This window comes from Oryctolagus cuniculus, chromosome 2, assembly GCF_051225735.1.
Source record: "Oryctolagus cuniculus isolate XC-2025 breed Fujian yellow rabbit chromosome 2, ASM5122573v1, whole genome shotgun sequence".
In the NCBI taxonomy this organism is placed as follows: domain Eukaryota; kingdom Metazoa; phylum Chordata; class Mammalia; order Lagomorpha; family Leporidae; genus Oryctolagus; species Oryctolagus cuniculus.
Window position 1 is genome coordinate 188,892,602 of NC_142868.1, and position 144,179 is coordinate 189,036,780.

General features: G+C 41.3%; 1 protein-coding gene and 1 pseudogene across 5 annotated transcripts; one reads left to right on the top strand and one right to left on the bottom strand.

Moving 5' to 3' along the window:
* Positions 1–41,947: 41,947 nt before the first annotated feature.
* Positions 41,948–57,770, bottom strand: LOC149128188 (ubiquitin-associated protein 2 pseudogene; annotated as a pseudogene).
* Positions 57,771–63,370: 5,600 nt separating this feature from the next.
* On the top strand, positions 63,371–94,373 carry LOC100356535 (retinol dehydrogenase 14). Of its 5 annotated transcripts, none has more exons than XM_002710043.5 (10): positions 63,371–63,403; positions 65,391–65,480; positions 65,828–66,010; positions 66,597–66,734; positions 67,991–68,473; positions 68,571–68,738; positions 70,091–70,220; positions 73,557–73,679; positions 74,070–74,254; positions 85,450–86,289. In XM_002710043.5, exons 1-10 carry the CDS (start codon positions 63,371–63,373, stop codon positions 85,780–85,782), a joined length of 1,866 nt encoding a protein of 621 aa, XP_002710089.3. In that variant the 3' UTR covers positions 85,783–86,289. The 5 variants fall into 5 exon arrangements, with proteins under 5 accessions (XP_002710089.3, XP_089183953.1, XP_089183952.1 ...); XM_089327827.1 differs by having other exon boundaries at positions 65,879–66,010; XM_089327826.1 differs by lacking the exons at positions 65,828–66,010; positions 85,450–86,289 and adding an exon at positions 93,308–94,373.
* Positions 94,374–144,179: the final 49,806 nt, after the last annotated feature.

Below are 144,179 nucleotides of genomic sequence, written 5' to 3' on the forward strand. Positions count from 1 at the left end.
CACTACTTCAGCTTGTGACCTTATTTAAAAATAATTGCTTTTGAAATATATTCAAGTTAATATGAGATGATAGTAGGTGGGCCCTATATTCAATCACTGGAACCCCTTTAAGATCATGTGAAGACACAGGGACTCAGACATACACACAGATGGAAGATGGCTTTGTGAAGACAGAAGTAGAATTAGCGACATAACTTTAAGCCAAGCAATGCCCAGGATTCTCAGCAATCCCTAGACACAGTGAGAGGGCCATGGAACAGACCGTATCTCAGAGCTTTCAGACAGAACCAACCCTGCCAAAATCTAGAATTCAGACTTGCAGTCTCTGGAAATGTAAGTTTCTTTGGTGCTACATTATATTTGCAGCCCTTGGAAATCAATACCTAGACCAGGGGGCATACTATCAGTGATATATCTGATGTAACTTTTTAGTCAATTCTTGGGACAAATAGACTTCCAGATGGCATATCATGTCCTCATTTCCTGGGCAGTGGCTGTATGCTGTACCCTGAGCTTTTGCATATTTCCAAATCAATCCTTTCCACAACCAAACAAGAAGGGCATTATTGGCTCCATTTCATTGAACTTGAAACTGAGGTTCAGAAAAGGACATTAATATGCACAAAGCCACACCCCCTTGAAGCTGCCGAGCCATAATTTGGATATACTGCTATCTAAAAGAGAGCCACCAGCTCCTAGACATTATTGTAAAACATTCCATTGTATCAATCCAAAAGTGAGAAAGAAATATAGTGTATTTTCTTAGCCCATTCTCTTCATTTTATAGATAAAGTAACTGGAACCCCTGTACAGAAAATCAATGTTACTTCAGAACATACAAGCTACTCTATGATGCTGAAACAGGACTGATGTTACTCCTTCTTTTAGACCAAGACAAGGATGCTTGTTCTTACTGCATGGTTAACACCCTTCTGTGCCTCATGGATGCTATATTCTATGTGCCATATTTGGGGGGAGATTTGGGAAAATGTAAAGCACTTATAGAGATCTTTGGCCCATCTTTCTCAGACAGAGCCAGATACAGGCCAGATGGAGATAAACCATGATAAATGCTGGAAGGTCTTCACTGAATAATTACCTTGCCCTAGCCAATAGTTCTTTCTTTGCTTTCTGGCTTCAGACACTTTGATATTTCTATTCCAAAGTTGTGTCCATGACTGGCACAAGTAACCCCACAGCTTATTAGAGGAGTCACAGATATGCAAAGGGTTATCAGTGCAAAGACCAAGTCTCCATCACAACTACACTGTTTCAAAAGTGAGATGCCCTTGGCCCCTCTGGTGCCCTCAATGCTACCTAACAGTGATCCCCTTTTTGTCCAATGTACTTCCTTTCAAGGAAAAGTGTTAGAACAAGTTGAGGCAAGGATGGCCTAGAATGCTAAGAGGCCATGGTATTTTCTTCCAACTCAGCACGGTGCTTTCCTTAGGAAGACACAGGAAGGCACATGTGTCAAGTGTTAAGGAAGTTCCTGATGCAACGCTTTGACAGTGCAGCAACATTTCATGTTCCTTCCCCTATAGAGCAATCACTATTTCATGATCTTACAGATACTCTTAACATTGATGCATTAATCCCACTACAAGAAAATAAGTAAAAACATGCCATAATTAATAAGGACTTAAGCTTTGGTTTCAAATAGTTTTGGGTTTATTTGCTGTGTGGCCCTAGATGAGCTATTAACTTCTCTGAACATTAGTTTCCTCATTTGTAAAATGGGGATAGTATCAGCTCTAAGAGTTATTTTGAACATTAATTAAAATAACACATGTAAAAATACTTATCAATGTAACTAAAACACAGTATATATGTTTATTATTACTATAGATTGAAAATTGTTTAAAGCAAACAAAGCTTTTTAAGATTTATATTTAGTTATTTATTTTTATTTGAAAGAAGAAAGACAGAGACAGAGAGGGACACAGAAAGGAAGATCTCCCATGTCAGATTCACTTCCCAAATGCCTGCAACAACTGGAGCTGACCAGGCTGGACCCAGTAGGAGGGAACTCAATCCAGGTCTGCTACATGTGTGTCAGGAACCCAAGCACTTAAGCCATCATCTGCTGACATATTAACAAGAACCTGGAATCAGGAGTAGAGTTGGAACTTGGAACTCAGCCACTTGAATAAGGGAGGTATGCATCCAAAGCATTGTCTCAATCAATTAATTGAACGTCCTCCCCAAAAATTATTTTATGAAAAAATATTCATCTGGTATTATATGTCTGAAAATAGGAGAATGTGGAAACAACCCATTGGCCCAAAGTATGGGATTACTTGTAAGCATTTTGTGTCAACACCACACATCTTATTTTTTTTTAACTTCAAAAAAATTTTTAATTGACACATTGTAATTGTACATATTTGCAAGAGAAAATATGATTATCTGGAGATACAAGATCAAACAAAACTTGACTTTAACGATCTCAGAGATTGCTTGAGGAGATGACCACAGAAACAAACAAGAGGTATAAGAGGAATGATATAGGGTCCAGAAAGATGCACCAAAAGGTTATTACTTGTGGATGAAAAGATGCTTTAAGGAGGGAACAGATTATGTCTCCGTTGAAGGCAGTTAATGCCTAGTAGCCCAGTCATTCCCCATTCCTTGTAGTAATCCACACATAACTCTTTTAGCAGTACTCATTAGGTGGCACATAATAATTTCTTTTTGTTGTTGTTGCTCTAAATCAGGGACATTTTCAGTTTAAAAGTTTGTAAAGTAATTTCTCCACTGTTATATAATGATTTCAAATTTTCCTGAGCTCAAAAAGTTAAATAATCTAAAATATATTGAATTTAATGCATTTCTATATAATCTTCACTGAAATTAATTATATAATTATATATAGATTGTCCTAAAGAATGTAAGAATTAAAGAAATTTCCTTAACTGTGACCTCTGTCACAGCTAGGGAAAAAGCAGCAGCACATTCAATTGAATGGACTCCATTTTGTTCCATTTTGGGTTGTACTCTGTATAGCACAAAATATAAAAAGACACATTAATAACAATTTCTATTATTAAGAGCATTTAAATAATGCAATAATCAAGTAGATTTATTGTAAATTTTACTTAGATCCTGTTTGGGTTTAATGCCAGGAAAGCTCCCCTCTCTTACTCAGTGTAGATGGTTTTAACTTCAGTAAATATACTAAAACTGATAGTAAGATACAAGCTAGCATTATGTCTGCAGAATTGATAAGGAAATTATTCTCACTAAAACAAAGCCAAAAGAAAAAGATAAAAAGGAGATGGTACACTTTATTCTTTATATTTTTAGATGACAATTAAAGTACTTGGGATTAATTGTCAACCATTTGAGCAACTTCATTTGTTTTCTACAAAGCCAAGTTATCTTAGGAATTCTCCACTCCAAAATGAGATTGTAGTCTCCATCCAAAGTGTGAAATCTGTGTTTAAAACACACACCCAAGTCAAGATACAAGTTATAAACCAGCAACATACATAAAAGCAGAGAGAGAAAACTGATTGCTAAATATTTTCACCAGTCTCTGTGACTTTACTTTGATGTTACAAACCATTGTCTAGAGGAGAAGAATACAACTCTTTTTCCTTAATTTTCTTTAACTTTGTGTATTTCTAGTATTAACGTGAATGAGTAAAGACACACACACACACACATGAAAATATACTCTGATTTGTGAGCTGACATTCTACTCTTCAGCATATCAAATTCAATGATTTCCAATACTGTCTGACTATACCACATCAAACTGCACATCCGCAAGAAGATTATCAGAAAGCTTATATGAAAATGTCAACTTGATAGCAGTCAGTAGAAGGATAGTAAAAAGTTGTATGTGTGTAATGGGTTGAAATGCAGTATCTAAAGAGACAGTGCCCTCTCCTACATTGCAAACCAAAGAATGAAACTTGTGAAAATTTGTGCTTAATTTCTGGGATCTATTTCTATCCTTCCTGAAATGTAAAAATACCAGATTGACAAAACTTCATCCCAGTACAAAAACAAGCACATAATAAATGTGAATGCATTTTAAGCAGAATGCAACAAGGAAGCTTACAAGCAGTAAGGAGTCTTTCAATTCACAAATCTAAACCTTCTTATTATTTAGTCTTGAAATCTTTGGTTAGTCTATTTTTCATTTATTAATGTTATTATTAAGACGCTTTTTCTTCTCTTTTAAAGTCTATAAATAACTATTCGTGACCCACTGTGTTCCAGGTGTGTACTGGGGACCACAGACAGAAATATATATGAGGGTACCACAAAAAATACCTGGAAAAATGAAATTGAAAGATAAGTTCATGTAAAAAAAAAAGATTCAGAATCTTGGCATATGACAAGTTTTCTAAAAATTCATTGAAAGCAAGCATTATGAAAAAACTATGCATGAAACTAAAATTTTTGGCACAAAAATAAACATCTTTTAATTCTATTTTCCATGAACTTTTTGAAGTATGTATCATCTATCTATATCCATAGCTATATCTATATCATAACAACATCTCTATCTTCAAGAAACTCAGTTGATCAGGAGGACAATTAAGCAAACTGGCATTTTAAGCCACACTTTATATATTAGCCTCTAGTAATATCACCCAAAGGAGTGGACCAAAATTAGAACTTCTTCCTCGCTTGGCCTCTGCCTTACTGATTCAATTAGCTTAGAAAGTTGCTGAAACACTTACCCCCTTCTCCATATTTTCCTAAGCATAATGGAACAATTTAATCCTCACTCTATAAAAGGTTGTGCAAGATCTGATGTACTCCTGAGAAAAGTAAAGCCTAAAAGGCAACATGTAGCCACCCAGAAGGAATGCTTTCAGGATTGGGTCATGTTTTTATTCTTACAATGCACCATTTAAGAGCTACTGTGGTTTTCTGAAGTTCCATTTGTGGGGCATTAAACATGTGGGCGTTCTTTTTTATATTGCATTATGCTGCATTATACTACTGTTTTGCGAAGTTTTTACATTCTCCTTCTTAAAATCAAAGGTATCTATATTTGAAGGTAAAATGTTCATGGTACTGTTTCTCTCTTTTAATGTTCAGCTACTTCCAAGATGGAGCAAAGTAATCTCACAATTATATAAAACCAGCCAACTATCCACAGTGAAATTTACTGAAAATACATGATTTTGATAAGAAATTCATAATAAAGCTGATTGATCAGGATACTACTTACAAAGCTTAACTAAACCTGACATTCCTATTAGCTACTTGTTTATAAAAAATTTGGACTTTTTTATAGGATTAAAGACTTAATATGAGAATTATGCTTGAAAGAATGGTTTGACAAGTTTGCCATTTCAGATCTCATTTAAATAATATCAGCTAAAAGTATGTTTGTTTAAAAAGTCAAGATGAAATTTGATACTTCAGCTGCTCTCCTACTCTTCGTGTTGCACAAATTATATAACCCAAGTGTCCTTGTAAAACAACAAAAACTAGAGCTAGAAGAAAACTTGGAAATCAAGCAGAACTAAATCATTTTACAAGTGATAAAACTGGAGTTCAAACAGATTAAGTAACTGGCCCAAGGTCACAAATCTAGGTCTTAGTCAAGCCAGGGCAAAAGCCCAGGTTAATGACTCCAAGCACAATTACCTTAATGGGTACCAGAGCACAATGATTGATTTATATGAATAGCATAGCACCCTTCCAGGCTTCTTTATAGAGGAACAGGCAGCAGAATAGAGTCAGGTCTCCATCCACAATCTACTACCACTCCCCAGTGTAAAGAACAATCCCTGGAGTACATGATTCAAGAGACACCATGTCTTGAAACCAAATGGGAAGCTTCTGGACCTTCATGCAGGAGGAATTAATGCATTGTCCAAGGCTGTCTTCTCTCAAACAGGGATGAAATTAAGTCAGGTGTCTTTTGAAGTTTGACTTGTTGTCTGATCTTTTCACCCAGAGTGAATCCTTATCATGTACTCAGGCTATCTCCAGTTTCCCTAAAACATATGCACACTATACAGAAGCCCATACCAGAATCGACTATGGAATGGGGGTTTGCAGAGATGGAACAAAGCAGGATAGGATGCAAACCCTGCATTGTTGTCATCAGGCTGTATTCTATGACATATTCTAAGATTGCATTAGAGCATTCTATACCATAAGCACAAGGTCTTACCTTAGAATGTGAGTTGTAGTCAACTTAGCTGTCTGGGAATAAATTCTACTGATGATGACCCAGCCGTCCCTTTCTACACCCCCTACAATGCATCCTTCATTCCAGTCAGACTGTGCTTCGTCCTCCACACAGTGCCTATGTATGAAGGAATTTTTAAAGTACGCAGAGATCACATTTCAGTTAAATTTCAACACTTAAGAATAACTGTGAATTAATTACAGAATTAAACCAGTCATATTAAGTAGAACAGACAAAGAAACTACTAAGAGGGATAATGTATTAAGTTGTTCATTAACAGTCAGGGCTATGCTGATCAAGTCACCGTTTCCCATAGTGTCCATTCCACTTCAACAGGTTTCCTTTTTGGTGTTCAGTCAGTTGTCACCAATCAGGGAGAACATATGGTATTTGTCCCTTTGGGACTGGCTTATTTCACTCAGCATGATGTGTTCCAGATTCCTCCATTTTGTTGCAAATGACTGGATTTCGTTGTTTCTTACTGCGGTATAGTATTCTAAAGAGTACATATCCCATAATTTCTTTATCCAGTCTACCGTTGATGGGCATTTAGGTTGGTTCCAGGTCTTAGCTATTGTGAATTGTGCTGCAATAAACATTAGGCTGCAGACTGCTTTTTTGTTTGCCAATTTAAATTCCTTTGGGTAAATTCCAAGGAGTGGGATGGCTGGGTCGAACGGTAGGGTTATCTTCAGGTTCCTGAGGGATCTCCAGACTGACTTCCATAGTGGCTTGACCAGCTTGCATTCCCACCAACAGTGGGTTAGTGTCCCTTTTTCCCCACATCCTCGCCAGCATCTGTTGTTGGTGGATTTCTGAATGTGAGCCATTCTAACCGGGGTGAGGTGAAACCTCAATGTGGTTTTGATTTGCATTTCCCTGATTGCTAATGACCTTGAACATTTTTTCATGTGCCTGTTGGCCATTTGGATTTCCTCTTTTGAAAAATGTCTATTGAGGTCCTTGGCCCATCTGCTAATTGGGTTGTTGGTTTTGTTTTTGTGGAGTTTCTTGATCTCCTTGTAGATTCTGGTTATTAACCCTTTATCTGTTGCATAGTTTGCAAATATTTTTTCCCATTCTGTCGGTTGTCTCTTCACTCTCCTGACTGTTTCTTTTGCAGTACAGAAACTTCTCAATTTGATGCAATCCCAATAGTTAATTTTGGCTTTGACTGCCTGTGCCTCCCGGGTCTTTTCCAGAAACTCTTTGCCTGTGCCAATATCTTGAAGGGTTTCTCCAATGTTCTCTAGTAACTTGATGGTGTCAGGTCGTAGATTTAGGTCTTTAATCCATGTTGAGTGGATTTTTGTGTAAGGTGTAAGGTAGGGGTCTTGCTTCATGATTCTGCAGGTGGAAATCCAATTTTCCCAGCACCATTTATTGAATAGACTGTCCTTGCTCCAGGAATTAGTTTTAGATCCTTGATCGAATATAAGTTGGCTGTAGATGTTTGGGTTGATTTCTGGTGTTTCAATTCTGTTCCATTGGTCTATCCATCTGTTTCTGTACCAGTACCATGCTGTTTTGATTACAACTGCCCTGTAGTATGTCCTGAAATCTGGTATTGTGATGCCTCCGGCTTTGTTTTTGTTGTACAAGATTGCTTTAGTTATTCGAGGTCTCTTGTGCCTCCATATAAATTTCAGCACCAATTTTTCCAGATCTGAGAAGAAGGTCTTCGGTATCTTGATTGGTATTGCATTGAATTTATAAATTACTTTTGGGAGAATGGACATTTTGATGATATTGATTCTTCCAATCCATGAGCATGGAAGATTTTTCCATTTCTTGGTATCCTCTTCTATTTCTTTCTTTAAGGTTTTGTAATTTTCATCGTAGAGATCTTTAACGTCCTTGGTTAAGTTTATTCCAAGGTATTTGATTGTTTTTGTAGCTATTGTGAATGGGATTGATCTTAGAAGTTCTTCCTCAGCCATGGCATTGTCTGTGTATACAAAGGCTGTTGATTTTTGTGCATTGATTTTATACCCTGCTACTTTGCCAAACTCTTCTATGAGTTCCAATAGTCTCTTAGTAGAGTTCTTTGGGTCCCCTAAATAAAGAATCATGTCATCTGCAAAGAGGGATAGTTTGAGTTCTTCCTTCCCAATTTGTATCCCTTTAATTTCTTTTTCTTGCCTAATAGCTCTGGCTAGAACCTCCAGAACTATATTGAATAGCAGTGGTGAGAGTGGACATCCCTGTCTGGTCCAAGATCTCAGTGGAAATGCTTCCAACTTTTCCCCATTCAATAGGATGTTGGCTGTGGGTTTGTGATCCCTGTTAAACATAAGAGTGGGAATGAGAGAGGGAAGAGATGTATAATTTGGGACATGCTCAAGCTGACTTGCCCCAAATGGTAGAGTTAGAAACATACCAGGGTACTCCAATTTAATCCCATCAAGGTGGCATGTACCAATGCCATCTCACTAGTCCAAGTGATCAATTTCAGTTCACAATTGATCATAATGAAAGGACTAAGAGTCAAAGGGAGCACATAAGCAAGTCTAGTACCTGCTAACACTAACCAAAGAATAAATAAAGGGGAGAGTGATCCAACATGGGAAGTGAGATACTCAGCAGACTCATAGAATGGCAGATGTCCTAAATAGCACTCTGGCCTCAGAATAAGCCCTAAAGGCATTCGGATCTGGCAGAAAAGCCCATGAGAGTATTTCAGGCATGGAAAGCCAAGACACTCTGCCAAAAGATCTCTGTGAGTGAGATCTCAGTGGAAAGAACAGGTCTTCAAAGAAGGAGGTACCTTTCTCTGAAGGGAGGAGAGAACCTCCACTTTGACTATGACCTTGTCTAAACAAGATAAGAATCGGAGAACTCAGAGGGCTTCCATAGCCTTGGAAACTTATGACTGGAGCATAGGGAGATTACTGATGCCATAGACAGGAGTGTCAATTGGTAAAGTCAACAACAGGAGTCACTGTGCACTTACTCCTCATGTAGGATCTCTGTCCTTAATGTGCTGTGCATTGAAATTTAATGCTATAACGAGTACTCAAACAGTATATTTCACTTTGTGTTTCTATGGGGGTGCAAACTGTTGAAATCTTTACTTAATGCATACTAAACTGATCCTCTGTAAAAAAAAAAAAAAAAAAAAAAAAAAAGAAACTATCAACTCCCAACTTGACTCTCACTGGGATTAAACATGACAATAGGTCTGATCTGATTTCATCATCATTAAAAAAAAATCATCTATTATTTTTCACTTTATGTTTCTGTGTGGGAGCAAACTGTTGAAATCCTTACTTAATGTATACTAAGCTGATCTTCTGTATATTAAGATAATCGAAAATGAATCTTGATGTGAATGGAAGGGGAGAGGGAGTGGGAAAGGGGAGGGTTGTGGGTGGGAGGGACGGTATGAGGGGAAGCCATTGTAATCCATTATTCGTACTTTGGAAACTTATATTCATTAAATAAATTAAAAAAAAAGTAATGATAAAAAAAAATAATAAAGTACGCAGAGATGAAATTAAAAGGTAAGTTTGCCGGCGCTGCGGCTCACTAGGCTAATCCTCCACCTTGTGGCGCTGGTACACCGGGTTCTAGTCCCAGTCGGGGCACCGGATTCTGTCCCGGTTGCCCCTCTTCCAGGCCGGCTCTCTGCTGTGGCCAGGGAGTGCAGTGGAGGATGGCCCAATTACTTGGGCCCTGCACCCCATGGGAGACCAGGAGAAGTACCTGGCTCCTGCCATCGGATCAGCGCGGTGCGCCAGCCACAGCGCGCCGGCCGCGGCGGCCATTGGAGGGTGAACCAACGGCAAAAAGGAAGACCTTTCTCTCTGTCTCTCTCTCTCACTGTCCATTCTGCCTGTCAAAAAATAAAAAAAAAAGGTAAGTTTATTTTGATACCAAGAGATTTTGAAATCCACGCAAAACTTTTTCAAAATATGTATTTTGAAGATCCCTTGTATATTCCCATTTTCACACCTTTGTTCAAAGTATGTTTTGCTAGAATTCCTTCCCTTTGTCATATTCATTAACAAAAACACATACTTCCTATGAAATCATTTTTATATCTGTCTTCCTCCATGTGGTTGTCCCAATCAATAAATCTAACATAGGGGCCGGCATTGTGGTGCAGCAGGTAGCAGGTGTAGTGGGCTCCAGTTCAAATCCTGGCTGCTCCTCTTCCCATCAGCTCTCTGCTATGGCCTGGGAAAGCTGTAGAAGATGGCCCAGGTCCTTGGGCACCTGCACCCACATGGGGAACCCAGAAGAAGCTCCTGGCTCCTGGCTCCTGGCTCCGGATTGGCGCAGCTCCAGCTGCTGTGGCCAACTGGGGAGTGAAACATTGGATGGAAGACCTCTCTCTCTCTCTCTCTCTGCCTTTACTCCCTCTGTGTAATTCTGACTTTCAAATAAATAATAAAATAAATCTTTAAACTAACTAAATAAATGAATCTAACATAATCTCTAGGCTTTTGTCCTGCAGTATTTTCTTTGTTCTCCTTGGTCATATTTAATGTCTTTTCGTTTATTTTGCACAATAATTCCCAAAGGAGAGTTTTCTGATTAGCCCATGCAAGGCTGAATCTGATTCATCTTGCACAACAATTGCACATGGTCTCAATAAACATTTGCTGAGTTGATGTTGTCAACATACACACTACAACCATAGAAGCCCTAGTGTTATTAATTGCTGATGCTAATCTTAGCATTCCTGGTACAGTAGCGATTCCACTTCATTCTCCAGCTCATCTTGTCCCATCCTTCTTCTTCTTCTTCGTATTTGTATTCTTACTCTGATCTTAATCAAGAGCTTTAAAAAATATTGCTTATAAAACTTGTCAACATACATGGGCAGGCTTGGCTGCTGTATGAAATCTACAGGTCTTGGCTCCATTTGGTACTACATGAGATAGCATCTATCCTCTTAAATCACCCAAGATTCTCAGCAGTGGAGAAAATCTCTGGCCATGCTTCTTTCTGCCATGGCATAAATTACCCCTGATCGTTAAGACATAAAATAAAGTAACCTTAAAAAATGCAGGAAGCTATAAATTATCCTAGAAATGTTTTAATGTCTCACTATCAGTTTTTCCTTGATCACAATCAAAGTGTATCCCATTTAAAGAACCTCTTACGGATTTCTTCTCTAGCAGAATGCCTTGTTGCAAATGAGAGTCTCGGATGGAGCAAAAACCATCTATGCTTTTTACTGCAACACCTTAAAAGTATATATTTCCCTTTCTCAATTAATTGTGAGCCTCCATGAGTTCATGTTATTCTTCTGAGTAGAAGAATGTTGAGAAAAAATAGAATTTCACATACCAATACTTTATCACAAAATATTATTGTGTAAAACTCTCTAAACAACCCTTCTAATACAGCTGTTCAAACATCTGGATGATGCCATCACAGAAATTCTCCCTAAGAGCATCTCCCTTGGAGCAAATCCTACACAGATTTTGTTATAACTGATGGCAGTAGACACACTAGTTCTCCAAGTCAAAATCTCTAGGTTGCTGACCACTGCATGATCCAAGAAGTGCTTGAAGAGTATCCTGTTAGGAAGCACCCATTTACAGGGTCAACAAAATTTATTTACCCACAAACAAAGCAACATATTCAAAGAAATATATTACTTCTCATGTTAATAATGCAATATATTTACATGCATGTGAACATTTATTGACAAATACATTTTTACTTATATGCACTCAGAAATATCCACCTCCCAACAGTCAAACCACCTACAGTGTCGTGCAGCCTGTATGAGAACTTTACTGTAAAACTAAGGATCACATTTCTATATGGTTTTAAAAACTATGTATGAAATATTTGGGTACCCTCTAAAGTACTTGGTTTATATTGTTATAAAAGGAAGAAAAATAAGCAAGACGTCTGTTACAAAAGCCCAGGTTTTAAGGCATTGCAAACACACATATTTCTACAAACTCAACATAAGTGGGTCCCGAGCATTTTGAACAAAGCACAGAATGTGAGAACTCTGAAGGGAGAGATTAAGTCCACTTAGGACTGCACTTGTAGTACCAAGCCCAGACCTTGCACACAGTTGGTGCTCAATAAATATTTACAAGTTATATAAACAAATGAACACCAGAAGCGACAGTGTAATACAATGGGAAGAGTAAATTGATGATTACATCATGACTTCAACACTTCCTGGCTGCAAAATTTGGTCAGGCCATAATTATGATGTGGTTCACAACTTGGTCAATGACTTGGACTCTCTGATCCCAACTTCCTGATGTGATACAACAGTGATCCTCAAGTATGGTTGTTAGAGCCAAGTATGGAAGCACATAAAACCTTCTCATAACAAAATGATATGCGGCTGGCGCCGTGGCTCAATAGGCTAATCCTCTGCCTTGTGGCGCCGGCACACCAGGTTCTAGTCCCGGTCGGGGCGCCGGATTCTGTCCTGGTTGCCCCTCTTCCAGGCCAGCCCTCTGCTGTGGCCCAGGAGTGCAGTGGAGGATGGTCTAAGTCCTTGGGCCCTGCACCCCATGGGAGACCAGGAGAAATACCTGGCTCCTGCCATCGGATCAGCACGGTGCGCCGGCAGCAGCGCGCCAGCCGCGGCGGCCATTGGAGGGTGAACCAATGGCAAAAGGAAGACCTTTCTCTCTGTCTCTCTCTCTCACTGTCCACTCTGACAAAAACAAAAATAAAAAAAAATGATATGCATGTACAGAGTACAACCACTGTGCTAAACCATTTCTATGTGTTAGTCTCTTAATTCTCATAGCACCTTTCCAATAGGTGCCGGTATCTTTATATTATAAAAAGAATTGTATATATAAGTCCCTCCTTCATCTGTTGGTTTTAATGATTTATGTCAGTAGTTAGAAGTGGGTCTTTACCCTTTAGTCAAATTCTTACATGTGGGCAGAAAGTAGATAAACCAGTTCTTGAAGTAAATCAGAATGTGTGTAAAAATGCTTTGGAAATATATGAAGGCACACCCAATGGAAGACACTATTGTTGAATGGTTCCATATCCAGTTCAGAAGAATTGAAATAGTTGTTAAGCATATTTTTCTGGTTCTGAAATTTTATGTGATATTCAGGTTTCACTTACAGTGTGTTACAAAGCATGGAAGGACAATAAAGTGGCAGTAGTGAGAAGCTCAAATAATATGAAATCACTCTTTCCTACAGTCCTGGGAATAAGAAAGAAAAGGAAACTCAAGAACTTAAATATTGTGCCAGAAATTCCATTTTAGAAGGAGGATACTGTCTTCAAAGTAGCCAATGCCTCCCACTTCTCTCTGTTTTGATATACAGCCCATTACCAACTTCGTTACAACAACTTCTCATACTGTGCAATCAACCTAAGGATCTGACCCCAATGAATTCTGGGGGTAGGCCACATCTCCCAGGGCAAGCAAGAAAAGGACATTTCATTTTTATGGTAGCATGAGAAAAAATGTCATCTAAAGGAGCCTAAAGGGAAAGGCTAAAGAAGTCAAACATTATAAATGAACATTCCTTCTTCTTCAATGTCTTTGAGGGAAAAGGAAAGAATTTGGGGCCAGATAAGGAGCCCAGGCCAGAGGTACTATAGCATTTTACAGCTTGAGGTCACCAGGAGGGTGACAGAGGGAGGCCAGAATGAAGGAGTGGAGCAAGTGCTAGGCCAAGAAGTGTGAGGGAAATGTGTGGGGTTAGTCCTTGGAGGCTGTAGGGTGAGAATAGGGAGACGAAAAAGGGGAGGTAGTAAGAGAAGGTAGCTGCTTTGAGAATATCAGATTTCTTTCCAGGAACAATGGATCCACAAGTGCAATGACAGACTCTAAATCAAGAAAGAACTAGAAATAGTAGGATATTCCAGAGGGAGACTGCTACCAAGAGTCCTCTTTCTTTAGGCAAGATATGTTAGTTAGGTCAGATTGCTCCACCCTTGGAATGCAATACATCCACAATCTCAGGAGATATACAGCAAAAAAAAAAAAAAAAAAAAAATTAGAGGAATTGCAAATTTGAGTTTGACTGAAGAGCAGAAAAATGCAACTTTCGAGATTTGAGAATGGGGCTGTGGGGATGACAAAGAAGTTGTGAAATTATAACTGACGAGTTGTGCCATTTATCCAGGAGTTCATGAAAACTCCCAGAAGGGACCATGTAACGGAGTGGGCTGTGGTGATCCAGCACTGCATCCACCAATCTCTGAGTGCAAGAGGAATTCAGAAAATTCCAGAGGAGAGCATAATGAGGCTACAAACTGGGACCAGGGGACTCCATCAGAGTCACATCCTTCATGAAACGTTCAAGGCCCTGGAAAGTTTCTGAGTCTGTTTTTCTCATCTAGCCGAGAGAGTGGAGTTGCAGCATGACAGTTCTGGTATTCGGCTGAGAAGAATAAACGCTTCTTTCCTCTCTCCAGCTCCCAGGATTCAGTAAGTCTCACTAGTACTTTCAGCACAAATCCTAGGGTGCTTGTTATTTATGTTCAAACTTTCAAGCTCTTTAAAATGCGTGCTTTCCCATAGGATCCAAACAGGGGTCCCTATTTCTTCCTTAGTTCATGATGCCCAGTCACAAATATCTAAAGCAGAAGCAGGAGCAACAGGAATACAGGGCTGGAGCATCTTGTCTACATAATATTGTCTGTGTAAACACCCATCCCAGAGTTCTGGATATGGTTGGTTTTCTGAGAACCACAGTGAGAACTGTTCATTTTTAAATTCTTAAATTAATTTATTTTTATTTTATTTGAAAGGCAGAGGGAGACACACACACACGGGAGTGGAGGGGGCTGAGAGAGAGAGAGAGATTTTCCACCCACTGGTTTACTTCCCAAAAACCTGCAATGGCATGTGCTGGACCAAGCCAAAACCAGGAGCCCAAAGATCCACCTGGGTTTCCCACGTGAGTGGCAAGGACCCTAACACTTAAGCCATTACTTGCTGCCTCTCAATATGTGCATTAACTGGAAGCTGGAATTGGAAGTGGAGTTGAGACTCAAACACAGGCACTCTGATGTGGGAGCATCCCGAATGGTGTCTTAACTGCTACACTACAAGATTATCCCTACAATGATAACCTTAAGGAAAATACTGAGAAGGCTAGCATGTTTAGATTCCCAACGCTAGCCTAGGTTATGTCCCCCCAGTAATCCTCTGAGGGATTCTAGATATATTTAAGATCCACGTTTTACAAAGGAAAAGGCTCTGGTAATTAATTTGCTGAAGATCATAGAACAAAATCGTATTCTAAAAGATTCATACAAGAGCTAAAGACATCAACTGTTTGGTGAAACTTGCTGATCACCTTCCGAGTGTGAAAGTGGATATGCAAGACTGTGGAATAGAATGTGCTCTTGGACTTTCCTGATTGTCATTTCTTCAGAGGAAAGCTTCCTTGATTTCCTAGGCACTTTCTTCCGAGCTACAGAGTAGTGCACATTCATCCACATTGATCCATAGGACACTGCTATAATTATTTGTTTAAATATCTGTTTTTCTGCTTGTGTCTGAGTCCCTGAAGAGAAGTGACTGTATTTTTTACTCTAGAATTCTCAAAATCTAGCATAGGACTTAACACATCCTAATTACTCCACTAATTGTTTAAATTAAAAAAAAAATAAAATCAGTTTCTTGTTAAGCATTTATTGTGCTTCTATTATGACAGACTCCTCTGCTAAGCATGGCCAGTAATAAACTGAACCAGTCTTGGGTCCTGCCTTCAAGGTCTTTGCAATGTATTGAAAAATAAAATGAGTAAATGTCAAATTTCAATAGAGAATAAAAAGATTTTTAATTTTTATTTATTTTCATCTACTTGAAAGGCAGGGCAACAGAGAGAGTGAGATCTTCCATTGGCTAATTCACTTCACAAATGCCTACAGCAGCCAGGCCTGGACCCTGGTGGGAAGCCGGGAACCAGGAACCAGGAGCGCCATCTGCTCTCTCATGTAAGTTTCAGGGACCCAAGCACTTGCACTATCATCTTCTGCCTCCCACAGTCCAGCAGGAGACTGGATGGGAAGTGGAGTAACCAAGATTCAAACTGGCACTCCAATATGGCATATGGTTTTCCCAAGTTGCAGTAACCCATTGCACCACAAAGTTTGCAGATTTCAGGAGAGTAATGAATTAGCATAACCTTGCTTGAAGTTGTCAGTGAAGGCTTTCTGATGCCTGCGTTGAAGGATACTCTATAATCATCTAGGCACCATGGACAGCGTGGGTATATGACAGAGAAAATGGCACATTTGGGCACTTCCAGGTAACATCAATGTAGCACAGGTTATGAGTGGGTCCAATGGGAAATAATTCTGAAAATGAAACCAGAAGTCAGACGTAAAGGGCAGAGAATGTTCAACATTGAATTGTGTTGCAAGCAAGCAATACAGTCATGCTATCAAAGAACTTATTTCTTATTCAAGTGAGTTGGTAAAAAGAAAAATGGCACTCAAATGTTGGGAGGAGATAAATCTGAAGCCCTCTCAGAAATGCAGAGCAGGTTACAGCAGCAGCAAGGTAGCCAGGAGCCCACTGGAGGGCAGGAAGGAGAAGAGCAGATTTCCCAAAGTGGCTGAGAGAGTAATTTCAGAGTCACACAGAACTATATACAGATTTCAACTCTTGCACATGGTGCTTGGACAACCTATTTAAATGTTCTATGCCTTTGTTTTCCTTTTGGTGCCCTAAGAAAAATATCAGAGACTATGTAAGATGGATGTGAGGATTATAAATGAGACAATATGTACATGCAAATGTTCAACTAGAAATAAAGGTAAGAGGTTCCCTTATGTTGACTAGACTTAGCTAAATAGCAGATACTGAATACAGGTATCTTTATCTTTCCTTCCATGGGAAAATTTTGTTACCTCACTTACTCCTCATGTGAGTCTCACAAAGCACTGTCAGAGAACTCAGGATACAAAAAAGAAACACACTCCTTTATATTACCAACACCTGCCATCCTCCTGTTCAAATTGCTTTTGGCTTTGTGTGAACCACTTCCTGGGATTGTATACCTGATGACTGGATTGAGGACCGCAGTTGGCTGTTAAGCCCATCATGCCTCACTAAGAACCACTCCAAGTTACCTGCTCACACTCTGTGAAGGTCTGCTCACTGCTTACCCTGAATTTAGGCTTCACACCTCGAACAACTGTTGTCAATCATCTGAATGAACTGGAGAGCCATCAGTCATACTAGTAAGACAGTTTCAGGAGTTTCAGTCCTATTCAACTGTTGTTCCTCAGAAGAAATAATCAAGTTCACCCGTTTACTCCCTTCACATTGCCCAGCCCATCATTTTCTCTCTTTTTCAGTTTATTTTCTTTCAATCACTTTAAAACTAACAGGAAATTAAGTGGTGTTCTTGTTTCTTCAGCTCAGCTGCCCTAACTTGTGTGATGCAGTAAGCTCTCTGCACAGTGCCTGTGCTTTCTTCTAGATGTGCTGACAGGGCAGGCTGGTACTTGGTGGGCACCCCTGGCCTAGAGACCTGCAAGGAGGGGAGTCTCCATTTCTCACAAGTCTCCAGGAGGCTAATCTTGATGCCCTGTGGGTAATCATGTCTGGGAAGAGAGATGAAGTAGAATAAAGAGATGGTCACATCCTTTAATAGCCAGTCTATGGCTCTCCTCCACCACACCGAATCTTGAGCATTTCTTTTCTTTGTGCCTACGGTAGCAAACTTGAACAAGCCAGTGTGCTGTTTCAGCGCACAGTAACTTGTAAAGACGGGCATACAGTAAGAGAAATCCCAGCCCTCCTATAATACTTGACAATTATTACAAAATGTAGTTTAAGGTGTTAAAAGGTATTGAAATGTAAAGATGTCAAAATACAGATGCATCAAGAAGACAGTAAGTATAACACACATGCATGACTTCCTTGAATCACCAGTTATTCTGGAGGATGCTTTCCTTCATAATACACAATATTATCACATGACACTATTATCCAGATTTCACATATGAATAAATTAAGGCTGCTAGTTTAAGACTTCTTCACCCACGTATTTAAGGAAAAACTACAGCTTAGGTTGTTGAGTCTTTGCATTCTACAGATGGACCTAAGATCCAGCAATACCTTACAACACGATTATCTGAATCTCCTACACTCATAAAGTGTCCAGAAAGAAACTAGCAGATTCTGAGATGAGTTTTCAGCTCTTGCCCTTCCATCACAGAGCCCTGATTGATGCAGAGTGACTGTGGTGTGAGAAGCTTCAGACTCCTCAGATTCGCTTGAGAATAAATTCCTGCTGCCCTCTTCTACCTCTCAACATTCTCACTGCCTGCCTAGCTCCAGGAAATCATTACTTTTTGCCTGAATTATTGCAACAGCTTCCTTAGGGCCAAATGGACTCCATTCTCATTTTTTTTAAATTAATTTTTCAAATTTTCTTGAGATATAATGTGCCCATAATAAACTACATTAAAATGTATGAAATTTAAGTGCTTATTTTGGTGAGTATTAACAATGGTTACATCCATTAATTAAAGCCCAAAGCAAGTTACAAACTATAAAATATTTCCATAATATCCTTATTCCGTTTCCAATAAATCCTCACTATTTACCAGAGGCTTTATTTGTATCACTGTAGATGTGTGGGAATTTGACATAAATGAATTATACAATTATGTATCCTTTTGTGTCAAATTTACTTGATACAATATAATGTTTTAAATGTATACATGCCTGAGGTGTAACAAATAATGTACTCATTTTTACAGACCAGGTAGTATTTTACTGGTTGAGTAGAAAACAATTTGTTTATCCAATCACCTACTGATGAGGATGCTTCCAGTTGGCACTCCTGTTATTAAAACTTCTATAAAACTTCTGTACAAATCTTTTGTGGAGATATTCATGGGTACTTCAAACGGCTCTTAGGGTAAAAAATGGAATTAAAAGATGAGTTTGTATTAGTGCAAAAAATTTTCAGATTCATTAATAGTTTTTTTTAATTAACGCCCAGTTTTACATGAACTATTTGAAGTACCCTTATATTTTAATTTCTCTTGGTCAGATAACAAAAGAAGGCACACTGATTCATACATAACATGTACATTCAGGTTTACAAGAAATTGACTATTTAATTAACTGGTGCAACCACTTTACATTCCAACCACAATCTATGAGTTCCAGGCACTACACATTCTTTCTAACATTTAATACTTTCAGTCATCTTGAGTTTACCTATTCCAACAGATGGAAATAACTTCTTGTGATTTTAAGTTTCACTTCATATTGATGATTTGTGGAACTCTTTTATGAAATGTCTATTCTCTCTTTTTATTGAATTGTCTTTTAATTAACTGTAGGAGTTCTTGGTATATTTTAGTCATAAATTCTAAGTCAAATATGTTTATTCTCATATTTCCAACTAGCTTACTAGCTTGTTCATCTACTGATAAGAAAATTTTAATGTTATAGAGTATAAAACATTATCATTTTGACTTAGTGTTTCATGCTACATATATTCTAAAAAATTACATTATCCTATGAACACATTTCCTAAGCTCTAACTAGAAGACTGAAGAAAATTTTAAGAATTTTAATTCATTTCAAACTAGTTTTTATTATATTATGGTGTGAGAAAAGCATTGAACTTCAGTATTTTCCAAATGGTAGTCAATTTTCCTAGGACCACTTATAAAATGACTTCACTTGACTTCACTTTCCCCAGGGATCAACTTGACACTTGACATTATTTTTTAGCTGAGTAATATTCCATGAGGTATATAAATCATATTTTCATTAGCTATTAATCTGTCAGTAGACATTTCAGTTGATTCCATATCTTGACTTCTATGAAGAGTTTTGAAATAAACATAGGAGTGTGGCTATCTCCTTGACACTGATTTCACTTCCTTGCATATATATCCAGTAGTAGAAATGTGGGATCAGATACTAGTTCTATTTTTAGGGTTTTTTGAGGAACTCTATACTGGTTTCCATAATGGCTGTAGATACTACTTGTTCACCTTGCTGTTTGTTCATCTTTTTTATTGGATTAACTCTTTTTTTTAATTTTTTTTTTTTTGACAGGCAGAGTGGACAGTGAGAGAGAGAGACAGAGAGAAAAGTCTTCCTTTGCCGTTGGTTCACCCTCCAATGGCTGCCGCGGCCAGCACGCTGCGGCCAGCGCATCGCGCTGATCTGATGGCAGGAGCCAGGTACTTCTCCTGGTCTCCCATGGGGTGCAGGGCCCAAGCACCTGGGCCATCCTCCACTGCACTCCCGGGTCACAGCAGAGGGCTGGCCTGGAAGAGGGGCAACCAGGACAGAATCCAGTGCCCCGACCGGGACTAGAACCCAGTGTGCCGGCGCTGCAAGGCAGAGGATTAGCCTAGTGAGCCACGGCGCCGGCCTTCTTTGCTGGATTAACTCTTAATCATCACTTAATTCTCAGGTCAAGAATTATCCTCACCAGGAAGAGTCACTGACCTACCAAATCCCTCCAGCCCCAGAGAAGAGCTGGGGTGCATCTCTTATGTGCTTCCACATCACTGTATACTTATTGAAACCATAGTCTCTCCCGTGGATTAATCTGATTACATTGCTTTTCTTTACTCTGGGACTTCATTGTACAAGGGACCAACCACTATTACATGCTCCATACAAAATAGTTTCATCATAGATTTCTTGAATTAATGAGTGAAGAGAAGATATTTTTGTATCTCAAATATTAAACCATTGACTTTTATCCCCAAAATATTTTAGTGCCTTTTAAGTAGCATTATCCTAGGGTGTGGGTATGAAAATGTGACAAAGCAGAGGCATGCATTTGTCCTAGCAAATAAAGCACCAATCAGCACATTTGTGTTCCACATAAAAAATCAGATTCCAATAGCTGCCTCTGACTCTTAATTCCAGAATTTCTACTAATGCAGAGCCTGAGAGGCAGAGGTAAAAGTAACTGAGTTCCTATAACCCACATGGGAGACCTGGACTGACTTCTTAGCTTCCAATTCCTAGCTTTTGAAGGTATTTGGGGGAGCAAAGAGTGAATCTCTCTCTCTAAAATATTAAAAGTCTGCATGTAAAAAAAAAAGGTGTTTGTAGATCACTGACCTAGAGAAATTATTACACATTTGCACAAGAGTTATAAGTAAGGTCAATATATACTTTTTAGTATTTAGTAAACACTTAAAAACAAATTCAATGTTCATAAACACAGAAAGGAGTAAATAAAATAGTGCTATTATCATACTGTGAAATACGCTAGAGTATTGAATCTTAAAACCTGAAGCCCATTGATAATTCTCAAAATCATGTCTGAGTGGAAAAAAAAAAAAAAACTACTTGATTCTAACACTGTGCTATGACTCACATAGTTAACATATAGATACACGGTTTACCAATAGACACAAAAACATAAACATATTCATAAGAATGACATTCACTAAATCAAGGAGGGCTTACCTTTGAAGACCCAGAGGAAAGAGATAATTGCTGTGGCATTCAGGAAGTTTGGAAAGTTTTTCATTGTTTACTTCTAAAAATTAGGTAATAGATACACAGCCATAAAGATCATTCTGCCTGACCTGGAGAGAAAATGTGTGGCTAAAAAATGAATGCAGGTAGGCTAGGAAGCGGTCAGAGGAGATATGATGGAGGTTTAGAGTTAATGAGGAAGTGTGTAACATGGAGAGTAGAGGAGACATTGGATGTCATTCAGAGGTAGAGCCAAAAAAAAAAAAAAAGCATGCTTATAAACCAGATTGGGGGGCAGTGGTGGTAGAGAAAGTCAAGAATGACCCTGGGCTTTTACCTTCAGAACTCATGGGATACTGTAAATGAGATAGGCAAGTTTGAAAGGGACATGGGTCTTGGAGGAGAAAACATCATAGCATTCAATTTTGGATTTGTTCAGTTAGAATTTTCTATTAAACAGCCAATGGAGATGTCACATAATTCTGAACATATTAGTTTAGAAGTCAGGACTGAAAACCAAGATATTGGGAAGTTACAAATATTCAAGCAAGATACTGCTTGTCTACTACAAATCAGCATCTTAAATGCAGTAGGCTCTCTAGTTAATACAAGACAGTATTTCATGCTCTTCACCTTAAGACTTAAGATTAAAACCTGCTTTTAATCCTCAGTCTTTCATCTCAAAACTTCTAGACATACTTTAATAATTAATTATCAAATAAACTTTCTACTTCTAAAGGAATTGAGCAGTAGTACCAAACAGCAACCACTGTACTACTGTACACTCAGTTCTTTGTCACTAACATTTTTAGAGCAAGAGTATTCCTGCATTCAAAGCACAGTACAAGGCACCCTTGGAGATGCAGTTCTCTCTCACAAACCACTGCCTTGAGGACATGACAAATAATGGGGGAAAATGATATACATGATAATCATACTACAACACTCAATGTCCATCAAATGTTTTGGAGTGTCTGATGTGTACTTGGCACTACCATAAACATAGAGATACAATAGTAAGCTCAAAGTTGATGTTGTTTATAGCCATACAGCAAAGGAAAACAAATTAGAACTCTGACATCAAATGGAAACTGGCTTAAAATAATAAGTTAATCATTGAAAGAGAATATCCTCTAGATCCAGGGTTAGCAAACTTTCTCTGTGAGTTTCAGATAATAAATATTTTAGGTTTTCCAGGCTACATTGTCTCTGTTGCAATTATGCCATAGAACATGAAAACAGCCACAGAAAACACAGGAACAAAAAAGCAGTGACTCTGTACCAATAGAGTGTATTTATGGACACAAATATAAATTTCATAGAATATTCACATTATGAAATAATACTCTTTTTTCAACTATATAGAATGTAAAAATATTAATAGCTTATGGATCATGCAAAACTAAGAGTTGGGTTGTTGACCTTTGGTCCATTGTTTACTTTTACTCCAGATGAACTTCACAAATTCACTGCTGATGTAAGGATAAATTCATAATTTGCAGAGGACAGTGCAAAATAAAAATGAGGGACTCCTTTTTCAAGCATCATTAAGAATTTCAAGACAGCAACAACAGAGCATTAAACCATATGTGGAGCCCTTTTCAGCACAGGGCTCTGGCCTCATGTCCATGAGGTCAGTCTAAAGTATATCAATATATTGCCTGCATTTCTAGATCCCCCTGGAACAAATTGATTACCATGTAAAGTATCTTAATTCTGCCATTATTTTAAGTTTGTATCTCTGGAACCTAACATAATACCTGATATATAGTTAGGATTCAAATTAAAGTTAGTACAATTAAAGTTGAATGAAACAACACTGCAACTGAATGCAGTTTTTCCTGAATCACATATAAGTAAAAGTTGACTAAGTCATCTAAAGTTCCCTTGCAAATCCCTTTGGAAACCTACTCAGATGTCTAGTGATACACATTTCTGGAACTGGCTTGAGATTAGCTTACCTTTTCCTTGCAACATTAAGAGCTATTTCTCCAGCTTCATCTCCCTCTTCTCGTACATTGTACTTCATTCTTCAAGCAGAATGATCCACTTTAGTTCCAAATGTGTCAACTCCTCTCAGCTCTTCCTCTCCTAGAAAGTCTTCCACCACCTCCACCTAGTTCATCCTTCGTTTTGCTCCAAGTTTTGTTGTCCCACTTGGGAAGCCTGTTCTTTCACACTGTGCCCTTCAGGGCAGGTCAGTGCCCCTCCTGCATGTTCTACATCTTGTTCCCAGGTCAGAGTGTTAATCAGCAGGGATTGTGAATTTCTCTTCACTTGCCTTCTCCAGTTTACCTGAGCAAGTTCCTTGGAAATAGGGATGCTACAGCATTCATCTCTGTCCCTTCAGCACTGGAAGCACAATAGGTGCTCAGTAAATGTTCAGTAAATCAATGAGAAGATTTGGATGGATTCCCAAGTAGACTGAAAATTGGATTTGACGAGGTCTTTTACAGGATCAATTCCCTTGGATAATTAGAACCAAGAGAAACAACATGTAGCCCTCCACCCAGAAGAAAGATAGCGTGCAGAACTCTTAGGCACAACGTGGGCAGCAGGGAGCATGACTCCTTGTGGATGGTGAAGGCAGCTGTGGCCACCCAGTGGTCACTATTACATTTCTCAACACAAGCTCAGCAAGTCTGCAAGGAAATGCATTTATAATTCCTCTCTTTTCATCATTGCGTCATTCATTCAATAAATATTTATTAGGGCTCAAAGCGCTTCTATAGTGCAGAAGATATGTCAGTGGACAAAAAACTTTCCCATACTCATGAAGCTCCATTTCTAATAGTAGGAATCAACAGTAAGCAAATAAGCACAAATACTTGCCATATAATAAGGCTATGACACCCTCAAAAAAAGGAAAGTGCAGTGAGGGACTTGGGGTTGGGGAACAGTCCAGCTGAGGGTGTAAGGCAAGGCTGTTCTGATTATGTGGCCATCGAGCAGGCGCCTGGAAGAAGTGTGGGAGTGAATTCTTTGGACCTTCCGAAGCAGGGATCCCAGGCGGCAGAGGGAAAGGAGACCAAAGCCCCAGGCAGGAGAATAACAGTAAGGGGCCAGTATGGCTAGGGAATGAGAGGGAACTTTGACGGAAAAGAGGTCAAAATCTTGTCAGAGCAAGATCAGGAGACCCTCAAAGACCCTTGTGTTATTCTTAATTTGTTTAATTCTATTATTTTACATTTCTCAGAAATATCATAACAATTATGCACATTTGGATAATACCCTCTGTCTGTTACTGTTCACTGGCATTTACATCATCAGGCTTTCACAACTTTTAATTTCTGAATGTATTGACATGGGCCAACAAGAAGAGAGCATGCAATTTTCTCTGACAGTCTTCTGGAGAGGCTCCCAGATAAGAATTCACAGGTGCATTCTTCAAATACCTCCAGATAGCATCCATGACATGGCTCATTATCTCATGAATTTAGATGCATGTGATCAAATCAAAGTCTGCAAAGCTTATTTCTGTGAACTATAATTCAGATATCCATGCAGCTTGTCTTCACTGTGGCCAGCATTGATGGAGTCTCATACAAAAATCTCGCAGTGCATTGTCACTGCCTGAAATATACTGACTTATTCATAGTGTGCACTGACATATCAAGCAATTCTGATCTCAAAAGAGAAAAATTCTGAGGACTCAGTCCCTGTGTCACTTATGATCTGAGAGCTGAAAGAGAGAAGCAGCTTTAACACTCACAGAGAGCATCTCACTCTGGAGAGACAGTATCTGGGTTCAATCTCAGGCCCTTCACTTATCTGTATTCTATTCTCAGACAGCCTTTGTTCTTTGCGTGTGCCATCTGTAAAATAAGAATACTCATAGCATCCACCTCATAGAGTTCACTGTGCCAGGCCTTAGTAGGCAATAGATTCATGTTTCTATAAGATATAGCATGGGTTGGCCGGCGCCGCGGCTCACTAGGCTAATCCTCCGACTTGCGGTGCCAGCACACCAGGTTCTAGTCCCGGTCGGGGCGCCGGATTCTGTCCCAGTTGCCCCTCTTCCAGGCCGGCTCTCTGCTGTGGCCAGGGAGTGCAGTGGAGGATGGCCCAAGTACTTGGGCCCTGCACCCCATGGGAGACCTGGAGAAGCACCTGGCTCCTGCCATCGGATCAGCGCGGTGCGCCAGCTGCAGCGGCCATTGGAGGGTGAACCAACGGCAAAGGAAGACCTTTCTCTCTGTCTCTCTCTCTCACTGTCCACTCTGCCTGTCAAAAAAAAAAAAAAAAAAGATATAGCATGGGTTGAATTAAAAATACTATCTATAAAAATTGAAAACAATCTAGTCATTTACTTTCAAGTTGATATTAATTCCACCATTTTAAAATATGTCCTAATTCCCAAACCTCAAAATCAGTGTAATCATCAACCTCTCCAAAAGAGCATTTCTAGGAGACTGTCTATCTGCAGAGGAAAGTTTTGAACTTTTAACTCAGCATTTTTTTTATCTTTTTGGTTTTTTATTTTTAAATTGCTATCAACACAAATAGAATTGATTTCATGTTACTTCATAGATACAATTCTAAAAAGATAACCATGCTTCTCTCCCTCACCCCTCCCTCCCACAGTCCCCTTTCATTCCTTTCTTTTTTTCTTTGATTTTTGCAATTACATAATTTAAATTTACTTTATGATCACAGGCTTAATGTACCTCTAAGCATAATGTTCAACAAGTAGGTAGCAAAATAAGCCAGTCCCCGAAAGACAAATGTTGTATATTTTCTCTGATATGTGGTAGTTATTAAAAATTACAAAAAAAAAGTGTACGAGAATGGAACTGACATTACTTAATTATTGTTTCTTGCCTTTTTCTATACTCTTGTAGAACTCAGCATTTTTTATAACTTTATTGATCCTTCAAGGCATTCTTCATCTGCTTCGGTCCATATGATGTTCTAGGGTGACAGTGGCAGACTAAGGCTGTTCCTGTGCCCCATGTACTCTGAAGAGAGAGCAAGGACACAGAAAGGGCCAGATGGTACAGTCACGTGAGACCCAACACAATCAGAAAATACAACAGTCACAAAATAAAAAATTCCATAGTTTTCTTATTCCTACAACTTTCAAACCAATAGAGTGCTCGAAAGCAGACCTGCTACAACTGTACATTGAAAAATTAATTTTAGGGGCCAGCTTTGTGATGTTGCCGGTAAAGCCTCCTCCTGGGATGCCGGCATGTCCTATGGGTGCTGGTTTGCATCCTGGAAGCTCCACTTCCAACCTAGCTCCCTAACACACCTTGGAAAGCAGCAAAAGATGGCCCAAGTTACTCGGCCCCTGCACCCACCTAGACCTGGAAGAAGCTCCTAGCTCCTGGCATCAGTCTGGCCCTAGCCCTGGCCATTGTAGCCATTTGGGGAGTAAACCAGTAGATGGCAGATCTGTCTCTCCCTCTCTCTTTAACTCTGCCTTTCAAATAAGTAAAATAAATCTTTATAAAATTAAAATTAAAATTAATTTTAGGGGCCAATGGGTGAAATAGTGGGTAAAGACTCTGCCTGCAACACCGGCATCCCATATGAGCACCAATTTGTTTCCCAGCTGCTCTACTTCCAATCCAGCTCCCTGTTAATGGCCTGAGAAAAGCAGCGGAAAAAGGCCTTAGTGCTTGGGGCCCTGGCATCAATGTGAGAGATCAGGATAAAGCTCCTAGCTCCTATTCTCCCAGTTTTAGTGTGGCTCAGCTCTGGCTGCTGTGGCTACTTAGGAGTGAATCAGCAGATGGAAGATTCTCTCTCTCTCTCTAGATCTCTCTAACTCTGACTTTAAATAAATAAATAAATCTTTAAGGAAAAATGAATAGACTTTATTTAAACAAACAGAAAAGGAAAAAATAACATTAGCTCCTTTTATACTTTTTCCTTTTATACTGACTTCTGTGCATACTGGAACAAAGGCATGGACATGCTTCTTTGCCTCTCTGATAAGACATTTTGAGCCTTCACAATAGCTACTGAGGACACCTCTCTGGTGTTGCTACCCTTACTTTGTCCCCAAAATCCTAGAACTAATGCACAGACTCACTTTTAAACCAGTGGATAACAGCTTCCTCCTTCAGAAGTTTAGACAACATTAAATGGCCCCCATGAAATGCACATGTAACAGTATCTCTGCTCATGGAATCTTGTTGATAAACAATTGAAAAATGAGAATTTACAAATTCATCCAGTGTCTTTTGTTGATTGTCAACCACGTATTCAATGCTGAAGAAAACACAGGTGCAACGATTAGAGAACAAGCAGAAACTATTTCTGCTTAAATGGATTCAATAGCCATTCACCAAACTGCCACTCCATACTATGTACTTCCATACTTATGGAAGGCATAAGTTCTTTGCATAGTAAATTAAGAGAAAGAATATCTGCAGTTATCTGACTCCTTTTTGTTTACTTGTGTTTTGACTATCTTGCCTACTAAAATAAGATTGCTTTAAAATTAAGACACATGACTAATATTTATAATAAGCAAGGGTAAGCAAACAGTAGCCCACAGCTCAAATCCATTCCACCATCTGCTTCTGTACAAAAAGAGGTTTTAGAACACATCCAACCTACTGGTTTCTAAATTCTATATAACTTCATTCACATTGCAAAGCAAGGTTGAGTAGATGCAACAGAGACAGATAGCCTACAAACCCTAATATATTTACCATCTGGTCTTTTGTAGAAAGAGTTCCAAGATCAGCACTAGAGCAGTGTCTAGCACATAATCCATACTTAACAACTTTGCTGAATAGATGGATGAGTAAATGAATGGATGAGTGAATGAATTGCTTATTTCATCTTCATAGTAATTCAGTGTCATATAACTTTTAAGTGTTAGGGAAGAAATTTGAACTGTAGTGACCCTCAAACCCATACCCATTATACTATTCCATATTTCCTTCATAAAACAATTCCCATATGTTTGTGCTTTGCTATTTATAAGACATTGTTATTCTATTTTACTTGATTTCAGTGAAAACCTTCTCAAAGAACTAGTGTCATTCTCAGCCCATTTTTACATAAGGTAAGCAACATGCTTCGTCCACTGTCACTCAGCTACTGGAAGAATCTAGACTGGACCCCACAGCTGTCCTTTGCCTTGTCTGTGAGTTAGAAGTCTGTTTATCTTCATTTATTCTCTATACTCCCAAAGCGTGTAACTTTATCTTATTTATCTTTCAATCTTCAATGCCAAACATACTTTGTGCCTCATAATGAACATCCCATAAATAGCTCCTCAATGAATATAATTCATGTTCCCACTTCACAAATGATAACTAAACGATGTCAAATTAACTTGTCAAGATTGACATGACTTCAATCAGAGATTGAGTCTCATTGACACAGCTCAGAGCCTTTCTATGTCTAGCTCACAGATTTCAACATGCAGGACAGTCTTTTCCTCCTAATTCCTAGTGTACTGTATAAGATAAAATGCATAATGAATGAGATTACTAATTCAAAAAATACTCAAATCTGGGTTGGGCATTTTGTACTTGGGATGTCTGTATTGCATATTGAAGAGCATAGGTTTGAGTCTTGGCTCCATTTTTGATAACAACTTCCTGCTAATGGGTACCCTAAGAAGCAGCAGGTGATAAGCCAATTAGGTGGAACCCTACCACTCACATGAGACACCAGGATTGAGTTCTTGATTCCCGGCTTCAGCTTCATCAATTTGGTGAGTGAATCAGTAAATTGAAGATAATTTCTCCTGCTTTCTCTCTCTCTCTCTCTCTCTCTCTCTCTCTCTCTCTCTCTTTCTCTCTCAGATGAAAAATACAGATATCTTTAAAAATATTCAAATCTTACCTGGGTCTCCCTACTAATGTCAACTCATTTCACTTCAGATTGCACAGGCAACATCTACTTCCAAGTTCCAGAAAACCATGGACTGATTAATTTTCTACCTCGTTCTTAAAGCACGCAATGCCTTCCTCTAAGAAGCATGAAGCACTCTTTAAACATTGAGATGACAGCAAGGGATGTAATTTTCCTTTTTCGAAAACTACTACACAGTTTTCGGGAAACGTGATTAATAGCATAAAAATTGCTTCTATCTTTGGCTAACTAGCATCCGGTCATGAATCAGCTCATCACAACTCCAGATAACATGTACCCTTAGCATGCTCAAATTTCTTAAAGATGACATGATTGCAGTGGAAATAGTCCAAATTTGGAAATATTTACATAGCAATAAAAACAGCTAAGATACAACAGGCAAGTAGGGGCAACATTGTTCTGGACAGAAAGACAGACACGAGAAATATGTGCTGACAGATGAACAGATATACAGGCCCTTCTTACATGGTCTGGGACTTCTCCCAGGATCAGCATGTCTTCCTTAAGAGTGACTGATTCAAAGTCCTTCACTATTTCTGAGATGCAGCAGTCAAGCACTATTTACTCTCAGCGTGGGATTTCATGATAAAAGCTAGAGTGAGAAATGGCTGCTCTGGACATCGGCCAAGTGTCATTTAATGCCTCTTTCTCTCAAATTCACCTTCCTTCCCCAATCTTCCATCCTCCTCCTCTTCCACCTTACTCTCTCTCTCTTTCTCTTTCTCTCTCTCTCCCTCCCTCCCTACTTCATTCTCCACCCCCCCCCATACTTTTCTAGAACTTACTGGTATTTTGACTCAAGAATTTTATTGTTAACACACACTACAACATTTGGGAATCCTTTAAAACTCTTTTCTAATTTAGAAGGAACAAATAGTCAAATATCTCATATATACGAATTAGTGTATATCCATTATTATATTTCAACAATTTATTGTTACAGTGTCAACTCAGACTTTGATAACTTATTCCAAGATTCCATACTGAATTAGTTTAAAAAATTTTCCTTTGTCCCTATTTTCCCTTTCCTTTCATTATCACTGGGCTAAAAGAATCATATAATTGTTTCCTGATAATAATTCTAACTTCTCAACATCACAGTTAATTTAAGTAAACAGAAAGAGAGCATGTGCAAATAGGTGTCATCTGGCTGTTACTTGCAAAAGCCTATCCCAAAAGATACTAGATTTCTTAATACAAAATGAAACTAAGATAATTGTGATTTTAAAGAAACTTTATATTTTGAAACAAACAGAAAAGCCTACATTTCTAGGATGCCAGGAATAACAGAATTCAGTTCTTCTGATTCAAGAAAGTCTTAATGAGAGACAAAGTATATTACTAAATTTAATTATTCAAGTAAAAGATAGGAAATATAAGACATTGTTTCTCCTAATGGAATTCAGCATTAAATAAATCCAGCTCATTCACCCTTGGTATCTGTTAAAAATAATGGCAGACACTCTTGAGTGTTTGTATCCTTGATACCATTAAAGCCTTTTAAATAGAAGAACTGACAGACAGGAAGTGTCTCTAATTTTAGGCTTATTCAATCATTTAGAATATTCCTTTAATTGGCATTAATCTCTTCCTTGAAGCTTTCATAGCCCATATACTAACCACAAAGGTATTTATTTACACAGATTTACTTACCTCAAAGCAACAGACATATCAATGTCTTACTTACGAAAGTAGGCGACGCCTTCCTAGTCATACTCAGTAAAAGCACATGCACCATAACTTGAGGCATTGGTTCACCAGGAAGCACCTCCTGGGTGCTTCAAGAGAGTCCTCTAAATCTGTCAGTGGTGTGAGCATCCCGTCGTTCAGGGACATATGACCTAACTCCAAGCAGAATATATTGATTTGGCCCTGAAATTTATTGACTTTCATTAGAAAGCAAGCATTTCTCAATTCTACTGGGATGTATTCACCCAAGGACACAGTAGTTGTAGTAATGACTGAAGTTGTTCACATGACATTATGTTACCATTATCACCGCTGAGACTTACCATTTGTGGGGCTGGCACTGTTGTGCAGCAGATTAAGCCACTGCCTATGATGATGACAGCATCCCATTTGAGTCTGGGCCATTCCACTTCTGATCTTTTTCCCTGTTAGAGCACCTAGAAAAGCAGCAGAAGATGGACCAAGTTCCTGGGTCCCTGACACCCACATGAGAAACCTGGATGAAGCTCCAGGCTCCTAGCTTTGTATTGGCCCATCGCTGGCCGTTGCAAGCATTTGGGGAGTGAACCAGCAGATGGAAAAACTCTCTAGCCTTGACTGGCCAACAATTTGCTGTGTAATTTAGGGAAACCCATTTAACCTGTTTGGGCATTTGTGCTGAGCAGAAAATTAATGTATTGGATTGTATAATCTCCAAGGACACTCACCATTTTGAAATTCTATGAGCTGTGCCTTTTCAAGAAAGCCATGTCTTTAAGAAAAGATATGCTTTATCTCAATTGCAAACATCATTATTTTCAGATGAATGAGATCTTAAGAAGCTTCATTCAAAACAAAATTAAGCCGCAGATGAGAAAAACAACCACTGAGTATCTAACTACAAACATAGGAAGCTCAAGGCCCAGAATATGTTACAGAAAATGTGCCCAGAGCATTCATTAATGTTACATCAATTCTGAGATAAGCTCTTTCATTCCTGTTCTACAGAAAAGGAAGTTAGGTTCCAAAAGATAGGGTTTCTTGTCTGAGGTTATACAGCTAGGTAAGTGCTACAGTAGGGACTTGGACCCAGATCTTTTGATGTTGTCCATAAGGTGGGAGCTAATACAATAGTTCTGGCTTTGTTAATTTTTCTGAGGCCATTCTGGAAACCTAAGGCAATGTGCCTTACAGGCTAACACATTTCCCAATCTTTCAGCAATCTTATCTAAAGAGTAGGATCCATCATGGCATTCACAGACTGTCATAAGTAGAAGGGATTTTAGAGACCAAAGAGCTTAATGCTCTGTTTAAAATTAACAGTGGTTACTCATTCCTGGGAAGTAATTTGGGATCTCTTTAAGAGCATGCATGTTTGAAAACCACATTAAATATGTATCTAATGATTTGCACAAAAAGAGAGAACATAATACTCATTTTTTTAAATACGTGAGCTCCATTAAAATAAAAGAAGATCCAATGTCTACTGAATGTGGCAAAATGTTGCAAATCATTCAACTGAGGCTGGCACTATGGCACAACAGGTAAAGTCTCTGCATCACTGGCATCCCATGTGGAAATGGGTTCATGTCCCAGCTGCTCCTCTTTCAATCCAACTCTCTGCTTATGGTCTGGGAAAATAGTGGAAGATGGTCTAAGTGTTTGGGCCCTTGCATCCACGTGGGAGACCCAGAGGAAGCTTCTGTTTTCTGATTTCGGATCAGTCCAGCTCCAGCTGCTGTGGCCATTTAGGAAGTGAACCAGTAGATGGAAGAGCTCTCTCTCTCGGCCTCTCTCTCTGTTTGTAACTCTTCCTCTCAAATAAATAAAAATTTTTTAAAATATCATTAAATTTTAAAGCTAAAAATAATAAATTTATTAAAAATTCATCACCTATAGATGATATATTTTTAAAATCCACCTTCACAGTTTCTGCCATTGTATTTGCTTGCAATGCACTATATTTAATGAAATCATCAATGTGCTTATTTTTAATCTACTATATCATTAACTGTTTTTCACTAGTCTTACTGTTTTATGTGTCTCTATTCCTACTTCTGGATACTTTTTTAAAGTTTGCATTAGAATCTTTAATTTTTCTATAATTTTTGTGAGTATACCTCATTGCATTGTTTTCATAGTTATGCTAGAGATTCAGTACTTAACTTTTCTAAGTTCATTTACATTAATTATTGTACATTTTATGTAATATGTAGAAAATATAAAATCATGTAGAAAAAAACCACTGAAGCTTGCAGTAATTATTAGAAGCTCAAGCATTAGAGACAGATTGACTTCTGTTTAATCCTTAACTGGTTCTTAATAGTCGTGACACTTAAGCCTTACTTTAAACTCAGTAAGCTTCACTTTCCACATCTGTGAAATGGAATAGAGTATTTATTTCACAGTAATACTAAAACATTAAATGTGATAATCCATGTAAATTTCTTAGCAGACTGTCTAGCACACACATAAAAATGGGCTATTGTTTTAATTTCCCAGTGAACTAAGAGAGAGCATATGAAATTATAGACAGATAAACTCTGAACTCCAAGGCCCCCAACTTTTCTCCCATAGACTCCACCATTACTGCAAAGAAATAGCATTTCACCAAACACAAATTGTGTTTATGGTTTAATAATTGAGCTAAATGCTTTAACTAGTTTTTCTAGGTCTGATATCAACCCTGTCAACAAACACCTTTAATAGCAAATGTACTGGTACCAACCTCTCACTGTAGAGCTCCAGTGCTCAACACGAATCATAACTTGATTGAAGGCATCACTGCGGACCATGTAGTAACCTATGCAACCTCTAATCAAAAACTATTTGGCAAGAAATGACTGATAATGCAGGAAATGAGGAGGGAAGGAAAGAGGATGAGGTAAGGAAAGTGCTTGAGCCTCAAATCTGAATAAGATGGATAGTTAGCGATAGAGACGTGCCAGAAATTGGTAGCACGGATGATTTGTCTTGGATGAGCTTGTCTAAAACAATAATTCTTGTTTATGTGCGATTTTTACAGTACTTTCCTTGGATAACATGAAGGTTCTCAGCACAGTACCTAGAGTTCTTCCAAGGAACAATTCTAATAAATAGTTTTAGAACTATGAAAAGTTGGTACAAATGGAAACAATAAGGCAACAGCAGGAACAGTGGACAGCAAAGAGAGGAATGGCACAGGAACAATAAATTCTTATGGATGGAAATAAAGAGGAAGGAGATCATTCCTACAGGGCTCACTCTTCTTCCTGTTGCAGAAAAGAGCCAGTGTTTCTAGATTGTCCACTCCAGTCCTGTCTCTATCTCCACTTGATTTTTGTTTATGTCTGCAATTATGAGCATATAGAGAGCATGTATCACATATCCAACCCTCTCTGCCTGGCTGGCCACTGGACCTCAGTCAATGCCTGTTGACTGAATGACTTAAATGTGAGTAACCTCCACAGGGTTGAAATACCTAAACCTATAGCACTACGAGCTCCTGTTCCTTAAACTCCGTCGTTACCTTCTGATAATGGTAATGTGGTTCAGATTCAACTGTTTGGGGCAGGAGAGGGATTGTACATAACTAAAAAATGTGGCTGTGAATCTGTGTTCTCCACTTGTTCAAGATGAGGGCTAGAGAACCAAGTTCTGTGCTGCTAATGGTCTTGGTGTTCTTGACTCAATTATTTAGCCTTTCTTGACATCTACCGATTCTCGGAAAGCAATATTATGACAAATTAACCTCTTTAAAGCTTGAGAGGGAATACACAATCTTAGGTTTCTTCCAAACTAATGAACACTTTGGGGTATGTAATAATTTTTAATTATATTTTCATAAAACTGTACATAAAATACTTCCGGGGTCTAGTAAAAAATATGTCTAGCCTAGAATTTAAAAGAGGGAAAAAAAACCTACAGGCAAGTTAGCATGATATATCAGAAAACCACTGGAAAGGGAGTTACAGCATCAGAGCTCTGGAAATTTTTCAGCTTGAAGTTGCCATGTGACTCTGAGCACACTATCTATGATTCCTAGACTTCTATTCCCTCATCGTTAAATTAAAGGGGTTAGAATAAGATGACCTGAAGTTCTTCACAGTCTAAGACTGATGAGTTGGTAATAATGTAATATGGGACCTTATTTTCACCACACATTTATACAATTCTGCTGCATATGAAAGCACAAAACTTATGTTACTTAAAATTAACCACCACAAAAATTAGTTACTTGCATACCTGGGGAAAGAGGAGCCTAATGAAATAATTTTACTGAGGAAGAAAATGAAGATGAATTTGGATCTGAATAACTATATAAGGAAAGAAATATTTTGATGACTTTCCAAAGCTAAAGTTTAGCCAAGTTGTTCAATGAAAGTTTAGCAATATTTATCCAAGATTTAAAAAAAAAAAAAAACCTACAGGATTTGAACAAGTTGTTCTAATTTCAATACCAAATGGAGACTTAAAATGTAAATTAATGCATTTCCTCCCATGAGATGAAGAAATGAAAAAATATATATTTCCAAGCCAAACAGTGTTAAGTAAGTGTTAAGAAGTATTAAAGTTATTTATGACTGAGAAACTAGTAAGCATAATATCAACATTAAAACAATTTCTTACCATTCTGAAAAGACAGAATGGGTTTGATTTCCCAAAAAAAAAAAAAAACCACAAACCATAGAAACCGTTTAAAAATATTAGTAAAATGCATATTAAATTCCAGTTTTGAATAATCTTGAAAATCCAATCAACATTCACATAACACTAGATCCATGGGAAAGCATTTAGTTTCTAACTGCAACAGAATTATAAATCAATTATCTATGACCCATTTTTAAGTTAAGCACTCTAAATATCAGATGATATTATCTTATAAATCCACAGAAGAGATACTCCTGAGAAAGAAACATCTCCTGTCCTGTGTCAACCTTAGGTCACAGGCCCACCATTTCCTCTCTGTGAACAGGCACATCAGGTACAATGTGAAATGAGAAAGCTAACACAATCCCATGGCTCACTGCCTTAGTTCTAGAGTACTTCCCTGGGCCCCGTCCTTGTAGCTGATTTCATACGACCTCCTAGCCTCTGTTGACTACACATGCTGCTCATTTCTCATGCTCATCCTTAGCTCCTGAATTTGTTGCTTGCTATAAGGTCAGGGAAGAGTTAAGGAAAGGATGAAGTAACTCATTCCATCTAAACCCTTACTTATAAATAAAGTCACTTTCAGTAGGAAAAAGGAAGTGATCAATTTGCTTCATGAATTGAAGTCTAAATGGGTACTGGCTAATGTGTTACCCTTATGCCTCTGCCTGGCGATTTACTTTCTAAATGGAATCCTCCAAATCAAGTTGCAAGTTCAAAAGACTGCAGCATAGAAACTGGTATACCGTAGGCAGGCAACAAAATAGGATAAGGTAAATAAATATTTCACAACATTTAACTCAACTCAGTGACAATAAAAATAGATACCTGTGCCACTCTTGGCCCATGTGGTAATCAGTGGGTGTTGCTTAAGCTACTAAGCTTATGGTATGGCAATGCAGCAATGGAAATCCAACAAAGTATCTGTAGTGACTGTGCACAGTTGTACAGGGTGGTCTGGAAAGTGGGAAGCTGCTTCCTTCAAATAAAGTTTTGGTCATTTTGGTGTTGACATTACAAAACGCTAGTGTCTGTGTGACTTAAACTACAGAAATTTATGTTTTGCATTTTTGGAAGCAAAAAAACCAAGATCCAGGTGCCAACAACACTGGTTTCTGTTGAGGCCTCCCTTGACTTGCAGACAAGGGCCTTCTTGCTTGTCTTCACCTAGTATTAGATAAATAGCAAGAGATCTGGGGTCTTTCCCCTTTCTAATAAGCACTTAAGCCCTATGGAATTAGAGCTTGCTAGAGTATGAATTGTGCCCCCAAAGTTACATGTCAGAATTTTCATTCCCACTGCAACAATGTGGAAAGGCAGGATTTTAAAGGTGATGGAACCTTCATGAATGCAGTGATGTTGCTATCGCAGGAGTGAGTTTGTGACAGAGTGAGTTTGGCCCTCTCATGCTCTCTCTCCCCATGTGATGCTGTCTGCCATATCCTGATGGGGCAAGAAGGCCCTCATCACATGTGGTCCCTGATGTTGGATGTCTCTGCCTCCAGAACTTTAACCAAATCAACATCTGTGGTTTATAATTCACCCAGCCTGTGATGCTTTAGTATGGCAAAGAAAATGGATTGCGATAGGGTCCCACAATTATAACCTCATCTAACCTATAAGTTCCTCCTTAAGAGCTTTATCTCCAGATACAATTACACGGAAGGTTTGCGCTTTAACACGAGTTGGGGATGAGGGACAATTCAGTCCCTACAAACAGATGGAACCATCATGAATGGGTGGCAATGAAAAGGAAGGGAAAAGGGACACAGCCTGGAAAATGAATGAAGGAATAATTGTCAGGATTCAATGCTTATTTGAATATTAAAGATGAAGGGGGAATCTAAACTGACACAGAGACTTCTGTCTCGGTGAGACTCATCTAAAGGGGTGCAACAGACAGGGCAGCGTCATCATAGCCTAGTGGAGAATTACACTTTCTTTCGGAGGGCATTATTCAGGAAAAGAAACAAAACAAGGGAGTGCACAGAAATTAAAAAAGCAACAAGTTATTCAGATAATTATGCCTAACATACAACAAGAAGTACTGGCTCAAAAAGTAGGAAGCTTGCAGTTCAGCCAAAAGAATTAATGAAGCATAAAAGTTAAAATACTGATTCAAATTTGTGAAAAACATAGTTTTTTCTATTTTTTTACTTATTAATTTGAAAAAATTGCATATATTTATCATGTGGCAGAGCATACTTTTTTGAAACATGTACAATGTAGAACAGCTATTTTCAGCTAATTAGCATACACATTACCTTACATACTTCTCTTTTCTTGTAGGGAGAAGCCTTACAATCTACTTTATTTGCAATGTTCAAGTATATGGTACATTTGGCATAGTGGTCAAGACAGCAGTTGGGACTACCCCATGCATATCAGAGTGTCCAGCTCAAGTCTGGTTACTCTGTTTCAAATCCAGTTTACTGCCACTAAGCACCTTGAGAGGCAGCAGGTGATGGCTCAGGTAGTTGGGCTGCTGCCACCCACATGGGTAACCTGGACTGGCCTGACCCAGCCCAGGGGATTGCAAGCATTTGTGAAGTGAACCATATTCTGTGATCAGAAAGAGAGAGAGCGAGAGAGAGGATGAGCTTTAGATTTTACTAGAGCTATAATGCCCCCTATCTTATAAAAGTTTCTGATGTCAATAAAAAGAGTCTAGAACAGTGGTTACCAAGTTTGTTTACATAGCAGCAGTACCTGCTGATACTTATAGAAGTGTGGGTTAAAAGGGCCTCCCCCAGGCTTACTGAACCAATCTAGGAGCACAGTCTGAACTGCCAAGTTCACATTTTTCTGGGGTAAATCCCAGGCATGGCAAAAGCACTGCTCTGGAACAGGCTGGTGGCTCAGTTCTCACACTCACCATGTGCTTCGTTCTGCTGCCACCATGACTAATTAAGCCATCCCTACTAGCAGCTGTCAACAGCCTCATTCCACTAAGGAGGAAGCTAAGATTTAAAGAGTCCGAAAGTGACCCTTCCCCATCCACTGATATGAAATGATAGAGCACAATCCAGGATCATCCAGCCCCCAAGCATGTTCTTTCCGCTACACTAAGCTTCCTTCCTGTGTCTGCGAAATCTCATATTTCATCCAGAAATCTCTGAAAGCAGTCAAGAATATTTGTTTAACATCCACCTATTCAGCTGTACTACATAGAAAGATGAGAAAGCACAGTCCCTGCTCCAAGAAGCTTAGATGTTAGTTCAAGGAAGGAGATATGAGTGTACAGAGGAACAGAGAAGGAGGAGGGTATATTAGTCGGGGTTCTCCAGAGAAACAGAGCCAACAGGATATGGCGGTATAGACATAGAGACAGATTTATTATAAGGGCTTGGCTCATGTGATTATGGAGCCTGACAAGTCCCATAATCTGCTGTCTGCAAGCTGTAGACCCATCACAGCCAGGAGGGTAGATCCAGTCCAAACTCCAGTGCCTGAGAACCAAGGAAGCCTGTGGTCTAAGTCCCAGGGAGAGTCAGAAAACCTCAGATCAGAAGCCCTAGTGACAAGAGACAAGGGAAGATGGATGTCCCAGCTTAAGCAGAGAGAGCTAATTTGTCCTTTCCCCACATTTTGGTCCCATTCAGGCTCTCAAGAAATCGGATGATGTCCATGCACCTTGGGACAGTGGGTCTTCTTTACTCGGCCTACAGATTCATAGGTTAATCTCTTCCAGAAAGACCCTCATTGACACACTCAGAAATAATATTTTGCCAGCTCCCTGGGCTTCCAATAACCAGGTCAAGTTGACACATAAACTAAATCATCACAAAGGGGAAATATGACAAACATGGACGTGGCTATGATAAAAATGCAGTGGATGGTCTTTGAGGGGTTCCAAAGAAGTGCTGGGTAGGAGGAGGACAGAGGCTGACAAGTGGAGCAGAGGATAGAGTCTTGGCACATTTGAATGAAGGACAGAATCATATATGGGTCAAGGGGAAAACAGGCACGGGGTTTGGGCTGCTTCTTACAAGACCCCACACCTCCAGCACTTACAGAGTAGAAGACAACACACTACTTTCAAGAACATCTTCCAGGGATGCACCCTCTAAATGCATGGTCTGCCCTTTCTGAAGGACTGAGCTGGGAAATCTTTCCAAGCAGGCCCTGGAGACACACTTAGAACACCAAGGGCAGAGAATTCTGGAAACAGAGTGTAGAATGAGGAAAAGGTAGGGTGTGGGCTCAGGAAGGACATATGCCTACACATTGCAGGGCGCAGCATGGCTAATGATGGGAGAGGGCTCGATAAAGCACATATTACCCACAAAGCAGACCTGTTAATGTCACATTCAGGAATAATAAACTGTACTGTGATGGGAAGGAGGAAGCAGGGAGAAAGGAAGGCACTCTTGGCAAGGGGAGCTATCTAAAAACGCCATTAAGAGAGGGATAGAAAACAAAATGGTCAGGGAGTCACTCGAGAGTTTTTAAGATGCAGAATACATACACATTTCTTGCTTCCTGGACACTTTGCCCTATTAATCTCTGCCTTCTGAGCATTGGCCTATTATGGGTTTAATTATACTTCCCACTAGAAAGTTAGGCTTAAGAAATTACCCTTAGTTGGAAATAGGGCACTTATAGATATAATTGGTGAAGATGGTGGTCATAATGGAGAAAGGTGAGCCTCTCCTCTGATATGACTAACATCCTTACAAATGGGAGAATTCAGACACAAAGACACTCACACAGGGAACACCATGCAGACATGAAAGCAGTGACTGAGGCAAACTTTCTCCAAGCCAAGGAATGCTAAAGATCACCAGCAAACCACAGAAGCTAGGGAAAGGCATCAACAATCTCTTCCTCATAGTCCCCTCTAAAGGAGCCAACCTGCAGATACCTTGATCTTGAGGTTCCAGTCTCTAGAACTGTGAGGCAATAAAGTTCTGTATTTTACTGCACTCAACTGGTGGTGCTTTGTTATGACAGCCCTAGCAAGCCATTAGGCTAACACACTGGTCAGTCATCCAGCAGGGAACATTTCACCTGCTGCCCCTGGTGAACTTCATGCCCACCTTCTTACCTTTGGAATTTGACAGCAAGGTGCTTTGTCCCTCTCCTCCAAGAATGGACATGACAGTCACTGCATACAGCCATGAGTGCACTCTTCTCTCTCTGATGCACTTGAAACTTCTGGGGCAGTGATTGAGTTGGATTTATTATTCCATTCCTGAGCTCATGCATGGTAGACACTCACATGTTTGTTGAGTAGCAGTGACCTAAAGAAAAAAAAGAAAAAACAACTTACATAGGGAAAATTCTATGAGACTATGTTCTTGGCCAGTGCTGTGTAAGTATCATTTTTCTTCAAATGAAGAGTGATTTTGAGGATCAACTTTTGGCACCTATACTGTGACAGGCACTGTGACAGCTTGTAGTGATGCAGAGATGAATCAAACACAGCTCACGAGTTCAAGGACCGTACAACCTGGTTAAGAAGGTTTTCCAATAAACATGCCTAATATAAAAAGATGTGTAGTAGGTTAGAAATAAGCACAGGATCAATTCTATGGCAATCCCAAAGTGGAGGTGTTTAACCCACCCAGGGATTAGGATAGAGGATGGGGATAAGCAGTGGATTGTGGGGAATGACAAAAGAGCAGAGAGCACCAGACCAGCACTCCTGTTTGGAGATGACTGCTAACACCTAGGCCTGAATTGTTGATCTTAGCTCTCCCAGCAATGTTTATTTGAACAATTCAACATTTCACTGAGTAGCAGGTGATTAAGCATGAATTTACGGAGAAGGGATCAGCAGGTGGCACAGTTAGAAAACAGCCACCCCCGCAGTCAGTGGTTACCCCTGCCAGGAATGAGACCTGAACAAGCAGCAGGAGGGATGGTTATAAGGAGTTTGCAACAGATTGGAATGCAAGTCAGCAGTGTGCCAGACTAAGGACAAGGAGCTGCCACTGTGAGTTGCTCACATGGAATCAACCCAGTTCTTCAGAAAGGGCTCCTCATGACAGAGTTCTGAAGGTTCCTGACACTCAGAGTAAAGCCACTCTTCCCTAGTGCTTGCTGTGTCTACAGAGGGGCCACAAAACCCCCACCCAGGGCAGGGGCTAGCACCCTGCTATTGCCAGTGCCCACCCAAGACTGCCCACTTTTCAGTTTAATTTAAACTACTCAATTTACCATGAATGTATATCATGAGGCAGTTGACTGCCTCTCTCCAAATGTGTTAGTTTGCCTGAGCTGCCATTACAACTGCATGACCGTTAGCAATGGAGGTTTATTTCTTTCATTTCTAAAGGGTGGCAGTCCAAGATCAAGATGTCCATAGAGTGGTTTCTCTCTTTGGCTTGCAGGGAGCTGGGCTGAATATGTGGACCTGAGCCATTCTAGGCATCCTGTGGAAGGTGGTGGTACAGCTGCTGTGAGCAGGCCTGCTGGTTAGCTGTCAAGAGGTGCTGGAATGGTAGGGGCACATAGACAGGGGCTGCCCTAAAGGCTAAGTGTGCAATGAAACCTAAGGCTTAGGGCAGGCTAAAAGATGTAGGGGTGCCTGCATGAAATCCTTGCTTAGCAAAAGTCCAAGTCTTGTTGTAGACAGAAGTCCTATCAGGGAGGCCAGTGGTGCTTGAAGACACTAATACTCCTTTGCCAGACCCAGAACCTGCAGACTTGCTGGGAGCCTTCAATGACACACCATAGCCTGCTATAGTATAGTCTCCTGCTGCTGCCCACTGGGTCAGGTCATTGTAATCCGTGCTGAAGCTGTGCTGGCCATAATCACTGGCCTGCTGGAAGGTGGTACTGGGGGTGCTGAGGTTCATACCAAGCTGCTTGGTAGATACCGGATGGACGAACACAGTGGCCCCTACCAGAAGGCACTGGGCAAACCTGTGTAGTAGGGGAGGCCAGGAAAGCTGGAGCCAGATGGCAGCACACTGCTTCCCTCCTACACAATCTATGGCTATGAAGAGCCAGATGCTGCAGTCCCAGCTACCAGTGGATTAGTATGGAATTCCCTTTGCCACACCCACAGCCCTTGCCAGTCAAGATGGGAGCCAAGCTAATAGTCACACTCTGGTGATGTCACAAAGTTTGGCTGAGGTAACTCTGCATCCCTGGACTCTCCACCACTAGCTCAGTCCCAGAAGGGACAATCCCAGACCCACCACACAGCCCAGCAGCCTTGATTCCTTTTCACCAATGGAGTAATGAATTATAGTTCAGGGAGATAGAAGAAGGGATAATAAAACAAACATTGATTTGATTGCATTCCAAGGAAGGAATGGGCCTGTGAAAAGAGCACAGTACCCCTTCTTCCAGGTTTGGGGCTTTTATCCCAAAAGTATAAGGGCATTGTCTAGTAATGTGGCCATCATACTCATGACTGGCATTCATGACTGACATCTGGGAACTGCATAGCTTTGGGCTTTCTGCACATGTGGCTACAAACTGGATTTCTCCAGTGTGGCTAAATTCCTGTTTTATCAGGATACATTAACCACAAACTAAACCGCATAGTGGACAATCTTGGGACAAACCTGTCAAAAAGTAAGGTGCTAGTTCCTCCCCTGGATGAGGGTTTTCTGGCCCCTGACAAGTTGCTCACACCCAACTACCTGACAATGAAGAATCTCAGGATTCTGAGAGGGGAGAGGTATCCCTCCAAGGTGGGCTGCATTGCTTCAGAAGTGGATGTTCTTGCACACACCTGTGGAGCCCTGGAACGGTGGCCTTGAAGAAGACAGAGGTGATGGGGCCCAATAAAGTTGAAGCATCAAGCCGGCCCTTAGGAGTCCTGGGAGTGCCACAGCAGTCTGTGAGGAAGGGAGAAGTGAAGCTGTGATCAGGAAGCATTTCCAGAGAAGCACTTACGGAAAATTGTCAGGGATATTTCAGAACAAGGGATCTGGGTCTCTAAACCTCTGGTGATTTGGCGTGATAGTTACTATCATATTGAACTTTCAATTCATAATTTATCTTTTTTCTTATGCTTCAGAGTCCTCCATAAAGGACCTACCCTGTGGAAGAAGGTGGAACAGCTGGGATACTAAAATGTCTACAGAGTTAGGGTGGAGCTTCAGAGCTGAGAATGCTAACAGTGGTGCCTATTAAGGAGAGGAAGAAAAGCGAAAGTGGAAAATTCAGGCAAAATGTGTGCTATTTCTAGGATTTTGCAAGATTGAGCTGATGAAACTCATATATTGCTGTCATCTTCTCTTAGTGGAATTTAGCTATCTTTGAAATACTCAATCTGATCTGTTGTCCACATAAGCACATCTCACTGTACAAAGTGGGAATAAAATAGTTTTCATAGAAAATTGTTACAAAGCCTATATGCTAATTCTTTTTTATAAATTTTTGAAGATTTATTTATTTTAGAGGCAGAGTTACAGAGAGAGAAAGATCTTCCATCTGCCTGTTCACTCCCCAAATGGCCACAACAGCCAGAACTGAGCCAATCCAAAGTCAGGAGCCAGGAGCTTCTTCTGGGTCTCTCACATAGGTGCAGGATTCAAAGCACTGAGCCAACCTCCACTGCTTCCTCAGGTCATTAGCAGAGAGCTGGATCAGAAGGGCAGCAGCCAGGACTTGAACCATGTGGGACACAAGCACCGACCTACTACACCACAACGCCAACCCTATATACTAATTCTAAAATGAGTCTTAACAGGAATAAAGAGATGCTTCTCCTAGAAATCTAATTCCCACTGCATCCAAACCACCTATTTGTAAACTACATCAAAATGAGACATGGGACAACACAACTCCAGTGTACCAAATCTGGTTTGGCTCATATGAAGTCCTAAGACACCACATCGCACAACTACAATAAATGCCATACAAACTATCAACCTTAAAGGTCAAAGACTGCAAGACATATACAGCAAAAATTATCATGTGTAGGGGGGCCAGTGCTGTGGGGTAGTGGGTAAAGCTACCACCTGCAGTGCCAGCATCCCATATGGGTGCCAGTTCAAGTCCCTGCTGCTCCACTTCCAATGCAGCTCTCTGCTATGGCCTGGGAAAGCAATGGAAGATGACCCAAGTCCTTGGGACCTTACACGCATGTGGGAGACCTGGAAGAAGCTCCTGGCTCCTGGCTTCAGATTGGTACAGCTCCAGCCATTGCAGCCATCTGGGCAGTAAACCAGCGGATGGAAGATCTCTCTTTCTCTCTCTCTACTTTTGCCTCCCTGTAACTCTGCCTTTCAAATAAATAAATAAATACTTTTTTAAAAAAATATTATCATGTGCAGTAGGAATTTGGCACAGCAGTTAAGATGCTCACATCCCTCAACAGAGTGCCTAAGCTGGAGTCCCAGCTTGGCTTTCAACTCTACTTTCTTGCTAACGCATACCCTCTGAGACCACAGATGATGGCTCACATGGTTGGGTACTAGCCATCCAGGTGGAATATTGGGATTGAGTACTGGGCTTCTGGCTTTAGCCTGGCCCAGCCCTGGCTACCATAGGTATTTGGGGAATAAACCAGTGGATGCAAGACCTCTCTCTGCCCGTCTCTGTTTCTCTCTTTCTCTCTCTCTCTCTCCTGATGTCCCTCTCAAATAAAAATGAATACATAATTTAAAAACAAACAAACACAATCTAGTATACCTTAAAATAATGCTGGTAGTACATGAAATCTCATGTTACTCACATTACTCTGGCCTCTAAATGCCAATCCCCCCCAATGCTGGCTCAATTGTTCCTGGTCAATAAGCTTATATTTGGGATTTTAATGTATAATAATTAAACTTCTCTCCCTGATTTGATCTCAGGAACAGTTGACAATTAGGCATGGATATCAGAAAGATTAAGACCAAACATCAGATGCAGTACTTAAAAATGACTGTGATTTACAGTAAGAATTATCACAGACTTACTAATAATTTCCTTCAGTCTTCAATTTGCCCATTAGCAGAATGAAGAACTGCAGGCATGGAGAGCTGGCTATCATCTGTCCTGGTAATCTAACCATGGCAAACAGACCACTCCCCCAAGGAGAGTCTGCTATGGGGGTAGTTAGACCTGAAAGAAGTAGAATCAGAAAAGAATCAAATCAAAGTTCTAGCTTCTAGTCTTAGCCATAAGATATGTCACATCTATCCCCAAGAGAAGGGGAGATTAGAATTAGGGCAACCAAAGCCAAGAGGATCCCCCTTGCTGCAGGCTGAAAAAACAGGAAGAATAACAGTACCTGCAACAAATATCTCAACTGCAAAAAGACTTTGATCTTTAGATCAAATTAATTGCACTTTCAGAAATATATCCAAAGAAAATACTCAGGGATGCAAATTTCCTCATTTGAACATTAGAACCAGAAAAAAATCAAAACAATAACGAAAAAGAAAAGCATTTCTTCAGTAAAGTGTTTTATAAAGCCCTCTATTAAATAAAAAACATTTATATTATAATAGTGAATTTTTAAGACAATAAAACTATATTACAACATAATCCCAACCTATTTTTTAATTTTTTCCATTAAAAATATAAAACGGGTAAAAACTACAGATGCATTTTCCTTATATAATTATGTATTTTCCAAGTGTTCTGCAAGAAATGTATATCATTAGTATGATCAGGAGAAGGTTACTCTTTCAAATTCCCCAGTTTTCCTAATCCACTATGTTAATTGTATTTACCAATAAAATAAAATAATTTTATATTTAAATATAATTCTTCAAGCACAAGGGAAACAAAAGCTTCTAAATCTGTACAGTACATTACCACATGGATAACAAATATTCATTTATGTAGATAACTTCATTAGTCCCAATAAATGAGAAAACACCTATTTATTCTTATGAACATATAGTTCATCTTAAAAACTAGAGACAAATATCTGGTAAATATATATTGATTCCAGTGAAATTAATCAATAGACAAATATTTTGAACATTATAGCAACATCAACCTTTAACTATTTATGTTTAGGTTTCTCAGATTAAATACAATATGGATAATCCATTTGAATTTCACATAAAAATTATTTTTAACTGTATGTCCTTCCCAATTTTTGAGAAGGTCCAATCAATATTTGGATCATGTTTGTACTGTGAAATCATTCATTGTTTATCTGAAATACCAACTTAACCAGCTATCCTGTCAACTTTACTCATAATGCCCTTTCAAAAAGCCACATTCCCTGCCCTGAATATCCATTACTCTAGCTCCATCAGGGGCTAGAACAAGGCAATTAACGAGGAACCAGTTCATCAGGCTAAAACTAGAGCTTTCTAATTCAGAGGAAAGCACTCCCAAGGAGGACACTTAAAGAGACTGCAGGCTTGTAAAACTCTCTGCGCACATTGCACTGTAATTGCATTTGCAGACCTCTCTCTGTCTCCACCTTTGTTGCTCAGACCCAGATAAAACAAAAGCAGCAGGGAATCCAAGTGCCCTCATTTCCAAACTAATGAAATATATGGGAGCCTGGCAATTTTCCCCTATTCTGAAAGCTTCCCTAGCCGCACCACTGCACTGGTGAAAGCAATGGTAAAGTCAAGAGACATTAGCTTCTAGAACAAGGAAACAGACAGCAGCAAGATCTTCTGATAGAGATACTGTTGGTGGTGACCAGTAAGGAGAGTGGGCAGTAGACAGCATCCAGGAGGTCACCACGGAGCAGATTAGATACAACACAGCAAGCCCATTTTAATTCCCAGAATGAGGATCATTTTTTTGAAGCATTGAGAGGAGAACAAGACATATTTTATGTTTTAAGATCACTCAGGGTGCTACACGAAGATGAAAATCGGTGATGGGGGTATGAGTGGAATTAACAATTAGTGAGAGTATACAGGGAAGTTATTAAGCTAATTAAGAGGCCGGCGCCGCGGCTCACTAGGCTAATCCTCCGCCTTGCGGCGCCGGCACACCTGGTTCTAGTCCCGGTCGGGGCGCCGGATTCTGTCCCGGTTGCCCCTCTTCCAGGCCAGCCCTCTGCTGTGGCCAGGGAGTGCAGTGGAGGATGGCCCAGGTGCTTGGGCCCTGCACCCCATGGGAGACCAGGAAAAGCACCTGGCTCCTGGCTCCTGCCATCGGATCAGCGCGGTGCGCCGGCCGCAGCGCGCCGGCCGCGGCGGCCATTGGAGGGTGAACCAACGGCAAAGGAAGACCTTTCTCTCTGTCTCTCTCTCTCACTGTCCACTCTGCCTGTCAAAAAAAAAAAAAAAAAAAAAAGCTAATTAAGAGACAAGGGATTTAAGTAAAACAATAACAATAGACACAGGCAAGTATTGGTGGGATTCTGGTTGTATTCTGAAGGTAGAGCTAACATAACTGGTGGAAGAATTTGATAAAACGTGTGAAAGAAATGGGCTGGAGGGGTTGACTTCAAAGTCTTCAACTTGGAAGACTGGGAGAATAGGTGTGCCATACGTGAGATGAGGAATGTCAGGGAATATGTAGATTATGGGATGAAGATGAGGGCTAGATACCAAAAATTCAGATTTCAAGGAGTTAAATTTTGGTGCCAATTTGCCAACCATATGTCAACATCGTATAGGAAGTTGTATTTATGAGCTTAGAGTTAGAAAGAGAGGGACAATTTGGGCCTGAAGACACATAGCTGGCATTAAAAGCTGGTTCCATGTATTCATACAGAGAGTGACTATAAGAAAGAGAGAAGTTAATGAACAAATCTTTGGAATTATTCCACTTTTTCAAAGCAAAGATCAAGAAGAGGGTCATGGAAGAGAGATGCAAAAAAATTATATATATAGAGAGAGAGAGAGATTGGGTGGAGGAGACAGGGAGGGAGGAAAGGTAGGAGGGAGAGAGAGTCAGCTAATGTTCTAGGAGCAAATCAAAAGTAAGTGCCCAGTAAGCCAAGTGAAGAAAGTAGGCCAAGAAAGGAGTGAACATCTCTGCGAAATGCTACTCTTGGTAGAAGACGATGGGGACTTAGTGCCCAGAATTTTCCCAGTGGAAATGCTCCCTCTCAAACTGTAATGTTAACTTCATTCAAACAAAACTCCTCTGAGGCGTACTATGTGTCAAGCACTGTATTAGGAAACAGGGATAATGACCCACAAGATTTTGTCCCATTCCAGCAAGGAGGTCTTACAGCCTAGTGTGGGGTGACAGCAGACAGAAACCTGGTTAGCTCCCGCTGCTCAATCAGGACAGCTCAAGGACCAAGCTGACAGTTTATACATTGAGTTCAAGAGGCAACTGCTCTGCACACATCAGAGTCTGAAATCAACATTATTCGCCCAATACTGATCAGATGCAAATCAAAAACAACATCCTCTCTGCATTCTAAGTTTTGCAATTAAAATATCATTAGATTTCAAAACCATTTGTGTGTGTGTGTTTGTGTGTATATACAATGCATTTTTAGCCAATGTTTCCCTGGTGTGTTTTCATCATATATTCTTTTAGCTCTACCCTTTAGTTATGTATTGCTAGCCTTAAGAACCTGTGGAAATTTGTTTCCAGTTCTCTTTAGCCAATCTGGCTTCTCAGTTGAAATTTTCTTACCATCCAGACTGCTTACTTCCAAATGCCTTGTAGCTATAAGTCCCCATTCAACCAACCCTACAGCACACCCAAAGAAGCAAAGACCTAAAAAAACCGGCCATTGAGAAGAAGCTCCATGCTCATCTTCCCTGATTTGTTTTTCCTTGTTACTAAAAATGAAGGACACTTTTTTTCCATAGAGGACAACAAGAATCTGGCCTTGAAAATCTCTGAGAAATTGAAGATAGAGGTTTCCATAAAGAGAATACTTCTGATAACAATATGCAACCCAAACCTGTTCTGAGAGGCACCCACCAGCGTTTTCTTTCCTCCTTGTGAGTGTGAAGGAAGGGCTTTTAATTTATCTTGGCTGTCACCCTGTCACGTGTGAGGATAACATCTAAATGAAGAGGAGCCTATTAAGCTACTTATCCTTCACATAAATCAGAACTGGCTTAGCCTACTGGATATTTCCATCAGAAGAATGACCCCTTTATTGTACACACACTGGGTGTGTACAATAAAAGATCACTTGCCTCCCTTAGCACACTCTTAAGGCAGGTTGTGCTCAGGAGTCAGACTGTTTAAGTGGCAGTACTGCTACTTATTAGAAGTAGGAAAGAGACCTTGGCAAGGGCTAGTGTGAGTGCCACCTTTCTCATCTACAGAGGAGGAATTAAACCCTGCTTCCCTCCTAGCCTATTGCAGGAAATAAATGAGATCATGTGAGCAAAAAGACTGTAGAACTTGTAGCCACCCCCAGTGAAAGGAGGCTCATAACATTTTGAACTCCAGATTCACAGGAAAGCTGGTTTCAGGGGATCTTACCCAAAGCACAGGCAAAAGTTATGATTTGAAAGCAAGGCTTTTGTGTTAACATTGTATATGTGCACCAAACAGACATGTGACTGAAAGAAAAAGCATGCTGTTATTTTCGGTTTGTTTATTTTATACCACTCCTAAGGAATAGCAGAGTTCTTCTCCCCTCCATAAAAACCCTTTTTAATCAACAATGTGTTTAACCTCAACTTTAAGGAGGTATTTAAATTAGCACATGATTCTCAAGTTCCTTCTTCCCAGAGAAGTTCCACAGGGTAACTTTCTAAATATTACTTTTGTCTGGGCCAAATCAAATCGCAATGCCAAAAAGACATTACTGCAAAGTTGCATTATAAGACAGTGCCATCATAACAGAATGGTGAAAACCAGAGCACTTTTTATTAATAACAGCAGAACCTAATTTCATTGGTTTTAATTTACCATTTTCACATTTTACTATGACATTGTCCAGATATAAATTGTTATGATGAGAAGCCATTCACTAGGGACCAAAAAAAGTTACAACTCTGCTTTTAAAAAAAGATTTTGCATATATCAGTGAAGGACACACTAATAAAGATTGGTCTGGAACATTTCTCTTTATGACGATTGACTTATCAGCAATAGTCACTACAACAGAGTTGGAAATTACATAATTGCCAGAAACTGTAGATATTTGACTTGGCAAGCACCCTAGATTTATCTGATTTATTTTTGTAAGAATTGGACCCCATGGATATTTAGAAATGTTTCATGAAAGAACAGTAGAATATAAATGAAACAAGCAAAAATCCTCTTTTCAAAGGCTGCCTTTAACTCCATCGTCACTGTTGTGATAACACAAATAAACCAAAGACAAAGCTTTGGTGACGGCATTGGGAAAAAACACCACTCTAAATTAAAACATTATGAGCTACTAACATCTGGACATTCTCTCCTTCTTCATAATCATTCTTGTCTATTCTCTACCTACTATTTATCAGTGGGCACTGCAGAATTGACAATGAGCATTGGAACATAGGCACATATAACAAGGTTCACATAACACAAGGGGCCATATTCCACATGGGCAGGCATATCCTGACCTCTGTCTGCACTCTAGGGGGAGGCCATCCATTGTTGAGGGAGAAAGAGAAAGTGCTTTTCTAACCAGGGTTCCGTTCTTCTGCCTTTGTGTCTCTGGTGCCTGGCACAAATGCCCATTACAAAGCTAGTTCTCAGTAAGTACTCTGTTGCTAAGCTGAAGCAAATGAGAAAGATGGACTCACAATCAGAAAACGAGATCAAATAAAGGGAAGCAGTTATGTGTGGAAAGAAGGGAGAGCTGAAAGACCGAGTTTCTTGTCCTAGTTCCATCATTGACTTGCGGTATGACTTTATGTAAACCCTTTCTTCTTTCTAGACCCTAATTCCTCAACTTATTTTACAGAGTTATTTTTCCTGATAATACCTGAAATATCAAGTACTCTGATTTTTTAAAGTCTGTTGTCCCTCAGAAATGTCAAATTCTGCCCAAATATTCAACACTGTATATACTCTCTATGTCCATTTGCTTTGATTATGAAGTTTTGCTATTAGCTAATTTTCTGTTCTGTTTCCTCTCAATTTTCTAAAGGTAACTTTTTTATTCTGTTTTCTCATGATTTTCCCACATGCCACAGTTTTTGCTATCATCCAATTCTTTTGTTTATTAATATTTAAAAATGTTTAAGATGTTTATTTGAAAAAGAAAGAAAAAGGGAGATACATAAACAGAGCAAGGCAGAGAGAAAGAGACAGAGACTTCCTAACTTCCTATCTGCTTGCTGACTCCCCAGATGTCCAAAGCTGGAAACTCAACCCAGGTTTCCCACATGGGTGGCAAGAATTCAGCTATCTGAGGCATCACTGCTCCCTCCCAGAGTCTGCATTAGTAGCAACCTGAAATCTAGAATCAGAGACAGGTAGGATCCAAGTACCCTGGTGTAATGACAAGTGTATTAGCTAGCATCTTAACCTCTAAGCCAAATGTCACTCATTATCACTCCATCTCTGACTGGCAAAAAAAAAAAAAAAAAAAAAAAAAAAAAAAAACAAAAAAAAAAACACTTCAAGTTTTGAGGTCAAAGTAAAGGATTTTTTTCATTCTGGTTCCATAGTTTCCTTGCAAACTTATAAACTTCTCTGAAACTGGTATCTGCAGAGTCTGATTCCCATTTCCTTCATCTCTTGGGTTGCTGTAAGGCTGAAATCAGACTGCTACATAAAGCAGCCATCCAGCACCTAATAGTAGAGTACAGGTTACAGCTTACAGTCGTTCGGTTGCCAAGCAGATCCTACTTCAGAAATGCATTTATCCCCCTTCCTCTATCCCGCAGCATTACAGCCTGCCCAATATGGGGTCTTGAAGTAAATAGTTTAAACAGAAACATGTGGTGAAACATGTTTGATAATAGACAGACACACATGACCATACAGAGGCATCAAAGGTCAACCAAAGCTGGCAAGAGCTGCCACTAAGCTCGTGGCTTCAAAAATCAGTTTTCATAAGTAGGTGAGCTGGAGAAATACCCAGATTATCTATCTTTCTGTCTGTCTGTCTGTCCATCTATCTATCTATCTATCTATTTCTTTCTCTCTCTCTCTCTCCCTCCCTCCCTCCCTCTCTCTCCAGGCTATTTTTTTAAAGCAGGGTAAAATTTTAATAAACAATTAACTTCCTTCATAGACATGTAAGTATTGGGATTTCAGTTAAATAATTATTTTAACAGATATCAGTATATACTCATACAAAGCTATTATAGATCAGCCTACATTTTTTTAAGATTTATTTTTTATTTATTTGAAAAGTAGAGTGAGAGAGAGAGAAAGAGAGTCTTCCATAGGCTGGCTCACTCCCCAAATAGTCCCAACAGCCAGGGTTGGGCCAGGCTAAAACCAGGAGCCCAGAGCTTTTCTGGGTCTCTTACATGGGTGCAGGGACCCGAGGACTTAGGCCATCCTCCACTGCTTTTCCAGGTACTTTACAGGGAGTTGGATCAGAAGCGGAGCAGCTGGGTCTCAAAATGGAGTCCATATGGGATGTTGGCATTGCAGGCAGAAGTTTAACCTGTTACACAACAGTGCCAGTCCCAGCAGTCTACTTATTCATGAAAACATACAGAATGAATTTTTTTCATTGCTATAAAAGTATCCATGCACACAAATGTGTCAGATGGCTGTTAAGACCATTAGAATATATTCAAAGTCCTGTGACTGGCACTGTGGCACAGCAGGTTAAGCTGCTGGCGGCAGCACCGCCATACGATATGGATTACTGGTTGAGTCCCAACTGCTCCACTTCTGATCCAATTCCCTACTAAAGTGCCTGTGAAAGCAGAGGGAGATGGCTCAAGTACCTGGGCCCTGTCACCCATGTGGGAGACCCAGAAGAAGCTCCTGGCTCCTGGCTTTAGCCTGGCCCAGCCTCAGCTGTTGTGGTCATTTGGGAAATGAACCAGCAGATGGAAGCTCTCTCTCTCTTTTTTATTTTTAAGATTTATTTATTTATTTGAAAGTCAGAGTTACACAGAGAGAGAAGAGGTAGAAAGAGAAAGACAGAGAGAGACAGAGAGAGAGGTTTTCCATCCGATGGTTCACTCCCCAAATGACCGCAACGGCCAGAGCTGTGCCCATCCTTGGGCCCCTGCACCCTCCCACGTGGGTGCAGGGGCCCAAAGAGTTGGGCCATCTTCTACTGCTTTCCCGGTCCATAGCAGAGAGCTGGACAGGAAGTGGAGCAGCCGGGTCTCAAACCAGCGCCCATATGGGATGCCGGCACTTCAGGCCATGGCATTAACCCACTGTGCCACAGAGCTAGCCCCGGAAGCTCTCTCTGTCTATCCTCCTCCCGCTGTGTAACTTTGTCTTTCAAATAAACTGAGAGAGAGAGAGAGAGAGAGAGAGAGAGAGAGAGAGAGAGAGAGAGACTTCTATTCGCTGGTTCATTCCAGTGCTGGACCAGACAGAAGCCAGGAGATAGGAACTCCATCTGTGTCTCCCACCCCTGCCTTCCCAGGCACATTAACAAGGGGCTAACTCAGAAATAGAGCAGCCAGAAGGAAAAGACTGAAAGCTGCTGGAGAATTCAGAGTAGAGGCGAAGAGAGTGATTCAGATGCAAGCAAGAACGTGCACAAAGCAAGAAACACAGAAAAATGTCAAGTGTTCAGAAATGCTGAGAAGCTTGGAATGGCTAAGGTATAGACAAAAGAGAAGAACGGCAGCAGAAAGTCTGCATTAACTCAGGCACACACATGTGATGAGACCACAACATATTCTTAAACAGGGACAGTTCAGTCCACATTTGAAAATATTCTTCTGGTGTGATGTGAAGGTAAGAGATTAGAGCAAGAGACATTGGATGAAGGGAGTCTGTTGTGCACAGGGTGAGATGTTAGCAATTCTAAAACTATTTCATGAATAATCTCTAAAGATGAGAAATGAATTTTGATATTTTGAAGGAAGCCAGAAGGAGTTACAAATATATACAGAGAGGAGATTAGAATGAATTCCATAAATTTGTATTACAACTGGATATACCATTATAAATCTGTGGCTTTTTTAAAAATCTTTATATATTTACCTAGTTATTATTTGAGCATCAGGGAAAGAATAAGGAGGGATGGGAGGGAGGGAGAGAGAGAGAGAGAGAGAGAAGGAGAGAGAGAGAGAGATTCCATCTGCTTACCCCGCAATGGCCAGGATTGGATAAGGTGGAACCTGGGAACTCAATCCAAGTCCTATTCATGCATAGAAGGTACTCAATTATTTGAGTCATCACCACTACATCTCAGCATCCACATTAGCAGGAAGCTGGAGGCAGGAGCCAGAGCTGGGACATGAACCCACATACTCTGATCTGGGACATGGGCATCATAACCATTAGGTTAAATGTCTACCTTGATACTCAGTTTTTAATATTATAGACAGGTAGGTAGACAGAGATATGAAAAATAGATTTATGCATGAATAAGTGTGTGTGTATGTCTATGCTCATGTGTGCATGGCAGAGCTGGGGGTCTGGAAAGGGTCTGGAAGCAATGATATATTACACATAACAAGTACACTTAATGCCTATATATTGGTTCCTAAATACCATTTCCACTAAGAAGAAATAGAGCTCTGGAGATGGTATGCAGGAATGCAGACAGATGCGGGAATGAAGGAGAAAATTTCCAAGGTAAGTTTGAAGAATATTGTTAGTCCAGAAAGTAAGAAAGTGCTAAAAGAAACAGGAGAAGTTCAAAAGTACATAGTAATCCATTCAAAAGGATTCCCACTAGCCAATCTGGGGTAATTTGAAAATCAAAATGAATAAGGAGTTATAAGAATCTATAAATCCGGAGCCTGCTCTGTGGCATAGTGGGTAAAGTGGCCACCTATACTACAAGCACCCCATATGGGCACCGATTCAATTCCTGGCTGCTCCACTTCCAATCCAGCTCTCTGCTATGACCTGGGAGAGCAGTGGAAGATGGCCCAAGTCCTTGGGCCCCTGCACCCAAGCGGAAGACCTGGAGGAGACTCCTGGCTCCTGGCTTCGGATTGGCCCAGCTCCAGCCATTTTGGCCACTTGGAGAGTGAACCAGCAATTGAAGATTCTCTCTCTCTCTCTCCCCCCACCCCCTCTCTGTACCTCTGCCTTTCAAATAAATAAATAAATATTTTTTTAAAAATCTATGAATCAGGCCGGCGCCGTGGCTCAATAGGCTAATCCTCTGCCTTGTGGCGCCGGCACACCGGGTTCTAGTCCCGGTCAGGGCGCCAGATTCTGTCCTGGTTGCCCCTCTTCCAGGCTAGCTCTCTGCTGTGGCCCGGGAGTGCAGTGGAGGATGGCCCAAGTGTTTGGGCCCTGCACCCGCATGGGAGACCAGGAGAGGCACCTGGCTCCTGGGTTCAGATCAGCGCAATGCGCCGGCCCCAGTGCACCAGCCGCGGCGGCCATTGGAGGGTGAACCAGCGGCAAAAGGAGGACCTTTCTCACTCTCTCTCTCTCTCTCTCACTGTCCACTCTGCCTGTAAAAAAAAAAAAAATCTATGAATCATACTTACAGAACTGAGTAAATTCAGGAGAAGAGAAAGCAGAATGCCACATAGTTAATAAAGAATAAATAATGTACCTAGAAAATTGTCAATAGAAGCAAAAACTAGAGGGGAATGTTTGATGAAATATTACTTTCCATTACTATAATGGAAAAACCTGAAGGACACAAACTCCTCCAAATCATCGAATTTGCACTATCTGGATAAAATGACAACATGATCCTCCTAGTAAGATGATTGAGAAGGACACGATCCCACTTCAGTGGCATTACTGTCCAAAATACACAGCCTAAATCTCACACTAAGAGACTGTCAGACAAACCCAAAATGAAGAACATCCTGCAAAGTAATAAGCTTGTAATTTTCAAAATTTCAAGGTTAAAAGCCATGAAAAAGCCTGAGGGATGATTTTAGAAATTAAAGAAAAAGGAATCACAAAAACTAAATGTGATCTGAGATTCTGGATTTGATTCTGAAAATTCTAATGAACATTATAGTGAGGCAGTTGCCAATAGTGAATGTGTACAATGAGTTAGACCATAATATTATATCAAGTTTAAGTTTCCTGTTTGTGATATCAACACTCTCGTTATGTCAGAAGGTTCAGTAAATAGACACAGGAATATGCAGGAGTAAAGAGGCACAATGTTCTCAAATCATCAGAGAAAGTATTTCTCCATCTCTATATCTGTCTAGCAAAACAGAAATTAAATAGGATGTAATGTAAATAGTTGGCTAATCTGGATAAAATAAATGCAAGATTTTCTTATAGCACTGTTGATAAATTTCAGATTATATTAAAATCCAACTACATAACAAATTTACTGAATGAACATCATTTCTGCTCTCAATCAGTTCATAGTCCCAAACCAATACATGAATCACCTTTGTGTCCGTTGAGATTTTTACTCTTGGCACAATGGTAGCCCAAAAGAAGTAGTCATCTCTGCCTGGATAAGTCACTGTATCCAATGCAGAAGTTTGTTTCAAAAATAATGAGGGAAGGAAGTAGACAATGGAGCAGAGGGCACAGATTCAAAAACTGTTATGGAATCAGTGGAATTCAGTGACCCAAAGAATAGCAGTATGGCGGAATGAGGAGAGGCTATGTGTGAATCTGATACCTCCTACAGAGGTATCAGAACTACCTGATTTAAGAGACAGAGGGCAAGGAAAATATTTTGGAGGGAGATAGTCCAGTTTTGGACATGTAAAATTCTATGTGTCTATGAAACAGCACAGCAGCACTCAGGCCTACATGATCTAGAATATTCTCTGTCAAGCTATAGAACAAGCAAATCTAATCAATCGCTGAGAACATTTCCGAATGTTGGAAAAATACACATGTGAACAATTTCATCTGGGCCCAGGGCTAATGGAGATGGAACTGCAGGCCTGATTTTATGGTCCTATCATGCACTTGTCTTCAACCCCTAATTCACCCTCTGACAGAAATCTCTTCAAATTTGCCACACTAGGTAATGGGTACATGGAGATGAGTGTCCCCCAAGGTTTGCATGGACTAGTGAAAAAGTATGAGAACAAATTATTATAAATCAACATGCTGAATGCTTTAAGGTGGAGAAGCCACTGCTAGGAGATGAACTGCAATAGGCTGTAATGGAATATTGGGGAGGTTAAGCTAAACAATTCTACTAAGAGACAGGGAGAAAGATGCAGGAGTCCAGGATAAATACTGGAATTTTACCTGAGCTGTTAAGAGGATGATGGTACCACCCATAGAAGCAAGATTTTGCATATTGCTGGGGAGCAAGCCATGAACAGTCAAGGGTTCTACCAGAAAAGAAAGATTTCAATCTCAAAGCCAAACTCCAAAAAAAAAAAACAAAAAACAAAAAAAATGTCACAAAAGCCAGTTTCCTCCTTTTGTATTACCCAAAATACAGATCCAAGCTGGACTACACCCAGCATTCTACTCTGAGCAGTGCTGCTCTCAGGGACATTTGTTGCTGAGCTTCATTTTGCAATGGGGGTGAGGATGACCTCTAGGAATAAGCTGCTTTCGCCTCACATAGCAAACACAAAATTTCTCACCTCCCACAGAGCTGCGGCCAGGAGAGCACATAGACCCAAAATACAAAACAAGCCAAAGGAAAATAAAGAGACAAGACTCTGAGTCTGTTGTCTATGGGGAACTGGAGTTCATGACAGGGCCCTCCCTGGGTGGTTATAGGGTCCAGAGCCCCACAAATATGTTTGTGCAGGTGAGTTGGGACACAGGGGACCTGAGTGCCTGTTCTGTGCCAGGCACTTTGGTTCCTTGTGTCCTTTCTCCCTATGGAGTTGGGATTATTTTCATTCCTATTTTGCAAATCAGGAAACAGACTGTGAGGTTAAGCAATTCCCAGAGTCATGAAAAGCCCGGTCTGCAGAGTATGGGATTGTTTCTTTTCTTCACATTGTGCCTGTCACAAGGAGGTGAGCACACCACCTGGAAAAGTAAAATTCCTACAAGAGCCACATCCACTCAGGACATAACTGCTGCTGTGTGAACAGGACTTAGCTTCCCAACTGAGGGAAGATGGGGGAGATGCTCTAAGTTCTCAAGTCCAAGTCATGGATTGATGGTATTTGCTGGATGGAGGCTTGGTCCAATTATGGTGTCTAGGAGGTAGACTTAGTGAGAGAGGCTTAGGTCACTGGGGCTGTACCCTTCCAAGGTGGTTCTTAGGAGAGGGCTGATTATCTAAGCCTGAGTCAGTCCAGCCATTCTCTCTGCTGACTGGATCACCATGTACTCCTTCCTGCAGGAGTTTGGCCACTTGCTGCTCTCATCAACGCAGCTGCTGAATGGAGCTACCCAATCTGTGAACCTCCAAAACCATGAGACAAAATAAGCCTTCTTCCTTCATTAGAAGTATATCTCAGGTATTTGTGACAGAAGCAAAAGCTGACTAATTCAGTAACAATGTAGGCTCAGGTAATGAGAGGGGTGTGTGTGTGTGTGTGTGTGTGTGTATGTATGCATGTGTATATAGATGCCACTTTTTGTTTGTTTATTTGTTATTTTGTTTGTTGATGCTAACAGAGAAAGCCCTTGACTCCTCTTGGTCCCCTTAGTCCTTACAGTCCTCTTCAGTTCCTGGAGGGTTGAGGATCAGGAGATGTTTTCCTGCTTTGTCCTACGGAGAACTTAGTTCTGCACAGCAGAAGCACTGGGACCTCATGCAGATCCAGTTAGCCTAAAGACAGCCCCTGTTGAATCCAGGATACATCCCAGGTGCAGCCACTTAGATGCCATGTGGGTACATGTGTAAGTCGCGCTTAGCACTTGTTCATCTGGCTGGCATGGCAGGAAATTGGATTTCCCCTCTTTGGATGAGGCACAGAACCCAGATTAATGATGTGAGAGAAAGAGAGCTAAGGAGTGGGAGCTCTCCACAGGTTTTATTTTTAAGGGAGCCACAGCAATTTAGGGAAAGAAAGGCATGCATTGTCAGGAGGAGGTGGCAGACAGTACTTGGCTACTTGGGGTTTCGTTAATGTTGATGAGTGTTGAACATTCCTGCTAATGGCCGATCCTAATAGGAAGATTGGGGTCACTGGTCAATTTTACCTACTAAAGTAAGAGTTGAAGGCAAGATTGAGGGGAAAAGGCAAACAGGACCACTTTGACTACGCCAAATAAAAAGTGAAAAAAAAAAAAAAAAACCTCCTGTGCTTTTCTTTAAAAAAAAAAAAGAGCAGCACACATATTTCACACTGGTTCCAAGCTTCCTGCCTTTGTGAGAAACTTCTAACCAATTTCTACTCAGCCTGGTTGATTTTATAGCCCTTTGACCATCTTCCAAATGACATTTTATCTTGGCTCAGTATGCAGATATTTTTAAATGCCAGTCTTCTTGAAGGTACCTGCCATTAAGAACTTCCTGTGAATTTCCTATGTGCTTTTACATGAATGACTGCATTCCACTTTTACAGCAAAACTGTGAAATGTGTGAGTGCATTTATTTCCTCTTTTACAGATGAAAACATTGAAGCTTAGAACCCTAATCACATGCAAATAAGTGGCACTTTTATACTTATCAAGGGCTTATATTTATAGAACATCTTTCCATTTAAGATTCTCCTCCCTGGGAATTCTACATTATTTCATGAGGTACAAGTTTTTGTATTTTTTATTCTTCCCCATTCCATCCAGTATGTTCTATCCCAGTGTCTGTAGAGTTCTTTGGCCATCTGACTCCATGATAACTCCTGGATCTTATGGGAAATAAAGATGGACTGAGTCAGGCACTAGGAACGTCAAAGACACCTTATTCTTCACTAGTAAACTCTAAATATCATGCTCTCCTCTCTGGAAAACCTTCTCAGCCATGTCAACCTCAAGCCATGCCCTAGCAGTAGCATTCCAGAGGGGCAATGACAGTCATTGCACACCTCTGACCCTAGGCTCTAAAATTCACACAGTGCTACTTCCCCTGCATCACACTGGTTAAAGCAAAGCACAAGGCAGATGCAGATTCCAAGGGTGAATCTTTCTCTACAATCCATCCTGTAAGCCTCAAGGAATGCTGAATCATGTAGATTAATCTTAAGGCTGGCATTGCCTAAAATATCCACTTTCTGACATGGACCAAGTCCATTGACAACCATATTACATTTTCTAAAACAATCTTAACTTAAATTTTCAAAGATCAGCTCTCATATTCCCATTTCAATCTGAAATTGTAGATACTACTACTATTGGGTATTCAGCTGATAAGTTAATCATTGTACCATCATAGTAATGCTTTTCTCAAAATTTTACATTCATAATTCACTCAAAATGATAATTAACACTTGTGTGTTATTGCTAGCTATCTTATTATGCTAACAAAAATTCTCACAGCTGCTCTGAGAAGTAGATATAATTATTCCAATTTTGAAGGCAATGAAACTGAGGTTTGAATGGAGTAAGAGGCCCAAATAGACTAGCAGAGATGGGCAGTATTTGAACCTAGGCCAATCTTAATCCAAAGTGTAGAAGTCTAAAGGACAGTAGTACATAGTTCTGTAAAATGAGCTGTGAAGAAAAGACATTAGTGGTTATTTAATGCTGTGTGGTAGGTAGATGGACAGATAGGAGAAATCTAAAAGGTACTGGGTTTCTTTTAGGAATGATTAAAGTTTTCTACAGGTAACTGGTATTATGGCTTATGGAATGCTGCAGTATACTAAAAGCCACTTTAGGGGGGAATTATATTGTATGATAATAACATCTTAATAAAGCAGCTTTTCCTGAAAAGGGTAGGGAGAATGGTTTCATAGGAGAAGCTCAGAGTTTGAGGCTAGGGAAGCAGGTGAATCAGGAAATAAGGCTTCCACATCAGACTAATCTATTTGCAATTTGTTCCTTGAAAAAGAATGATTCCCTACAAAGTGTTTTAAGTAAGGGAGTGAAAGACTTTAAAAAGGACTCCTCTATAGCACAGATAAGGAGGTCAGACAGGAAATTCCTGATTGGTTCACTGGAAAAGGTGGCGACTTAAGACTAATGAAATTAAAAGAGTATCTAGTATGTGAGATAAAAGTGATGCACCTTGTGAGAACTTGAGATAAGGGATGGGAGGAGGGAACAAAGATGGAGGCTTGACCTTGGGAGCCCAGCCTGCTGAGGAGGTACTGCTTCACCCTTTATGGAACCTAGGGAGCTGGACCCAAAGTAGTGAAGGATAAGGTAGGGGGAAAACAGAGAAAAAGTTAGGTATCTTAGAAATCCCACACAGAGCTTGGCGGTTAGCTCTCAAGCCAATCACAAATGATACTGATTTCTAGGTCCTACACACAGAAAATCTGACTAAACCTGTCTGTGACTATGACTTGAGCACTAGGGTTTTTAACAGACTTTAAGTAATTTTAATGTGCAGCCAAGGATGTGAACCTACAGCGTGGACAGCTCCTTTCCTATTGAGGTGGTCAAAAGAAAGCATAGCAGTTACTGGCCAAGTGCTTACAGCCCAGCCAGTGAGACGTGGCCTACTGAACAAAGGTAAGGCTCCATCATGAGCACTGAGGTCTGACGGGCCCATTTGACAGGAGGTCCCACTAGTGAGGGGCTTTCCTTCAATAGCTGATACTACAGATGAGGATTATGAATTGTTCCCATGGAACCAATGGAGTTGCCAAAGCTTAAGTGTGAGCATGGAGAATTAATTCCTAATTACGCTAGCTCAGTGATGATCAAAGTATGCTTCTCAAATTAGCAGTATCAGCTTCATCTAGGAACTTGCTAGATATACAGAATTTAGGCCCTGTTCCAAAAAATTGAAACAGTGGGTGAGTTCCAGCAATCTGTATGTACGCGTGTGTGTGTGTATGTGTCTGTATGTATGTATGTGTTTTAAGTTAATTTTTTTATATTTGTAAATTAATCATAGATTCAAAGAAAGTTTAAAAATAAAATAGTGTGATCTCATTATATTTTTTCCAAATTCCCTTAAGGGTACATCTTGCAAAACTTTCGTTCAGTATGACAGCCAGGATATTGACATTGGTACAATCAAGCTACACATAAATAATCTGTCCATCACCACAATGATCTTTCACATTGTCCTTTCATAGTTTCAACATAATAATGATAAGTGATTGTATCCACAAAATGAGTTTATTAGGTGAGTGCTGTGGCATAGTAGGTAAAGCTGCTGCTGCCTGTGAGGCCAGCATCACATATGTGCACTGGTTCAATTCCCAGCTGCTGCACTTCTGATCCAGCTCCCTGCTAATCTGGAAAAGCAGCGGAAGATAACCCAAGTGCTTGAGCCCCTGCACCCACTGGGAAACCTGGAGGAAGCTCCTGGCTTCAGCCTGGCCCAGCCCCAGCCTTTGTGGCCATTTGGGGCCTGAACCAGCAGATGAAAGAATTCTCTGTTTCTTCTTCTTTCTCTTACTCTCTGTCTCTGTCTCTCTTATTCTGCCTTGCAAATAAATAAAATAAATCTTTAAAAAGAATGAGTTTGCCATTTATTTTGGTAGTACCAGAAATTGTACAACACAACAGGAAGAATATTATGAATGTCAGAAAAATGCTTAAAAAGACTCAAAAAGAAAGAAATGGTAATAATATCATTATATATTAAACATTTAAATAATGTTTGCACAAAAATTCCTAAAAACATGGACAATGATTTTGAGTAGACATACTCAAATGTGAAGAAATGCTTTCATGCAATTTTAAAAAATATAGTCATGTATTCACACAGTTTGTTACTATGGAAGCGCATGTGATGTCATAAATGTAACATTCTAATGTAAAGCCAGACTGAGAAGGGAAGCAACGGGAAATGGAGCTGGGGAGATGAAAACCTGCATAACAACAAAAGAAGTTCAACAGATAAAGAAATGAGTCAAACATCTCTGAAACAGAAAAAGAAGGTGAGTGAAGGGAGCTTAAGAAATATAATTATCAATCAATCCTTTGCCTCTGTGAGTGCCCTACAATGATGAAATAATTTCAGAAAATGGCTACATGTAGAAAAGGGAATGAGGGGAAGGAAAGGATGAAAGTAGAGGAAAAGGAGATAAAACATGGGGTGTCAATCCACTTAGCAGTTACTGAGCATATGTTCATATGTTAGTGGTAAGAGACAGAAATACGGTCTTTGTCTTTGACGCATGCATTGCCTAGTAGGAATTAGAATACATAAATAAAGGACAATTAAGTGCTCAGTAAAAGGACGTGCAAAGGACACAGGCAACCCAGAGGAATGTGTAACTCTGGGAACCAGCCCATGACACACTGAGCTGGGTTTTGAAGAACATTAAAAGGAAGAGATTATGAAGTAATAGGAGGGCTATGTAAGTAAATAGAGGTCATTTGGCTTAAGTAAAACATATAGATATGTGGAGGATGAAGCACATGCAAGTTGAGGGTGGTGGGTCAGAGTACACCATGAGGCTCCAGGTCTGTCTAACCAAGTGAATGAGCCATTTATCCAGGAAGAAAGCACAATTAGATTTATGGTCTCCTAATACTGCTTTAAGTAAATGGAGTTTACAGACCTGTAAGTGGGGAGGATTTGACACCACAGAAACCTGTTCCACAGGCTATACTCCAAGACTACAGGAACAGGATGACCTGAAGCTTGGAACAAGGCCATGGTATAGGAATGGAGAAGAGGCATTGGATTTAAGATGTCTTCTGGAACACAAGTAGAAGGATATTATGGTGGCTCTTAATGGTGGGGAGGAGAGTGGGAGGACTGACGCAAAAAAAAAAAAAATAGATCTAATTTAACAAGCATACAGCTCAGCTTCGCCATTCTGTGCAGTCATTTCTCGTTCAACTGACATTTGTGTAATTTTTCCTGAAGAGGACATGGAACAGAGATAGTGACAGGAACTACCCTGGGAGACCATGGTCTAACCTAAAAGCTGAGCTTCTTGAACAAATACATAAGATTAGTCTTGATGTCATCGCAGCTATTGAAATAGTATGAAATAGTATAAAGAAGTGTTTCCCCCAATAGTAGAAGACAGCCCATGTCCTTGGGCTCCTGCACCCACGTGGGAGACCCAGAAGAAGCTCCTGGCTCCTGGCTTCGGATCAGCTCAGCTCTGGCCATTGCAGTCATTTGGGGAGTGAACCAACGGAATGGAAGACCTCTCTCTGGCTCTGCCTCTCTCTGTAACTCTGTCTTTCAAATAAATAAAATAATTCTTAAAAAAAAAAAAGAAGTGTTTCCCCCAACTGAAGATGAAACCAGTTATTTGAATAGATTTCCATAAATTGGACTACCTTCATGTGCTCTCCTACTCAGTTTTCCCTACTAGTCAATAAGAAATCTCTGTTCACTACAGATGCTCTAGGGAATTGATGAGAACAGAGGACATGTCTGCCAGTAGATCTCTATGGAATTATGGCCCTTTTTTTTTTTTCAAATAACATTCATAACACAGAGGCTTAGATCTGGAACTATAATTATTAGGAAATAAAAAAACAGGAAAATATTCAATTCTACATGGCAAAAGAAAAAGTTCCATGAGAAACTATCTACAAACTGCAAAGAAGCAAAGAATAAAAGTTGCTCTGTGTAAGCACCATCAGATTTAAATCCAAATCCTGCTGATCCCTGGAAAAGTCACCCATGGGGTACTCCCATTTAATCATTTTTTATTGATAAATGCCTTATGCCTCAAATATATCAACCCATAAATTTATATTAAAATTTATATAATCCTTACTTATAAAATATGTATTTTTACTCATGCTTGTGAGAACAGGGAACGATAATATCTGTTTATATTTTTTATATTGGCGAAGATAAAGTCAATGTTTTATTTATCCTTTTATCCCTGAACCCAAGGTTTTTAATGCCTCTGAGATTAAAAATTAATAAACATTCCTTGTTTCCATATTAAGAATGAGGCCGGGATGAGGTACTCAAAAGAAAGCCTAGAAGCAGAGAAAAGAAGGGACTCTGAGAAGTCGGGAGTTCGTCTGAATTCTCAGGTGAGTGGGCCTTTATACCACTGATGAAAAAAAACAAAGAGCAGAAAGCACAACGGAAGAGGTTAGCAATCAGGGAAGGTCTGGGAGAGATGACTGAGCAGTCACGATCTGTGTTAAGGGCCGTTAGTCCAATGTCCTCATGAGGAGATTAAGGAAAAACTAGAAGTAGCTGGCCCCTGCCTTCCCCCACAGCCCTCACGTCCCATGTCCATACAGAATACGTGGTGTAGAGACCACAGCAGTCTCCTCTGCTCAGCCCAGTAGAGGAGACTGGCTGTTGTTCAGATCAGGGTGGGAAGGGGAGTCTGGCCATTGCATTGACCACCATTTTCTGCACAATCTTTCAGATGAGGCGTGCATTCAATCCGAATCACTCGCTGAGATGGTGCCCCATGCGTGGTCACTCGTCGTGTAGACGCTGCCTTTATGCAGCTGAGGGAACAGTCCTTCCTAGCCCCTGCCGCACAATCCGTATTTATATTCACATGTGCCTGTTGTGGCAGCAGGGCCAGCAGATCACCATGATCAGGGTGAGCAGAGATCGCACTACTGATTTTGGAGGGGAGCCCCAGGCAGCCGGGTGAGGGGAAGGACGTGAGGACTAGAAACTCTCCACTTGCCCCTCCACAGCCTCCTCTATGTGTTCCTCCTGAGAAGAATGCTTCAGAGCTCTGTGGCCTTCTGTACAGTGCCTTAGAGCCTTACCACACCCTTCCTCAGGGACCAGCTGCCTCACCCCTGCAGTCTGGAAAAAGTGACAGATATTGCTTCTTCATATCTGTTCATAGGTTTATCCTTAAGGGAAGAATTGGAGAAAATGGAGGAAATGTGACCAGCTCTTCTAAGTCCCATGCAAGAAGAGCCATGGGTGACAAAATATGAGCTACTAGATTTGTTTCTTGGTTTCAGATATTTTGCTGGGTGGAACCCCCACTTTGTTGCTTCTCACAGAGTTTAGGATTTGGGCCAGAGACAGAATAACACAGGAGGGCTTAGATTGAAATAAGGGCCACAGAGGCCAGGGGGCTTTGTGGCTTGGCATAGCTGTTCTGTAGGCACAAGCGTAGGAGTGGGCGCTGGGGTTTTACACCATGGGCTGTCTTCTGTCCTCCGCAGGGATCCCAAGAATTGCCAGTGACAAACACAGACTCTCGAGGGAATCTCGTGCGAGGTCAATGGTCTCGAACATCACGGAGCCCCTCCACCAGGGCTCCATCAGCAGATGAGCCCAGAAGCAGGAACACCAGTATTAAGGTATGGCTGGAGATGAAAAAGGGGAGGAGGTGACAGATAATGCCAACCATGTTAGTTAGCATTTATTAATGCTTTCTACACGTCCTGCATATCCTATGCACTTTCTATGCTGGAGCTAGTTTTGCTCTCACAAGAACTCCCTATAAGTCTCATTTTACCACTGAGAAAACTGAAGCCCAGAGAAACATGCCTCAGCCACATTAATACAAGATAGAGTCTAAGATTAATCTCAGGATCCCTTGCTCTAGAGACTGCACAAGGCCTCCTCCCTCCTTTCCTTCCTTCCTTCCAACTTCCTTCCTTCTTTCTTTCTTCCCTTCCCTCCTTCCTTCCTTCCACAAATATTTATTGAGTACCCCTGACACTCAGAAGAGGTAACAAAAAAGTCATGAAAAGAGAGAAGTTGAAGAGTATTACATTCTGTGTGTTTGGAGTCCTTAACTAGGCTTGGTCCTATTAAATATATATTGAAAATAAGGTTTTGGATGCAGAGAGAATGATACAGACCCAGCCAACAAGAGAGCCACGTATTTCTGTCAGGTTTAGCTCAATAATCTCATCAAGAACACCCTTTGGAGTCACATATGAAAGAGTCACACACATACAAAAAAATGAAACAATAAGGGATGCTTCACTCACTCATGCAAGTAAAGGGGTACCTTCTGGGAAGGGCTCCTATCTACCAGAAAGGTGACCTCTGCAGTGGGGCGCCCGCTGGCCCTGGAGGCACTAAAGCTTTCCACACTCAGGTCTCCAGGCTGGGCCCTTCTCAGCCATCACTGCAAACAGGGGGAGAGAGAGGACCCCAGCAAGCTGTGTAGCGCCCTGAGAACCTCAGGCTGTTTGCTCATGCAGTTATTGGAGAGGTGGCCGGGGGGCCAGCAGGTCCATGACTCAGCCCTCTGACCTACCTGGAGGCCTCTGACTGGGCAGGCAGGTGGCAGGCAAGCGGCAGAATTTTGCAAACGATGTCCCAGCTGCCTTGGGGTGAGGAACAGAGTCTGAGTCCTGTCCACTCAAAACCAAACAAACAAAAACGTGTGATCTGCTGCTGGGAGAACTGGCGGCGAAATGAAAGCAGGCAGCCTGTAGCTGACAGAAATCCCAAGCGCCCAGAACCTAACATGCCTGACCCCCCTCAGGATCCACCAGAGGGCTAGGGCAGGGACAGCGCCTGCAGGGCAGCTGGGCAGAGATGGGGGCGGGAGCACCCCCAGCGAGCGGGCTCCAGTTCAGCTCTGGCTCTCTTGCTGTAGCTCCCCAACAGCTCCACCACCTCCCGGACCTCGTCCACCTCCCCCAGCCAACATGAGGCGTCGCCGCCGCGGCCGCAGCCATCCGCACACCCGTCGCAGTCACGGCCTAACACACCGCCGCGTTCCTCCAATGCGCGCGACTTGCGGCAGCCCACGCCCCCGGAGACCCAGCCCAGCAGCAGGCGCAACACCAAGACCTACGACACTCCGGAGCCCTGGAATCAAGGCCTGGGCCGCGAAGTCCGCGAGTCCCGGGAATACGGGCGCACCTGCGACGACACGCGCTCGCGCTCGCAGTCGCGGGAGTGGAAGTCGTACGGCCAGCGCCGCGTGCTCTACCCCGCCTCCAAGCAGCTGGACAGCGACTGTCTGTCCGAAATGCAGCAGGCGCGGCAGCAGGAGGAAGACGACGACGAGGAAGCCTACTGGTCATCCGTGAGGACGCTGTATGAGAAGATCCCCAGCTGCTCGCGCCCCCGGCCGGTGAGCGCCGCAGCCCCTCCCCAAGCCAGGGGAGTCCTGACCCCGGCTGTCCCCTTCCTGTTTGTGTTACTGTCCTTCCATTCTTCCCTTTCTGCAGCCCAAACCCAAGAACGCCATCACCATCGCCGTCTCATCCCGGGCGCTCTTCAACATGGTGGACGACCTCAAAATCTACGAGGAAGAGGGCCTGGAAAAGTACATGGAGTACCAGCTCACCAACGAGAACGTCATCCTGACGCCGGGGCCCGCCTTCCGCTTCGTCAAGGTACTCGGCAAGCTGTCCACTGGCCTCCAGCTGCCCTGGTGTTCCTGCACCACCCTTGTCCCCGTCGCCCCTTCTGGTTCGCCAGGCCACTCTGCGCTTCTGCAGAGGCATCTGCACTGTGGAAGGCGCCAGGACTCGCAGTCCAGCATGTGGGTGCTGGGCCTCCCTCCCCGAAGTCCTAATCATAACCCCTCTAGCAGCAGCCTTTGCGCCCTCGCTAAGAGTGCTAAGAAGCAGTGTTGAGTTTACAAGCCTGAGGAGAACTAGAACACCTTATTAAAATGTGATAGAATTCACTTGATCTGCTTGGCCCCAAACACAGCATAAAAGGAAAATCTAGATGCTCCCTGCACTTAGGGACGTGAATGCACCAAGAAATATATCGCATTTAACCCTGATCCCCCACATAACTCATGCAAACATTACACAATAGCATCTTCACCGTGCACACAAGTGACACCGCTACAAGCTGTGGGCTGAAAGTGCTTATGGAATATGGTAGAAGCAAGGGAGGAAACCAGCTCTAAAGAACCATTTTTAAAAACAGTGTGCCCTTCTGCATCACCTGCACTTAGCACTGAAACGGTTCAGAGGTGATTAGCCCAGCATCTGAGCAAGTATGACAGGTAAACTCCTGAAGCAATCCTTATTTTTCTTTTTTTGAATGGAGATTTCTTCACTTCTTTGACAGAGTGACACAGAGAGAAAGGGAGAGACAGAGAGAGAAAGATCTTCCATCCACAAGTTTTCTCCCCAAATGGCTAGGCGGGTCCAGGCTGAAGGCAGGCACCAGAAACTACACTGGGGTCTTCCATGTGGATGGCAGGGACCCAAGTACTTGGACCATCCTCCTCTGCTTTCCCAGGCACATTAGCCAGAGTCAGATCAGAAGTAGAACAGCTGGACTCCAACCAGTGCTCAAATATGGGATGCCGGCATTTTAAGTGGTGACTTACCCTGCTGTGTCACATACTGGCCACAACATTCCTTATTTTTCAGAACAAAAAAGTATTAGATTATCAAGAAAGGCAGATTTTACAAATCAAGACATAGACAAAATAGATTAAAGGGTTAGGCTGATCTTTCTACTTCTCCCCTAGAGAGAATTCTAGTAAATCAAGTGTTGTCATAATTTTCAACATTCTCCATGCATTCAATGCACATTAGCTGAGGTTCCAGGCATGTAAGGCTACAAATACAGAAATGAATGGCATAACTCTGCCTTAAAGGAGCCATCACCCTCAGTGAGGCGTCTCCAGAGCTTGAATTTGACCATGATGAGATGCTCTTTCTCAGCCTCCCACTGCCCACTTTGCCTGCCCCTCTTCACACACCATGTTTGTAACCTGCAGGCGCTGCAGCATGTCAATTCTCGGCTCCGGGATCTGTATCCTGATGAACAGGACTTATTTGATATTGTACTGATGACTAATAACCATGCCCAAGTGGGAGTGCGGCTTATAAACAGCGTCAATCACTACGGTAAGTAAAATAAATACCATGTGGAAGGCCAGCTCACAGCTCTGCAAGAGCGAAGCCATACTATTTGGCTAACTGTGGCCGACCCATTGCAGCGTCTTTGATACTGACACCCCCTTCTGCGCGAGGAATGTTTATTTGCCTATGTCAGAACAAGAGAGGCCATGTTCATTTTTAACTTCAGCGCAGAGTTGGGCTCAAAGCTCTGGACTTAACTTGTCAAGTGTGAATTTCAAAGTCTTAATCCCAGGTCCTGCAATGTATTTCTCTGTTTTATGTTTTTCACTTCTTAACTTGACTTCAAGGAGCCGTCAAGGCAAAGGCTTTCTCTGTGTGATCAAACTTCTCGTTCACCACAGATCCAAGTTAACGTTTAAAGGTTTCACCTCTCCTTCCCTCTCTTAAAATCTGATTCTTCCAGTCTGCTCCCCAACCCACACACACACACACACACACACACATCAAATCCACACTCATGCTAGCAAGATTGTCTTTATTCCTTTACAGGGAAAGTGTGACTGATTCTTGTCTCTTTAGAGCTTTTCATCAGTGTATTGGGACTTGAAGAGAAAGTCCCCATTTTCCCTATTACAGAATTATCTGACATCTTAATCAAGGCACCTTTGATTTGTTCTCTAAGTTATACACCCAGTTTCATAAATATGTCAAGTCAAAATAAGGTTTAAATTGGGCCTATTCAGGTGATTGCTAACGTCATAAATAAGAGTGCCAACTGTTAAATCAACAACGGGAGTCACTGGGTACATGCTCCCCATGTAGGATCTCTGTCCTTAATGTGTTTTACTATGAAACTTAAAGACAACACTACTAGTTGAACAATACCCTATACCTTGTGCGGTTGTGTGAGTGCAGCCTGTTGAAATCCTTGCTTAGTGTATGCTAAGTTGATCTTCTGTATATGAAGGTAATTGAAAATGAAACTCGATGAAGGGCAGGATGGGAGAGGGTGTGGGAGAGGGGAGGGCTGCGGGAGGGAGGGAGGTTGGAGCGGGGGGAGGAAGCCACAATAATACAAAAGTTGCACTTTGTAAATTCACATTTATTAAATAAAAAATGGGCCTATTTAAATTCTAGGCTTACACTGGGCCTGTTTATTAGTAATCAAGATATATTACAAACAAGGAGTTTTAATTACATGATCCTAATTATAAAGCTAGTAATTTACTTAAAAATGCAGCCCTCATAGTTTTATGAACTGAAGAGAGAAAACATACGTAAGAAGGTTTAGCATAAATAAGTGGCATATGGTAATCATTCAATAAAAGAAAGCTACTATTTTTATACTTCTGATCTTATTTTATTTAGTAGATGATTTAAGTCTCTCTGTCCCTCACCACACTGAGTCCATCAAGGATGGACAGCTAGGAATCACAGTTATTTACCAGTGAATTCTGCTGGTGAACTGAATGAGCTCAGCCTCTCATTGGAGCCTTGTTTATGGAATAACAACCGTGCACCCATAAGTTAGTTATTTCCCTTCTCTTGTACTGAAAGCCTCTCTTTTTGTTAAGGTCTTCATTATACAAAAATCGTTTTACATATGTGGCTACTCAGTGACCTATGATCTCCTTGAGAGGAAGGATGGTGTTCTAATCATCTCTGAAGCCCTACTGTCACCATACAATTTCTGGGTCATTAAATCCCTATTTAAGCATTCATAGAATTCACTTTTGTGCCACTTAGGCCCAATATTGGCTTAAGTGAAAAAAGTAAATGCATTTTGTTAACACTACCCCAACTGTTGATGGAACCCACACACTCTCTTGGTTCATATTGATGATAAGCAACTGACAAAGGTTGTTAATTCTGCTTCATATCTAGTACAGTTATTAAGTTATCATATATTATACCTGCAAAAAACTTTTAATAGCTATATGTTTTACTATATGCATAATGTTAGACTTTGTATAACTATTCCCACAATGTTGAATGAGTTTTGCTTTACTCAAACTCTGGATTGAGCTGTTTCTATAGAAATCAAAAGTCAAATTATTCCTTTAGGATAAATGTCTTAAAAAGGGAAAAATGGGTTGAAAAGTATAAACCCACTAAAAGTTCTTGATACATTCTGTCAGCTACTTTCTAGAAGCTTGTGCCAATTTATGCTTTCATCCATAGCATATGATGTGTGTGTGTGTGTGTGTGTGTGTGTGGGTTGGGGAGCAGACTGGAAGAATCAGATTTTAAGAGAGGGAAGGAGAGGTGAAACCTTTAAACGTTAACTTGGATCTGTGGTGAACGAGAAGTTTGATCACACAGAGAAAGCCTTTGCCTTGACGGCTCCTTGAAGTCAAGTTAAGAAGTGAAAAACATAAAACAGAGAAATACATAGCATATCCATAGCATAGTGTACATATTTTACACTTTTCTCCAAAAGCCAATGTATGTGTGTTTTTTAAACTGGTACTTATTTGAAGCACATTTAATGATATATTATTTTTCATTCTGCGAATGCTTCCATTAAAATTTCAATCAGGAACGAATGACAATTTTGGGTATTTTGTTGCTTTTTTAAAAAAATAGTTTAACTCCAATACAACTGGTTATTACTAATGTGTTATTATTGAAACAAAAGCAGAAGTAGTACTTAAACTAGAGCCACACCTTAATTAGCTCTTACAACAAGAGGTTATAGTTTAAGGAAAAGACAGTTGTTCTGATGTAGACAAGAGTCAGATACTTGGAAGTCTATCTTATGCTTGTGCACGTTTTTATGCCTTCCTTTTATGTGGTGAGGATACTAATGCCTGCCTTAGGGGACAACACAGTTGTGAAGCAGGTTAAGCCACCACTTGGGAAATGGACATCCCATATCAGAGAGCCATATTGAGCCCTGGCTGCTCTTTTTCTGATCTCACTCCCTGATAATGCACCTGCAAAGTCAGCAGACAATGGCCCAAGTATTTAGGTACCTGCCACTCATGTGGGAGATACAGATGAAGTTCCTGGCTCTCTGGCCCATTGCTGGCTATTGCAGTCATTTGAGGAGTTAACAGCAGATGGAAGATTTGCTCGCTCTCTCTATCTCCCTCAAATTATTTAAAATAGTAGCTTTAATTCTTGTGAGAGCAAATTGGCAAGGTCTATGTTGGTCTATGCTAATGCACCAAGCACAGCCACTCTTACACAAAACAGCTGAAAATGTTTTCAATATCAGTACTATGAAAGTAGTTCTAAAACTTCAGTGATTTCTATGATAGCTGTCTCTTGCATTTACAAATTGACTCATTTATTACTAATGCAACTTTCACTTGTATTTTCAGTGCTTAGTCTTTAGTCGTGACTATAACAAACTCTTTCTTGCCTGTTATTAAATAGGCTTACTAATTGATCGCTTCTGTCTGACTGGTGGAAAAAGTCCCATTGGTTATCTGAAGGCATATCTTACCAACCTGTATCTTTCTTCAGATTCTGAAAAAGTACAAGAAGTAATACAAGAAGGTACTGGTCTGATTTTTGTCCCTCTGGTTAATACAGAAATATGCGCTAATGATTCCTTAAGGGTGGGTTCATGTGTTATTATGTGCCTTATGTTCTTGTAGAGTTATCTGCTAAGGTGTTCCCCCCTATTGCAGCCCATAAATTGGCCCTTTAAAACGCTGACCTTTCTGAAGGTAGACATCCTCAGGGATTGTCCTTTGACTTATTTTACACTTCCCATTCATATAGTAACAGAGGCAGTGCAGACAACTGTGTGGTTACAAAGGGGAGTTGAGTCACCAGGTAATAGCTAGAGAGGAAACTCAAGGTCTAGGAGAATATTTTTCTAATGGAAGAAAGCAAATTTCATGACTCTAAGAAGAATATTAATCAGTCTCCATGATCTGTCAGGTATTGCCTCTGCGACAATGTATGACGGAGCCAAAGACATGGCTTACTGTGACACACAGCTCCGGGTGGCCTTTGATGGGGATGCTGTCCTCTTCTCTGATGAGTCTGAACATACTGCGAAGGAGCACGGGCTAGACAAATTCTTTCAACACGAAACTACGTTTGAGAATAAGCCTCTTGCTCAGGTAGGTTCAGTGAACAACAGTTTTGAGTTACATATTTTCTAAAGTATGAGTGTAGATATTTGTTCATTGTGATGACTTTTACATTATTTTAGGCAGGCCACTTCTTCTCATTCTCTTATCCTTTACAATTTTCTCTCTTTCTTTGGTGAGATTTTTCTCTTTGCAGCATCTGCTTCTGACTTTTTTTTTACATTCTTTTTTCTATCCTTTTGGAAATGTGTCTATGACCTTTCAATCATACAAGTTCACCCACTCTAAATTATAAATAACAGGGGTAATACAGCTTACAAATAAGCCATTACAATATAATAGGTTCTCAAAATAGTAAGATTATTTTCAGTACAGCAGCAAACATTTGTTGAGTCTCTCAGTCCTTTACTTGAAACTCAAGAAAGGCATCACTTAATTAAGAAAATCTGCAAAGCCAAGAGCTTGAACTGAATCAAATAATGAGCCTCAAATAAGCACAGACCATGAACACATAATCAACCTGAAACTAAATATTTAGCTTTTTTGGAAATCATCTATGAGCTGAAGTGCTAAAATTAAGGTGTGAAATACAAAAAATGCACAACTTCTGAAGTAAAAGGAATCTGAAACATCAAAATATTTTCCAAACTGAATATGAACTGATGAATCCTTCAGTTTTAATTTATGGATGTTCCCAAGGAGTTTGTCTTTTTCTGAATTCTTGAACTTAAATTAAGTTTAAATATTATTTTTGCTTACAGTTATAAAACCATGAATAGACTAATTAGAAGCTGAGATGTTTTATCAGTATGTAACCTCATGTCACAGCAAGAAATTTTAAACTATGTGTGTATGTGTGTGTGTTTAGTAAGAACACTTAGTATGGAGTCTACCTAGCTCCCAAGTTTTTAATTGTAGAATACAATAATGTTAACTGTACATACTGTCATATATTACAGATATCTAGAACTTCCTCATATTAGCAAAATGTCTTTCAGGTTAATATATGTTGTTCCCCAAAACAGAATTCCCTTCTTTTTGGAGGCTATATCATATTGCATCATGTATATATATAACATTTCCTTATTCATTCCTCTGTTGATAAACCTTTGTGTTTTTCCAAAGCTTAGCTAATGTGAACAGAGTTGAAATAAATATGGGAGTGCAGTTATCTCTTTGAGATCCTGATTTCATTTTCTTTGGATATACTCAGTAGTGAGATTGTCACATTATATAATAGTTTTATTTTTAATTTGTTTATAAAACTCCATTCTGTTTACCATACTGGCTGCACTATTTTACATTCCCACCCACAGTGTATAAGGGTTCCAGTTTCTCCATATCCTTCCTCACATACACTTACTATCTTTTGGTTTTGGTAATAGCCACCTTAACTGTTGATATATATCTCATTATGGTTCAATTTGCATTTCTGATGATTAATGAGATTAGTGATATTCAGCACCTTTTCATATACCTGTTGCATGTTTGCTTATCTTCTTTAGAGAAATAACTCCTCAAGTTCTTTGTCCATTTTTAACTGCATAATTTGTTTTTGGTTTTGCTTTGGTTTGTTTGCTTTGAAGTTGTAGAGTTCCTTAGATATTTTAGTAATTAATCCCCTATCAGATGTAGCCCTGCAAACATTTTCTTCCATTCTGTATACTGCCTGTTTCCTAAGCCATGCAGAATTTTCTTTTTAAGTTTGATGTAGTCCCACTTGTCTATTTTTGCTCTTTAACAAGTCACCTTTATATCCACTAAACAATTGAAATTGTGAAATTCAAACCTACTTACTACAGGAATGTCCAACAAATTTCTAGTAAGCCTACTTGCTATTAGTATGTAGTCCCTCTGTCAGTGTAAAAAAAATGCTATTTCTTTACATAGGAAGTATAGCTTTTCCATAAAGGTCAGAAGGCTTTGTAAGGTATGTTCCACTGATGAGAAAGAAGTCACAAGGTACGGATACCTCCTGAAGATAATCAAGTACATTGGTAGCAGCGGTTGTGGTTTGATTATGACAATGTCCCACTTTTCTCAAATGGAGGAAGTCTGAAAGTCACCAGAAAACGGGACAGCTGAAGAGAATCTGACATTTTCAGTTCAGCTTATGAGCCTTCAGTATGGCGCAGTGAAAACCAAGCAGTGTCTCCTAATTTGATCTCTACATTTGCCTCAGCAGTCTAGGATAATGGCCTGTGTGTATGTGGGTGTAGGTGTGTTTGTGTTTGAATATGTTGTTGAGGTATAATTTACATAGAGTAAAATCACCAATTTTAGTGGATAGTTGTAAGAATTTCAACAGCATATGCAGTTGTGAAACCACTATCAAAATAAAAGTACTCAACAGTTTAATGAAACCATACAATTCTCCTCTGTGATTCACTGTATTCTCCTATCTCCAGTCCGTGTCAGCCAATAATCAGACCTGCATTCGTATACTTTGTTTTGTCTCATGAATGGAATCATAAGAAACCAATTTTTTTCATTCATTAAGCATTTAAGATTCACCCATGTCATTGCATGTATCAGAGTTTGTTCCTTCTTATTGTTGAATAGTGCTCTATTCTATGCATGTAACATATTTTTGTTACTAATTTGCTTGTTGGAGAACATTTTGGACATTTCTAGTCTTCCGGTTTACAAATGAAGCCACTTTAAATATCTGCATACCAGGTTCTGTATAAACAGATTTCATTTCTCTTGAATACCTTGGAGTGGAATTGCTAGGAAACATGGGCAGTATATGTTTATAAGATACTGTTAAACTATTTCTCAAAGTGATGATGACAGTTTGCATTGCTAACAGCATTGTATGAGAGATTTTGTTGCTCTGCATCTTTGATGTCATTTGTTATTAGCAGTTTCATTTTCTTTTTAATTTGCATTAATTAATGATACATTATAATGAGTATGTTATCCAGTGCTTTTAATCATTATTTATCTTCTCTGGTGGAATATCTTGCTTTTTTAATAAGTTTTTTTTAATTATTGAGTTTTGAGAGTTAATTGTTCCAGATAATACCTTTTGTCAGATGTGTTTTGCAAATATTCCTCTCATTCTGTGCTTGTCTTTTCATCCTTTTACTATTTTTCAATGTCTTTTAGTAAGAAGAAACAGAAATTTGTTGAAGTCAAATTTATCAACTTGTTCTCTTATGAATTCCACTTTTAATACTATATCTAAGAATTTTTTTCCTAATTCAGAGTCATAAAGAATTGCTTTTATGTTTTATTTCTTGTCTGTGGCTTATACTTTGGATTGCAATATAGTTGAGTTAATTTTGTATTTGAACAAAGTGCCTTGGTGTACTTCTTTTCTTTCTGTTTATGGACATCCTAATTGTCCCACCTAAGTTTACTGAAAAGACTGATTTTCTGATATGTACCTGTAATGTAGGTATCCATCCTTTTATTAGTATCATGCACTTCTGATTACTGTAGATTCATAGTGTGTCTTAAGATCAGGTCTCTTTAGACCACCAACCTAATATCTTCTAAAACTGTCTCTCTTTTCATATAGATTTAATAAGCAGTTCTGGGGAAAAGTCCTGCTGGAACTTACATTGTAATTGTATTTAATCCATAGCTAAATTTGGGAAGAACAGATATCTTAACAATATTGAAACTTTCAGTCCATGGATGTGTGGTATATTGCTCCATTTATTCAGGTCATTTTTGATTTCTTTCATTTGTGTTTTGTAAGTTTCCAAAGAGAGACACTACATATTTTATAGATTTATAGCTAGACATTTCATATTTTTAAATGTAATACTATAAATTGTACTTCTAAAATCCTTAATGTTGTTTGGGTAGTGCTAATATAAGGAAAAATAGCTGTTTTTCATATACTGAACTTGTACTCTACAGACAATCTTGTTATCCTTAACCACATTTTTATAGATTGAGATTTTCTAAGTAGATGATAATTTTGACTGCAATAAGGACAGTTTTATTCCATGCTCTCTTTTATCTTTCTTGCCTTATAATCTTGTTAGTACATTCAGTACAATGATCAATAACAGATCTGAGTGGACATCCTTGCCTTGTTTCCTGATCTTGTGAGGATATCATTCAGTCTGTCACACTCAAGTATTTTATGTATATATTCATTAAGATGCCCTTTGTATGTTGAAGGAGTTAGTTTCTATACCTGGTTTTTAAGAATTTTTCTAATAAATGGATGTTGAATTTTGACCAGTGCCTTTTTTTGCATATATTGGGAGAAGCATGTGGTTCCTCATCTTCAGTGGTTGATATGTATATTACATTGGTAGATTTGTTCAATGTTGAAGCAGTTTTGCACTGTTGGTATAAATTCTAGTTTGTCATGTGGCATTATCCTTTTTTATATATTGCTGGATCCAATTTGTTGAAATTTGGAATTTTTTTCTTTTGTGCCTTCATGTCTGTGAGGGATATAAGCCAATAGTTTTCTTTTCTTAAAATATCTTAATCTGATTTTGGTAACAGGGTAATGCTAACTTAATAAAATGGGATGCAAACTATTTTAAATGTTTAGCAGAATTTTCCAGAGAAGCCATCTGGGCCTGGATTTTTTGTTGTTGTTGGAAGGTTTTAACTAACAATTCAACTATTTTAATAGCTATCAATCTACTATTTGGATTTCTTCTCTCATTCCTTTCCTCTCTCTGTTTATGAGTTTATATTTTTACTTTTTTAAAGATTATTTATTTCTTTGAAAAGCAGAGTTACGAGAGAGAGAGACAGAGACAGAGAGAAAGAAAGAGAGAGATCTTCCATCCTTTGGTTCACTCCCCAAGTGGCCGCTGGGTAGATCCAAAGCCAAGAGTCAGGAGCTTCTTCTGGGTCTCCTGTATGGGTCCAGGGGCCCAAGCACTTGGGCTATCTTCCGCTGCTTTCCCAGGTACATTAGTAGGAAGCTGAATTGCAAGTAGAGCAGCAGGGACTTGAACTGGCACCTATGTGGGACGCCGGTGCTGCAGGTGGCACTTTTATCCTGTATGCCACAGCACTGGCCTCGGATCATATTTTTCAAGAAATAATTCTAAGGCCGGCGCTGCGGCTCACTAGGCTAATCCTCCGCCTTGCGGCGCCAGCACACCGGGTTCTAGTCACAGTCGGGGCGCTGGATTCTGTCCCGGTTGCCCCTCTTCCAGGCCAGCTCTCTGCTGTGGCCAGGGAGTGCAGTGGAGGATGGCCCAAGTACTTGGGCCCTGCACCCCATGGGAGACCAAGTTAAGTACCTGGCTCCTGCCTTCGGATCGGTGCGGTGCGCTGGCCGTGGCAGCCATTGGAGGGTGAACCAACGGCAAAGGAAGACCTTTCTCTCTTCTCTCTGTCTCTCTCTCACTGTCCACTCTGCCTGTCAAAAAAAAAAAAAAAAAAAAAAAAAAAGAAAGGAAAGGGCAGTGAAAGTATATATAGATGATCCAGACAATGAAGAATGAGCTGAGTGTGCAGCAGTAATTAAATCACAATGTGAATAATTAATAAAAAAAAAAAGAAATCATTCTAATTCATTTAAGCCATTGAATTTATGGACATAAACTTTTTCACAATACTTTATTATGCTTTTAATATTAATGATGTATCACTACTTTCATTTCTGAGATTAATGATTTTTGTCTTTTTTATTCTTCTTCAGTGTGGACTGAGGTCTATCAATTTTATTTGAACCAGTTGTTCCTAACATTTTTTAATATGGGAGCTAAAGTCGCTGATTGGAGCCTTATCTTCTTCTCTAACATAAGCACTTACTGCTATAAAATTTCCTTTTAACTCCGTGTCCCACAAATTTTGATAAGTGATGGTGCTATTTTCGTTCAATTAAAAAAGATTTTTTTAAGTTTCCCTGTGACTTCCTCTTTGACCCATGCATTATTTAAGAGTAGATTGACTGCCAGTTATTTGGAGTTTTCTTTTATTGAGTCCAAGTTTAACTCTCTTGTGATCAGAAAATAAATTTTGTATTATAACAGCTTAAATTTTTTGGGATGTGTTTTATGCCCAGAATATGATCTGACTTGGTTACTGTGTCATGTGTACTTGAAAAGTATTTATTCTGCCAATGCTGGTGTCAGTGCTCTATAAATGTCAGTTATATTAAGCAAGTTAATTCAAATCATATTGTTTTGATTTTTTATATTGTCAGCAACGTTACTTCTATCTCCTATTGAAAAAGCCATGTTGAAGTTTTCAAGTATAATTAAGGATATTTTGCCTTTCCTTTTCATCAGTTTGCATCACATATTTTGAATATCTGCTGTCAGATACCCAGATACTTAGGAGTATAATACTCTTACTGGTAACTCAGCAATCTCTTTTCAGTATGCAGTAACCCCTGCAGAGACTCATGTAATCACTGCAGCTGTTTGTTGGGTCATTTTTTAAATTTATGTTTGTATACCTGATTTTTCCTATACTCTTAGTTTTAGCCAATTTATGTCTGTACATTTGGCTTTATATTTAACTTATTTTTCTCATAGATATACTTGGTGCTGCCTTTTTATGTAATCCAACAATCCCTGTTTGAATTGCTGTTTATCAAATAATTTAAATTTAATATGATTGATGCTTAGGTTGGATTAAAATCTACTGTCTTCTTATGGTTTTTCTATGTATTTCATCTATTGTTATTTTTTTCCGTTTTGCCTCTAGATTTATTATGTGTATATTTTAGATTCCATATTATCTCTCTTCCATTTTTTGCTATTTTTGTTACACAAGTATATTTTAATTTTATCTATACTATAAACTCATAATACCTTGCTACTAGTTTTGATTTTGTTAATCTTTAGAGTGAATAAGGATGAGACAAAATTTGTCTTTTATATTCCTTTTCATTTTAACCATTTTCAGAGATATCCCTTTTATGTTGCAGGTCAAATTTTTTTCCACACTATCATATTCTTTCTGCCAGAGATCTTTAATTACAAATATATTGGTACTGAGTCCTGTTTTTCTTAGTTGAAAAAGTCCTTTTTCTCTTTAATTTTTGAAAAATATTTTCTCTCACTATATTTTTCTCTCAGCACTTTAACAATGCTCTTCTATTGTCTTATGTGTAGATTCTGGGGACAAATGTTTTGAAATTTTTTATCTTTGATCCTCTAACATGTCTATCTTTTTTTTTCCAGCTGATTTGAAGATTTTCTGCATTTCTTTGAGTTTTGGCACTTTGGGTATGGTGTGCATGTATGTGACAGCATTTAAACACTGTGTTATTTTTTTTCTATTCTTTTTCTATCTGTGTAATTTCTATTGACCCACCTTGAAGCTTACTGACTACCCTCAGATATGTGGGGTCTATTGACAAAACCATTAAAGGCATTCCTTGTCTATGTACAGCATTTACCTTCAATTATTATTTTTTTCATCTTCTTCACCAAAAAACTAGTCTACCTGTGTATATTATCTGCTCATACTGTAGACATCTAAAGATATTAACCATGGCTATTTTCAGTTCCTTCTGTTGTCTTCATGACATAAGGGTCATCAACAAATCTATTATTTTAATGTCTCTTGAGAGTAAATGCCATTTTTGTTCTGTTTGCTTTTATTATGGTTTCATAAATACTTAATAGATTGCCAATCACAGTGTGTAGATGTGTAGATCAAAGTTATAGGTTATTATTTTAAATATGTGTAAGTCTCTATCTTTAGGAAGTACATTTATTTGGTTTTGATAAGCAGTATTTTGCCTGGTAACGAACATTCCTCTTCTTTTACTAGCAACAATTGTGATGGATTGAATCAATCTAATCAAGTGTTGAACGTGTTTTTGTTTTTGTTACTATGGTAATCTTGGCACAGAAGCAGCAAACCTTTCTGGTATGAAGCATCTGAGGGTGCAAACTGGTTTATGAGAAGATTTCACTCAGTCTTCCTGCTCCACTTTAAGCTGTAGGTCTTCCATGTGTGCCTGTGCTTCCGAGGTCTCCACACTCAACCCTGGCAACTGTTGCTTCTCTCTGCCTGTTCTCCTCCTATCTCCCTACAGTTAGAGATGACGCCTTCTCCTGGACCCTGCCTTTCTCACAATGATAGTGGATGTTCAATGATCTGGGTCCATAATACATTTATTTTCACTTTCTAGGAATATTGTTTTCCTTTCATCTTTCCATGGTAACAGTGGATCTTTCCTTATGCTATGGTGGGTTAACAGTCTTGAAACCCTGCTAGCAGTTTAAGCCTTTTATTCCTTAAGGTATAAGTGACCAAATGGAGTTTTAGTCTTTTGCCACATTGACAGCTGCTCACATCACTCAAAGTTGTACCACAAAGGATGACTTTCTCTTATTTTCTACCTTTCCTGGCATTTTTCTCTTAAGTATCTACTGCAGCCCATGGACAAGAGCCTGAAAGAAATGGTGTACTTCTTGTGCTTATAGAACCCAGGGCTCTTATCACCTCTCTTCAGCCCACACTTTTCCTTTATCAATTTTTCACGTGACTTGAATTGTTCATACTTGCTTGTGCAGTGTCTGGTATTTCTTTTTCCAGTGCTGTGCCCAAAGTGTGCCAGGTCTTGCATTCCATTTATCCTTGAAAGATGCCTGTTTTCTTTAGATCACATGCTAATTGGTTGTCCAGTGATCTCATCTTACTGATGATCTCAACAAAAGTTATGATTTTTTCAGATTGTCTGGGTTTTTCTTGTTAGAGTGGGAGTAACAGTTTTTCTGGCTTTCTACATCTTAAGCAAATTCCAAATGTTTTAAATCATATTACTCCTTAAAAAAGTTATTTTTTAGTAACTTTCCTTACTATTTCTATATTTTATTGATAAATTCTATGCTTGCATGACTCTACAAATATATAAATTATGAGAAGACATAATAAAAACAAATAAAAGAGGATGAGATGGCTGCCTGCTTTGAATAAGGTGAAATAAACTCAGGATTTTCCATTTTTTCCCTTTGGAATTTTTCACAGCAACAAGAACTGTGTCTCTCTGTGTTTCAAAGACAAATTGTGACCAAGGTGGCTCCACCAACAACCACCACACCAACTTTGCTGCTATTGCCAACAAAAACAAAGTTATAGGTTGTTTTTTAAAATATATATATATGCCTCTATCTTTAGGAAGTACACTTATTCAGTTTTGTTGATAAATTCAACCTCAGAGAAAGTAAGACTAAGAAAATGGTAATACAATTCATTTCCAGAAAACAGTTTTCACAACAGCAAAAAAGAAGGGCACATTTGAACTGTGAAAACAAGGCAGTGTTCAGGCATCATCCTTGACTGCCCAGAAACCAGCCAACTGTTCCAAGGAAACCAATTTACTTTGGTATGCATAATACAAAGAGAACCAGCAAAGACAGAACATAAGCAAAGATACAAGGAAAAAAACAGCAAAAAAAAAAAAAAAGGAAAGAACAAAATCAGGAACATTATTGCATTTCATAAAGTAGAACTACAATAATCAGGGAAGAGATGATAAAATGTGAAATAGTAGGATGTTGGAAATGAATATGATTAAATACAGATTTTAGAGATAAAAATGACAAATAAATTACAGGTAAAGAAAACCTAACATATGCATAAATGGAAGCCCTGAAGAAATACACTGAAATTATATTGAGCAGGGTGTGGTTACATGCAAACATGAACATTTACATAAAATATAAATCAAGAAAGCACTCCTGAATTACCAGAAGATTTTAGTGCATGTGGCAAATGATGAAAAGATTAAAGGCCCATATTGTGTGATACAGAAATAGAATCAGCATGATCATCACTGTGGCACAGACTAGTGAAATTATTTAACCTCAGGGATGAATAATTTTAGGAGCCGTGTTCATAAAGTCCCTAAGCCGTGTGTGTGTCTGTGTTGGGGACAATATCAAGCTGTTCTTAAGCTGCTCAACAGCAGCACTTGATAGCAAAAGACAGTGGAGTATCACTCATAAAATCTTATGCACAGAAAATGTAAATCATGGATTCCATATCCAGCCAAAAGTTCATTAAAGAGGAAAACAGCTATACAGGTGATAGCACATTATTTTCCTGGTGATTATTATTTCCATGTGATTTTCATGCAAAAACAAGTATTACAGAACAAATGTGTGTTCTCACAATGAATAAAATCATATATATATATATAAAACTAATGAAAAATGGAAAGAAATTAGAAAAAGAAGGTCTGTGGAAGAGTAAATATGCTGATATCATCAGTTGCAATAACCAAAGGATAAAATGTAAAGTTGATAAGTAGAAATAGAATTTAGAAATATAAGTGTAAACACTGAGCAATGTTAAATAGGAGACCCAAATTAGATAATGAAAAAAATAGGAAATTTTAGACCTAGGATTTTTTAAAAAAATAGAGAGGACTGAGGGTATTATAAGGTTGTGCTTACAAATGAAACCAATCAAAAGAAATAAAGCAAATGCTCTTAAACATCAGAAAACCCACAAATACACATACACACAAAGAATATATGCATTACTGTGTAGCCTGTTAAAGTCTTTAAGCACAGGAAGTGTAAAAAAAATCACAATATGGAACCAATATTAAGTATATATGTAATATATACATAATATATGTAATAAACCAATACTAAGTATATATGTAATATGGATAAGTATATGGAATAAAAATCTCATCTATTGTTTTAGAAAGTAAGACTTTCAGATTGGATCACAGAGAAAAATCCGATTCTATGTTCTGAGTAAGAGATACAGCTAAAACTAAGTGTTCAGCAAGGTTACTAATGAAAGCAAGTATGAAGAGATACAAGGCAACTGCAAATATAAGACCAGCTTGGATTCAGGTCAAAAAGGTCATTGAATTAGACAAAGAGATATACTTTACACAGTTAAAAGGTGCAATGCACAAAAAGAAAATTTTAAAAATAGTACTTTGTTGACCAACTGGAGTTTATTTAGAGGGATTATCTACCCCAGTTTACTATGCATAGTTTGTATCTGTTGTCCCAGTTAAATCATTTTATAGATGCATTCTCTCATATTCAAAATATCTGGGTTTAGGAGATAAATTATATGGCCATCCTAGGTTTATTCCAGGAATGCAAGGGTGGTTGCACTGTAGGGATTTTCAGCATTGTGCTCTCAGCATTGTGCCTCATACCAGTGCACATCATGTAGCATTTATATTGATACACACACACACACGAACACACACACACACACTCATGTAAGGCTCTAATTTTTTCAGCGATCACTTCCTCTGGCTTACAGGATCACAGCTGTGACATATGTTCTTTTCACAGGCTCCCTTGAAAGGCTTCCTGGAAGACTTAGGCAGACTGCAAAAGAAGTTTTATGCCAAAGATGAACGGTTACTTTGTCCCATCAGGACCTACCTAGTTACAGCCAGGAGTGCAGCCAGTTCAGGTGCCCGTGTCCTGAAGACACTTCGCCGCTGGGGTCTAGAGATAGACGAAGCTCTTTTCCTTGCCGGAGCCCCCAAAGGTCCCATCTTGGTGAAGATCCGTCCCCACATCTTTTTTGATGACCAAATGTTCCACATTGAAGGGGCACAAAAATGCGGCACCATCGCGGCTCATGTACCTTATGGCATTCATCAAAAATGCAACAATTAGGGATGGGGAGCAGAAATAAAACAGCTGACAGTCTGGTATTACAGATGCTGCTTCTTTTAGATATTTAGGCTAATTGGATAGGTGTTTCAGAAGATTGGACGTCAGAACCTAGCTCCTTTGGAAATGTTTTCTCTTGATATTTTGGAACACATTTGAATTCTCAAGTTACCTTCAAGCTACTTGCCTTTAAGTTGCCAGCGCTGTTGAATTCCACTGCACCTATCTCTATGTAAGTCAAAAGGATGACTCTTTAGGCTTAGTACATGAATGCTTAAATGTTTAAGGGGCTGTTTCAGAAGATTGCAAAGCTTCACAAAACATTGCTCATATTGGGATGCTTATAGATGGAATAAATGGTTACCCATTACCCCTCCAGAACAGGGGTCTTTGAAGGTGAAATGAGTATAACTAAGTACACTCTTGGAACCTACATTTTTTATTGTGTTATTTCTATGACCACCCTTTTAACCACTATAAAATAAGAATGTCACTTCAACTACATGCATATACCAACGTCAACACTGCTCATTCAGAAATAAATCAGCTGGTTGTTCCTGTAGGGTAAATTTCTAAGATGATCTCTAGATAAAACCCCTTAAAGAAGCTTCTTGAAAGTTTATTTCATGGGGGCTGGTGCCACGGCTAAATAGGCTAATCCTCCGCCTGCGGCGCTGGCACACCGGATTCTAGTCCTGGTCGGGGCGCCGGATTCTGTCCCGGTTGCCCCTCTTCCAGGCCAGCTCTCTGCTGTGGCCAGGGAGTGCAGTGGAGGATGGCCCAAGTGCTTGGGTCTGCATCCACATGGAAGGCCAGGAGAAGCACCTGGCTCCTGGCTTCAGATCAGCGCAATATGCCAGCCGCAGCGGCCCTTGGAGGGTGAACCAACGGCAAAGGAAGACCTTTCTCTCTGTCTGTCTCTCTCACTGTCCACTCTGCCTGTCAAAAAAAAAATAAAAATTTTTTAAAAAATAAAGTTTATTTCATGGGGTAATTGCCGCTGGTCCATAGAGCTTTGTATTTGAAATCTCTGGCCTTGAGCAAATCAGGTAGACCCAATGATTGTATGGAAGGAAGAATAAAACCCCCAAAAATTCTTGGCTACTATTCCAAAACATGACATGAAGTGGAAGTGTATGATTTTGGCCATTCACTGTTCATTGTTATCCTCTTGTGATTTTTTTTCAACCAAAATTGTTTGTTAACTACAGTACACCATGTTGGGTACTGTAGTACTGAGCTGGTCATTTTCACGTTACCTCATTTTCTTATCATATTAAATGTTTGTGACATACATATCATTATTACCTTCCATTTTATCAAATGAGAATCATAAGACTCAAAAATACTATAAATCTTGTCCAAGAAAGTAGAGGTTATAAGGATGGATTCAAGTTTCGATCTACTTGAACAGCTATGTTCAACTTTCTGTCTGGTATACAACCTTCCGAATAGTTATTACTGATTCCGTGGCCATTGGGCCCATCCAGAACAGAGCCATCATTCCATTAAGCTCCATGCATAAGCTACACAGCAATTAGACAGCAGATCTAAGGACTCCTCCCCTCCTCTCTTTCTCACTCTTGCCTGCTCTGTCTACTTCCTCCTCCATGTCTGCCCCACCTGCACCTACATAGCCATCCTTGGCTGAGGTTGAGAGAAGACCATGACTCATGTACATCTTTTGAAGGAAGCCAAAGCAAAAATCATCAGTCTAGACACTTGTGGAATGTCTACTGTTTCAGGAATTCTCCCATGTGTGAGGAACACAGGACTCAGATATGACCCCACTCTTAGGAAATTTAAAACCTTAATAATCTGGTAGAGGAAATCCAGTGTGCTAACCCAAATACCCAACACTAGAGGGCTGTTTGTCTTCAGTGCCACACTGAGGAAGGAATGGTTGGTGTGGGTTGGAAGTGGTCAGGAAAGAGACCGGAAGCAGAGCTTTGAAAGATGTGCTGGGTGTGCAGAAAGGCAGAGAAAGAGGAAACAGATGGGCTTGGAGCTCACCATGCAGTAAAGATCCACCTTTCCTAATTCCTGTTCCTGTTGACTTGTCTACTCCCCAGGGACAGTGCTGTTTCCCACCTCTGCGCTCCATTCTCAATACTCAGGAGAAACCTTCTATGGCAGTCAACCGCTATCTCGTTATTACCGCCGCTCACAGCTGTGTATTATACATATCCCTTCCCCAATGTTGGGAGTGGAGGGTGGTTTATCAAAATCATCTGGGGGTTTTATCTCAAACTACCCATGTTGTGTCTCGCTTTTCCAGTTGTCCAGAAGAATCTGGGATGGGTGGGAGGTGGCAGCAGGAGATCCCTGCAACCATAGAGTAAGCACCCTGAGGGCAGAAACTGCATCCAATTTCTTCGACTCTCACAGAGTATAAATAGGGCCTGGCATATATCCATAAATCTGGTAGGTTAGTGGATGAGCGAATGAGGTCAATAAGATGAGCTGGGCCTAAGGCCATGAGCCTCAAGAGGAGTGTCTGTGGCACCGACCTGTGACACTCAGGAAGCCTGTCTACAGTGCACAAGGCACTCTGCCCTCCCCTGCTACATGGAATAGTCCCGTGAGGACGTCACCGTCTGCACACGGGCCTGCCCAGGAGTCTGCTAACAATAAATCTCCACCGTGACCATGTGCTATAGGAACCAGTGCTACAGTGGTCTTCGATGGCTCCCAAAGCTCCCAGCAGCACCTGGGGGCAGGTGCACCTCCTCAGGCTCTGCTTCAGCCCCACTAACCACCACCTCCAGGACGGGGGCCTGCAAGTCCTGCCTTCACTCCCTGTGATTCCGGTGACGCTAACGGTTGAGTAACGCCTGGCCCACTCGAGTTCCAACCTGCTGAACGCTTAATCTCACCTAGGAAAAGGAGCCTTTCCTCCGACTTGCGTGGGGGCAGAGACCACCTCCACAAGGTGAGAGTAAACCCAAGCGAGTCTCCACGTCCCAGCGGGCCTCAAAGGAAAACACACTAAACGCCCGAAGAGTGGCAGTCGTAACCTGACGGATAAGGGGACTTGTAGTCGCAAAGCAGTCACCCTGTCGTCGCCACTCTGGCATTTCACTGGGCCTGACCCCTAGCAGCTCAGGGCGCACACTCCGCCTCCAGCACTGAGGTGAGAGCCGGTTCCACCGAGGGCAACGACCCCGGGCGCCAGACTCTCCCAACCAATCAGGTGCCCTCGGCAGGGAAACTACAAGTCCCAGCGTGCTCCACGCGCGCCGTCAGGGGACAACAGTTCGCGCCCCAGAGTTCTCCGCGTACAGGTGGCGGCTCGGGCTCGAGCCAGGCGGCCGACGCTCGGGGACCCCCGCGCTGGGGCCGGTGGGCCCTGGAGCTGGGCGGACATGGCAGTGGCTACCGCGGCCGCACTACTAGCCGCACTGGGTGGGGCGCTGTGGCTGGCGGCGCGGCGACTCGCGGGGCCCCGAGTCCCGAGTCTGCGCGGAGGCGGGGACCCTGGCCTCATGAACGGGAAGACGGTGCTGATCACGGGGGCCAACAGCGGCCTGGGCCGCGCCACGGCCGCCGAGCTGCTGCGCCTGGGGGCGCGCGTGATCATGGGCTGCCGCGACCGCGAGCGCGCCGAAGAGGCGGCGGGGCAGCTCCGCCGCGAGCTCAGCGAAGCCGCGGGGGCGGGCGAGCTGGTCGTCCGGGAGCTGGACCTCGCCTCGCTGCGCTCGGTGCGCGCCTTCTGCCGGGAGGTGCTGCAGGTGTGGGTCTCGGGGCGCGGGGCCGGGGGCGGGGCGGTGGGAGGAGCCCGGGGTGCGGAGTCACCTTGCGAGCCGCACAGGGGCCGCGCGGGGCGGCGGGGCGAGCCCTGGGCCCCGGCCTGGTGGCCAGCGCCGAGCCCGGCCTCGCCCACGCAGCCCCGGGGAGCTGCGGCGAGGTGCCCTGGCCGGGACTTTTCCTCAGCCCCTCACCCCTTGCTGTTTTCCTGCTGGTAGGGGGGACCTGGCTGGCTGTTGGCGCTGTCCTTGCGGCCTTGTGTCCAGGTGGCATGGAGCTGGGGATTCTAGTGGGCCTGCTCCGGCCAGCAACGGGACTAAGAATAGTATCCCATCCAGCACTTAGGGTTTTTATTATGATTATTGCTTAAAGGCAACTAAAGTGCCATCGGTTCCTTCGCTGTAACCCTGCAAAGAAGAAACCAATGAACCTGAGGGAAGGAGGGAGAGACCCAATAACTTGCAGGGCCGGTTCTTTGCAGAGCCCTGTTGAGGAGATGCCCTGGGAGGTGGCTTGCCAGAGGGCCTTCAGGAGGTAGAGATCTTAAGCGAGCCCGGCAGGGGCTGGCCTTGGTGCTTAGACTGAGGCCGCTTGAGATGCCCACGTCGCACACTGGAGTGTGTGCCTTTGAGTCCTGGCTCTGTTCCCTGCCCCTGCTTTCTGCTACTGCGGGCCCTGGGCGACAGCCCTGACAGCTCAAGAGGTTGGATCCGTGCCACCCGCGTGGAAGGCCTGGGTTGAGTTCTGGTTACTGACTTTTGGCCTGGCCTGACCCAGACTAGGGAAGTGAACCAGCAGATTTCTCTGGCTTTCAAGTACATAAATACATTTTCCAAAAGTAAAGTCAGCTGGCACAGGACGGGTGCCTATATGAAATGGGGTCTGTTGAGTCCAAAGCAGAGGTTTCCAACAGTTCGGTAGCTTTTTGATGGAGTAATATGTTTAATTGAAAAAACATATATTTTTGTTTTTTCTTATATGACCTTGATTACTAATGGGAAATGTATGCCTGTTGGTCACTGTGCCAGTTTTTGAAAGCTTGGAATCAGACTGGACACTGCCACTGTCATTTCCTGTGGGTGTTAGCATTCTACTTGCTCTTTATTCTGCTAACACTCAGCTTCACCAAGAAATGACATGATCAAAAGGAATACACAGTAACATGTTGAGGCTGTGAGCCTCCTAGAACTGGTAGCTGTTGAGGTATGGAGCAGAGTATATCACAGTTTCCTTTGAAAATTTAAAATATTCCACCACACCTTGGAGTTTAGCTACAGTGTTCTTGGGCATCTTGGTACACAGTTTGAGAGCTGTTGCAGATCTAGAGAGTTGTGGATTGTTTTCTTACTGCTAGCATTTCATTATGGTGTAAAGAATTAAGAAATAAAAACCAATCTCTGATAGATTTTCCGAGTGGGTCTTCCTCTTCTTAATTCAAATACAGAGGGAGCCGTGTCTGCCTCTCAATCCTGAGAGGGACGCTGCTTGCTACTTTGGAAACTTGAGGAAGAACCTGTAAAAAGAGAGGGACACAGGAGTCAACCTTGTGTCTGAGTATTTATGTTCCTGCCTGGCTGTGAAGTTCAGTAGCTATAATTAGAAAAAAAAATGGAAGTGGTGGATTTCCCACATTTTGGTATTCTTGGTATTTATGTGGTTTATCTCCTATAATTTAAAAAATAGTAAATGATAAAGTCTTAAAATAACACAAGCCCAGCAAAGAATGATGGCCCAGAAATGATTAATTCAGGAAACGCTTCCAAAGGATTAGTGAAGAAGAACACTCCTTTCTTTCCCCCACGGGTGAACTCTTGCCTTGCTTTTGAAGTTGACTATTGGAAAGCATGAAGGTGCACAGACAGGCCACATGAGAAATAGTTAATCTGCTGACAGGTAGGCTTCGATAACAGTTGTGAAATTTAAGACATTTTTCTGTTAAACTTGGCAAAAGGGCCAGTGAATTCTGAAATTTGACCTCAACTTAATTTAATCGTGGGTCATCACCGTGTCTTCACACCTGGAACATGTGCATTTCTTTTTCTCTGTCCATCAAAAGAGACTGAGGAGCCAAGAAAGAGCAAGAGAACACAAACTCAACATGATTTAAGGAATGAAAAGACGTCCTCATGAGACAGTCTAAATTTTAGGACTTTCATCTGGAATGATGTGGGGGATATGGTGAAAGTGCAAAATTCTGACGATACAGATCTTTTAAGTTAGGGGCCCCTGGAAGCTTGAAAAACACAGTTTTTGTGTCGGGAGAAAAGAGCTGAATTCCAGAGAGACAACAGAGGTTAAAGGCCTTTATTGATCCTACCAATGCCCCCACATGCATACACACTGTTTGTCCCCTTTGTTGTTATTAAGAAACTTAGTGTTTGAGTCACAATATTTATATTTTTAAAGTATCTCTTTAATTTTGGTGTTTTTTTTTTTTAAGCTTTATTTATTTATTTGAAAGGCTGAGTTACAGAGAGAGAGAGGGAGGAGAGAAAGATCATCTGTCTGCTGGCTCACTACCCAAATGGCTACCATGAGTGGAGCTGGGGCTTCCTCCAGGCCTCCCACATGGATGCAGGGGCTCAAGCATTTGGGCCACCCTCTGCCGTCTTCTGAGGTGGATCAGAAGTGGAACAGCTGGGTCTTGAACCAGTGCCCATAGGGATGCCAGCGTCACGTGCTACACCACAACGCCTGCCCCAATTTTGTTTTCTTAATTGTTGATTCATTCCTAATTTTTTTTCCAATCTTAAGTTTGCATCCTTGGCCTTATCTATTGATTATTCCAATTTTAAGAAATGCCTGGATGTCCTTGCATCCCCGTAGTTCGGTTTCCTCTTTGAGAACTACAGGGTAAGCAATTTAACTTTGCTCCTGGTGTTGATCCTAGCAGCTATTGGAATGAACAGTGCTGAGCAGGGTTCTCTAGCTCACACTGACTGTCCAGCTGAGTTTTAAAAAGAAAAAGTAGAAAGCCAAGCTAGCTTACTAGTTACAAGAGCAGTGGTGTCCAAAGATTTCATCTCTGGATCTGATCTCTGGCCACTTAGGAGCTCTGGGATACCCAGTGGTCACCTCCAGCTTCTGTGCTTTGATTTCTGTGTACACTGTTTGGAGACAGATGAGGTCACATGTGAAGAGCACAAGGCCAAGCCCCTGCTGAGTATGCAAGTACTTTTTTTCCTCACTATTTCTCTGAATTGTCAGAAGCTCATAGAATTTTAGTAGTTTGTAAGAATTTTTAAAATATCTATCACAGGTAGATTTATCACAATGTTGATGTGATCCTCATATTAACATTATAATTCCCAAATTGAAATTTCCCTATTTAATTTCCAGCTGAAGCTAAGGGGAGCTATTTGAAATCATATGTAGGAGTGTGTTGTCCTCAAATTGACTGTATTTCTATTTCAATAAAAAGATGTATTGATCAGATAACCCAGCATCCTAGGGAAATTTTGAAATATATTTATTTCCAAATATTATCAAGTTAACAAAGGGTCTTAGACTCGGTGTCTACACGTCTACCTGGCAGATTACTGCAGGTAAACACGTCTTCGTGTCATTTTGGTAAGGGAGGATTGAGAGCTGTTGAGTGGAACAGCATCTTTCGGAGAGGTCCCTGCCCCTCCTGGCCTTTCAAATAGTTCTCTGGTCCGTAGGCAAACAACTGAAATTAAATACTGGAGTTCCTTTTTTATCTGAAATATATTTATTATGAAGTGAAAAAACGGAGAGGCCTCCGTTCCTAACTGCGCCCTTCTCTGTTTGGCATTGAAAGGAAGAGCCTCGGCTGGATGTGTTGATCAACAACGCCGGTATCTTCCAGTGCCCTTACACGAAGACCGAAGACGGGTTTGAGATGCAGTTTGGGGTGAACCACCTGGGGCACTTCCTGCTCACCAACCTGCTCCTCGGCCTTCTGAAGAACTCGGCTCCCAGCAGGATCGTGGTGGTTTCCTCCAAACTTTATAAATACGGAGACATCAACTTTGAGGACTTGAACAGTGAGCAAAGCTACAATAAAAGCTTTTGTTACAGTAGGAGCAAACTGGCTAACATTCTTTTCACCAGAGAACTGGCCCGCCGCTTGGAAGGCACGAACGTCACCGTGAACGTTTTGCATCCTGGTATTGTGCGGACTAACCTTGGGCGGCACATTCACATTCCACTGTTGGTGAAACCCCTTTTCAATTTGGTGTCTTGGGCTTTTTTCAAAACTCCCGTAGAAGGTGCCCAGACTTCCATTTACTTGGCTTCTTCCCCTGAGGTGGAAGGTGTATCAGGAAGGTACTTCGGGGACTGTAAAGAGGAAGAACTGTTGCCCAAAGCTATGGACGAGTCAGTTGCGAGGAAACTCTGGGACATCAGCGAGGTGATGGTTGGCATACTAAAATAGGAACAAGGAGTAAAAGAGCTATTTTTAAAACGATAGCAGTTACATCTATGAAGTGGAATGGTGTGGCTTGAGCACTTGTTACTTGAATAAACAACTTTAGTTTTACAATAGCACTACTAAGAGATACATATAGATATTTTGAAGTTATAAAAGTTGTGTTTTGGATAACAATATTTGAGCAAAAATGATTTAAGTATATATCATAAGTATGAAGAATGAGTATAATGAACAGTACAGTTGTATTTTTATAATGAAATGAACAAGCATGGATTACAATTATTTCAGAATTTCATGACTTAAAACAGGTATCTTGAACTGTTTTTCCAATATCTTTGAATTTCATGTCCAAAGTGTGAAATATTTTTGCTATAATGCTGGTTTATCTGTGGAAATATTGTGCCTAGTGTATGCACACAAGTCTTACATGAAATAAATTTACTCATGCAAATTCTTAATTGTGCCTTTCTTTAGAGAATTAACAGAATGTAGTCCTGTAACATCCGTATCCTTCCCTCTGCAGGCTGCGGAATCTTGTCTCGTAGCTTGTTCGCTGTCCTGAGAGGCAGTATTTCTAAAACCCAAATCTCTGTCATGTTTCCAGATCAAGACCTCTCATGCTTTTCAGTTGCCCCTAAGAGTGGGTTTTCAGATTTTTTTTTCAAACTTCAGAATTCCTTTTTCAAAAGAAACCTTCTGTTCAAACATAGAAGCTGGGTAGGTGAAATACTTTATAGCAGTGCTACATGGGTGGAGTCCCCCCAGACTATTCCTAAAGGAATTTTGTAGCATAGAGCAGCTTAAAAACCAATTCTTTAGTTTAAATTCTCATGTGCATTTGAGACTCCACAAATTAGTGACAGGCTTACCGTTTATCCTTCCACTCCACATTGTCCCATAAAACTGTCTGGAATGATGGCTGAAGTTCACCCGGGATCGGCCAACAAGGTAGACTCCACTGCAGAGTACTTGAAATGGAACTCTGAACTGAATTTCTAATCTAATGGCGTTACTCAAATAGGCACTTGCCTACACACTGGTGTGTTGCACAGCTGTCTCTGATCATTCTGCTGGATGATACATCCTGGGTATAGAGGAAACACCCCTCCCCTGCCTCTGGGCCTTTCCTTTTTTTGTTCTTTCAGCTGAAAGATCCCCTCCTTCTCCCCGGGAATACTGCTCACCCTTTTCCTCCCGCTCAAGTATGTTCCTTATTCCAATGCTAGGCAGAAACAGTTCTGTCTTCCTACTTTGTTTCGGTTGATCTTGGTAGCCTTGCTAGGAGTTTAGTGCACTAATTGTTCACAGACCCAGATGAAGAATTAAAATAGAAATTCTCCAAGGAAAGAAGTTTTAGTTTTCTCTCCCAAGAGTCAAGTATAGTAACTTAACACAAAGTACAAATGCGATACATAACGAATGAATGGTGTGCATAAAAATAATGGAGCCCAAATAGGAATATGGTAAACATCTATTATAGCATCAAAATAGCTACTTAAAAATTAATGTATTTGTCTTGACATTTCCTTACCTAAGGACAGACAGCGACCTAAATTCAATGACCACACTGGCCAGGGCTAGCCTTGATTGGTTATTATTTTTAAAACTGTTTATGATATCTGGTTACACATTTCAGTTCTATTGGCGAGTAGCAGGATCTTGGCAGATCACACAGAAGGTCTGTTTTCTGTTAGAGCATTGTGTTGTGAATATGAGAAACAGTTAGTGTTTGTATCATCACAGGTGTGTCTAGCTACAGTAGGAATAGTTGCATCATGTCCTTTGAAACATTGTGCTTTTAAAAAGTAATCCTACAAAGAGACTTGCTGAACTTAGAAATATGGGCAGGAAATATACCAGAATGGAACTTGGAAAAATGGAAGCTAATAAATCTGTCCTACACCTCGACTTCATTAAAAAGGACCTCCTTTTTTTCATTGAATACCATCTCTTCTGGCCGCATTTTGATACCTGATGCTTTTCAGGGGATTTGGACCTTTTGTAAGAGCTGAGCCTCTCAGAGTTCTTGTTTGTGGCGCCATGATAAAACAGAATACATTAATTTATTACAATGGAAAACTAGACACTTATCTGGAAACACCAACTGTGACAGTAAAATGAGCTGCCACTTGGAAGACGTCCTTCCCAAGGTTGTGTGTGTGATGGAATCGAGGCCTGCTCTCAGCAGTGTGCCTGGATCCCTTCTGCAGGTTCGTTCCGCCCTTCGCATCTCTCCTTTCTGCTGACTCACTTCTGGCCATTCTGCTGTGCAAAGGAGGAGTAGGCGATTCTGGATTTTCACACTTATCCTTACCCTTACCAAAACTGTTGTAGGGAACATGCAGGTAACGGAATCTGTGAGTGAGAAAACACATTTTCCATCTTGGCTTTGTGTTTGTATGTTTTTTTTTTCTTCTTTTAAATTGACTTCTGTGTGAAGCAGCTTGTTCTGAGAAGAGGTAAGATTGCTGGGCCATTTGCTCCAGCTTCTCTGAGAGTAACTTTACAGAGAGATTCTAAGAAGGATTAGAAAAGAGATTCCACTGCTTAAACACACCACCACCGTGGGCTTTGCTCTGCTACACCGTTCTCCCTGTGACTGGCGAATCCCTTTACCCTCGCTAAGCTGTTTCCTCAGCTGTATCATTGAGATTACAGCTAAGCATCATTAGAGATGCCTAAGTTAAAGTACTGCTCAGAGAGTCACGGAGCAAATAAAATTAGCAAAGTACCTGGCAGGCACAAATAGGGGCACACACACATTTCTCATCCCCCATGCACCTAATCCTCACAATCCACAGTAATGGTAATTAGCCACAGTGATGGTTGGGTGAGTTCATAATGAAGTAAACAAAATTCTAAGCCAAGGGTCAGCAAAGTTTTTGTAATATTTAAGGCTTTGTGGCCCAAATGCACTCTGTGTTACATAAAGCTATGGAAACTATTCTTAGCATAGGTCAACTATTGTACATATGTGGCTGGTAGTCTCCCAAGCCCCATTGTACTCATTTGTTTGTCTTTAAGATCCAATGTCATGTATACTGTTATTTCTATTACTCTGCAAGGCTGCTGTTGTTTTCCGTGTTACTTCTTGTCTTTGCCTATCTGCTTGCAGACCCAGGAAGTCTAGAGAGTGTGTTTTTTTAAACCCATCTCCAGCTATATATTCTGGTGTGAGGAATAGCAGTTATCTGCCTTCAACTCGCTCCCCTGACAAACCTGCTGGGCCTGGCCAGAGATCTGAGAGAATCTATATTTGAATATTTAATTGATTCCAAATGTCCAAAGGAGCACTGAAGAGAGAACATGTTACTAATCACACTTCAGGATCTTGGCCCGCACAGACAGTCTCAGATGTTTCACAAACCTCTGGATGATGGGGAGTTAAATTAGTTACAGGCTAACGTGGAAGAAGGTAGTTTATTCCTAGAGGATAGTTAGATGGAGTGCTCATTTTTTTACAGACAGAAAGGGGTTTTGTTAGGCCAGATGTGTAATTCAAGTACAGTAGAAGCACTCTTAATCACTAGCTAACACACTTGCTATCCTAACTGAGTCACCATTCTTTTTGAAAAACACACTGACTGGTGCCTGTATGTATGTGACTGTCCCAGGCTCCTGGCCTCCCCTCCAGTACACCCTAGCCCTCCTGCTCCCAACTATTCTATTGTATACTTAGGAAGAATGAATTGTACACCTACTCCATTTCTTGTTGCTATGATGATGCTTGAGACTGGGTAATTTATAAAGAATGGAAGTATACCTGGGCTCATGGTTCTGGAAACTAGGAAGTACAAAACCACGGTACTGGCCTCTGCTTGCTTTCTGGTGAGGACCTCAGACTGCAGCATAACATGGTGCAAGGGTAGAAGGTGCAAGTGAGCACATGCAGAAGAGAAAGCATGGGGGTGGATTGGCCTCATAGCCACCCACTTTCACGGTGACTAACCCACTTTGAAGAGAATTCACCCACTCCCACATCAATCCCTCTTAACCTAATCCCCTCTTAAGAGGGCCCACCTGGCAACATCATGGCAATGGTGGTCAAATTTCAATGTGAGTTTTGAAGGGGATAAACTATATTCAAACCACAGCATGCACCATTTACTTATCCATATAATGAATATTTATTGCACGCCTATTATGCACCAGGTGTTATTCAAGGCTCTGGGGGTGCAGGAGCCCACAAAGAATACCTGAGCGAGTGAGCGAGTCAGTGTGTGTGTGTGTGAGCTGTTCTTGTTATAAATCACTCAAGTTATCAATCATAATACAAACCAATCAACTGTGACTACAAAGAGAAAAAGAACTATGAAAAGTAAGCTGAGGGACAGGCATTTAGCTTAGTGATAAAGATGCCTGTGTCCCTTATCGAGTACCCAGGTTTGAGTACCTGGCTAGACCCTGGGCTCTAGCTTCCTGCTAATGCAGATTTGGGAGGCAGCAGGTGATGGCTCCTGGCCATCCACATGGGAGATCTGGGTAGAGTTGCAGGCTCCTAGCTTTGGCCTGGCCCAATTGCAGCCACTGCTGACATTTTGGGAGTGAAGCAGCAGATTGGAGCAGTCATTCTCTGTGTTCCTCTCAAATAAGTGATATTTTAAGAAAAAATACTATTAATTGTACTAAATAGGTAAGTTCTTGCATATTTAGTAGTTATTTTTCACTATGTCATTTTGTCCTTAAAAGTTGACATTTTATTATGCTGTGTTACAGCCCGGCCTGCCCTCAGTTGTAGGGGCTTAGACTCAAAAACAACAAACACTTTCCTGCCTTCCTTTATCAATTCAGACTTAAGAAAAGTACTCGTACCTCTCTTTCCTTGTTTAATACCCCACAAATCTAGATAGCTATCCAGCTATTGGCAGAATGGAATGGTCTCTAAATCCTGCCATTTTTGTTGTTGCTACTGTGAGACTAGCAAGGTGGACAGAGTAAGCAGAATTTTTCAGCTCTAAACAGATGGGTGCAGGCTGACATACACGTTGGTATTTTAGGTCTATCTTAAAGCTGTACACATGGTTTGAGGAAATGTTGAACATGGAGAATATATAATCATTATTAGTTTGTGAAGAAGGGAAAGCAAGCCTCTGCCACCAGCCCATGAAAGTGCAGGAAATGGCTTCATGTAGTAGGTGTTCAGGTCTTAAGCGTTCTGTTGACAGAAGCGGGTTCTATCCAGGGGTTTTGTGTTAATGTAATCAAACACTTGAGAGCGGCAGCCCAGCAAGCTCAAGTCCACCCACCTCAGAGTTTATCTTTTGCTCATCTGGAAGAGTTTATTTTAAACACTGAACATTGTTTGCTGCTGTTGAAATGAAAGTGAGAGAGTTACAAGCTTTCTTCCACTGCCATCTGGCAGATTTACTGATGGATCGGGTTCTTTAATCCATGTAACCCCGTGTGTGGGAGCTATTGTCTTTGTGTTGATCCTGCAGCTGGCTTGGCTGAACTTTAAAAAGCTTGCACAAAGCCATCAAGAGCCATCCTATAGATAAATGAAGTTGGGGATGTTGCAAAAGTCACTGAGGCCTTTTTTGGGGGAGACATGAATGTGTAATTTTCTTTCTTCTCTGACCACACACTTTTACTCTCTGGCTGTCTTGTACATGGCAAAAGAGGAAAGCTGTATTTGGATATCTGGGAAGAAATAACTGAAGCTATGAGAAAAGTATTTGGAGGACAGGGGGAGGGGCGGTGCTGTGGCATAGTAGGCTAAGCCTCCACCTGAAGCGCCGGCATCCCATATGGGCACAGGTTTGTGTCCCAGCTGCTCCTCTTCCGATCCAGCTCTCTGCTGTGGCTTGGGAAAGGCCAAGTGCACGGGGCCTTGCACTCACATGGGAGACCCAGAAGAAGCTCCTGGCTCCTGGCTTCAGATCCGCCCAGCTCTAGTCATTGTGGCCATTTGGAGTGAACGAGTGGATGGAAGTTCTCTCTCTCTCTCCGTCTCTCTCTGTCTCTCTCCCTCTCCCTCTCCTTCTCCCTCTCCCTCTCTCTGTAACTCTACCCCTCAAGTAAATAAATAAAATCTTTTTAAAAAAGTATTTAGTGGAGTAGAAAGGGGCGACACAACAGATTTGGGAGTATCTCACTCCTTAAAGTAAATGCAGGGGTAAGAAGTCCAATGAGTGTGCTCTTCTTTTCATGGGGATCTGGTTCTATTTTATTTTTCATTGTACTTGTGATATAGAGACATTCAATGGTACACGTAGTACATACTCAATCATTGTTTATGGCATCATCGGGTGGAGTACTACACAGAATTGTATGCATTACACTAAGTATAATATCTTAGAAGTAACTATAGGGCACAATTTTTGAAATGCCCATAAATGTGTATGCATACACATACATGAAGAAATTATATGCACACAGTAGGCTGTGTGCAAAAAGGAGTGCCTTGCATAAGCTTATATTTGTTTATATGAACACAGGAAAACAGAACACAAAATAACTATGATCAATTGTTATTCAACTGTCTTTCCTACTTATATGTAGACTGCCATTTTTAATCTTGTATAGACTGGGCAGTTTGAAAACAAAAATAAAGGGGAAGATGTTGGCAGAGTGCCAGTCCAAGTCCCCACCACTGTGCTTCTGATCCAGTTCCCTACGAACGTGGCAAGGAAGGCAGCAGAGGATAGCTCCAGTATCTGTGCCCCTGCCAACCATGTGGTGGACCTAGATGGGGTTCCCAGCTACTTGTTTCAGCCTGACACAGACCTGGCTGTTCTGGCCATTTGGGGAGTGGACCTACGGTAGATGGGAGATTCATACTCTCTCACTCACTCTGTCATTCATTCTGCCTTTCAAATAAGTATTTTTTTCTAGATTTATTTGTTTATTTGAAAGTCAAAGTTGCACAGAGAGAGGAGAGGCAGAGAGACAGAGAGAGAGAGATCTTCCATCCGCTAGTTCACTCCCCAATTGGCTGCAACGGCCAGAGCTGCGCTGTCCAAAGCCGGGAGCCAGGAGCTTCTTCCAGGTCTCCCATGTAGGTGTAGGGGCCCAAGGACTTGGGCCATCTTCTACTGCTTTCCAAGGCCATAGCAGAGAGCTGAATAGGAACTGGAGCAGCCAGACTCGAACTGGCACCCATATGAGATGCTGGCCCCGCAGGTGGTAGCTTTATCTGCTATACCACAGTCCCTCAAATAAATAGTTTTAAAATACACTAACAGGGAGGGGCCACACTGTGGCGTAGTAGGCTAAGCCTCCACATGCGGTGCCAGCATCCCATAAGGGAAACGGTTCAAGTCCCTGCTGCTCCTCTTCCAATCCAGCACTCTGCTATGGCCTGGGAAAGCAGTGGAAGATAGCCCAAATGCTTGGGCCCCTGCACCCAAGCAGAAGACCTGGAGGAGACTCCTGGCTCCTGGCTTCAGATCAGCTCAGCTCTAGCCATTGCTGCCATCTAGGGAGTGAACCAGCAGATGGAAGACCTTTCTGTCTCTCCTTTTCTCTATCTGTAACTCTACCTCTCAAATAAATAAATAAAATCTTAAAAAAAAAAAAACTAACAGTAAAACAATATACACCAAAAAAAAAAAAAAACCCACATTGACTACATTGTGGATGAAAATAGATTTCCACCCATCTTATGCCCCTAAAGTGAGATTTTAAAGGGAGAATTGTGAAGCCCTTCCTACTGATTTGGGGTATTTTCTGCTTGCAAGAAAGGTTGTAGAAACAGAGAAACAAGGCTTAAGGCTTGATTTTATTGTCTTTGGTCTGGTTTTAATAACAAAAGGCAGTTGGGGCAGACTCCATGATGATTCTGTAGAGATTCATGTCTTCCTGGGTGTTGAGAGGAGGTTGAGGACACAGTGATGTCCTGATCCCAGTTTCCTGACCCCTGGGTCATCCAATAGCTTCTGTTTCCATCACCACCTTCCTGCTGTGGCAGTAGTAGCTTCCCCTAGCAATCAGTGCTTTACTATTTATTGCTACTTCCATAACCTATCCTGTTCTCGCAGCCCATCCCACTATTTTGTGGACATCTACTTTACTGTATTCCATTCCTCTCTCCTTAAAATACCCAGAATGGATTCTACTTCATATAGAAGACACACTCTAACAGGATTACCTAACAGAGAGGAAAACAAATTTCTAAATTAAAATCACCTTGCAGGAGGCCATAGAAAAGAAACAGGCCATGACCTTGAGTCATCCAGCTTGTAGGCCAGATCTAGGTGGAAGAGTGAAAGAGAGGAGTCACCATGGTATTCTTTTGGTGACATCACAATTGTACCACAGCTTGGCAGCCTCAGATACATGAATTTTTTAAGATTTTGTCATCCATGAGACACAAAGCAAGAGTAAATCTCTATCCTTTTGGTAGCAAATTGTAACCCAGGAAGGACATCCACTTGGGGATCAAAAATCGTAATCAGAAGCTTGACAAGTTATTATAAAATCAGAGTATAGGCAGTTTATTCTTATTCTGACAGTGTATATTTAGTGACATTAGTAGATATTTATGTCCTGGATGTGGTTCTTAAAGTGTACCTACTGGTGACACTTATTTTTGTTTTTTTAATATGAGTTCATTTATTAATATTAAAATATAAATTTTATAATTTATATAAAATTACAACTAGTAGTATTAAACATTACTAGTCTGGTTCAAGAAGCATTTTATCCCTACAGCATCTCACAGAGAGAAGGGGCCAACTGAACCAGCCACATTTAGGAACAGGTAGGCATAAGGAATGTATTATTCATAGTTGTCAAGAATGACAGCTGAGAGAATATCTATATGATGATCTTTCCTAATGTGAGATTTCTGGTGAACTGATTAATTTATCACAGCTGTGTTCCATTTTGGAAAAATGGAACAAATACTAAGGCTTCCTGTAGTAGGCGATGTGATTAAGATTGAAGAATGATCTGTGATGAATAAGCCTGCATAAGTGTTTTGGATAGTGTGAGTGGATTAGAAAGACATTCATAATAGAATCCTTGGCTACCCTAGGTGCATGTATTCCTATTCTCTAGTGCAGAGACAGAGAGGTAAGGCAGTGCTCAAAGGCTAGGTGTGAGTTGTCAAGTCCCAGAAATTTGATGCATGGAAGGCAAGATTATGTTTGAAACTTTTCTGTGTGCTGCTAATATCTAGCATGGGGCTGTCAAAGTAAATTACTCAGACATATTGGGTTAATTAATTAATTGGGTAACTAATGATCTCAAATCTAAGTTGATGCCACAATTTATGGAGCTGATTTAGCTGCTCTGATGGATGGTCCCTTTCTACACCACAAGAAATGAGTTCATCTTCCCAGGGAGAAGGGAAACCTTTTGGCTGGAAAGGTACTGTTGGATTCTTCTGCACTTTCTCGTTTGACAGTCAAAACAGGAAGAATATGAGGTCCTTCAAATAAGTATGTCATCATTTTGGGAAATACAGTCAATGGTAATCTGGAATTAGCCTGAAGAAGGAATCCATGCTAAAAAAAAAAAAAAAAAGATACTGAATTCTGCCACAAATTTCTCTGAACTTTTATACAGTTCAATAATTTTTTTTGACTGGCAGAGTAGATAGTGAGAGAGAGAGACAGAGAGAAAGGTCTTCCTTTTTTTCCATTGGTTCACCCCCCAATGGCCGCTGCAGCTGGCGCACCGCACTGATCGGAAGCCAGGAGCCAGGTGCTTTTCTTGGTCTCCCATGCGGGTCCAGGGCCCAAGTACTTGGGCCATCCTCCACTGTATTCCCGGGCCACAGCAGAGAGCTGAACAGGAAGAGGAGCAACCGGGACAGAATTCGGCACCCCAACCAGGACTAGAACCAGGTGTGCTGGTGCCACAGGCAGAGGATTAGCCTATTGAACCACGGCGCTGGCAAACCTCAATAAAATTTTTGACTACTGCCTTCTAGTTCTTTCTGGAGATGACTGTAAATTCCAATAAGCAACCTGCCTTAAGTTAATTAGAAATGGTTTGATAGAGCTAACATATTTAATTCCACCATAAGTAGTATGTGTGTGTGTGTTTGTATAAAATGACTCTTAATTGATTATCAAGTAAGTACTCACATCTATGTGTGAAACAATATAAAAGGGGTTATTTTCTTTTAAAAATAATGCCATAATCTGGAACATCTCTATGATCACGGTTCATCAATTAGTAGGACAAAACTCATTATAGAAAATTCTTTCCAGGATAATTACTAATGTTTATTAGAGATATTTTATATACATTACCTAGAATTCTTTGGGTCAACACTGTAAGGGATGCTTATTCTCAGATTATAGAAAAGGGAACAGGACTTCAGGTAAATTGTGACTTGTCCAAAGCCTAATGTGGTTAGGGCTTGAACAGGCATTTCAGGATTTAGAGACTTTGGATCCTTCAGTGTACAAGCACAGACTTCTTATGCTGAACTAAAAAGTGCACTCAGAAAAGGTTAAAGTTCCTCTAAAGTCAAAACAATAGTAGATATTTAATTCTCAGATTTATAAATATTACTTGCAGTCTTTCCCTTTAATTTTGTAGAGCAGGTATTTTTTCGAATAAGGTTATTTCTACTTGATAGGTCAAGAATGTGTTAATTTTTTCACTGACTATAGTATATTTAGTTTCTCTGTCAACACAAGTAAATTGCAAAGGTTTCTGCATAATATCCCCAAGTGTAAATTATTTATCAGGGGGTCAAATAACCCAGTGCCCAACCTAAAGTGTTGGTTTCCTGCCAGAGGATATATATCATCTTTCAAGGGTTGGACAAATTGCACAAACAATGAATATGTCTGAGTTAAATCATAATACAATGATCAAAAGAATCATATTATGCTATTTTATAGTAAATATAACCATTTCTTCTGAAGTACAACATTTTTAACTCTGACATTTGCTGAGAATTCGGAGATTAAGTATATCCTATTAGGGAGAACCTAATTAAAGACTCTAAATATCTATGATGATTTTCTTACTATGCAACTGATAAACTTTCCATATCATTATCATTTCATATAAAAGATTTTTAATCAAGCGAGAAGTGACAGAAAAGATTTGTGTGTGTTTTCTTTTCCAAAAATATTATTTGAATGAATTCTGGTCATAAAAGTCTAAGTTATTTAGATCAATCTTTGGTTAAGGACAACTAAAAATTTTGCCTGTGACATAAGGTATGTATTGTCTTAAAAACAAAGTGCTACAAGCTGGTAAGATATTTTGAGATGAGAATGAGGCCAACCTGAATGTAAGGACCCTAACAGTTGCGAGAGAATGCACCATTACCGCTGCCCAGAGGGCACTGGTCTCCAGGAAAGAAACCACAATGAATGGTAGCTTTCGCTTTGCCTGCAAGTCTGCACAAAATCCACAGTTTGATAGACACCCACACAGACTCACATAAAGCTGACTTCTGAAGGACCACACACTCCAAATAGCTGTGCATGAATTAACCTCATTATACTCCCACTTCTCCCCTGGAACAGGGCAGTCACCTTAACACTGAACAGAAGAGGGAATGTATAAAGGAAAAAAAAAAGATGACCTATCCCTGGAAGGCTGTAAAGGAAGCACTAGCCCACGCAGAAGTGCCAAGTGATCTCACCAGGAAAATACAAAAAAGCTCAAACCATCAATTAGGTCAGAAATTGTTAGGGACTGGGCAACAGGAAAAGACTCCAGTCCTCTTTGGAAGAAGATAAAAGGGCTCAAGAAGAAGTATTAAGCATACAGGCACAGGTCCCGTGAGTGAGAATCAGCAGTACTGCTCCCAACATTTTAGGTACAGGAACTATCAGACACTGATAATAAAATGATTGTTCTTACTATGTTTAGAGAAATTATAATGGGTTTACAATTTTCAGCAGACAACTATCTACTATAAAATTGACATTTTTGAGAAATAATGATATAGAAATGAAAATTAATTCTGGAAATGAAAATTACTATAACAGAAATGCAAAACTTAGGTGGATTTGGCTACAGATTAAACACAACAGAATAGAGGAGTAAAGAACTAAAGGGAGCAAATAGTGTTGCAATGATAGATAAGAGGATGGAAATTTTAGAACGGAGATTAAGAAATGTGGTGGATGGAGAACAGAGAATTTAGCTTAGCAGTTAAAATGCCTGGATTTGATTCCCAGCTCTAACTCCTGACTCCAGCTTCCCACCCTTTGCAGACCCTTGGAAGGCAGCAATTGGGTTCCTGCCACTCATGGGAGACCTGGATTGTGTTACTGGCCTCATGGATTGTGAAATTAAAAGATTTTTGAAAAGAGAAAATATGGCCGACAGAATGAAAATGTGTTCTACACTTTATGAAGTTACAAAATGATGAATAGGAAGAGAGGCATTATAGGAAGAGATGACAGAATTTTTTAAAACTGATGAGAAACAAGCATCCACAACTTCAGAAATCCTAATTCTATGGGTGGGTGATTTGCACAGTGTTGGTTAACATGCTGCTTGGGACACCCACATCAATTTCAGAGTGCCTAGTTCAAGTTCTGGATCTGCTTTCCAATCCAATCCAATTTCCTGTTAATGCATACTCTGGGAAAAGCAGCAGGTGATTACCCAAGTTCTTGAGTCTCTGCTAGCCACTTGGGAGACCCAAATAGAGCTCCTGGATCCTTTAGCTTGGGCCATCTGTGTAATTATATATCCAAAATAGATATCAAATAAAAAATGTTAACAACTATACCCGAATAGAACTGGCCACAGCAGAACTACATCAAAGGACATTCTAAATGATTCACTTCAGGCTTACGTAATTCCAGATGGAGATCTTGAGATACCTGGACCAGGAGAGAACAAAGAAAATACTGAGTAAGTATGAAACTGACAATTATGCAGGTTGAGTATTCTTTCCCCAAAATGCTTGGTACCAGAAGTATTCAAATATCAGATTTTTCTGGATTTTGGATTATTTCCATACGTATAATGATATATATTAGGGATAAGATCCAAGTCTAAATATGAATTTCACTTTTGTTTTCACATACAACTTATATGCATAGCTTGAGGGTAAGGTGCATCAAGTAATATTAGTGTGTATGCAATTTGACTGGAACTGTTAACAGGAGATTGGATGTTGAATTGACCCAGAAGTCCCCATTCCATGTCTCCAGACACCACTGCTTCTGATCAAGTCCCTGAACCTGCCCTGAAAGACTTTCAGTGTTGAACATTCAGACTCCTCTGCAGCTCTTTTACCTTGAAGCCTTGAGTGTCATTCACCAGCCCACCCCACCCCTGGGCCCTGCTTGCAAGAGATTAAACTATCTTTGTTTGCTACCAGAGTGCCTCTGACTTCCACACTTTCCCTTCAATTGGAGCTGAACAACTCCCAGACTTTTGTTTTTCCAGTGCATGTGGGCACTCACCATGTTCTACTCTAGCTCTGTTACTAATACCACATTCTTTGGCACCCTTACACATAGAAATGGATACAAAGCCAATTCCCATGGTTCATTGGAGTTTATACTCGAGATTCAGGGAGACAGCATGACGACAGGCGGGGGCAACCCTGACTGGCTCAGTGAGGGGAGGTGGACAGGTGTTTTCATCAGGTGGAGAGGCATGGTGGTTCAGTTTGCACCTGTATCAGTATTCCATACGTATTGTTCATGACTGACACGGCAGGGAGGTCATATGTCCATCATCCTGAGCTATTCTGGGCATGCATGCAGGTTGAATATGTCCCTACCAAGGTAGGTAAGGTTCTTTTGCAGTTAGAGTCTGGATGTTCCCTACTGCCTATGGATTTGGAGCTGGAAATAGATACATGTCAATTTGGGAATGGCTTGGTTTAGTGAGTTCTATTTCTATCCTGTCTCAAGAGGATCCTCTTGTTGCTCATTCATGGCCATGCCCATCTGCAAGGAACTCCTGATTATTTTAAAATAAGTGCTAAATAATAACAATAATAATCTAGAGTCATTTAATGCATTTTTTAAATAAAATAATTAATAACAAGAAAAGTTTGTCTGTCCCACCTCCTACTTTGTCAAGCCAGCCTATCATCCTCACTGGAAACTCACCATGTGAAAATAAAGTGCAAGGCTAAATGCATTGTATTTGTTTTGATGGCGTGCTTCCTAGATTCTTTTTTAATTTAGGTATTTGTGCTTCACCCACCCAGCCCGATCCTCTGTGAATTAATCTTTGCTGACAGTTCAGAGCTGACTGCCTCTCCAGGAATGTTCCCAGGTTCAACAGCCAGCCCATATCCAGAGACTGATTTTGTGGGGCACAATAGTCCAACTCATTTGGCCTCATTTGAAGCCATCTCAAGTCTCAAGCTCCCACGAGATTGGTGGAGCTCCTCACTATTTTCGTGTCACCTTCTCTCGTCCAGTTCTGCTTTCTCCATTTCCTTATGTGTGTTGTTTCTGAAGGCAATTAAACCACCTGTTTGTAGATATTTGTTTCTTCTTAACAGAGTTGCTTCTAGGAGTATTCTAAGGAAGGAGACTCTCAAGTGGGATTCTGTCTATGAAACACTCATCAACCATCTGTCATTGAGTAGTACCCATTCAGTGCAAATATGTGGAGTAGTGCTGAGACAGGACAGAAACAGGACTCACTAAGTCAGGTCCTTCCTGACATGTATCCACTTCCTGACCTGTGTACCACCTCCAGCTCCAAACCCTTCAGGTGCAAGAAGAATAGAGACTCTAAGCTCAAAAGACCCCCTACTGCTCTGTTATGGCAACCAGCATGTGTGGCCAGAACACCCATATATGACTTTCCTGAGATGGTGGGAATGAGAGCCAGTTATAGCGTGCTGTGTGCAAAAGAAGGAACTGCACCTGTGCAGGACACTGAGCCAGCTGCAAACTGAAGTGTCCTGTACCACGGGGAAGAACCAGAGCTCAGGGTGAGTGCAACTCCAAGTACTGTGTGCAAAGGGGGGACCACCATGTTTTCCCCCCTGACGAGAAACCACTGCTCAGTCCTCTCAGTGAGTCGGTCCCCAGAACATCTTCCTGCTGTGCTCCCTCCCACCAAAAAACCTTATCAGGATTATAAACTGGCATCTTGTCGATCTGTATTTGCAAATGAGCCAAAGAATCTAGTCAGTGACACTTTTGCTGATAGAAAAGTTTTGTACATTAACTGTAGCATTCTGATTGTGATGTTATTCTTTCCTCTTCCCTTCGTTTAAAAAAAAAGATATATAGGATGCCTATGTATCTATGTATTATTTATTAAGAATGTTAGTATATCATTATATAAAGATAAAAGGCTTATTTTTATAAAGAAAAAAGCAGATTGTCTCATCTCCATTAAAAAATTGCATGACTTCTTTAATAAAGAGTTAATTCAATCAAAACTCGGGCTTCAGAAAAGTTGCTAAAAACAGATACATTAAGTTGGCTTGTCCTGTTCCTTGGAGAGTGCTTTGGGAGCTGAGTATCTTCCACCATATCCTACTAGTAAGCTCTCTGCTTCTGCCTTTCACTGGCCAGGTCAAATAAGCTGTCAAAGTTAAGGGATCAAAGGCTCATGGATGGTGCACTGTCTCCAAGCAAGGATCCTATCAGCTGCTGGGGAGTGGCTTGACTTCTTTTGTGGGGGCATATGCTGACTTGTGTGGGCTTGTTCTAGCATCTGCATCCCCTTACTCTCTCAGTCTGCCACATTTACTAGTGGTGTAAGTTCTCCAGAAATGCTCTCCTTGTTTATCTATTTTATCATTTTTTTTAATTAACTTTATTTCTTTGAAAGGTAGAGGAACAGAGAGAAGAGAGAAAGAAAAAGAAATACAGAGAGTGCTTTCAAATACCAGCAACAGACATGATTGGGCCAGGCCAAAGCCAGGAGCCAGGAACTCAATCCAGGTCTACCATAAGGATGGCAGGGACCAAGTACTTGAACCATCACCTGCTGCCTCTCAAGGCATGCATTAGCAGAAAGCTAGAATCAAGAGTGGAGCAAGGACTTGGCATTGTATGCTGGCATCCCAAGCACTGACTTAACCACTAGGCCAATCACAACCCCTATTTTAGTGTTTTCTACTAATAGAGAGGTAAATAGTATGTTTTGAGCTCTTTTCCATGTGTCAGGTATAAACTAGGTAGCTTCTCTGTGGTGTAGGAATCAATAGCTATTTTAATGACTGAACTGTTATACAGAAGTATATTTTCCCTTGACCTCACTGTTGGCAATTAGTGAGGCAACACTATAATCCATGCCTACATGTAACCCTTCCTGTTCTGATTCAGTTAACCTCAGGCAGGGCCTAGATACTGACATGTTCTAAAAGATTCCTAAGAACATCGAATATGCAACCAGGCTTGGGAACTATGTTGAATCTCTGCTAAAAAGCAGAACAGAAAAAAGTGATCAGGAAGAAAGCAGGACACACTACATCTTCTTCCTGGGCCTCAGTTTTTTTCAGTCCTCAGGAAAAGCTTGATGTGTTAAAGGGGCATTGCACTCACTCCACAGTTCCTTGCTTCCTTCTCTCACCCTGGGAGGTCCCGTTCCTGGTATTGCTTTAGCTTTAGATGATGTCTTATCCAAACCAGTTTAGATATATTAGTGATGGTTTTGAACTTTCCCACTATGTTTTACTTTGACACCCTTAAAATACTTGTCTATGCTGAATTTAAACTTTCACTGTCATTAATAAAAAAATTTTTTTTGAGTTATTGCTAGTGCATTGCTTCTGCTCAAATTGTTTTATTTAGCAGTGGCAACACTTATGTTTGTCAGGGTTTGTGAACTTATTTGGATATTGACTGTGTTTTATCAACTTCTAAAAAAGGTTAAAATTTCAAAAAAAATAAGTAAATCAACTTTTATAACCTTAACACATGTGAAACTTAGTGGACAGTTTTTTTGTTGTTGTTGTTGAATGCTTGGAGAAATCAATGAATGAATGAATGAAATGAGTGTACCAAAATCAGTCTTAGGTTCATTATCACTATGTTCAGTTACAAAATAAAATGTTTAGAAAACTATTAACAGAAAAAATGCTAAAAGTACTTTTCTAAAATTGTGAGAAAATAGCAGTTACACCAAAATAGGAAGGTATAATTATGGATTTTATAATTTATAATTATCTGGGACTAGCATTTCTTGTAATAGGAATATATTGGGGGCTGGCACTGTGCTGTAGCAGATTAAGCTGCCATCTGCAGTGCCAGCATCACAAATGGGCACTGATTCAAGACCCAGCTGCTCTACTTTCAATCCAGTTCTCTGTTATGGCCTGGGAAAGCAGTAGAAGATGGCCCAAGTCCTAGGGCCCCTGCACCCACGTGGGAGACCCAGAAGAAGCTCCTGGCTCCTGACTTCAGCTCAGCTCCAGCATCCGTGGCCAATTGGGGAGTGAGCCAGCAGAAGGAAGATCTCTCTCTCTCTCTTTCTCTCTCTCCCTCCCTCCCTCCCTCCCTTCTTTCCTCTCTTCCTCCCTCTCTGCCTCTCCTTCTCTCTCTGTGTGTAACTCTGACTTTCAAATAAATAAATCTTTTTAAAAAAGGAATATATTGCTTGTTCATTTTAAATATATCTGAAGTTTACACACATCTAAGAAGCATTGTCATGTTCTATGAAACAGACATTTGACTTTGTCCTTTGATCTTTGTTGTCACTTTTGAGGTAGATAACATGAGCCCCCTTCCACAGATGATGCAACTGAGGCTTAGAGGGATGAGGTGGTAGTTGGTTTATGGTGGGCAAGATCAGCCTCAGGCTTTTACTCAACTGCTTGTCACCCTCCAACCCCATGAGCATTCAAGCCACTCCATCACCTAACTGTCATGAGTCTCTGTGATCCAATAAATCCTAAACCAAGACCTACCTCTTTCCCATTTATTTTTATTTCCCTTTTAAATGCTCTTAAAGACCCAGTGGAATGATTATCTACCAGTAGAACTTCATGAACTATAAATTAAACTAGAAAGGCAAGTGGCTGCCCCTAATCCTTCCTTTCTAAACATGAATCCGGCTATAAGAGAAAAAGAATCTTGTTTGGGAGAATAAGACCTCTGATTCTTCTGAGTGATGGGGAACTTTGTCCAAGTGATTGCCATCTTCTGATGGGGCATTGAGTTCTGCAGAATACCCCGGCATTAAATCAATTACATGTGTGGTTATGAGAATGTTAAGCACTTATTTATCCACATCATCAGTCATTGAAATTCTTGGAGGGAGGAACAGCCCAGCCCCACAGGTCGGCCACTTCATGCTTCCGTAACACTTCCACTGTTTTTTAAACACCCACTTCTTGATTTATGACTGTACTGTGGCCTCAGGCTGGGCCTAATAACGCAGCACATACCACCCCCGACCAGAGTGACACATACATTCTCTCGCACCAATTTAAGTCATCCCATATGTGTGTTCTCGTCTTTTGTTCTGCTATCTGGAAGTTCCTGAAACAGGTGACCTGTGTTGCAAGCCAAGGACCTTTACTTCTACACGAAGACCCTCTGCAAATGAAACTATTTCTCAGCAAACTTCAGTTGCTCCATATTCATGAAACATTTGGGAAGGGGGTGCTGCCCCTTATTTTCCTCCAATCAAGGCATTAACTTCTAGGGGGATGTTTCCCCTCTTCTCCATCCTGCAAGAGCAAGGAACTACTTTTCCTTTTCTTTATGAAAATGCGACCCAGGTGACAAACCCCAGGTCACATGCTAGGGCCATAGGAAACCCTTCCCGGCCCCTCCATTCAAGATCTAGCACAGGACTGCCAGATGGGGCTGTATTGTGTTGATCTCCAGGTCACATCCACATATGTCTCTGTGATGGCCCATGTTAAACAACCAGAACAATTAAGTATTTTTTTTAAAGATTCATTTATTTATATTTGAAAGTCAGAGTTACAGAGAGAAGGAGAGACACACAGACATAGAAATCTTCCAGCTGCAGTTTCACTTCCCAGATGGCAACAAAGGCCAGGGCTGGGCCAGGCTGAAGCTAGGAGTCACGAGCTTCTTCTGGGTCTTCTACCTGGGTGGCAGGGACCCAAACACTTGGGCCGTTATCCACTGATTTTTCCAGGTCATTAGCAGGGAGCTGGATTGGAAGTTGAGCTGCTGGGACATGAACTGGCACCCATATGGGATGCTGGCATTGCAGGCCATGGCTTTATTTACTATGTCATAACACTAGCCCCCAAAACGATATATTTTGAGAATCTATGAATATCTGTTATCATCCAGGTACAATGCTTGGTGTTGGCAATGCATTGATTCATAAGATTTTTTCTCAACAGTTTTCACAGTCCAGCTGCTGTAGATAAATGCATGCATCAACAACAACCAAACACTATGATGCAAAATGATGACAGTTTATGATGTAATTCAATGGGCAAGTTGGAGTTTGAGGTAGCTTTGGCTGAGTGTACAATTTTGAGTTGAGCTGTGAAGACAATGAAGAGAAGAGAAACGCAAGAGGACTCTGAAGATGTGGATGAGGAGTGTGGAAGGAAAGTTCTAGGGACATGTAAGGAACAAAAGGTGACCTGGATTTGCATACTGTGCAGATAGCAGGGGGCCATTGGAGTTTTGATAACAGAAGAGTGGCATGGCTAGCATGTTATTTTAGACAGATTACAAGGAAACAAAGGCACATTGAAGTGGGGACAGTGGAAACAGACAAGCCAGTCATGAGATTGGTCCTCTGGTCTAAGCAAGAGGTAAACAGGATTTACGCCACACTTGCAGGAATTCAGAGTGATGGTAACTACCTTAGAAGGAGAATTGACAGTCCAGGGGAATATGAACGTGGGAAGACAGAGGGTAGGGGCTGGGGGCAGGTGTTGTGGCAGAGCAGTTTAGGCCAACAATTGGGACACTCTCATCTCAGATTGGGGGTCTAGATGGAGTCTTACCTCCCTTTCCAATCCAACTTCCTACTAGTGCACCTGAGAGATAGCAGATGATGGCCCAAGTAATTGCATTCCCGCCACCCATGTGGGAGCCCTGTATGGAGTTCCCGGCTCCTGGCTACAATCTGGCTCAGCCCCAGCTGTTGTGGGCATTTGGGGAGTAAAGCAGTTAATAGAAGATCTCTCTCTGTCCCTCCCCGCCCACTCTCTCTCCATCCCCCGACTTACCGTTTCTCTATCATGCTGTCTTTCAAATAAATAAATCAATCCTCTTTTAAAAAGGGAGAAGAGGCCAGGAAGATTTTAAGTGGGACTGAAGTAATGATTCTGATTCTTAAGCACTGGAATATAGGCATCCCCTGGGCATCTGTCCAGCCTCAAAATATGGCTGAGGGCGTTTCAGCAACCTGAGAAGGAATCCTTCCCTGGAAGACTCCAGCTAGCTCTCGTGGGTCTTTTTAGAGCCAACCTAAGAGGGACTAGAATGTGCCATTGGCTCCAAAGGAAAAGTCAACACAGTGTTGTCCATGCATGTGCTCATTCTTCCATTCCTTTTTCCATCAGTAATGAATAAGATTATTAAGTCAATTATATATTTAGAAGATGATAAGGGAAAAAATGGGGAAAGACAAAGAGACGCAGGCAGAGACAGTGGTAATTTCACAGGATGGATCTCATAAAGAAGTGACATTTAGGCAATGACGTGAAGGAAGTATCATTATGAAGATCCCATAGATACATCACCCATTCAAAGAGTCCCCAGTAATCTTCAAAGATGAGTTCTTTGACAAGAAAAGTAAACTTCCTGCTGGACAATATATGTAGGCCTAGGTCGGTATAATTGTTGTTAGACAAATATCCCCTTTAAAGCCTAGTTTTCCATACCCTAAATGCTCTCAGTGAGTAGGGCTAGCCCTCTGCAGAGTCCTGAGCCTGAGTGGGCTGGAGGAGTTGTGTGATTAGTAGGAATTCCTATTTGCTGAAGACTAAAAAAGTGAGGATCGCCTCAGCTTAGAGAGTGTAAGGTGAGGCATCACCTCCCTTTGGATACCTGATGCCCAACCCAGATAAGGAAGCTCGGTGGCTTTGGACATTGTATGGATAAAAGCAAAGGCTCTAGGGCCAGAGACCTAAGCTCCAATCTCAGCTTTGCTTTTACTAGATCTGGGCTCCAGATCAAGTTGCTTAATCTCTCTAAGCTTATCTCATCAACATTCCAAATAAGAATATATGGGATAAGTCGCAAAACAATTTTTAGGACCTGGCACATACCAAGAACCCTAAATATTAACCATGTGAATATTCATTTAGATATAAAAAGAACTGAATCCAAGCCAGCCTGCTCCTCTCAGCTTTATGAACTTGGGCGAGCTACTCCCATCTCTGTCATCTGTGGAATGAGGTTAATGATCTCTGGCTGTCTTCCCATATTATTTTGGAGGCTGTGTGACATCACAGATGTGCAAGTACCTTGCACATTGTTAAATGCTATATAATCATATGAGATTCTTATTATCACAAAGCAAATGATCCACAGGAGGTTTTAGACTTTCAGTAGCTTTTGATCTATATAAATCAACAAGGGAAAAATAGACTTCACAGACTTGGCACAGAGCATGAAGTCCACAAGATAGAAAGTTTTTATACAGAGACCCCCTCATCTTTGTGTTACTAATTAAATGGGTCCCCTGTCTTACCTGAGACCTCCGTGATGCATGCTCCCAGTGCAGAGCCCTTGCTCTGCCAACACTTCCAGACATTCTTCCTTGCTGTCGTGCTGTGTAGAGGTAAGAGCAGGAAGACCTGAACAGCAACCAGACAGGAGGTGTGATGGGCAGAAGGGAACTTCAGTACACAAGAGGCCTCCATGGAAGTCAAGGCCAACTGAGCAGGTGCAAAACTGACTTTAGGTACCAGGGTGGGAGAAACTACAAAATCAAGATACTAGTGAACTCGGAGAAGACCCCCTAAAATTTACTCTGAAATGTGGCCCCTTAAAGTTCCATAGAAATGCTATCCGGGGTGCCACATGCACTACCGGAATTTGGGGTGCCATACGATTTCACCACGGGCTTATTACTAAATCCCCAATATTAATAAGCCCAAGAGGGTTCTTGCCTAATATTTAGAGAAGAATTCTAAATACTGGCACAGATAAACGAGGCAGCATGGTATGTTTTAAGCTTTTATTTAGTAAGAAAGATGCATAAGAGAGTGAGAGCTTTATTTAGGGGAGAGAGGTGAATAGGGGTTAATACCGAGCACCAGGAACCAGCCACGTGGATGAGCATCTAGGCCAGGAAGCCTAGAGCACATGGCCCGAAGGCTATGTGCCCTGGAGGCGTGGGGCTACAGCAAGCCCTGTCCTGGCAAGAGGCCAGGGAAGAAGAGCAGGACAGCAAGCCCTGTCCTGGCAAGAGGCCAGGGAAGAAGAGCAGGCCGGGCCACACTGTGGCCTGGCTTTTAACCCACTTCCAAAGGGGAGTGGTTAATTAACCTGATTGGCTGGTGGGTACCCAGGTGTGGCCATGTAGGGAAATGAGGCCACACAGGGGTGTGGTGAAGGCGTGGTTTTCCAGTTCACAAATCTGATCAATTTTAATCTGTATGCCTGCCTACTTCATTAGCAACAATAGTTGAGGATTTTTCTGAGTGATTCTGCTAATGGTGTGGAGTTGTTTCTATTTTCTTCACAACAATCATGTGCAGTTGGTATTTCCTGACGAGGAAATGGGCTTAGACAAGGAGAAATAGAAGCACAGAGAGTTTGGTGAACTTGCTCTGAGGTTTCAAAGCTGAGCTGCAGAAAGAGGATATGAATGTGGTCAGTCTGACTCCAGGAGCTCATAGCTATCATCAGGAGGCTCTGCAGAGGGCATGAGCTGTGCTTGGTAGAAGACAGGCTTCCTGCTTCTCAGATATTTCCTCTGAACGGTGCTTGACTTGAACCTCACCTCTTGTGCCAGAGAACATTGTGGCTGCCACAACTCACACTCAGACCAAACCTAACTGGGCCCCACTGAATCCCAGGGTAATGCGGTCATTGTGGTCTGGGCTGCAGAGGGTGAATGCACAGCAAAAGATAAAACAAATGCAAAAAAAAAAAAAAAAAAAAAAAAAAAAACCAGAACAGGAAACAAACACTAACTGTTAAACTGTTAGAACCTCAGAACTTTGGGCTTATTTCCCTCACTGGAGGGATAATTCTTCCCTCAGCTTCCTGGAGCTTCCTGGAATTCCTTACCCTTCTCATGCAAATGCTATCTGAAGCTGTCTCCAATGTAAGGTAGCACCTCCCCAACACAGGGCTTTCTCACCCATCTTCTGTTTTCATTTCCATAGCATTCTTCTTCTCTAAGATCATTTTACTGATTTTGTATGCAATTTATTGATGATCTGTCTTCTTGCACTAGAGCATGTACTTCTGCAAATGGAGACCCAGTCTGTTTAACTCACCCTTGTGTCTTTAGCACTCAATAAATACTTGTAGGTCAATTTGCCCACATATAGAGCAGACTAAGGATGAACTGGTGTTTGGGTCATATAAAGAGTAAATTCATAAGGAAGATATAAAAACTTTAAAAATTGACCAGGGATGTTAAGAGGAATTTCCAAAAGAGGAGTTTTGAAATGTGAGCCTGGGGGCCAGCACTGTGGCTTAGTAGGTTAAGCCTCCGCCTACTATGCTAGCATTCCATATAGGTGCTGATTCATGTCCTGGCTGCTCTTCTTCCAATCCAGCTCTCTGCCAATGTGCTAGGGAAAGCAGTGGAAGATGGCCCAAGTGCTTGTGCCCCTGTACCCCTGTGGAAGGCCTGGAAGAAGCTCCTGGTTCCTGGTTTCGGATCAGCCCAGCTCTGGCCATTGTGGGCCATTTGGGAAATAAACCAGTGGATGGAAGATTTTTGGCTGTCTGTAATTCTACTTCTCAAATAAATAAATAAATAAACAATAAAAAGCAAGGTAGTGAGCTGGAGAACCTCATTAGTAATAAAAATAAACAGATGCAAAATTGAAGTAAGCAATTGGCCAAGCAGTTAAGATGGTTAAGACGCCTGAGTGCCAGATCAGAGTGCTTGGGATAGATTGCTAGCTTTGTCTCACAATTTCAGTTTCCTGTCAAGGAAGATCCTTGGAAGCAGCAGTGACTGCTCAAGTAATTGGGTCCCTACCACCCAGGTAAGATACCTAGATTGAACTCTCTGGACTGTACCGAGCCCAGGCCATTGTGGGTATTTGAGGAATGAACTAGAAGATGGAAATTCTCCACCTCTCTCTCTCCCCAACCCCCATATAAAGTACAAATTTGTTTTCATTCATGTGCAAAAAAATTTTTAAAAATGACCTCACAACACTCACATACTGCTGCTGACAATGTGAAGAAGTTCATCTGCTCCACTTTGGAGAGTGATCTGATATATAATGAAATTAAAAATGAGTGTCCTCTAAGGCTCTGCACTTCTACTTCCAGATGTGCATTCTAAAGGAATTCTTAAAGATGTGCACAAGGAAACATGTGCAGGAGTATTCATTGCAGACTTGTTTTTAACAGTGAAAAACTGGAAAACACCCAAATGTCCATCTATAAATAAATACACTGTATTATACATACATAAATTATATTCAGTGTTAAAAAGAATGACCTAGGTCCACACGCAAATCTCAAAAACATATGTTGACTTCCACTTCTGGTTATAATGCAGTAGTTGGAGCAAACCACTAGTCTAGCTGAGAACAGTACGAAAAGTAGATAAAAATAAAATCTTCTTGAAGGCAGCAGAGAGCTGCTGAAGGAGCCAGGATGTATGAGGTGAGTGTGTGTGCATAATTTTTTGAACACCACTTTGATCTCATGCATTGGCCAATTCTTGAGTACAGATAGAGCTGAGAAGCTGCCAATATGAAGGTATGGGGGGACACATATTGCAGCCTGGAACTGCAATAGCAACCATGACTCAAGGGGCCACTCTTCCACAGAAACTGGACTCAGCAAAATGACACAACTGCTCCATTGCCCCTGACAACAAAGACACTGGCCTCATGGTATTCTCATGAGAACTGCATGAATGTGCCTAACCTGATGCTCTCTGTAGGAGGCAACATTGCGTGCCACATGAGCCAAGAGAATGGCGCAGCTTTAGAAGAGATGTTTTTTTGGTTAAATCTCAGATGAAATTGTCCAGAAATGAAAGGTATGAGATTCGTTCTTGATTCTAACCTCATTTTCCTCCAAGCTTCTCCTCTGGGTTTCTCCATAATTTTGTATTTATACTTTTAAAGATTTTTTTTTTATTTGAGGAAAAGGGTTCAAGTCCTGGCTGCTCCACTTCTGATCCAGCTCCTTGCTAATGCACTTAGGAAAGCAACATAAGATGGCCCAAGTCCTTGGTCCCCTGCACCCACGTGGGAGACCTGGAAGAAGCTCCTGGCTCCAGGCTTCAGACTAGCTCAACTCTGGTCATTGTGGTCACTTGGGGAGTGAACCAGTGGAATGGAAGACCTCTCTCACTCTGGCTCTACCTCTCTCTGTAACTCTTTCAAATAAATAAAATAAATCTTTAAAAATAAATAAATAAATAATGCAAAAGCAAAACAAAGTTACACTTTTCAAAGTATGCATAGATTTGTCAGTTTTAGAAATTCATCTTTTCTTTACATTATACTTCCGAGAAAATTAGCTTTGAGTTATTCACATTTATAATGAAGCAAAGTCTACAGTCACTGGTCACATGTTCAGCTAAGGATTTCTCTGGGCTTCTTCTCCCCAAGGTTCCTGTAATGCAGATGCCTAGCTGAGTTGATGGCCTGTCTCCCTGCCAGGAAAGACATCCTGGGAGCAGCCACCCAGGGCAGGGACCAGGGCCCACACTGGGACTCAGTCTACGGAGGTTTCCAGAACCACTGTCCCTGGTCAGCCCATGGAGGTCTGTGGGACATCATGGCTCCCATACCTCCCGGAATCCTCACCCTGGGCCTGGGGGACAGGCCTAAGATTGCAGGGCTTCCGATGAGGCAAATAAAACTGACTGGCTAAACCTTGAATAGCTCAAGTCAAGGAACTCGATAAGGCGGTGAAAGCTCAGTGCTAACGACGGCTGCGCTCCAAGTCTTGATGATTTCAATATGTTCCTCAAACTGCACGGAAAAGCCCGGCCTCCACCAGGCGCTGGCGATGACCTTCAGGAAAGGCGGCACTGCCCTTGGATGTGCCTTTGCCGGCAGCACCAGCCCAGGGAGCCTGTGCAACACGTTAAGTGGGGAGCCGGCATAAACGCAACCAAAATGGGGGCTCAGCTTTGCCCTTACAGGCTGTTTAACAAGGTCCCTCTTCAGGCCTCAGTTTCCTCCTATGCAACGTAAAGGTTCCACTGGATGACTTGTGAAACCTCATCTTTCTTTATGGACATGTGAAAATAAAAATGAACTGACTCTCCACCTCTCCCCTGCACCAAAAAAATCGGACTTACATTTTACGGCACAGCAAACCCATGATCGTCTTTTCTTCCCCCAGTGCCGATCCCTGCTACTTCAGATTTTAAAACGCTCAGAGCTGGTTCCTGTGCTTTCTGTTTTATGATTTGAACATGACAGAGTCCAGAGAGGAGGAGGGAAATGTCTCCCTCTTCTTAGGACCATCCCTGTGTCTCCAGATGTAAAGTGAGAATAGCAATCATTACCATAAGGAAATACTTAACTCCAAGGGAAATGGGGAAAGTTCATGAGAGAATGGATCCTGGAGCTGCCAGAAAGGGAGGAGGGAGAGCAGGAGCCCCCTACTCCCACCCGAGGTGTGGTAACTCTTTTGGCTTCAGAAGGAATCCCTCCAGGGGTCCCAGTCAGGCCAGCATGGGAGCTCGGGGGGCTTGGAATCGCAGTTCAGCATTTCATTAATGTTTTAACCTCAAGAGTTTTGGTTCACCTATCCTTCCTCAAGATGCTGGAAGGTTCTGGAGTCAGAGACCCCGCGATCTCCTTGATGGAGAGAACACACTACCCTCCAGAGTTTTAGGATACCGAGGTCCAGTATTGAGAGAGGTCAGTTTTATTTTTAGGTGTATGTCCTGTCTGGCCCTGCACCCATAGAGGCTCAGAATCCTGGCCTGTGGCCACCCAGATGTCCTCAAGGCCCCATCGTCCTGGGCTGCATCAGCTCACACCTGAGTCACTGTGTCAGCCGCTAGCTAGCCACCGGGTGCCCTCCAGTCCCTCAGTGCATCTTCCCTGCTGTGTGTCCCGCTGGCCACAAACACTGATCAGCAGCCGTCAGCACCTCCCAGTTCAGCGAATTGGCTCACAGCTAGCCCAGATTTCCAGGGGACCACATCTGTGCTGAGGACTCATTCAGCACAATGTTTTGCTTTTTCAGCAAGATGAGTTTTTCAGGGAGGTGGACAGTCTTATTATTGCTCCACACTTAAAAATTAGAGAATTAAGGTGTAGAGAGTAGTCTGTCCAAGTTTGGGGCATTATAGATGCCAATGATAAAACTGAAATCCAGGGCTCCTGAATCTAAATCCAGGGCCTGTACATTCTACATAATCTTTCTTCCTAACTCAGCAATTTTCAGTCATTACTGAGCATCAGAATCATATATACAGGATAAAGAATAATAATTATTGCAACCCATCCCAAGAAATTCTCAGTGTTTCTGAGGCCTGTATGCATTTTCCTAATGATAATAGAGTGGCCCACCTAATATTGAAAACCACTATGCTATCAAGTCAAGACCTAATTGTTCTATCTAACCTTACCTCCTAACTCATTCAACTATTAACCTTGGATCAAACCAGGCTGGTAACTCCACTGTGCTCTGAATTCCCCTTGCTACATCCAGCCTCCACTCCTTTGCACCTTCAAGATCTTCAGCCTATAATGTCCTTCCCAGTTCTTTTCACATACCCAAGAATTCTCTATCCAGGGGTCAACACAACCTTACCTTTTCCATGAAGACTGCCATGTGTGTACAAAGCATTGGGGATTTGCTCTTCATGCAATCCTTAATGGACTCACAGCCTGGAGAATGTATTTTGTCATGTATCCTTTACTGCCTTATGTTGCTATGGCTCTGTTTTATAGGTTTCTGTCATTCTTGCAAGGAAGCTACAAGAGGCACAGAAAGAGTGTATGTGAGTAGGCAGAGGTTTCAAAGCCAAGAGCCTTGGGTCTGAGCCCTGGCTCAACCAACTACATGACCCTAAACTATCATGGTTCTTTGCTGTAGTTTTTGCTATGGCTTGTTTGTTTTGTCTTTGAGCTTCAGCAGTCTTCATTACAGAAATGAGAAGATGGTGGGCATTGGGCACAGCCATTAAAATATCACATGGGACATTTGAATCCCATTTCTGAGTGCCTGGATTTGTGTCTTGCCTTGCCCCCACCTCTGATTCTAGCTTCCTGCTAATACACACACCCTGGGTGGTAGTAGGTGATGGCTAAAGTACTGCTACCCACTTGGGAGAGCCAGAAGGAATTTCAGGTTCCTGTCTTTGGCCAGGCCCAGTTGTGGCTGTTGTGGCCATTTGGAGAGTGAACCAGAAGATGAAAGATCTGTCTGTGACTGTTTCTTTGTCTTTCAAATAAATAAAGAAAAATAAAATTTATTTTAAAAGGGAGATGATAAATTTACCCAACTATGTCGAGATTGTATCTCTAAAAGTACAATTAGCAATTATTACTTTAGTAATAGAAATAGCATTAGTAATTATTACTACAATCAAATGGGCTCTCCATGTTTCATACACCTCAATGTGAAATCTAAATCCAGGCTTTCTGTCCAGTTTTGGTGTAATTATAAAACACTGAGGCCAAGAAGAGGCTATTCAGGGGAAATCACAGTCTGAAATGTGGCTTTCACCACAATCGAGTTCTCTAAACACCTGTAGGTACGTCTCGAGCAAAAGGATGAACAACCGCAACACAACTGAAATTCTATAGCAGATAGACTGGAGGAAAAGCAGAGGGATGATTCCATCTGGCAAGGGGAGTCAGAGAAGAGCCTTTTGAAGACGTGGCATTTGGATATTGAGGCTTGAGGGTATAGATAAGAACACTTTTTCTTCCCCTCATGGTTCTAACTAATGCAGGATGAGCAATAGAATCAGATGGAAGCAGCTCCAACCAGAGCATCCAGAGAACAAGCAGCCTGAACCTTAGGATGCTCCTTGTGAGGGCAGAGCCAGGGCCCACGCAGTCAGACTCTGTACTGCTTCTGCTGCAGGGGACATCACGACTTCACACCAGTCCTGCCTTGGGGGAGGGCCATGCACCCAGAGCAGGGCCATCGGGTGACAGCCTGAGAGCCGGGCCAGAGCTGTGGATCTGTAACTACATGAGCCCTAGAGAGATGGGGAAGACGGGGCTGAATCAGCACGCTCAGGCCCGGGCCCACTCTCTCCAGAGACGCAGAGAGGAGCTGGGACTGTGCCTCCACACTCTCCCTCCTTGAGCAGCTGGGGAAACTCCTCATGAGTCCCCACCCTCTTCATGAAAAAGGAGAGTCTGATCAGTGCTTCCCTCTAACAGTGTTGATGATTGTAGCAGACACTCAAGGAAAACAAAGTCAGGCAGAAGAAACTGCACGTGTAAAGGCTTGATATGTAAAATTGTGACTGCACTGCCTGAAGACTGAGTGCATACGGGAAGTAGAGGAGGAGAAGGCGAGAAAGTTTATGGCCCATTTGGAGGTCCCCAAATTCCAGGTGTAGGATTTGACTTTGATCTTGAGGTAGGGCAAATCCGTGCCCCTTATCAGGAATACAACTTTCAGACTCTGCCTCCGCTGGAGTGGGAGCAGTGCTGGTATTTGGCTACAAGCATTGGACTTAACCTTCCCATGCACATTCCACCTCATCTCCCACTAACCTGCTTGTGAGCAATCTCAGATGAGTTTCTCTGTGGCCCAGGATGAAATCAGGCTGCACATTTGCCTAAAATACAAGCCAGGAAATCTGCAATCCTTGAGCTGAGTACAGCAATACAAGTAGCAACAGAGAGGGGGACCCACAGGTGGAGTTTTGGAGGTGGCAGAGGGCAGTCCCTGGGGTTTCTGGCACCAACGGTTACACTAGTCTAAGGTCAGGGTGAGCTGCAGGTGAGCATGGGGTGAGGGTCGGAGGCGACATGAAAATACAGGCTTTGGACTGCTCATTTCCTCAAGTCAGAACAACATTAGGGAAAAATAGAGCTCACACATCACACATATACTATTCGAGTATAGAGAGAACCATACCAACAGTCCCAGCAATAGAAGGGATATCAGAAACCAACACAAGGACAATCCTTCCAGTTTCTACCTCCAATCTGGGTGGTATGAACTCTTTATACGAGTATACTGCAATATGCAGAGCATATACAATGCGTATTACGAGAAAACTGTGCATGGATTTCAAAGTTGTTTGCAATGAAATAGTTATCTTTTAATTCTGTTTTCCATGAATTTCCTCAAGTACCTTTTTATAATCCTCACCCTAGGAAAACACAGCCAAATTCCATGAATTGGTATAAAATCAGGGCAGGTTTCCCTCTGGCTCATCATCACCTCCCGTTTTTGTGGACAAGTAAGATGATGTAGGAGTTCACCACTAGTTCCCCCTCCAGAGGTCTGCAGTGGATCAATGCTGAGGTTGCTCATTTGATATTGTCCCATCCACCAGTCCCTTTCAAAGTACTTGGATTCACCTAACCCACAGTGGTTGAGAATAATGGCAAATAGAACTGTATATATGAGCATATACAAGATACTAAAATCAGGGTGAACTGGGCAGATTTGGGACTTCTCAGACTACCAAATTTATTTCTCTTCTGTTTTAATCTCTTAAATGGGCCTAAAATATATAAAAGTATAAAAGTGGATACAGAGATATGAATTGATAGTTTCAAGTGTCAGAAGATATTTAGTGTTTTAAAATGCAGTAATTTGATAAATCAAAGAGTACATACTTTTCAGTTTGAATTTGACATGGTCCCTACCACTTCCTAAGGTATTTTTTTAAACCAGACCTACTTTGTTCACTTATTCAACTCAACAACAAAAATTTGTTGAGCACCTGCTCTGAGCCAGAAATGCCTCATAGTTACCTTCTTGTTACCTGCCTGACTGAGCAGATGTTTGAACAAATAACCTCTATTCTAGAGCAAGACCAAGATGGGCAGGCACACTGTTTAACCAATGCTTCTTTCTTCATCTTTTTTAAAATATGAACACTTATTTATTTTAAAGGCAGAGTAAGAAAGAGAGAGAGAGAGAGAGAGAGAACCTACTGGTTCACTCCCCAGATGGCCACAACAGATAGGTCTGGGCCAGGCAGAAGCCAAGGGCCTGGAACTCCATCTGGGTCTCCCATGTAGGTAGCAGGGGCCCAAGCACTTGGGCCATCTTCTGCTGCTTTCCCAGATGCATTAGCAGGAAGCTGGATGGGAAACAGAGCAGCTGGGACGGGAACTGGCACTCAGATATGGATGTCAGGGCTGCAGGCTGTGGCTGAACTTGCTGTGCCACAACACCTGCCCCCTCTTTACCTCATCTTGCCGTAGGTTCCATGCCCTGAAGTTCGAGTCACTTTGAAGCTATGACGTGCTTGTGTCCACCATGGACCTCTCTGAGTTTGGCTTTTCCAAAGACTCTGCAGTTTGTCTTTCCACGTCCCCAGCAATGGTGGGAAATGGCAGGTAACCCTCTCTCTGGTGGCCAACCAGGTGGCTGAAACCAGGAAATATTCTGAGGCTTGCCCAAGGCCCCAGAAGTGGCCAGAAGGTGCCCTGGGGGGTGGGGGATGGGTCCTCTTGACTGCAAGCCCAGGGCTGGATCTCCTGTCCTTGAGGGGCTTGGGTTTCAGACCCTGCCTGGGAGAACAAAAGAGATTTCAGTTGTCACATCCACACAGCCCAAACTGCTCTGTTTCCTAACTTGGCTGCCTTCCCCTATGTGCTGTTTCACATCAAATACCTCCTCCCCCCTTCCCTGCAGATGATTGGCTGAAATTAAATACCCTGAAATTACATTGAAAGGAGGGGGACAAAACCTAATACAAATTTTTAATCAAAATACAAGCTTAACAGTTCCCAGCCTTTGAAATACAAAGCAGACACAAACTCCACAGGGATGCCACAACCTGTTCTCAGGTGTGAAGTTAGCCCAGGAAGGGACCTTTTCCTGGACTGAGAGAATCATCAGTAAACTAGCACATTGCAAAGCCAGGATTTCCGAAGGCAACCAGCTTTCTTTCCATTTCTGTAGTGAATGTGAAAAGATCCAGAACGAAAGCCATGCTGTGGGAACTGGAGGAGTCCCCCAAAGTCCACTCTGCTCTGGTAAACATGCAATGCAACTGAGGCCTGAGCTTGCCCTGGAAGGGAAGGTCTGGACAAAGGAACTTGGAGGGGAACTGAAATCCCTAATAAAGCCAGGGCCACCCTAACCAAGAGAGGCGGGCATCGGCGCCCTCTGCTGGAAGAGAACCCACCTGACTACATGGAGGATTTCTGACCGGATTAACTCTATAAATAGTTGGATGATTTATTAAACAGATTTGAGGCTCATTTGAGGCGCTGGGCCATGATTGCTCCAGGGCTCAAATAAGGGAGTGCTTAGGACCCTGCTTCCCTGCGAGCACCTGGACTTAGTTAGCGAGTCACTCGCATGATCTACATTACAAGTGCATCGGACACTGTTGGCGCAGCCGCTCCCAGCCAGGAGATGCCAAATTCCTCATATATAAAAGGAGCTTTAGGAACTCAAGCAAAATAAGCACACTTTTCCCCCACTGCCTTCCCAGAGACTGAGGCGGCAGGGTTTCTGGGAGGATACACAATACCTTGTTACAAACCATGTAATGCTTTAAAAAGTATCTATCTGACAGCTTTGGCTAAAGTCGGATCTTCTATCTCGATTACTTCAATATGTCACATCCATATCGCACCACAGCGTCCAGGCTTTTGGAGCCAAGGCCTCTCTGTCTTGTCCAACCTTCCCATCTGGAAGCAATGAGCTTAATATTCTGGCTCTCCCCCCATAAAAGCTATGTCACAAAAAAGTAGCAGCCTGTGAACTGCGTTATCCCCCCAAGACACACCAGGACTCCTCATTCTCTGCACGCTCTATACAGTTACATTTAAACACAGTCCCAATCCCTCCCCTCCCTGCTGCCTCCCTCCAACCCCCAAAACAGCCTGTGCTGCTCAGCACAGAACTGGGAGGACCAGAGTAAATTGACAATCATTTACACTTTAATCCCACTTTTGACATTTTGAGGGATGCAGCGTAAAATATAGCGAAGGCTCAGGGACTCCCTCTGGACAAATGTGTTTGCTAGAGAAAGGGAATTCCTTTGTGAGGGTCCTACTGTTTCTGGTGGCCCACCCGAGACAGCTTCAGAGCCATCTACTAGTGCCTCTCCCACTGAAGTGAGCCTCCCCAGCACTGCCTGGAAGGTTCTCCATGAAGTCAGTGTTGAGTAGCCCATGGTGGTCATGACCTGCCCCCTTTTGTGTACCTCAGTCATGCATGGATTCACTTGCTCTCCAAATTCTGATGGGATGCCTGGCACGTCCCTTACCGTGCGCTCTGTTCCATTGCAATGCAAGATGGGTCCCTGGCTCCCAGGGGCCTGAGTATGAGCAGGAGACGAGTCCCAACTGCAGAGACTAAGATCGGTGTTGCTCAAAGCAGGGTCCATGGCCCCGGGCTCTATGGGCATCTGCTGTGTCCTTGATATGCATGTTTATTTCCTGGCCCCAGCCCACACCTACTGAATGAGAATCATCACAAATGAGTCTGGGGGATCTGCGTGTTCAGAACAGTACTCAGGGAGGCACCATCCACATGCCTTAAAATCAGGAGACTCACTGAGTTAGGACAGATGAGGCAGGGAAGGACGAAGGGCAAAAGCTGAGGAGGAACCGCCTGAATGGGTCAGAGAACAGAGGTCCTTGCCTGCAGCTGATAGAACGCTGCTGCTCATCTGCCCAGAGTTCTGGACGATTAGCAGAAATGGAAACCACCCTTCAGCTGGGCTCCCGGGGACCTGGGCTACTTTATTGTCCTCCTTCAGCTGGAAGCTTCTGAGGGCAGAGGTCAGCCTTCCTGTGTTGAGTCCTTAGGGAAGGGCTTCCGTGAGCTAGGGAGGATTTGAGGGAGCATGCCATATAAACTCCTCATTTTATAGAGAGGACACCTATCCTGGGAAAGGGAAGCCAGCTGCTCACGGTCACACAGCCTCTGAAAACAAATCTATTTAGGCGAATCCTCCGACTTGGACACATCCGCATTTGAGTAAAAGCCAAGCCCATGTGTGTTCAGGCCCATATTCTCCAATGTCCTCATGCATCGCCCATGCACTAACTCACACTAAAGGGTTTCAGAAAGTGCTCATCCGAGAGCCATTTCGCAGGCAGGGCCTCCAGTGGCCAAGCCTCCACAGGCAAATGCACAAAACCTGTTTCCTGAAATGCTGCCTCGCTGCACTGGAGTTAACCTCTTTTTGGCAAATTAGTTCATGACCTGGGAACAGTTGAACGAAACTGTAGGCATACCAGGAGGAGGTTATTTGTGTTCTGTCTTTTTTTAGAGCAAGTCTCTGATGTGTTTATTTGGAAGCTTGGCTCATGCTCTCTACTTACAGTTAATCCTGTGTTTTCTTTGAGCTACCTTTAAATCCATGTCGGATGAAAAATACTGCCTGATTTTGAAGTGCATGGTATTATAAAAAGAATCCCAAGGTTTATGATCTCAAATTTATTGTCAGATGTATTTACTTCTCATTTTTTCTTTTTCTTTTCTTTCTCTTTTCTTTTCAGGCTTAATTCAGCCTAGAAGTTTTCAGTATGAGTCACAAAGAGCAGGGATCGGGATGCTGTGTTGTGTTCTCTGAGAACTCTTTGTGCTCCAGAAGTGATGGCCATAGAGCGTGCCTCAGCCACAGCCTCCTGAAAAGCAAATGTGCTTCCAAGGGCAGGAGCCGAGTCCGGTCCACTCCTTTCTCCTTAGTACCTGACACTGGAGTTGGCACAAAGGGGCATTCCGTAAGTGTGGTACGGATTAATGGTCTTGGAAATGGACCTAACACTGGGGTCTCTACTCTTACTGGCATTGCTTTCATTGGGATGGGCTTTCAACAGGGCTGAAACATTTTTTGTTGTTGTTGTTATTTTCTGGATGTTCATGTGATGATTCTCATTCAGTAGGTGTGGGCTGGGGCCAGGAAGTAAGCATGCATATCAAGGACACAGCAGATGCCCACAGAGCCCTGGGGCCACAGACCCTGCTTTTATACCCCTGACTTTGAGGGGTAAAAAAGTTCTTCTTTGAGCAGTCCTATATTTAGTTAAATACTCTGGAAATCACTTAAATTGTATACACAGGCACATGGGCTCTGCTTTCTACTATTTTTAAGACAACACTCATGAAAAACAAAGGCTGCTTTTTAAAAATAATTTTGTTAGGCTTCAACCTCTTCATCAGAACTCTTTCTTTTTTTTTTAACTTTTATTTAATGACTATAAATTTCCAAAGTACGACTTATGGATTACAATGGCTTCCCCCCAATACCGTCCCTCCCACCCGCAACCCTCCCCTTTCCCACTCCCTCTCCCCTTCCATTCACATCAAGATTCATTTTCGATTATCTTAATATACAGAAGATCAGCTTAGTATACATTAAGTAAAGATTTCAACAGTTTGCTCCCACACAGAAACATAAAGTGAAAAATGACAGATGATTTTTTAAATGATGATGAAATCAGATCAGACCTATTGTCATGTTTAATCCCAGTGAGAGTCAAGTTGGGAATTGATAATTTCTTTCTTTTTTTTTTTTTTTACAGAAGATCAGTTTAGTATGCATTAAGTAAAGATTTCAACAGTTTGCACCCCCATAGAAACACAAAGTGAAATATACTTTTTGAGTACTCATTATAGCATTAAGTCTCAATGTACAGCACATTAAGGACAGAGATCCTACATGAGGAGTAAGTGCACAGTGACTCCTGTTGTTGACTTTACCAATTGACACTCCTGTCTATGGCATCAGTAATCTCCCTATGCTCCAGTCATGAGTTTCCAAGGCTATGGAAGCCCTCTGAGCATCAGAACTCTTTCTTTTCCACCTGCCTTGGGCACTTGGTTTGGTTGATTTGGGACTCTGGTGTGTCCTTGGCAGGAGTGAGGGGACTTCCAGTATCTACAGCAAAGCACTAAGAAAGGAAGCTGCTTGGTGCTTAGTAGTAAATTAGACAGCAGAAGTCCCAGGGGCACCCCAGGGCTGTCCTGGCTTCAGCTCAGTGGATTCCTTCTTCTATAAAGAGCTATGGATGTGGCACCCAGCAAGGATATAAGGTAAAACAAGAGATGGACTTTTCTAATCAGCCCTGGTGCCCTGCACACTAGCTCATGCTGCTGCTTAAAACATATCCAGTGCTGTCACCATGTTCTCCTCCCGAGTTCCTGGAGCCTCTTATTGTGAAGCTGCCAGTGCACCTGGAAATGGAGGAGAGAAGGTTGTCAATAAATCTTAGCAGTTGCTTCCGAGCCTGGCTCTATCTTATGCTATACCCTTAGACATAAAGTTTAATTGTTCTTTGGGTTCTACATTTGTGCCTGTGAGTCTGCTTCTGCTTCCAAGCAGACCACACCCAACCTCCAGAAAAAAATGTCTTCCTCTCATTCGTCTTCTAGTTCAGTGAGTGATGGACGTACTACAGGTGTTTGTTAAGTGTTTGGTAAGACATGGTCTTTCCACCACCCAGCACCTTCTGTGAGAATTCTCTCTAGATTTCTCCAGGAAAAGATGACCTAGATACCTCTGGAGGATTTAACCAGGCTTTAGGAACTTGCCACTGGTTGACCTCTGAACTTGTCTTGAGATAATGGTTTAAACCTACAGAGCTTCCTAGAAACCCTGTTGGGTTACATTAGGCACATCAAGACTCACCAGGTAGATGCTTTGCACATTTCCTTCTATTTAGCAAGACCCTGCCTTCTGGGGCTGCAGTATTCAAGATGACTCGTCTCCCGCAGGGTTAAACTGCAAATGAATTCACATTCCAGCCCTGCAACCTTGGGATGTGCACATGCCAAGTCCTGGAGTCCTCCGTATGTCTCAGTGCACCTTTCACATCTGAACCGTCCATCAGGCGTTAATGTGACTGAGCCATCACCAGACAAGTTCTCTGTGCCATTAATATCCTGGAATCAGAGCACCAAATATACACATCCTGAGATTTAATCTGTAAACACAGCCCCAAGTGTCTGGGAGAAGGAGGTGTGTTTATGCTCCATTAGTGCGCCTTTCATGAAGTTCCGTGGGCCTATCTCTGGCGCTGACCAGAGGCGTTTCCTCGGTGGTTCGAGGGTAAAGCCTGAGATGACGTTTTCACCTGCTATCTGTGTGTGCCCTCGTGGCTGATCTTAGGAATGGCGTGCCAGTACCGCCCACGTTGCCAGCAAACCACTTCCAGAAGCCCCAGAAACTCGCAGCAGCACAGGCCTCTTAGGTTGGGGTTTATCTCCGACCACTTCTGTCGGGGACTCATGGGGATCTCCCTCTTCCCCTCTTCCAGGAAATGATGGGGGTGCAGTGGCAGCAGAGCTGTTTTCTGCAGTCCCAGGTTTCCAAACTCTGCTGTCAGCAGCCATAACTCTGGGCTGGAAGATCCAAAAGCAAATTTGAGAAGAGTTTAGTGATCATTTCTGTACTGGAGAAGCATGGGAGATATTCTGACAGTCGCAGCCACTCAGAACAAATCACTCCCAGCTCATCCCTCCCTCCCTGTGCCAGCAATGAGCCCTTCCCTCTCACAGTGAGAGCAGCAGCTCCTGTTTTCTCTCACCCGGTTCAGCCTGGGCTCTCTGGGACTGCAGCTGTGAATGCAGGATTAGGAGTCAGGAGGAAGGAAGAGAAACGCACGTTTTCTCAAAAATGAAGAAGAGAGAGAGAGAGGAGGAAGGTAGCGGAAAGAACTGCTTGGAACAAGGGTGAAGCATTGCCTTTGAGTTTGAACAGATTTCCTTTCCCTGGGAAGAGGAGACTCTGCCTGGCAGTCAGGGAGCATGTTCAGCTCTGGGACATATTTTATTTGGCCCCATCATGGTTGGCCTGGGGAGTCCCTTTGAAACAGAGGCGAGTGTTTGGCTCTGAGAACCTTATTATTTCTACAAATTTGCCCTCTAACACCCAGAGGGAGACACAATGAAGCCTGGAGAGGATGTTAACTCTTGGCGGTATGGTGGTGGCCCTGTTGAGAAGGAGGCAACTCTTGCAGGGATCCCATGCAACATCACCCCTAATGGGAGGGGTTATGACCTGTCCCTAGCTGGCCTCATTGTGCAAGCACTCCCAACTCACATGCATGCACACATGCACAGGCACGCATGCACACTTTCCTGCTATCCAGGGTGGTGACAGGGGTTGCAAGTGACTGTGGCGAGTCTCCTTTCATTCAATGAGTACTCTCCCGTTCGCCACTCACACACATTTCCCTGCCTGGTCCTATCGGTGTTGGACTTTGCAAGCAGCCCCAATATCTTTTGTGTTTTGGGGCCTCCAGCTTGTCTGCTGTCTTTGCAGTGGGAGTCTTGGTAGAACCCAACAGAGACAGCAGATCTGGAACTGGACCCAGGGTTAGAGTAGCGGGTGACTCACACCCACACCCACACCAGCCTGTTCTCTGTGATCAAGTCCCCCCGGCCCCCTCCCCAGGCTGGTATTCAGAAACCTCAGTAGTGGGCACTCCATGGTTAATATCCTTTTCTGCTCTCCTGTGATCAAAAGAAATTCTGTTTCCTCAGAGATGCTGGAAGTTCCCTATGGAGAAAGAAATATTATCATTTCTCTCTCTCATCTTTTTGCACTCATGGGCTAGCAGAGCTTCTCAGACCTCAAGAGCTCTGCTCACAATCACCAAAGCAAGGAAAAGCAGCTGGGAACACAGCCCAGAAACGTGTTCCCAGGAGTCTAGAGCCTGGCTGCCGCGAGCTGCACCTCACACGTGCACACCCTGTCTGTGTACACTTACAGCACGTTCTCAGCCATGCTGAATCTGATTCTCACAGCAGCCTACGAGGCCACCAGGACGAGTGTTATTATTTTCCCACAGTACAGATGACGAGATGGGATGACTTGAACAGAATCTGCCAGCAGGTTAGTTGGGGGGCGCCAACCGAGAGCTCAGCTTGTCTTGCGCCTTCTATCCTTCTCTGAAGTCTGGGATGCAATTGATATTTCAAGTATTAAGATTTGTTGAGCTCTTTATTTAATGGAGCATTAAACCTTTGAGTATAAAGTAAATTAAAAGTGTTGTCTCAAAAAAAAAAAAAAATTCCAGGGTAGGCTTTTAGCACAATGGCTAAGTTGCCAGTTGGTATGCTTACAAACCATATGGGAGTGCCTGGGTTCAGCTCTTGTCTCCACTCTCCATACTAGCTTCCTGCTAATGTGCAGTGCTTGGGTTCTTGCAGTGCTTGGGTTCCTGCAGGAGACCCAGCCTGAGTCCCTGGCTCCTGATACCAGCCTGGCCCACAGTTGGCTGTTTGGGGGCATTTGGGCAGAACTCTGTCTCTCAGCCTTTGAAATTAAATAATAGATAAATAAATTTAAAAAGGAATCTCAAACAAATAAAATAGTACTATTTAATTTCAAGCTAAAGCTAGAAAACTGATCCATAGAAAGAAATGTTAATTCATAAATTCACATTTATTTTAAAAAGTGTGCTAACTAAATAATCATGGGGGGGGGGGGAAGCTGTGGGAGATAGGAACAGAACGAGACATGGGGCAGGAGAGCAGGTGACTCCGATACCAGAAACTCATCATTTTGGACTTACTCTATTCCAATTAACATGAACAACCAGCAACTGAAGTTGGAGAATCACTATGGACAATGGTTTTGGGTACCCAGAAAGAGCCTGACTCCGGGATTTTGTCAAGGTTGTCACATTGAACTCTTTTAGTCTCATGTCTGCGAGATGTAGGTATTATTATTTCCATTTAGAAAATGATTGCCATTTAGCTTGGAATATATTTTAGTATGCCAGAATATATTAAGAATTGTTTAAAAATCTTCAGGGGTAGGTGTTGTGGCACGGCTGGTTAATTCACCACTTGGCATGCCCGTATCAGAGTGCTGGTTTGTGTCCTGTCTACTCTGCTTCAGATCAAGCTTCGTGCTGGCGATTCTTGAGAGGCATCGGATGATAGCTAAAATGCTTGGGACCCTGCCACTCACATGGGAGACCTGGTCAAAGTCCTGGCTCCTGGTTTCAGCCTGACCTGATCCTGGAGGTTGTGTGCATTTGGGGAGTGATCCAGTGGATGAAGGATTGATCTCTGTCTCTTTCTCTCTCTGTGTCACTCTACCCTTCAAATATATAAAAAATATTTAAAAGAATAAAATGAAAATAAACACAAAACAGATTAAAATTGCAAAATACTTCAATATTCTCTGGATAAATGTGTGGTCAAACTATCATTGAAAAAGGTCCACAAATAATTTTCTCAGTAATCAGAAGAGTTCATAGTCAAACGTACAAGGACAGAATGATTATAGGTTAAAAATGGTGAATAACCAAGTAAAGGCAATAGAAATAATTTTAAAATGATCTAAGAAATAAAAATTATATATGAATTATTATCTCTATATTGTTTTCATAAATTATACAAAAAGTTTATAATAATGCTTGAAAATATGTTATGATAATCCATAAAATAGACAGAATTTTTTGAAAAAATAGGAATTACAGAAATAGAGAACTATTAAAGTTAAAAATTCAGTGGTCACTTTTAAGCACAGATCAGAAAGAGTTGAAAATATAGGTAGTAAATTATAAGAAAGGTTCAGGAGAAATTATCCAGATTACGATGTAGCAAAACAAGGGCACATAAAATATGGTAGAGCAATTATGAGACTAGAAGTTTCAGTGAAGTGATCTTAAAAATTTCCAATCGGACTTCCAGAAGGAGGGTGCAGATAGGGTGTCTGAAGGGCAATAGCCTATATCTGAAAATACAATAACTTAAAACTTTCCAGAACTGACAATGAATTAGAAACTGAATGAATTAAAGATAATCAAATTAAACTCATTGTAGAAAAATGCTCAACATCACTAGAGATGAAAAGTTAAAGGAGAGGCTGTGGAAGGGAAGCTAAAGAAACGCCGGAGTAGCAGCTGGACTTCTGAACAATGGAAACCAAAAAAAGCGGAATGGCGTCTCATCTGTGTGAGAAGACGAGGTGGTTGATGAGAAATGCCATCCTCAAACACATCTCTCAGGAATGTGGTCAAAACTAAAACATTTTCAAGTGATTTAAAACACAGACATAACATCAGGTCACCCTCGGTAAAGAAAATTCTGAAAAAAATATTATATCTGGTAGAAGGAAACCGATGCCAGATGGAAGGTGAGATGTGAGCTGGAATGAAAACAAAGAAAGTGCAAATATGTGACTATCTTTTTAAATAAATTACTCATCCATTAATTTGAGAAGGGGGAGGAGGTGAGGGGAGAGAGAGAGAGAGAGAGAGAGAGAGAGAGATTCCACTTGCTAGTTCACTCCCCAAATGCTTGCAATATCCAGTAGTGGGAGCACTGGGTCAGGCCACAGCTGAGAGCTAGAAACAATCCAGGTGTCCCTTGTGGGTACAGGGACGCAGCCACCTGAGCTATTGCTGCCGCCTCACAGCGAGCTCATCAGCACTCACCTAGAGTTGGTAGCTGAGCCAGGACTAGAACCTAGATAGACATTGTGGTATGCATGTAGGCATCTTAACTACTACACCAGATATCTGGCCTGAATATATTTTAATAAACACTGTCTTAGTTTATTTGTGTGGCTGCAACAAATTATCATAAACATACTGGCTTTTAAACAACAGAAACGTAAATTCGAGTCCAGAGAGTCCAAGAAGGAGGAGCCAGCCATTGGATGTCTGATGAGGTCTTGTTCCCTGTCTCTCAGACAGTGCCTTCTCGCTGTATCCTTACATTGCAGGAAGGGCTAGCTGATTTTCTGGGGTCCTTTTTTAATAAGGGCATTAACCCCAGTTATGATGATACAGCCTTAATGACCTATTTACCTTTCAAGAGAGGTACCTCTTAGTGCTATTGGCAGTGGCAATTAGGTTTCAACATACCTGTTTGGGAGAATGCAACCATTCAGGAAATACTGCTTATATAACCATTTTAATAAGTCCATGAGTTTCCAAGACAAAAGCAACAAACATATGAGTTAGAAAGTAACTGGAGTCAATGTGATCTAAAGCCCACACATTATGTAGAATGTGGGCATAACACTGCTTAAATTTAGACTTTTATGAGTTCAGTATTTATTCCTTTCTATGGTGATTGCTAAAATCATATACAGAGTATGTTTTTACTAGAAGTTTAAGAAGTGAAATTATAAACACATGAGTACTCTAAAAAATTAAGACAAAGGAAAAATTTAGGCGAATAAATAGGCCAGAATTAGATTAAAGATACAAACTCAGGATGGGAGTTATGGTTTAGTGAGTTCAGCCACCACTTGGGGATGCCTGCATTGTATATCACAGTGCCTAGGATCAACTCCTGTTTCCACTTTGGATACAGCATCCTGCTGATTGCACCGTAGGAAGCAGCAGGTGATGGTTCAACTACCTGGGCCCTTGCCACCCACATGGGGAACCTCATCTCCTTGTTTCATCCCGGCCTAGCCTCAGCTGTTGCAGGCATTTGGAGAGTGAGCCAATGGCTTCTATCATTCTCTCTCTCTCTCTCTCTCTCTCTCTCCTTTTCAGATACATAAAAATAAGGATAAAGACACAAGCCCACATGTCACCTTGAAATTAAATGGAATTAAAATTATAATTAAAAATAAAGACTACTAGACAGTATAAAAGCATTCATACATAAGCTTTTTATAAAACACATACATAAGCCACACGGACACAAATGATTCCACATGAAGAGATGGAAGTCAAACCCTGACCAAAAATAGTGATATCATTATTCTAGTATTAGACCAAATATACTCTAAAACAATATGTATAAAAATAAATATGGGGGCTGGGGCTGTGGTGTAGCGGGTAAAGCTGCTGCCTGCAGTGCTGGCATACCATATGGGTGCTGAATCAAGTCCCAACTGCTTCACTTCTGACCCAGCTCCCTGCCAATGTGCCTGGGAAAGCAGTGGAAGATAGCCCAAGTATTTGAGTCCCTGCACCCACGTGGGAGACCTGGAAGGAGCTCCTGGCTCCTGGCTTCATATGGGTGCAGCTCTGGCCATTTCAGCGATCTGTGAAGTGAACCAGCAGATGCAAGACCTCTCTCTCTCTCTCTCTCTCTCTCTCTGCCTCTCTGTAACTCTGCCTGTCAAATAAATAAACTTTTTTTTTTTTTTAAATATAGTCACTTCATAATGAGAAGTGCTATGCCAATCCAAAGCCAGGAGCCAGAAGTTTCTTCTGGGTTTCCCACATGTGTGCAGGGGCCCAAGGACTTGGGCCATCATCTACTGCTTTCCCAGGTCATAGCAGAGCCAGATCGGAAGTGGAGAAGCCAGGACTTGAACTGGCGCCCATATGGAATGCTGGCACTGCAGACAGCAGGTTTACCTGCTACGTCACAGGGCCAGCCCCCGCCCAGCAATATAATTTCAAAATACATATTGCCAAAACTGGTAAACTCACTGGAAGAAATGAGTAAATTTACAATCATATAGAGTTTTTGCATTTAATTTGAGAGGCATATAGAGAGAGATCCATTCAAGCTCTCTCTCTCTCTCTCTTTTTTTTTTTTTTTTTTTTACAGGCAGAGCAGACAGTGAGAGAGAGACAGAGAGACAGAGAGACAGAGAGAAAGGTCTTCCTTTGCTGTTGGTTCACCCTCCAATGGCTGCCACGGCCGGCATGCTGCGGCCAGTGCACCACACTGATCCGATGGCAGGAGCCAGGTACTTCTCCTGGTCTCCCATGGGGTGAAGGGCCCAAGCACTTGGGCCATCCTCCACTGCACTCCCTGGCCACAGCAGAGAGCTGGCCTGGAAGAGGGGCAACCGGGACAGAATCTGGCGCCCCAACCGGGACTAGAACCAGGTGTGCCGGTGCCGCAAGGTGGAGGATTAGACTAGTGAGCCGTGGCACCGGCCCCATTCAAGCTCTTAAATGCTGACCATATCCAGGTTGGGTCAGGATCAGAGTCAGGAACTGCAGATGCAATCCAAGTCCCAAGTCCCAAGGGGGTGAGGGGAACCAGCTACTTGTGTCATCATCATCTGTTGCCTCCCAGGTCTGGCACTAGCAAGAAGTTGGAATCAGGAGCTGGAACTGTATATGGATCCCAGACACTCTGGTACCAGATTGTACAACTCAACTACAAGGCCAAATACCCACTACAATCACTACAGGAGAAGTTAATACACCTCTCTCAGCAATTGATAAACTCAGCTACCTCCTGCATTCCCTGCACCCCCAAAATACAACTAATGAAATTTACCAAATGAATTTAATAGGAAAAAATTATTCAGAAAAACCTTAGCCATTAAAGTTGAAGAGGATACCACTAATTTGAAAAAAGATTTATAAAAGGAAACTTCTGAAAAGTTCACGCAAGGAAAATGGAATTAAAAGATCAGCTTACTTTAGCACTCTGGCCTCAGAATCAGCCCTTAAGGCATTCGGATCTGGCTGAAAAGCCCATGGGAGTATTTCAGGCATGGAAAGCCAAGACACTCTGGGGAAAAAAAAAATGACCTAAATGAAAGATCTCCGTGAGTGAGATCCCAGTGGAAAGAACAGGTCATCAAAGAAGGAGGTACCTCTCTCTGAAGGGAGGAGAGAAATTCCACTTTGACTACGACCTTGTCTAAATATGATCAGAGTTGGTGAACTCAGGGGGCTTCCATAGCCTTGGCAACTCATGACAAGAGCCTAGGGTGATTACTGATGCCATAAACAAGAGTGTCAATTTGTTAAGTCAACAACAGGAGTCACTGTGCACTTACTCCTCATGTAGGATCTCTGTCCTTAATGTGCTGTACATTGAGATTTAATGCTAACGAGTACTCAAACAGTATTTTTCACTCTGAGTTTCTATGTGGGTGCAAACTGTTAAAATATTTACTTAATATATGCTAAACTGATCTTCTGTATGTAAAGAGAATTGAAAATGAATCTTGATGTGAATGGAAGGGGAGAGGGAGCGGGAAAGGGGAGGGTTGTGGGTGGGAGGGAAGTTATGGGGGGGAAGCCATTGTAATCCATAAGCTGTACTTTGGAAATTTATATTCATTAAATAAAAGTTAAAAAAAGATCAGTTTACTTTGGTGCAAAATATTTCTAAAACATAATATATATTTTCCATATTTTTGAATATCTCTTGTATTAATAAAATCCCTTTGAGAAACAAAATTAATGTTTCCTGAGTTTCATACTGAGATAAATGGGGCTGCTATTTTCACTTTTTTGAACAAATACTGAATATCATATAAGGTGTGAAAACTAAACAGAAGGACACACAGATGTCAAGGATTACACAGGAAGAAACAAAGCAGTCCCTGCTTGCTGATGAAATAATTCTGTATATGGAAATCAAAAATAATCTACAAATTATAAAAATTAAAGAAATATTGCTGGAATCAAATACTGTATGTGTTTAACTGCACATAACACATTATATAATTTTTGCAAAATATAGATGTTATTTAAGCATATTATAAATATGCATAAATTATAATATTTGTACATCATACATTATATGTGTATATATGTTTACTCTCAGTAAACCAATAGAAAATAAAAAAATTGAATTATGTCATTTAATGTAACATCAAAATATAAGTCCTGCAAAAACCGTACACAATTTTATGGGAAACATGAAACTTAAGTAAGAATTATTGCAGAGGACTTCAGTAATTGAAGAGTAGAGTGCATTTGTGATACTGGAAGACTTAATATTTAAAATGGTTTATAGATTCAGTATGATATCAATCTAAATCCAAAAACAGCAGTGTGTATGTGTGTGATTTTGTGGGTGCTTTTAACTTGATAATTTTTTTTAAGATTTTGGTTTTTTTTATTTGAGAGGTAGAGCTACAGACAGAAAGAGGGAGAGACAGAGGGAAAGGCCATCCATCCTCTAGTTCACTCCCCAAATGGCTGCAATGGCCAGAGCTGTGCCGATATGAAGCCAGGAGCCAGGAACTTCCTCCAGGTCTCCCACCCAGGTGCAGTATTTCCAAGCACTTGGACCATGCTCCACTGCTTTCCCAGGCCATAAGCAGGGAACTGGATCAGAAGAAAAGCAGCCAGGAAGAGGTTTAGCCTAGTGAGCTGCGGCACCAGCCCCAAACTGTTTTTAAATGTATGTGGCAAGGAAAGTGTTGAGAGTAAAAAAGACATGCTATAAAAGAAACATGAAGACTTTTCTTTAAAGTAAATCAATAGATCAACACTTTTGTGAAGCTATAATGTTTAAGATGTGTGGTATTGATGTAGGGCAAACCAATAGCAAAACAAACCAGAAACAAACTCAAGAACAAAGGGAGCCAAGATGGCGGAATAGTGAGGGCGCGCACCGATAGTCCAGGAAAAGATAGTTTAATAAAAGTGGAGTTACTGTAGTCTCAGGAAAAGGCTCAGGAAAAAATTGCAGAGGAAACTCTTCCAGATCTAATGGATGTGACACGGAGGACCTACGGGGAGAGCAAGGTTGCCCATCGCTTGGAAGCCCATCAGCAGAGTCTGCACACCAGCGCTGGAATGGGAGATGAGACAAAAACCTCGGTAACCCGAGACATTGGCAGGGAAAGGCAGAAAGAGCCTAGAGGGAATGAGGCCTGAAGCCCCACTGGGGAAAGTTCACCAGCCTGACTGGAGGAGAGAAAAAAAGAATAAATAATGGGAACTGGCACGGACACTAGCCTCTCTCTTCACTCACCTTACAAAGCTGAGCAAGACAAAGAGCAGGCACCATTTTACGTAAGTAAAGCGGCACCCACCATTAGTCAAGCAGAAAAACCTGACTCTGGTGGGGAGAAATGACAGGAGGTTAGGAGCTAGTGAAAGTGTGGAGCTAACGAACTGAGACTGTGAAAATCTGAGAGGGGGCGAGAGAACTCACCGATTACACAAACTCGGTATCCTTGGCAACCCGGTGAGAGACTGTCAAGAAATTTGAGACCACAATGAGGGCTGCATAAACTCTTTCTGTGGTCCCAGGGGTAGAGCAGATGAATTCCCACAGGGGCCAGACTTCATACATCAACTACCCTCAATTCCACTCAGTTGTGCAGAATTACTTCCCAACTGAGTCAAAGAGAGAGAGAGAGAGAGAGAGAGAACAATCTGGATGAGTCACCTTTGGCACACCCTTAACCCTGAAGAACCAAACAGCACTCTCTGGCCACACCCATCACAGCCTCTAAGGATCCATCAAAAGCAGACAGTCCACTTAATCTAGAGTCATAGTATAACGAGAAAAAGCACCACAGCGAAGAAACCAAAGAATATCTCCACAATGTCAAACAGACGCAGAAACCGAGGTAACAAGAACAAGGAAGGCACTATGATGCCCCCAAATGAAAAAGACACCCCAATTCAAGATTATGAAGATGGTGAGATAGAAGAAATGCAAGAAGCAGATCTCAAAAAAATTGATAAGATATACCATGCCAACAGAAGTGAAAAAAGAGCGGGCGTAGCCATCTTAATATCAGACAACATAAACTTTAACACAAAAACTGTTAAGAGAGACAAAGAGGGTCACTATATAATGATTAAGGGATCAATTCAACAGGAAGATATAACGATTATCAATGTATATGCACCTAATTACAGGGCACCAGTTTATTTAAAAGATTTGTTAAGGGACTTAAAGGGAGACTTAGACCCCAATACAATAGTACTGGGGGACTTCAATACTCCACTCTCAGAAATAGATCAACAGCACAGAAGATCAACAAGGAGACAGTAGATTTAAACAACACTATAGCCCAAATGGATCTAAGAGATATCTACAGAACTTTTCATTCTACACAGAAAGCATTTACATTCTTCTCAGCAGTACATGGAACCTTCTCTAGGATTGACCACATACTAGGCCATAAAGCAAGTCCCAGGAAATTCAAAGGAATTAGAATCATATGATGCAGCTTCTCAGACCATAAAGGAATGAAGTTGGAAATTAGCAACTCAGGAATCCCTAGAGCATATGCAAACACATGGAGACTGAACAACATGCTCCTGAATGAACAATGGGTCACAGAAGAAATCAAAAGAGAAATCAAAAATTTTCTGGAAGTAAATGAGGATAACAGCACAACATACCAAAACTTATGGGATACAGCAAAAGCAGTGTTAAGAGGAAAGTTTATAGCAATAGGTGCCTACATCAAGAAATTGGAAAGGCACCAAATAGATGAGCTTTCACTGCATCTCAAGGATCTAGAAAATCTAGACCCAAATCCAGTAGGAGAAGAGAAATAATTAAAATCAGAGAAGAAATCAACAGGATTGAATAAAAAAAAAATTACAAAAAATCAGCCAAATGAGGAGCTGGTTTTAAAAAAAAAAAATTTGACACCCCATTGGTCCAAATAACTTAAAAAGAGAAAAGACCGAAATCAATAAAATCAGAGATGAAAAAGGAAAGGTAACAACAGACACCACAGAAATAAAAAGAATCATTAGAAATTACTACAAGGACTTGTATGCCAGCAAACAGGGAAATCTATCAGATGGATAGATTCCTGGACACATGCAACCTACCTAAATTGAACCAGGAAGACATGGAAAACCTAAACAGACCTATAACTGAGACAGAAATTGAAACAGTAAGAGGGATAACATATTAAGTTGTTCATCAACAGTCAGGGCAAGGACTGATCAAGTCACTGTTTCTCATAGTGTTCATTTCACTTTAACAGGTTTCCTTTTTGGTGCTCAGTTAGTTGTCACCTATCAGGGAGAACATATGGTATTTGTCCCTTTGGGATTGGCTTATTTCACTCAGCATAATGTTTTCCAAATTCCTAACAGTGATCACTTTTCAGTTAAATTTAAACACCTAAGAACAATTGTGTGTTAATTACAGAGTTCAAACAATGGTACTAGAACAAAAAAAAAAAAATACTAAAATTGATAAAGTATTACATTGTACATCAACCGTCAGGACAAGAGCTGATCAAGTCACTGTTTCTCATAGTGTCCATTTCGCTTCACTTTTTGTTCTACATAATACTTTTGGTTGAATACTGTAATCAATACACAGTTATTCTTAAGTGTTGAAACTTAACTCAAAAGTGATCGCTGTTAAATATAAGAGTGGGAATAAGAGAGGGAAGAGATGTGCAATTCGGGACATGCTCAAGCTGACTTACCTCAAATGGTAGAGTTAGAAATATACCAGGGGATTCCAATTCAATCCCATCAAGGTGGCATGTACCAATGCCATCTCACTAGTCCCAGGGATCAATTTTTGTTCACAATTGATCATAAGGATAGGACTAAGAACCAAAGGGATCACATAAACAAGACTAGTGTCTGCAAATACTAGCTGATAGAATAAAAAAGGGAGAGAACGATCCAACATGGGAAGTGAGATACACAGCAGACCCATAGAATGGCAGATGTCCTAAACAGCACCCTGGCCTCAGAATCAGGCCTTAAGGCATGCGGATCTGGATGAAAAGCCCATGAGAGTATTTCAGGCATGGAAAGCCAAGACACTCTGGGGAAAAAAAAAAAAAAAAAAAAAAAAAAAAAAAAAAAAAAACCTTAATGAAAGATCTCCGTGCGTGAGATCCCAGTGGAGAGAACGGGTCATCAAAGAAGGAGGTACCTTTCTCTCAAGGGAGGAGAGAACTTCCACTTAGACCAACGCCTTGTCTAAATATGATCAGAGTCGGTGAACTTAGGGGGCTTCCATAGCCTTGGCAACTCATGACAAGAGCCTAGGATGATTACTGATGCCATAAACAAGAGTGTTAATTTGTTAAGTCAACAACAGGAGTCACTGTGCACTTACTCCTCATGAAGGATCTCTGTCCTTAATGTGCTGTACATTGAAATTTAATGCTATAACTAGTACTCAAACAGTATTTTTCACTTTATGTTTCTGTGTGGGAGCAAACTGTTGAAATCTTTACTTAATGTATACTAAACTGATCTTCTGTATATAAAGAGAAACGAAAATGAATCTTGATGTGAATGGAAGGGGAGAGGGAGTGGGAAAGGGGAGGGTTGCGGGTGGGAGGTACGTTATGGGGGGGAAGCCATTGTAATCCATAAGCTGTACTTTGGAAATTTATATTCATTAAATAAAAGTTAAAAAAAAAAGGTATTGCAACAGTAACAAAGGCCCTCCCAACAAGGGAAAGCCCAGGACCAGATGGATTCACTGCTGAATTCTACCAGACATTTAAAGAAGAACTAACTCCAATTCTTCTCAAACTATTCAGAACAATCGAAAAAGAGGGAATTCTCCTAAATTCT

Coding starts and splice junctions, on each gene's coding strand:
- LOC100356535 (XM_089327826.1), top strand. CDS start 63,371: ATGAGTCAAACATCTCTGAAACAGAAAAAGAAG. Junction 65,481..66,596: donor GAGTTCGTCTGAATTCTCAG/GTGAGTGGGCCT, acceptor TGTCCTCCGCAG/GGATCCCAAGAATTGCCAGT. Junction 73,680..74,069: donor ACAAGAAGTAATACAAGAAG/GTACTGGTCTGA, acceptor ATGATCTGTCAG/GTATTGCCTCTGCGACAATG.